The sequence below is a fragment of the Gobius niger genome (genome assembly GCF_951799975.1).
Source record: "Gobius niger genome assembly, chromosome: 12".
Taxonomy (NCBI): Eukaryota; Metazoa; Chordata; class Actinopteri; order Gobiiformes; family Gobiidae; genus Gobius; species Gobius niger.
Window position 1 is genome coordinate 14989570 of NC_136863.1, and position 144179 is coordinate 15133748.

Here is a 144179-nt window from a genome sequence, read left to right on the forward strand (position 1 = left end):
AAGCTGAGGGCAGATCTTGTTGGCATGGAGCATCTGACCGTGACATCCCATGGCTATTTACAGCCTCGTATACTGCAGTTTTGTCAGATATAACACATCACACGTTATAGCCACTCATCTCGCTCCTACACCTCTGATACTGCAACATCACTGATATTTCACATACAGTATTTCAATTACACATTTTTGAGTTTGAGTTATTCTTAAAATTTAATTGCCTGGTATTAAATTGTTATGAGCCCAATGCAGGTTTTGGCACATACATGTTATATGAAGTTCTGTGGTATATTTGAAGGATTAAAGACACAATGACATTCAAGCTTATGGTGAGCATTGACTACAACCATGATCCATGATAATACCCCTCATATTCAATAACATTTTGGTCACTGGTATAGATCGTTGGTTATCTGTTAACCTCTTAAAGGAGTACTAAGTAACTCATGCCCCTAGAGGCCATAAAAGCCATGGCAAGTGTGTAGCATGTTGCGTTATTTTTACTTGTCCGTGAGAGTAAATACTACGCTGACAGAAAAGACAAAGGGAGAGAGGGATATCGTACATCCAATTACACAATGGAGATGTTTTGTCACTCAAACTTGCCTATAAATACTGTTTAAGTGGCGCTAGACCGCAGTTAGCTTTGCCCGTTAGCTTCTTCTTCGTGATTTCATTAGTGTGTATTGGTGGCTCATACCTGGAGGCAGGAAAGCTGCAATTGTGGTTTTCTGGCCAGAGGCACCAGGGGGAGATGAAAGACATTAAAGCTGGGTACCTGACTTTTTGTTGTTGAAAAGTGGATTTGTTTTTACCACCTCAGGGTGAGTTATAAACAGATATTGTTAGATTGTCTTCACTTAATTATTTATTGAGTGATAAAAGATAGAAATACCACTCTAAATGAGTGGTATTTTTTCAGGGGTGGTCACCCTTTTTGCACTTTTCCACTGCTCAAAGCAGTGCATGGGTGTGAAACGTGCTTATGAACAATTTGCTAGAGCAAGTTGGACATGCAGGAGGGACTGTGAGTGAAAAATCAGGCACCCTAGCTTTAACACTTGTATTAGCCCGAGACGGACTACAGAAAGGATTTATTAAGGTAAGCAACTTACTTAGTACCGCAACCAAGCACAATTTCTCCAGTTTGGCCTTACCCAAATCTAAAAGCTTCTTGGAAAAAACCAAAAGGATGAAAATGCAACAAAAAAGGGACAAAAACGCAACAAATAAGAGACAATAATAGCAATGAAAGAGTGTCAAAACACAGAGACAACGCGACAAAAAAACAACAAAAATACACTATGAAAAAAATAATAATACAACAAGAAAACTACGAGAACGGGACCAAAAAAGCGATGGAAACACAACAAAAACACTTCCAAAATGAGACAAAAATAAGGCGACAATGCCAGAAAAAAGTTATGTTTCAACTGTGGCATTGCACTGTTGCAACTGTGGCATTGCACTGTCGAGAAGCTGTTAGATTTGGGTAAAGCCGGACCGGAGAAAATGCACTCAGTTAACTTTAATAAGCAACTGCTACAGCATTGTTTCTGTGCCTATAACTTTCTCACATTGGATGCTTTAAGGAAACATTCAGCATTAAACAAGTCATGTGTCATGTGAAAAGACTTCCTTCCCAAAGTGGATTTCAGTTCTTTCATTGAGTGCAATAAAGTGGCCAATGTTGTTAGCGCTAAAATGCTAACCCAGCTCCATGCTTCAGACACAGGTGGCGGCTACGCTAACTCACTGTTTGTGTTTACCTCTCAGCTCTACTCTATAATCTTCTACACAGTGTAAGCAAGTCCCGAAAGGATGAACCGTGTTTTCCTGATTGTGATGTTTGGTTTCCACTAAAGCACACAGTTTACAGAGGATGGACTGGAAATGCCTCCTACTCACCAACATAACTGCTGTTTACACATCTGCTCGGAGGCCTCGGCAAAGTCATCTTGTGCTCTGTCAGCTAGTTATCGAGTTTCCTTCACTGTGACTCATGTGGTGCAATGATGTGTTGGTGACAACGGGGGATTATTTCATTTGATGAAAGAAAAAAATAAAATGTGTTATGGGAGAACACTTCGCTCAGGTTTGACGGTTGAAGTCCAGCACATTTTGCATAGGAATTTTCGCACTGATCTATGTATAAGCTCACAGTCCAGTGACTTCAGTGTCTGGCCAGTGGTGGAATATCAGTCTTTAAAGGGACAGGCAAACGTTTTTTCATACTGAGATGTGTACCTGAGCTTTGACGAGTTGATACGTACCTGTCTGGTCTTTGTGTGTGCCCTCAGTCACGCAAAACAATCAAAGATGTTGTTAGCATTTGGCCTCTCCCAGTATATTTCTATAGCTCTAAATGTGGGTGAAGCTAGAAGCGACCAAGCTCTTTCACGGGCACGCACAAAGACCAGACAGGTACGTATCAACTCGTCAAAGCTCAGGTAAGAACATATCTCAGTATGGAAGAACTGTGTGCCCTCAGTCATGCAAAACAATCAAAGATGTTGTTAGCATTTGGCCTCTCCCAGCATATTCCAATAGCTCCAAACGGGGTTGAAGTGAGAAGCGACCAAGCTCTTCCATGGGCACGCACAAACACCAGACAGGTACGCATCAACATGCCAAAGCTCAGGTAAAAACATATCTCAGTATGGAAAAACGGTGGCCTGTTTCTTTAAAGAAGAACTAATGGTGCGTTCCAGGAAACTGGTAACTGGTATTTTCCCACTTGAAAATTATGATTTACAACCTCAGAGCGTTCCAGGTGAATAAACTTGTATGTAAACAAAACGGCTAATGACACGACAGTTAGCTCATAAAATGCTAATGCTATATGAAAGTTTCTCCAGACCAGATATAATAAAAAAACATTAAACGTTCCCACCCTCACCTATGGTCATGAGATTTGGGTAATGACCGAAAGGACAAGATCGCAAATAAAAGCGGCTGAAATTAGTTTCCTTCGCAGGGTGGCTGGGCGCACCCTTCGAGATCGAGTGAGGAGCTCAGTTACCTAGGAGGAGCTCAGAGTAGAGTCGCTGCTCCTTCATGTCGAAAGGAGCCAGCTGAGGTGGCTAGGGCATCTGTTTCGGATGCCTCCTGGTCGCCTGTTCCAGGCATGTCCTAGTGGGACAAGGCCTTGTGGAAGGCCCAGGGCACACTGGTGGGACTATGTCTCCGAGCTGGCCTGGTGTCGCCTCAGGGTCCCCCCAGAACAGCTGGAGGAGGTGTACGTGACTGCTGCCCCCGCGACCTGGCCCCGGATAAAGCGGAAGAAAATGGATGGATGGAACATGTGACTTAACGTTGTTGAAATTTGTGACCGAACGTAACGTTAACACTGATGCAGTGGTTATGTTATAGTTCTATCATTAGCTGCTCCTCCACTGGGGGCCGCCATTACTATCTTTATCTCGTATACGACCTCGTAGCCTTCTTGAGGTTTCCAAGTTTCCAAGTTCTAATTACCAGTTCGAGAGGCGTTCCAAGGCATTTTTACAAGTGGGAAGTGGGAAACTTAGGCTACCAGTTACCAGTTGCCTGGAACGCACCACAAGTTACTCGTTTATCTTTTCGTAGTCCCTCTGGGAGTAATACAAGTGTAATGGGATAACTTGGGGGTCTTTCATCTCCCCGGTGTCTCTGGCCAGAAAACCATCCTTGCAACTTTCCCTGCACCGGGCATAAAGAAGCTAACACGCTAACAGGCAAAGCTAACTGCGTGCTAGCGCCACTTTAGCAGTATTTACAGTTGACTTCAAATTAGCTGTAAATACAGCTGATTCAATGAAAAAAAAGATCTCCATTGTGTAATTGGGTTGTGGCACAATGTACAATATCGTCTGTCTTTCTGTCAGTGTAGTATTTACTCTCACTCTCAATGAGTAAAAAAAAAAACGCAACATACTATGACATCTGCAGTGGCGCTTATGGCCTCTAGGGGTATGAGATACTTATTTCTGTCAAGAGTCTTTCTCTCACAAATGAGTACAGGTACCTACTGGTAATTGCACAATAAATGTTGGCTCTGAGATCAAAGGGTAAAGGTTCTAGTCATTGATATCACGTTGTGTAAAAAAGTGATATCAATGTTTAGTGCTAATTTGGACTAAACGCATGACTTACCAACAATGTCGCAGTATCTTCAGCCTATACAAACAACTTTGATGAACACTTAGGAGGAAAAGTTGATGCTAATGATGTTTTTGCTTAAGCAACACTATTTTTCCAATGAGGATGACTGATGACAGAACACCGCTCTTTTTGATGGTGTTGTTTTACAGCTAATTACTGCGGGTGCCATCAGTGAACTGTTTCGTTTGTTTTGGATGCCGAAGGAACGTGGTGGATGGCTACCAGACACTTCTAACAACACAAACGAACCACAAAAGCAATTACCAACAAGTTGAGGGAAAGGAGAAAACTGCACAGAGTCAGGCTCACTTCATTAAGAGCCATTGCACCCTCTGAAGGGAAGTGATCCACGATAATGAAGAAATATGTGCGGCGTTACAGTGGCAGTCTAATGGTCAGAGGAAGACTTTTACAGACTCCCGATTCAGCATTCAGTAAACATCATTATTCCAAAGAAAGTAAAAAGTTTGTGAAAGCTTTCGGGAGTTCTTCAATTACTTGCTCCATACCGACACTTGGGCAATGTGTTGGCAAAACATACTCAAAACTTTTTACAGAGACCTGTTTTTATGACATTCTAATGAACTATGTATTTTGATAATTTTTTATGTTGTTACTGCAGTGGTTTTAAACTGGAGCCACGACACAAATAACAATATTATTTTAAGGGGAGACACTACAGGTAAAACCTTTCAGGTTTTGGGCCAAATTGGTCTCTGAACATAAGCTTTCACTTGGAAACAAAAAATATACCTAATAATCACAATAGCATGTTTAAATATTGCAGTGATTCAATTTCTCCATAGAGTTCTGTAGGAAATTGTAATTTCAAGGGCCATTTTCTCACAATGCATTTTTCTCCCATTGTGGCGACAACACCTCCACATCAGTAGTCCCTACAGACTACTCCAGCCTTGGACTGAACAATATTTGAAGATTTTGGAGGGATTTTTTAATATCTAATTCCTAGCCTGATTTATTGAGTTTTGAATGTCAAAAAGCAAGGCAAAATGAGAGCTTATTTATATCCAAAATCCCAAGTCTTTGTAACTAATATGTCAACAAAATTAAACCATAAATTTGAATCTGGCTTAAGCCATTATTCAAATTTGGGGCATTTTTTGGCATAAAAGGCCTTTTTTTTTACATATATGAAAGCATAAAATGACTGAAAGTGTCTGAGTGTCTCGCTTTAATCCCTTAACTCCCACCTGAACCGAGCCCATTTTCTCCAGTTTGGCATTGCCCCAATCCAAAAGCTTCTGGAAAAAAGGTGTGAAAATAGCGACAGAACTGAGACGAAAACAATGATGAAGATGTGACAAAAAAGTGACCAAAAATGACCAAAAATGACAAACAAAATTGACCAAAAAAATGAGAAAAAATGTGACAAAAATGTGACAAAAATGTGACAAAAAATAGCAAAAAAAAAAGACTAAAAATTGACTAAAAATGACAAAAAATGTGACAAAAATGTGACAAAAAATTTCAAAAAATTACAAAAATGTGACAAAAATGTGACAAAAAAATGACAAAAAATAACAAAAAAATGACCAAAAAAAAGTTACAAAAATGAGTTGAATACCCCCCCCCCCAAAAAAGATGGAAAAAAATCTGATGATCTGAGGAAAAAGATCCATTTAGATGAGTTTTGTAGATCTTAGCTTTCAAATGAGGTGTTACACTGGCCTACAGGATTTGGGTAAGGCTGAACTGGAGAAAATGCTCTCGGTTCAGACGGGAGTTAAGAGGTTAAAGCAGTACTAAGTAACTCATTCCCCTAGAGGCCATAAGCGCAACTGCAGGTGTCGCAGCATGTTGCGGTTTTTCACTCATTAATTGTCTGTGACAGTAAATACTACACTGACAGAAAAGACAAACGGAGACAAAGGGATATTGTACATCCAATTACACCATGGAGATAATTTTTTTCACTCAAACTTAAAAATACTGTTTAAGTAGCGACAGATCACAGTTAGCTTTGCCCGTTAGCCGGTTAGCTTCTTCTTCATGATTCTATTAGTGTATATTGGGTCCTCTGACCCGGTGCAGGGAAAGTTGCGTGTGGTTTTCAGGCCAGAGACATCAGGGGGAGATGAAAGACCCCCCAATCATCCCATCAACACTTGTATTACCCCCAGAGGGACTATGGAACGGATTTATTAAGGTAAACAAGTTACTTAGTTCTGCTTTAAACTTACTATCAAAAGCATTTTGCAGTTGAGCCCTGTTGTAATACTTAATATCAAAAAGGTGACCCCACCCCATAGACTTCTGTTCATAATGCAAATACCCAAAAATTTGATCGGCATTTTAGACCCACTGAAAATGGTTCAGCTCACCAGTAGAGAAGCACTGTTTGCAGCACTTTTGGTACATTTTCCTTCACTTTTTTGATTTACATCTGCTACGGATTTCAACATAAAAAAGCCATTGTGTGCTCTTGTTTTGCTCCTTTGACACTATGTTCTTGCCCACCCTAAATCGTCTGTGTGTTATAAAAGTCTAAACCAACAAATGCAACCAGGGAAGAAAGAGTTTACACACACTAAGTCAATGCAGAGCAAGTTCCAGCAACCAAGTGACCCTGAAAAACGACACATCCTCCAGCACGTCAAAGGGAATACTGAACGTGTCCTTGGCTGTGAAGGTGTCTCCGGTTTCAAAGTTTTCTCGATACTGTAGCTTAAAACATACAATTTTGACGTCATAAAAAGCGATTCAGAATTTTTAAAGGAACTTCATGATGAATTTCTATCTGCCGTTTTGTGTGCAGAGCGGAGGATAAAATAACAGCAGCATGTTGTGAGTCCGGCACTGGTTCACAGAGTTCTGCCACCGATACGGGACGTCCTGTCAAAACTGGTCTCCCAACCCATCCTGATCTGGGACCTGCTGCTCCTCCGCCCCCCCCCCTCTCTGGTGTCCCATTTCTCTTATTATAGCAACTTTTCACGAGGAAGTGTCCAAAGTAGTTAGCGACAGACTTTTTTTTACTGCTTTTTGACACACGGTTATAATAAAGGCCACTGTGCTGAAGTTGTGTACGGCCGTGTTCTAAATTTGCATGATGGATGGTGGCAGTGTGTGACGGGGACAGGCTGCGGCTCTAATGGGTCTCGGAGGAACTTAATCAGCCGCTCCCACTGCACCGAGGGAGGATAAAGAACAATCTGGAGATGTGTGAGCTGGGAGGTCTGCAAGGAAAGAGCTGACTGCAGGAAAAGGAGCCGTTTTTCGGGAGACAATGGGGTTAATCAATAGTAATGACCATGATGATAGGAGTGAAAAAAACATGATGCCTCAAATTGGGATCTCCACATTTCTAACACAGAGCACAGAGCTGTTAGTGCCTCTATTTTTAGAATTGTATGGTAAAAAACAACATTATAACCTCCATAAACCCCTGAACTATGATTAATGTGGTGGGGCCTCTGTGTGGTGTCTCAGGGGATAGGGTTAGTGAATTGGAGTCCCGTATAGTGATAAATACTGAGGGGTGGCGCTGGTTAACAGTGTGAGCGAGTGTGAACGCTCAGAAGGTCATTTTGGAGGGGCTTTGTGTTCTGTTTCTGTTCGTAAATACTCTCCAAAGACCAACACTGTCAGAAGAATGACCAGCAGTGTGACATCTCACTCGAGAGATGCTGTATGACCAAACATGGAGATCCATCGCAAAAGAATGAGCATGACACTTAACGTATTGATATTATTGATGAGTAAAATGGACAAGTTATTAGAGCAAAATTTAGTTGAAATATAAAGTTCTGCACTGAATACTTCCCACAAGCTAGGGCGAGACACTGCAGGTGAATAGGGAAAAAATGTATATTTACAGATATCAATTTGAAACTGTTGCTGTAGATCACTGGCATAAATGTGAGAAAAAAATACATTGCAAGTTTTCTGTCATTTTATCTTTTCATATAAGAACAAGGTGTTTTATGCCTAAAAAGGCCCCAAATTTCCCATCTTTTTGGCGACGAAATCTGAATAATGGATAGAGCTACATTCAAAGTTATGGTTTCATTTTATTGATGAAGGAGTTGCCAAGACTTTCTCAGAGGGGATTTTGGATTTCTTGTTTAGTCTTAAAATAAGCTGTTTTTTAGTGGAACAATGTGTAAAAAATTAACTTTCGCCTTATTTTTTGACATTCAAAACTCAATAAATGGGCCTAGGGATTAAATAATAAAAAATCCCTCTGAAAAAATCTTCCACATATTTTTCATTCCAAGGCTGGAAAATTTGAAGTCTTTAGGTCCTACTGACGTGGACATAGTGTCACCACAATGACAGAAAAATGTGTTTTGAGAAAAAGGCCCTTGAAATTGCATTGTCCCATATAAGTCTATGGGGGAACATTGAATCAGCGCAATATTTAAACATGTTGTTGTGAAGATTAGTCATATTTTCTGTTTCCGGGTGAAAGCTTACATGTTCAGAGACCAATTTGGCCCAAAACCTGAAAACTGAAAATATTGAGTTTTGCCTGTAGTGTCCCCCCTTAATAAGTGTATCAGTAACAGTCTTAGTTGTGATTTTGAATCCTTGCTCAGACATAACGTGATTGGCTCTCCCCATTTTTCCATTAAGGACTCTTCACCTTCTTTCATGCCCAACAGTTCAGTTTAACAGTAGAAAAATAAAGTATTTCAGGCAACAAAAAAAAGAAACACCAGTGACGTTAGTGAGTTGTGCAGGCTACAATAATATTATGGTTACCGTTTTATTAAAGTTATACATCAAAGCACACAATGATACGCAGCACATGGTTCATCTCCTGAAGAGCTTCATCTAATACTTCTTTTATAAAGTAATAACAGGCCCGCGGCTCCGCACAGTGAGGCTGGCTCAGTCCCTCACATCAAAGCCCACAGTGTTCATCTCGGCATACCTAAACATATTCATCTGATCACTGCTGGCTCAGCACTGTGTAAGTGTTTTTGGATTGGTAAGATAAAAGCTGTCTGTGTTAGAATAGAAAACAAGAGAATTCCTGAAAGGTTCGTCAAACTTTACTCATTCATCGCACTCACTAGCAAAGTATGAACCAAAACAGTGGAGTGGCAGAATGAAAAATAGTCCCGTTGGCAAATAAGTACTCTTATGTTGAGATTATTAACTTTTGTGTTGTTTATACTGCTTTTAGTCCACCAAGCTGTGGGCTAGTTGTTTCTTTTGTAGTGCAGCATGTTTTTAACTCTTTCAAGTGTGGATTTTTTACTTTATTACAGATACCCCCAGGTAGGGCTTTCACGATAATTACTATATCGACTTATCATTCAATAAATAGCAGATAAACTATGTATTTTGGGCTCGATATTTATCGTCTGTACATTTATTAGTATTTTGCCCCCATTTTTTTCTTATTAAAACTTTTGCATCTTGTGTGGTATTTTTAGGATATGATTATGCACTTTTATCACAAAGATTTACTCTCGTTTTTACGCCTGAGAGTTGACAGTATCCAGCATCATTAGAGTCAATATTATCGTTGATCGCGATACTTTCCCGCCTCAATATATCGAACTTCAACTTTGTTTTCGTGACAGGCCTACCCCCAGGTGTATAGTTTATGTAATCGAGCTCTCACAAACCTGCAACAAGGTCAAGGAATCAAACCCAGGTCTCGCCCCTATGAAGTAGAGCAATGAGCACTCTTTGACGCTGAAGTCAATCCTACTTTTTCAGAAGTGCTATACCGATAAAAATACAACATACAAGCTGACAGATGCTTACCGGTATGTATTTATTTTATGGGAGTGAAAAGGTTGTTAAGCCTCTGGTTATTGTGGTGTATTGGACACAGCACAGCTCTGAGGGCTCAACAGTATTCAAGGAAAGGTCAAAGTAGAGGTCTCCTAACCTCAGCTGAACTTTATACTTTTTGTGTTATCAGTGTAAATTGATGAATGCTGTAATTTGTCTTTCATTAACAAATTTTATGGTTGGACCGTTTCATTGCTTTTTTAGTTTTGCTGCCTTTTACGGAATATGCTCTGTAACACACACAAACTGTCATCCAATCCTTACCCAGCTTGACATGACTGACAGCCATCGTGTCATTTCTAGGTCGTATGGTGTGTTATCTGTTCACTTCCCGCTTTAGTGCAGGCACCTTGTTGAACAGAGTATGTGGGAAAGAGAGCCTCAGGGTTCAGAAAGTCCCCAAAATCTCTACAGTAGAAAAGTCAGCAGGGAAGAAAAATGTGGGAACATCTGGAAAAAAAATGCCTGCAGAAGTAGAAACTCGCCTTGGCATATGGGAATCTTTACATGCCCTCTTTCTTGTTTGTGTGATCAAAGTGAAGGAGATGCGCGCATGCCTCGGTTTTATGACACGCTTTAGCAAGTTTGCAGAAGAGGTTTGTTCTACACTGCGCTGCATCTGCTAAACGTGTTCTGCATCATGTAAGACCACCACCGCAACACTCCCGTCTCCCGCATCTATGAAATGCGACTGCCAGCGTATCTTTACGCACACAGATGTTCTCATTTTCAAAACATACGAATAAATCATTATTCGCAAAAAAACCAGCCGCTCAGACACAAAAGACAAACGCGAGATTGTAAACCACCAAAGTTTATTGTTGAAAAAAAGTTGGGAAATATTCTGGCACATTGTTTTTTTCGAGCGTTTTCAGGTATTACAAAACAGGAGGAAAAAAAGGTCTACAAATATCCATAATTTATACAAATACAAACAGCTTTAAAAAATATATCTTTTTTTTTTTTTTCTTTTTTAGTAAACGCTTGAGATCCCTGAGCTGAGACGAGGAGTAAAAACGTCCTTTTGACCCAAGCAGTGTTCAAATATAAGCACTTTTATGACGAGAAGAAGTGAAGCTCAGTAAAGATGGGGCTGACAGACACTGATACGTACGATATAACATGACTCGTGACAAAGAAACAGTGTGATACCATCAGGACTGCGACGTGTCATACTCAGTATTACAACACTCGACCACCATTTATATTTATATCACACAAATATCAAATTGGCTACTCTCAGTCTTTACATGAAAACACAGTGCCAGCTGGTTCTGTCGCTTGTAGGAGGCAAATAGCAATAACTTAATGGACATAACACACAAAGATAACATGGCTAAAATCAATTCAGACCAAAAAGACAATGACTGGAGCACAAATACTGTACAGACTCTTATGAATGGGGAGCTTGTTCCTTACACAGCATATTTACAAATGAGAGCTTAAGACTGAGGACAGGGCCGTACTTCATGTAAGAAACCGTTGACCAGCATTTGTTGGCTACTGTTTTGCTGTATGGTTTTATGTACACGTTCTACAATATATTAAAACTAATTTTATACAAAACAGAGAGCATTTTTGCCTCCAAATTATATATAAAACATTTCCCTCTGCCATGCCATGTCTGTGCGTTAGTGGTGATAGCATGGACATAGTGTATTTGGTATGGCAAATCCTTCATCTGCTCCAATCAGCTTCAGTCATGTGGCATTGTTGTCTATGGAAAGATAGAATCTTATTTCCATTAATACCCTTTTATACTATCTGACAAATGTGTTACCATGACGACTTGACTTTTTCCCTTGTGCTAAAAAAGAAGCAGTAATGGGAAAAATCCACTGCCCCACCAACTAATAAAGACGATTCACACATTTCGCTGTAAGGCAAAGGCTTAAAACTGCCTTGCCAAGTGTAATCTACTTGGCCGAGCCCAAATCTCCCGGAGCTATTGTTGTGTTCTAATGGCTGAATAGTCATTTCCCTTTTCATCTTTGAAATTACAATTTTGCTCCATAAAAACAATCCAGGAAAGGGACAAAAAAACAGCATCTACATGATGCTTTGAGAGCTTAAATTGTCTTCATTTCTCCATGTAACCTCAACTCAATGAATAATGATGAAAAAAAACTGTGCACATTATTCTTGTGCCAGATAAAAAAGTTCCCATTTTGCACCAGAATTGAGTTGCATTTATAAAACCATTTTATGTCATCCAAAGAATGAAGGATGCCTGTGTGACCTAATTTCTACTGTAAGAACAATGGTCTACAAAACTACTTCAGCAGCAAGTCCAAATAGCTCTTGTGGCGCAGTACTCATGACCTGAGGTGTATTCAGAGCTCTCAGTCATCAGCCTCCTTAGAACACACTCTTCTTAGAAGAGAGCAGGGGAGAGTGAGCTGCTTCTAACTCTGGTCTGGAACACACATGGCGGGCAGGACTCCACTCAAGGGCTGGCAGTCCTCAGGCCCTGCTTCTCCATAATGTTCCAGAGCTTGCGCAGGTTGGACTGGGTGATGGTGTCATCTGGTTTCAGCTGCAGAGCTCTCAGGTAGTTGGCTTCAGCCTCATGCAGTTTACCGTTGAGGTGTAAGATGGCTCCCAAATTCATCAGGGCAGCAGGGTACTGCACAGATAAAAACAAACAAAAAACAATGATGATTTTTTTTTTTTGTGGATTACATTTCATTTTATCGCCCTAATGTCTATGCAAAGGGCTGGTTGGGGATTAGCTTCCCCCAAACTCGAGTCACCTCTAGCAGGAAGGGCATGCGGCATAAAAAATATGCAACAGTTGGTGATTTCAGGACATACTGTATATATTTAGACGCACCATCTATTATAAATGAGACATCCCTGTGAGAAGATTACATTTCCTGGCATCCTGACCCTTCTTGTTTGTCAGATCCTCCTGGTTGCGGTGTGCAGTTTGGAGCTGCAACCATCACTGTGCACAGTGACCACACATGTCAGAGGCAGACAAGAGCGCAGCTTTGAAGTGGCTCCACGGGCTCCAAACTGTATATATCCCACTGCAGTCGCGGGGAGAGGCCTGACTCGCAGCACTGGAGCCCTGTCTGTGGTGTGCGCTCTCAGGAGGAGCTGACGAGAGCAAAGCCATGAGCACCATCTGATACACATTATGGTTAAAACCTGGCCTCTAGACTCCTGTCACCATGAAACTGCGACTCAACTTTGGGAATAGCAGTTTATGACAAAGAAGTGTTGAAAAAAAACACACTTTGATTGGTTCACAGTGTGTTCCATTTCAAAACATTGGGGCTAATGTTTGAGATTTGGGGCAAACATTGTCTAAATGATTCTAGGTTATTAAAGAGTTGTCTTTCTCTTTTAAATCAGACTTCTTTCTGCGCACACAGTAATAAATTGTGACTTGGTCTGGACAAATCTTCCTACTGCTCTCTACCTCATTCTTCATTCTTCATTCTTGAAAATCTCTGCAATTACAGTAATCCCCAAGTCAAACAAGACCCCACTCAGCTGCCTATGTTTCAATGAGACGTCACCCGAGAGGCCGGGGCTCTCTCTCCTCTAATGGACGTGTGGTGGTTCTGCATCTGTTTGACTAATAAATTACCTGGTGTTTGACCTGTGATTTCAGGGTCGTACCACTAATAACACCACGGGGGCTATTTGGGAGTCAGGGAAGTGTTTATATATTTGCACATAATTGAAAATGGTCGACGGGTCATATATGAAAGGAGTGCTCATTCCATATAGACATACCCAGAGGTGTACACAGTGGCTTTGTGATGGATTTTACCCTTTAGATGAACTACATGTTGCACAGTATTTGTTGCAGTTCATTCTAGGAAGTTTTGGAATAGATTTTTATTGTATATTAAGAAGAAATATATCACTACTATTTGAATTATTATACATTTTCTAAGTTGAGTTATTAGGCTTACACAAACACTCATTACTCAAAAGGTGCATCATGCAACTTTTTATATTGAAAACAAAGTTGATATTTGTGTGTATTTGACCTTGTAGTGACCCAGCGGCTGAATGAGTGGTCAGCATGGCGCCTTTACTTTCCGTATGGAAGGTTGCGACTGCTGATGGACCCCCGCACCAGAAAACCTACAAAACAATTGATCCTGGAGCATGGTAGAGGCCACAGTGATCGAAAGCAAAGGCGCTATGCTGACCACTCATACAGCCGCTGGGTCACTACAAGGTCAAATACGGAGAAATTTAAACCTTTTAATTGCATGAAATGTTGCAGAATGCACCTTTAAAAGGACTATACAGCGTTCAAAAATGTTAAATTTTGGTATTTTCCTCCCCCTACATGTTCTAGCCATGTCCTAATGTTAATGTGCTTAATATAGAACCTTCAGTTACGCATTAGACCTGAGGCTGCAGTAGTGTAAAGCAGTATAAAAATTAGAAACTTGTATCTCGTCTAAGTAATAGTAGTAATTTTACCAAAGATTAATTCTTACTTGAGCAATTATTCAAATAACTACTTTTTTACTTCTACCTGAGTAAAATCATTTCATGGTAACGGACTCTTACTCATCTCACCTCTGTGCACGGTTATGTGCTTTTTACAGCACCTTGATACATTGCACCTTGCTAAATTTAGTACAATGTAATGTGCTCTGGGGGAGGGCGTGGTGTCTGAAAGTTTCCAGCCCTCTATAGCTCCGAACTGAGATCATTATCCCAGTTCTCCAATGTTTCTGTACATTTACTTCTTCCTTTGTAAAGTTTATGATTTATACCCTCTAACTGCGGGTACCTCTTTTACTCAACTCAACGAAAACCATTCCCCCCTGCCCGTCAAAGCCTTTCATTTCTGCTCGTTTCCTGCTGCTGTGTAGCCTCGGCCTCCAGAACCTTCTCTAAACTGGCATGAAGGCGGAGAGGAGGGAGCAGATGTGGAGCGGATTAGGCAAGACCGTAAAGAATTGTGTGCCGAAACATTTGTAAAACTGTAGCTTTTCAATTTTCCTTGTTCAAACAAAGTCTTGTATTATCAAACATGTGAATGCAGTTTATCCTCATCCAAGAGGCAACCCCTTTTGTATCAGAGGTCAATACAACAAAGGAGTAGCCAGATGCACTACCTATGCTTTATCCTCTGGCATGGCTCAGACCAGCAACCTTTCAGTTCTCAGACGAATGGACTGTTGCACTGCAGCTGACCCCAACTGGGCTATAGGGAATTATATATTGTTTTTCAATGGGAAGTAACTGGTTCATCGTGAGTATCCATATGTGTTTAATATAAAATGGTTTGCTGAGTGAAGCGTCAAAAAGCAGTAAAGCATGACGTGACATTATGTGGAAGGACGGGGAACACAGCTACAGTCAAGTCCCATTGGGCAGAACAAAGGAGAACGCTCAGGAAGATGGATGAAGATCGAAGAAACGACTTATGCTTCAGCTGTAAGTAACACAACTCAGAGGAGGAGTCCAAGTCTGAGTGACCGTAAGGCGACTGTGGTTCATGTTTGGATTTGGATACAAAATGCATGTTTATAGAGTTATGGAGGCCAAGAAACAGTCACATTACACCGTTCTGTGGCCAGCAATAAAACAGTGAGAAAGACAAACATCCAGAGTTTTCAGGAGGATGAATGATAATAAACTTCTGCTGATTCAACATGTTTACAGAGACACCGGGGGAGGATAAAACCATACATTTTATGTGACTGAGGGAATTTTGAAGTAGGATACATCACACTGTTAGTATGTGCTTAGTGTGTACCATCAGCTGGATGAACTACAGTAAGCTGCATGGCAGAGCTCAAGATTATTCCTTTTTGGACTTGACATATTGTATTTGCTAATTAAAACAGTGCTTAGTAACTTGTTCACCTTAATAAATCCTTTCCGTAGTCCCTCTGGGGGTAATAAAAGTGTTAATGGGATGATTGGGGGGTCTTTCATCTCCCCCTGGTGTCTCTGGCCAGAAAACCACAATTTCAACTTCGCTGCCACCGGGTCGGAGTCACCAATACACACTAATGCAATCATGAAGAAGAAGGTAACAGGTTAACGAGCAAAGCTAACTCTGGGCTAGCGCCACTTAAACATTATTTACAGCCAAGTTTGAGGAAAAAAAACCTCCATTGTGTAATTTTCTCCCTTTGTCTTTTCCGTCAGCGTAGTACTTACTCTCACGGACAATTAATGAGTAAAAAACCAAAACATGCTACACCTGCAGTGGCGCTTATGGCCTCTTGGGGTATGAGTTGCTTAGTACTGCTTTAATTCATGCTTAATCAAAATAATAATCATATTTGTGGACACGGCACCATGCAAAGCTTATTTTTGGCACACTTGTAAAGGTAATTCCAAACAATCCCCCATTTACTGACAAAAAGGGCAATTCAGTCTGAGCACTAAATCAAGTAATTGTATGAAGAGTTTATGCATCTAAAAATAGAAATCTATTCGTAACCACATGTTGTGGCAAAGAAGCAGTGGCTTAAATATGTGGACCGAGACCCATTCATTTTCAGGATGTCAGCGTCTCTGACCAGGGGGTTATTACCATTATTCTTTCCAATCTGCTCACTCTGCCTCAGCTTTGAAGTCAGTGATGGATGCTGCACAAACAAATCTCAGAGCTTAGTCCCAAACTAGCCCTCATTTCTCCGCCTGACCCTCTACAAAGAACTCCATTCAGGTCGGTAATGTGTGGAGATTACTGCAGGACATGCACATTCTGATGATTGCACTTCTACAGTAAACAGTAATATGGCTGCACTTTTATCAGACCACGAATTTTGCACAATCTTAAACTTACAATATTCCCCAAATTGTGTCCTACAAAGATGGCAATGCAAGGAAACACAACAGTTAAACAAACGCTGTCCTGCCATGTGACTCTGGCTTCTATTATGAATGTTTGGGTAGATTTTCAAAACACCAATGTCTAGTGTTGGACAGAATACAGAATACTCTGGAATACATTTTATGCCGAATGTCCTTCCTGGAGTTTGGAATGGGCACAAAAAGTACTCTTTGAAGTTTACCCTTAAAGTACTTAAAAAGGCTTCACTGCTTTATAGTATATTGATATGGATTTAGCTGTAATACTTACATCAGGCCGTAAGCTGGCTGCTTGTCCATAGTACTTCTCGGCTGCGTCATTTAGACTGGCTTGTCTGTAAAGAAAACACACAGAAGGAGGATGTCATTATTCATCTTTTCTGCAGCTGGCTTCAGCCTTGGGCTCTGCGTTCAGCTGTGTGTAGGGGTCAGTGCAAAAGATCCACAAGGAAATAGAATAAAAATAAGGAAAGAGGGGAAAAAAGTAGATGTCATCGCTGACAGTCTGCAGTGCAACAATAACTGGATTAAATGAGATTTATCTTTTTTTTTAATCAAAACCCATCAAGTAAAACGGAACATTATCCGATAAAGTTAAGAAACACTTAAATTCAGCAATAAAAGCGAAAACTATTATGACAATATTTGAAGAAACAGGAGGAAATCATAAAGAATAAACCCAGTTGAATTTCCGAATGACTTGAGTAAACAGACCAGCACATCTTCTCTGTGCCACATGGTATTTTTTTGCAACAGATGGTGAATCTCCATGAGTCCCTTGCAGCACAAACTAAACACTAATCCTCCAGATCTAAACCTACACCTGTCTCGAACCAGCGCTTTCATCTCTAACACCCCACTGCTCTGCCTACAGCCCGTCACATGCCACTTCCTCTTCTTAATACAGAAAATTCACAGTCTTCAGCTGAGGGGCTCCTACTGCCTCTAAAGGGCGACTCATTGCAAACAGTTTAAGTCGAAGAAAGTCAAGGACACGGAGAGCGGGAGGTTGTGGAGCCCCTCAGGTTCCAACTGATCAAAGGAAGTGTGGCTCTTTCATTTGGGCTGTCCACCTCCATTAGGGGATCATCCACATGCTCAGGATATAAGGCACTGCTTTCTTCTCCTAGAGGACACACAGGTCAGAGCCCTGAGAACAAACACTGTATTAACGCCCTAAACGTCTTTGCTGAGGTTGAGGATGAAGCATATTTAAGTTGCTCTATTTTTTACAATAGCATGCATACTTTAACATTTAACACAATTATAAAAGCCACTAATTAGGCATTATCAGATTTTGAACACTAAGCTGTCGTTTGGTATTAAGATTTACTGTAAATTCAGCTTTCATGGTCAGTCATTGGACATGCTGCACTTGGAGCCTTGTTGAACTCATTTTGTCATTTGTTTGGGAGTTAGACCCAAGTATTACTCAAGAGAGGTCCACATACGTCTGAAATACAGTTAGAATTGATGTTCTGGGTCAAAGTTGCTCGTTTCCAAACAACTACTTTACATTCCAGCGTCGATCCAAACACTGGGCTGTAGCTGAATTTGTCCAGACTTTATAAATGTGGCCTTCATCCCAGCCACAAACACATGCTTGTTTGCCAACAAAAGTATTTAGAGAGCTCAGGCTTCATTGTGAGTATGCATGTGCCGATCTAATGGGATAATATCATGATCGCATTTAAAAACACATTATCAGAGGAGCTGGATTATGTCTGCTCAGAGGCCAAAGAGAGTGTGGGTCTCATCATGTTTGAGACGGGACCAGACGATAAAAGGACAGACTGAGAGGACAGACAGAGTTTCATGTGGCAAACTGAATGAATCCGAAATGTCTCTTGAGAAAACAAGTGATAATTTGAATAAGGAAAAACAGACGTGTCTGCTTAGACTTACAATAGACCACCAAATCATGGAGGTTTGGATGTGCACATCATCAGGAGCAATACATGTTCAACCTTAGTGGTGAACAGGAAGACATTTTCTGATATTTGAAAATGCGTACATTTGATCATGAGGTTAGGTTGCTTTATTTGTACCCGTAGGTAAATTTGTCTTGCAAATCTGAGAAAAAGCAGTCAAACATTAAAACACATTATACGAAGATAAACATCACACACATATTTAAATGTAAAGCTTGTAAGTGCTCCAGATACGAACAGGATGTGCCTTTGCTAAAGATTCCACAGAAATTTAAGCCACTTGGACGATTTCAAAGATAAAAAGCAAAGTGTCAGGGGCAATTAGATGCCTACTTATTCATCAAGGAAATGGCAGCGGGAACAAAGCTTTGCTTAAAACGGTTTGTATGGCTTACAGGCATTAACACTATGCCCAGATGGAAGCAGACAGAACTCCAAATGCAAAGGGTGCTCAGTGTCTTCTAGGATGCTTCGTGCCATCCTCTCTAACCGTCTATTGTACAGAAAGTCCAAACTGGTCTGAGGCCGATGATTTTATTTGACCACTTGACCAGCTGTTTCAGGGCGTTTTTGTTTCTAGCAGAGGAGCTCCCATACCATAAGACAGAGGTCACTAAACGGAGGACCTCGGCCTGGATCTGGACCCACCCGCCAAACCGTCCTGACCCGAACCTTGGATCTGAACTTTAGACCCGGTGAATCCCCTCAGACGAGCATGTGCTCCCCTCCCTCCCTATCCCTCCCTCTCTGACTGCAGAGCGTCAAACTACAGCCCAGATGAACAGAAAGAGAAAGTTCTGCCTCTGTGCTTCGAAACACTTTATATTTTTAGAAATGGTTTGGGAATGACTGAAATACAGCTCTGATTAAATAAGCACGCGCAATCGTAATGTGCAAATAGCACGGCTGTTTCCCGATTGGCAGCGAGCGCGTCTGAACAAGGACTACACCTGGACTAAACCCGGACTAAACCAGGACTTGGCAGGGCTCAGTGTGCTGAACTTAGCAAAGAGGAGAAACACATCACTGTCATGTGTGCACATTGTATTCTGCTATTAAGGAGCAAAAAAATATTTTTAGAACAAAAAAAACAATAATAACAGGATTCAATTAATTGCATTATTTTCAAATCACAGCAATAAAAAAAAACAAACCTCATACAACCCTGTATTAACCCTGTATGTTCCAGACCTTTTCTTGACAATTTTTTTTTGGTTAATTTAATTTGTGACCCCTGTCCAAAGGCCAAGGAGAGAGAAAGTTAGGGTCGCTTCGATGAATGCCCGATAGAAAAGTGTCATCATGGATTTTTCTACAAGAAAGAAGGACCGTTTCCTTAGACAATGGTGGGAGGTGACAAGACATTAAAGCCAATTTGCTAAACTGTAATTTAATGAGATACTAAGCATATACGTTGATTTGAACAGCAGATGCATGGCCCATCTGTCCCTAGCCCACAATCACATTTCGGAGGTTTTCTTCGGTACACTGACTGCACACTGCTTTAGCCTGAGGGACTCCGTCTGATCTACTGTCTGCCACTGGTTCATATCATTACCCACAATCAATTCAAAACAAATTACACATTTAGTAACAACTGGGAAACCATCTTAATGCGCTCATTCTGACACAGCGAAAGTCATGACATGCCGCTTATGGAGACTAATACCTCAAATATGTGCTGCTATAAACCTTTTGGTTCCAATAGAATTTTTTTTACTATTGCTTCATCAAGAAAAGCACAAATTCTCGGTGCAAGCTAAATTTAGAGGCCATGTATCTGACACACTCGTCTGACTACCATCTTTCTTATCCTTCCTGTTCTCCTCAACCCACTTTGGAAAAATATATAAAATCTTTAAAATGATTGGTCTGGTCAAAATCCCAAGGACCCTGGAGTATAATAACAGACATTTGCACATCTAAGAGGCCGTATTCCTCACGTAGAATCACTTTTGTCCCACCGACTGAGAGCCTTTTCCATGGGAGCGTCCAAAGCAAACACATAAAGATCATGAGCCATGGAGGAGTGGAGAGGGAGGACCCCATGCCAGGACACAGGGAGGGGGGCACACGAGACAAGCTGCTGCAGAACTGTGAGGGGTCTATGGCTGAGAAGAGGCGGAGATCGATGAAACTGTGGGTGGTAAACATGCTCTGATTGCTCCGTTCATGCCCACAAAGGGGCTCTGGGAATAAAAGACAAAGGATTCGCTCTAAAGTCAAGCAGAAATGTAAACACTTTTCTGTTCCTAAATAGATGGTTGCCATTGAGAGAATGGTTTGATTAATCAATTAATTATATATTGTATTTTCTAGATAACTAGCTATCCTAAAATGTAGTGCAGATAATGCCTATTTGTTTAACTGCAGTGGTAAAGGAGAGAACAGAGGACAAACGGATATAGGTAATATTTTTAAAGATCGGATACAGGCAAATAATACCTTTACCTTTAAAGAAGCCTTACACTTGCAGCTCATCGTCAGCCATCAAAGTGACTTTGAAGGTGTGTATTACATTGAGTTACAGGGTAGCTTTAGGCAAGTGTTAAAAGATTGTGTAATTTAAAAGGACTACACTAGTGCAATGCCTGTGGGTAGGTTGGGAAAAGGGACAGAGTGAGAACACACATTTAAAACACATTGATCCTTTAACCTTGAATAGACTGTCATCAAACATCAAACTGGGAGTCGGTACATGCTGTTGATGTGTTTACAGTTTCTCACTCCGTCTTCACTTTCACACTAATTCTAATCTCACAGTTCAAACCCGTAAAAAGAAACAGTGCCAAGACAAAGCAGACTCTGAAGCTGGCACTGCTGTGAGAGCAGAGGCTTACTCTAAATCATGGAGGCTGAGGACTGGTGTAAGCCCTGGGATAAAGCGTGCAGACACGGAGACCTCCCTCTCTCCCCTGCTCTGGAAACTATGGAAGCCCACCCATCTCCACCACAGAGAGTAAATTACCAGTGTCCGTGCATGGGAGTCGTCAGAAGAGGCAGAAATAAACTGTCCCAGTAAAAGCCTCACCTGAGCATATGGGCCGCGCTGAAGACCACATCAAACTCCCCGCTGTCGAGCTGCGCTGCTTTCTTGGCCATCTCCGCCGCCTCTAGAACTCGAGACTCCTCCAACAAAAACTGACCTGGAAGCATGAGGGAAAACCTGTGTGAGCGCGGCTAGACGTCTGAGAAAAAAACAGAACTCGCATTAATTATAAAGGATTTTTTTCAGGATAGTCTGGCTCAAAGACACTTTCCAAGTAAGTATCTGACAAAAAGGATTTGAATGCACTGTTGGTGGTATCGAGGGTGTGCATTTACATTATTTTCATTGGATAACAAATTTTATGACTCAACTTTGACTCTCATTTAGCTGATGTTGCCATGCTGCTACCATACTGTGACATCACCAGCAAACACAGTGCATAGCCTCTAAGTAAGGGTGGATGTTTAATCTCAAACTAACAAAAAAAAACCTTGAACATTAGGATAAAATAATAAAATTCACATGTAGTAAAAAGGTGGTAGTAATAGGTGTGACGTTTTGCCACACTTGGGAAGCTTGTGAATATTCACCTAATATGTTAAGACACCAAGACAAAGGCTCAATTATCTTCATCCCGAACACCAATACTGCAGACACTCAACATTCCATCTTCTTCTGGCCATCTCTCAGGCCAATTTGTCCACATAAACCTACCACAGCAGACCGGTTATTGAAATATAAAATCTCCCTCACAGGAAATGTGTCTTATTAAGGCCATGGCCGCAGTTCAACCACGCCTGGACCAGTGCACCGAGAGCAGAGCAAGACGACCAGATGAGTGTTACAAAAGCCAGATTTAAAGCAATTATTAGGTGGTGTTGACTTTGGTCAGCATCACCATTTTACCACATGAGATATTATCCCAGTCAACCTTGAGGTGTGGCCAGATTCGAAGTAGAAAGTCAATCTGTGCAGAAAAATTGTAACATAATGTGGATATTCTGCTTGCATATGATCTTCGAACATTCCCTTCACCAGATATCTCCGACCAGTAGCTCAGAACCTTTCGAAGTGGCTTCCCAAAGGGTTTCTACATTTCTACAATAAGCTTGATGAGTCAAATTTACTCCGTGCATAGCTTCAAACCATAACAACGCCGCCCAAGAAGTGACTTCCTGTTTCGATCCAGCACACCAAAATAAAAGCACCATCTTATTCATTAGTTCAGCAGTTCATTACTTTAACTGTCTTTCTGCCTAACTATTAACAGACAAAACACTTAAAATGTGTGTTTTTAATTATATTCTTGTAATGTTGCCTGCTGAACTAATCAATGAGACGAGCTGTGTGCTTTTACTTTGGCATGTTGGATCGAAACAGGAAGTCACTTCTTGGGCAATGTTGCTATGATTTGTTGTTATGTTATGAGTCAATTTACAGACACATTTTGCCTTTGTGTGCAAAACGCTTCTAAACATCTAAACAGTATTAAGAGGAAATTAGCAGCTTTTTGTGTTGCAAATGCAATATGTCCAAGGGTATGCTCTGCCTGAGGCCCATAGTAACTCTAGTAACACCAAAGCAGAAGCTTTGTTTGATTCTGTTTTCAATGTATCCAGCATTCATTCCCACATGCTTACAAAATGCATTAGGCAGATAAAAAGATGTACTTGATTCAAATTAGGAGCACCTACAATTCAATAGCTCCAATCAATAGTACTCATCTGAGCTATCAATGGGACTTTAGCCTTTCATATGGTGTCAACGAAGACATATAATAGTGTTCCCAGCAGCAGAGATGAACCATTGACCTATTGATCAGGTAAATGGCAGTGTCTGAGGAGCAGAAAAAAAGGAGGGTTGTGGGCTGACAGTGATGGAAGATACAGGCCTTTAAAGGGGAACACCCTGATTACCAGCTTATGAAATACTAATGTTCCTATCTCATACCTCACTGCTATGAAGCTTCTTGTATAAATGAGAGGGCCGGGGAAACGTTCCGAGAGGCATGCTAAACAATACAAGGAAGTTCACCGGCCGTCCACCAACAAACAAAATGATACATGAAGTTGAAGGAGGAGACGGAGAAATGGTTCAGGTGTTTTTAAAGTCCAAGTTCATAAACTCCTCACACAATGGAACAATGTGGTTGAGCAAATAAATTCTTGAACAGAACTTGATAGCTTGTTACTTTTCATGCTCGAAGAAATAGCAACAACAATAATTTTGGAGAATGTAGGTTCACGATAAGTGTTGAAAATGTTGATTTTAATATGGCTATTCAAATTTGAGAATTGATTCATCAAAATATATAGGACCCCTTCGAGAGATCAATGCAGAACTTAACATTTTTAAACATCTTTAAACATTATCTTAATCTTAATCTAGTATGAAAAACGGACGTCTTGAAAAACGTAATCCTTTGAAAAAATACAGTATGTATAAATGTGTAAATTACCGTAATGCATGTAACAGTTGCCCTTCGATGGATCCAGCTGAATGGCCTTCAGGAAGTAGCGCTCGGCTTGTGTTTTCTGGCCCTGAGAAGAGACAGATTACACATGGTGCGCACTGTGTTATTATCTCAACCGGTCATTATGAAAACACCAGACAGAAATCCTCAGAGTATACCTAGTGTCGTTGTCCAAACCACAAGCCTCCTCTACAATAACTTTTAATAAAGAGACACCAAACTCATGTACCGTTCTGTTATTCTGTCAGACTCCCGTGTCGACAGAGCGCACTGTCATGGCTGGATTGGCTTCTAAAGCCCATTCATTACACACTTTTATCAGTGAAATAACACTTCAGGAGCAGAACCGCAGAACGCCGGTGTGTGTGGCCCGGCCGCGAGTAAGACTAGACAGAGCAGAAGGCAAACGGGAGTGTGAGGGAGAAGGGAAGATAGAAGCAGGAGGTTAGCAAAAACAAATAAGGCTGAATGACAGGAACATGAGGAGGATTCAAAAATGCTGTATAAGGCTCACAAATTCCTTTTTAGACAACTGTTAAAGGTTTAGGACTGAAATCTTGACAGAGTATAACTCCCTAATGGCCTTTTGACTGTCATACTTAACCGATCACAGCTCACACAGAACACAGCAGCTGTCCAATGAGAGAGCCAGCTGGGACAGGCACCAGATGCCTCTGATCAACAATTAACAATGTGCATTCATCTAGAACTGTAACAAACAATGCTACAGTTAAGAACAAGGACTCTAATGAATAATGCAAAGGTCCAAACTGTAAGCAGTGAGAAAGTAAAAGATCTTAACTCAGCAAATGACTAAACTGCAGTTCAACAAAGCTGCATTAATGACTGCAAATACTCGTACTACCATGGAGTTTGCCACTAAATCTGAGCCAAATCACTACATAAACATGTACCTATATGTTAAACATCAATCCAAGCAGCCTCTTAGGCCTGTCTCCTCCTTTGTGGGATTCATCAGATCTGTGTTTACTAAAGCTCAGGATTAGACTTCACACTCAGATGACTTACAGTTGTCGGAGTGGGATTAGACCATGTATCAGCACATTAGGTACATTCAAACCAGAAGTCAATTTTTCATCCCTTATCTGAAAAGAGTCTGTTAATCCTACTTGGTTGCACGGCATACATTTCATGGGGCTTGAATATTGTGGTGAATATTGTGCTGGATTTGTTACTCGGAGTCACATGGATCTTTGTGAGGAAAAATAGGAAGAGCAATCCACTGTAGGTGTTATCGTCAATGAAGATCTGTTGGTCTGGTCCATAAAAATCACAGAATACAGAATGGTATTGCATATTAAACTTTAAAAGAACCCTTGCTTGAAAAACAAATCCCAAAACACAAAAACAATTTAAAGCAGAACTAAGTAACTCATGCCCCTAAAGGCCATAAGCGCCACTGCAGGTGCCGTAGCATGTTGCGTTTTTTTATACTTTGATGAGAGTAAATACAATGCTGACAGAAAAGACAAAGGGAGAGAGGATAATTAGCAGTTAGCTTTGCCCGTTGGCCCGATAGCTTCTTCTTCGTGATTCCATTAGTTTGTATTGCGCCTCCGGGTCGGATCAGGGAAAGTTGCAAGTGTGGTTTTCTGGCCAAAGACACCAAGGGAGATGAAAGACCCCCGAATCATCCCATCAACACTTATATCACCCCCAGAGGGACTACGAAAAGGATTTTATAAGGTGAACAAGTTACTTAGTACTGATTTAAAAACAAAGAACAGAGACCTTCCTCTTAAAACTGCATGGAAATGGTTGACTTATGTTGCTAGTTGATTGTTGTGGTTAATAATGTGAAGTCAATACAAACTCTATCTGGTAATTACTTAACATATAGGCAATCTTTTTTATTTAGCAGATGCAATACAGGATAATGAATTAGCTGGAGAAAATATTGCTCCAATCTCCCAGAAACTCAATGTTGCCGTGATGGGATACAAGCTCTCCACTTTATGAAGGCATGAATTCTGGAAAAATGCCACACAAAACAGCACACACAGTCACTTCTAATTTGAACGGAAACAACAGTAATAAAGCAGCTTGAACACAGCCAGTGATGGAATTCTCTGTAGTGTGCACAAAAAAGCTTCTGAACTGTCAGTCATCATCAAAGACTCACCTCGGCTTTGAACCAAACAGTCTGAGACAATCAATAACACCTTTTTTTTTTTTTTCAATAAATGCCTCACAACAAAGCTAAATTCACTGCTCTTAGTAAAATGCTTTTGAACTCTTACCTTAAAGCTACCACATGCCTTTTGAAGACACCATAAAAATCATGGTGGTTGTTTGAAATGTCTTTGTATATTACATTTTATGTTATATTACACAAAATATCCCCAAAATGTCGACAGCTACACTATCATATATACTACTGGAAGAATGTACTGCAGAATCTTCCATCTGACTTTCATCTTAGTTAAGTTTTTCAATCTTATCCATGCTTTTGGTTTTGATTTTGTGTTATTTTTTAATCTTGTTTCGACATAGTTTGATGAAAAAAACAAACAAACAAATGACTTAAAGCAGAACTAAGTAACTTATTTCCCACAGGCCAAAAGCGCTTTTTCTTCTCATTAATTGTCCTTGAGACCAAAATACTACACTAACAGAAAAGACTTAGGGAGAGAGTAACATTGTACAAACTTGGCTGTTAATACTGTTGAAGTGGCGCAAGCCTGCAGTTAGCTTTGCCTGTTAGCCTGTTAGCTACTTCTTCATGGTTCCATTAGTGTGTATTGCTCCTCTGACCCAGAGGCAGGGAAGTTGCAACTGTGGTTTTCTGGCCAGAGACATCAGGCGGAGATGAAAGACCCCCCAATCATCCCACCAACACTTGAATTACCCCCAGAGAGACTAAGAAAAGGATTTATTAAGGTAAACAAGTTACTTAGTTCTGCTTTAAGCTTTTTGGAACATACTGGACTGCTCAGTGGTCTAATGGTCACTTACTGTAAATTATAAGTCTTCCAGGCGTTTGCCATCCTTACAGAACATGATGTCGATTTACACAGCAATGTTCAAATATTTAGTTTTTTAGTGGAGGCTCATCTTCCTGTTCAAACTCAAACATAAGGATATGTCCTGTCAGCCGAAGCCTCCACCCTCCGTTTGACCCCGTGTCTAACTTCCCTTATGTAATTTGTTTATTTCTTTTGTGAAGTGTCCTTTAGGGCTATAAATTCCATTAATCCAGAAACACCTTTATCTGGGCCGATCTGAGAAGGATGACCACCTGACCTTAACTCATGACCGCAGAGGAGACTCGGAGTCTGTGGAACTATATTTACCCTTGAGATTGTGATTTGCTCTCGGACATGTCTCTGACCCATTTATGATTGTATCTGTAGTGGACTGGAAAAGAAAGAGCAGCATTGTTCATATATTTCTGTACACTCTCTCATTCTGTAGTACAGTTGTGAAAAGCGCAAGCTAACGACAAGGTTATTCATGAGTGCCTTTTTCTGTCTTTCAGTCACTCACAATCGATCGAGTCTCTTGCGTTGTATGAGCAGTTAAGCCGTGATGAAAGAGTGTGAGCAAAACCTTGGGACAGAAAAATGTGTCGAATGACAAGTGGTTCAGAGACGGAGACAGATCACAGACAGATAAAGCCTATGGTCTATGACTAAAGCAACAGGACCAGCCCTAAGAGACCATGATACGCAAGAGAACCATGTCCGATATGTTGTATGGTCATGTGGGAGAAATATATATTCTGTGAACAGGACAGATATCAGAGTAGGAGATCTTTTCAATTCCATATGTTTCTGCTAAACCAGAGCCAGATGCTTTTACAGCATAAATATATGACCACGTTTATACAACACAAGCGGGTATTCAAGGTACGTAAGTCCTTATACTCACACATTTCTCAAAGGAAAAAAAAAAGGTAAATTAAGTGCATTCAGATCAAACTGGTAACCGTTCAGCATATTGTGTGAAAAGCACCACACAGTAACCAGACTTCATTTTGCATACACTCATATTAAACTAGACATTCATCTTAGCACACAGGACCAGGAGTTCAATGCATTACTGCCTCCTCTATTGTCATGTCTTACAGTTCATGTTACATACTGATATCTATAGCAGCATAAATCCTTCCAGTATTGTGCACTTCTCTTTGTTTGACTCAGTCCTGACATAATGACTTCATTTGAGAAGTCACATTCTCTCTCTAATTTGTTTTTTTTTACAAAAACAATCACACACGCAACATAAATGTATGCAATATATATACTGTATATATAGTAAAATAATGACACTTACAGTCATAGCGAGGAGTTTTCCGTAGGTGAGGTGTGCTGGGATGTGGTCTGGCTTCACCCTCAGGGACTCTCTGTACCAGTGCTCAGCTTCACTCAGCCTGTTCAGCCTCATGTAGGCCTCCCCTGTGAGACAGAGAGCAGAGGCTACTCATCACAACACTATATACCTCGGCTCAGCGCTGAATATTTATAACAATGGCTTACACTTGTACTGTGCTTTCAAGGCTGTGTTACCAATTTCTCAAAGCGCAACACTGTAGTCATTGTTCATTTACTCCATACTTAGTGGTGGTAAGCTACAAATTTGGGCATTTAAACGTTTTACTATAAAGGTTCAGTTCAGTAAAGGGAGATACAAAACAAGCATTTCATTTTAGTTCGACAAAATGAGGCCTGGCTCTGCTCACCCCGCACCTGAACAAACATTGACTCTCTTCCATTGTCATCAAATAACACTCCAATTACTGACAAAAGTTCAACAACATTGGCCCGCACTAGAAAACAATAGAGTTAAATCAATATTATCCTTTACAATATCACTTTGGAGACCTGCTGTAATCAGGTGTTGTCATTCCGGGAGGATGTGTAACAGATCTAAGTTTCAGCCCTTACAGCAAAGAGAAACGTGGAGAGATGGAAAAGGTGATTTGGAGACGCTGTGGTTCAGGAGGATTAGCGCTAATCACTTCCTGATAGGACACACAGATAACTGCAGGTGCCTCAGAGTCACAGGACCAGAGAACCATTGAAGAGATTATTTATCACAAAGTCTTTCATAATTGAACTTTTAGCAGAAGAATGGGGAGATTTTCTGACATTTAAATACACTTTTCACTTGTGGCACACAGGATTATAAAACCAGTCAAAATTCTAAACACATTTCACAAATTCAATTACCTTGAGATGAAGCCCCAAATAGTACTTTTATTGTAAGATTTCATGCTATATGTATTCTCTATTACAAAAATACATTCATACTTTGCATGATTTGATTACCACACATTTGAATCCATGAGACAAGACACAAAGTTGCCCAAATGTAGAACTTTTAATTCTGATAATCTGAACACTACTACCGGTAATAGCATTTGTGTGTTCAGAAAATGACAACACTAGAGATTGGATTATATATACATGGCTGAGATTAACCAAGAAGCTGAGCCACTAAAGCTATGAGGCATAGCATCTTTGAGTCTGTTTTGACAGGACTTCTTCAGAAGAAATCCAAATAGTGGTGTCGTCTTACTGGCAGCCGAGCTCTGTGTGAGATTAGCGCAAACATCATCTCGCATTTACTACAGCCTTCTCCAAACAGACAAGAAGAGAGGAAGAGGAGAGAAAGGCTTCCTCACAGTGAAGGATTTTGGGACAGTCAGTCAGAGCAGCAGGGGAGTCGTACCCACTGCTCTGACCCTGCTGTGGGCTGTGTCTGATGAGCAGCACGAGAGGAGAGAGCGCTCAGGGCTGAAAGAGGTGTGATAGAGGTGAAAGACAGACACAGGAATAGAAAATTGTTCATTTGCTATTACATGATGTACATTTTATTCAAGATAGGATCCCGAGAAATGTAGTTCTCCATAATAATTGCAATTCCCAGAAAATGACTTCCATGCCTTGAATAAAAATGATCCGGTCTTGAATGAAAAAAGTCATGAGGGCCTGGACAACATGCTATCATCAATAGAAACATGTATTTGCAGGTTTAACTAGATATTTTTGCAGAAAGATCAGAAACATTCATAGCAGAGTGGAATAAGTAAGTGAACCTCTGTATCAAATAGCTGGCTGATCCTTCTTTTGCAGCAATAACTGCTTTTCTGGACTTGCCGATTAGATGCTCACAACGATCAGGATGAATCTTAGACCATATTCTCTTTACAAAACTGCTGCAGTTCAGCGAGATTCAGGGGGTGTACTCACTTATTCCTCCCTGTCCTGTGAATGTTTACATGCTATGGCCAGTAAAAAATATGATAAAATGTTAATGTTTGGGTGGTATTAGTTCAAGACACTGTTTAATCATTCTTATGATTTTATTAAAGATCAGATCACATTTTATGACCAATTTAGGCAGAAATGTGAAATATTCCAAACGGTGTACTCACTTTTTCCTCACACTGTAGTGTACATAGAATATAACCGAGAACATCATAAAGAATGCCATCTCTCGCGGTGAAAAGATAAGTTAAGATGTTCTACAAAAGATGCAGAGTAGAATTCGATGTTCATCTGCATTTTTGAAAAAGGTACTAGAAATGGCTGCACTACTCCAAATAAGAGACATCGTGTTTTGTTTTTGTTTTAATCAAAGCAGGAAGCCAAGGGTTGAAAAACGAAAGCCCTGCTAATGAGCGCGAAAGCAGCTGTTCTACATCTGTAATCCTTAAACCCAGCCCCCTTCTCATAATTAAAAGCAAATAAACTCGGGGTAATATGATCTCACAGTTACCAGTCCAAATATTTAGATAAGACTCTTCCTATACCATCAAACAATATGGCCTTTTCAGTGAACGAAAGCGCGACTCACCCATCATGTTGTAGAGGCTCTGTGGTGCAAATTGTCTTGGCATTTTCTGTATTGCTTCTTTAAACACAGTCAGAGCCTCCTGTGAATGAGACGAACAGAGGAGAGAGGGTAGACTTTGTTAGAGAGAGCGGCTAAAGGCTAAACAGTCATTCCTCCCACAGGCGGCGACGCTGAATACCGAGCGTGGTATTGGGGGTCGCCAGAAGGCTGGTGTGCACAGACAGGGTCTATCCAGAGCGTCACGCCTGTTAGGACGACCAGACCAGAGTCAACAAGCTCGGGCGACAGTATCTTTGAGGAAAATGTCAAAGGAAGGAGACGTTTTGTTACTTGGGGAAGAAGACCACTTTTCCCCTGACAGGTTATTAGATTAGTGTCAGGGTTGTTCCCATTTCGTGTACATATGAGAATTTCTCACTCTGGTTTATAGGCGTGAAAGAGTGTGATTTAGTAAGAAACAGCTCGAGGACTATCTTCACAAAACACAGACTCCCAATGACAAAGGCAATTGTGGAAGCTGTCCATTTAAAGCCTGCTGCTCTTTACAAAAAGGTCCTTGGCAACATGTATTTTTAAGCATTTTTATACACCTTTTGTCTTGTAATTGTTCATGTTGTCTTACAATTAATAGTATTTGCATGTCCATTATCTACAGTAATCAGTGTTGGGGGTAACACGCTACTTAGTAAAGAGGAAAACCACAATGGAGTTCGCCCTCGCCTCCCAAACAACAACACGAAGCTTTTGACAGCATCGGTCCTTCCAATGTCATCAACAAACTCGTAGCTTTATGTGGTTGAGGAAAGCTGCACAATAAAAATCAAGTTGAGTATGTTGTATGTAGGGATGGGACGATAATGAAATTTGGGGTCATGATTATCTTGGCCAATCACGATATTTGCCTATGGTTTAAAAAATCACCAAAACACTAAGAGTTTATAAGTAGACGATAGTTCGTGCCTGTAGTTCATGCTCATTATTGTTGCCTTTAGGTGTCATTTGCCCACATATAAAATAAAGCTCAGAAGCAAATTTATTGTTCTATGATTGAATACATTTACTGGTATCGGGCTGTTTGCGTGAGCTGCTTTTTTGGCGACTCAGTTTGTGAAATTGAGCATTCCTCATCAGAAAAAATGATCGATAAATGAAGGCTATATATAGATGTTTATTATTGGTAACGCATGAGTACGCGTTACCTTCATAATAAAATAGCGCAGTAACGTAACAAGCTACTTTTCCAGAGGAGTAACGAGCTAACTTAACCAGTTACTTTTAAAAGTAACGTTACCCAACACTGACAGTAATATATCACAAAGTACGGCTCAATTAAGTCAACTAAGTTTCATTAATTCTTCTCAAAAATACATGCACTACATACACTACATAAGCTTATGTAGAAATGTAGAAAGCATCTGAGGATCCCCTTGAAAATTAGAGTAGAGCTCCTTTGAATGAATAAAGGGCATAAGCAATTCTGTAGTGGCTGGTGGACACCCCCACAATATGCAGAATCCAGATTTTGGTGACATTTTCTTTCATCGCTGTGGCGTGGACAGTTACCTCTTGGTGCCCCTGCTCGTGCAGAAGCTTCCCCAGGTTGTACAGGCAGCTGGTGACTGAGCTTTTGTGCGCATGAGGGTCCTTCAGATTCTCATCCGGGATGTCGGCGCAGGTCAGGAAGGTGCGCTTGGCCTCGTCCAGCCTGCCCTGGTTCATCAGGATAATGCCCGTGTTCAAGTAGGCCGCTGCAGGAACAACAAACAAAATCCTGAATAATATATGTGGGTGTATACAATTAAGCAGTGTGTGGCCATTAGACCTTTAAGGAAGCTTTTGACCTTTATGTGCATGCTCTGGGGGAGTTGAGCAGCTTGTTAAACTGTTCTTGAGAGACACTGCAGTTTGATCAATACGCCAATAGCATAATTAGTTTCACTGGGGCTGCATCTGTAAACATCTCGTCTGACTTTAGGAATAAATTAGGCACAGCTCAGACTAATAGGACACAGCATCATTTTTACTTCATTTTTAAAGTGCTCAAGAAAGCCAGAAAGTTTACTAATAAATCATTAAAACATTGGAAACGGCTAAGCCATGTTCACTCGCACAAGTTAGACATTGATTCCTGGATATTAAAACTCTCTCAGACAGTAATGTTCTCAATGCCACTCAGGCTAATAAATTAAAGTCTGTTATCAGCTCCAGCAGATTGGATAATTGCATACTAAATGGAAATGTTCTCGTCCGACCGTCATCTTGATTAAGACACTAATTAATCGAAAGAGGGGAAAAAATAGGACGTTTAAAAGCCTCTGTTGATCTGTCAGTGACAAATGCCTCCAACAGCAGGGAGCTCACTTACTGCATCAGGTGAAAGAGAAGCAGACATTTTTTAATTGTCACTCAATGAGGACAGTTGCTATGGAAACTGAATGATAAGTAAAGCTATTTGACTAGGAAGATGAGAAAGCAGACACTGGGAAAATGGTGTAATCAGAGCAGCCAATGTCTCAAGTTAGAAATACTGATTATGAATTATATCCTTTCTGCATTTAATTAAATTCTAAACCCAATGCCCTTTGCCACATATCCCTCTGCCATGACATAACCTTGGCCTGAGTGCGAGCCAAGGTTGCCTGGACACGGCCATAGCCAAAACCGCGAGAGCTGGAAGGAGAGAGGTGCGAGGTTATAGAGTGAGAGAAAGACAGTGAAAGAGAGATGTACTTACAAGCCAGAGTGGGCCGGCTCCCAATGGCCAGTTTATAGAAGTGGACTGCCTCGGAGAACTTGTTGCTCTCCTGTAGCAGCAAACCCCTGGAACAGACACAAACCATGGACACAAGGAGTTGAGAGCCTCAGAGTGACAAGGATCCCTCCCCAATTGTGTGTGTGTTTTTTGTTTTTGTTTAAAGGAGATACAGATCTTCACAAACCACAGACATGGGATGACACTGTACTTAAGTGTTCCCTCAGGCTAACAGAACACCATTAAAAACACACGGGCGGGTCATGTGAACAGCAGCCAAAAGGCAAGAAAAAAGAAAAACGTACAAATAGTGTGCAATGCCCAGTATCAGAAAATCAGATGCTTCAACTAACTGTGAAGCTGGTAATCCAAATGTGTTATACATAATCGTAAAACACTGAGAACAAGACCATTATTAAAGCAGAACTAAGTAACTCATGCCCCTAGGCATAAGCACCATTGCAGGTGTCATAGCATGTTAGGTTTTTTTAGTCATTTGTATGTATTGTATTGTATTGTCTGTGAGAGTAAATACTACGCTGACAGAAAAGACAAAGGGACAGAGGGATATTGTACATCAAATTACACTTTGGAAAACTTTTTTTTTCACTCAAACTTGGCTGTAAATACTGTTTAAGTGGTGCTAGCCCGCAGTTAGCTTTGCCCATTAGCCTGTTAGCTTCTTTCTTCTTCGTGATTTCATTAGTGTGTATTGGTGACTCCGACCCGGTGCAGGAAAGCTGCAAGTGTGGTTTTCTGGCCAGAGACACCAGGGAGAGATGAAAGACCCCCAACCATCCAATCATACCATCAACACTTGTATTACCCCCAGAGGGACTACAAAAAGGATTTATTAAGGTAAACAAGTTACCAAGTACTGCTTTAATGCATGCAAACGTCATGCAAAAGGGAAATAAAACAACACTATTTCAGTCAATAATACAATATTTCACAAGACAAAATCCAGAGCAGATATAAAATGGAATTCACTTACAGGTTATACAGCATGTCGGCCATGTTGCTCCGGTAATACAGGGCATTCCTGTAAGCCTTCTCAGCCTCCTCCATATTGCCCTGGCTCTTGAGCACATTTCCCAGGTTGCCCCATGCTGACAGGTCACAAAAACAGAGGTCAGTCAAACACAAGAATAACAACACTTGCGTCTGCTCCAAAAATCTCATAAATGAAAAACAACAGGTGGTAGACTGCCCATTCTATAAACCTGGAAGGTAAAAAGGATTACTTGAGCAGCTGGCGCACGAAAACAAAGAGAAGTGGGGGAAAAAAAGCGGTGACGCACTGGGAGAGCTTTGTGCCAAGACTACCGGTTTTCGCACTGACCAAGAGTTGGATTGAGGGAGACCACCACAGAGCTATTGCATGGTTAATGGCATTAGCAATCACTGGCACGGCACACTAACAGACTGTCAAAGTGAATAAATGTTGCTAAGAGACTGTCACTTACTACTGTAAGTAAACAAATGTGTGGGAGGCAAAGGACAAAGGATACGCAAACGCAACTAGGAAAACACATGCAAGTTACTAATCAGCTGTTTTTTTGTGAATAATAACTTGGGTATAAAAAAAATGTGTATAAATAATTCCTGCTGGAGGATACTATGTAGACCTGATGTCCTCTTCCACTGGCATATAACAAGTGTAATTCTATCATGTTTACTCAGAACTTTGGAAGCAATCCAGCTTCTTCACTGTCAGGGAATTACTGTAGTAATTACAAGCAAGTGTGAATAAAACATCAAAGATATCCAGATGAAATCCATGAAAATAACTTATGAAGGATTTCATTTGTCCATTTTGACACTTTTGATGATAGCTGTAATAAATTAGAGGCAGCAGCTAAACTGACACTGGCTGCCAAAACAAACAGCTGTCATGCTTCACTTCGGCTGCAGCATCTGAAAGGGAAATGAGCCAACGCAACACGTCCCTGCCCTCCCCTCACTGCTGCGAAAAAGACAACTGCGCCCTTGAATTAACACAATATTGAATACCAGATCCCCTGTAGGCAGTGCCAATCACAGGAGGAAGCCACCACTCAGATGCCCCTCCAAGACGACAAAGGGCAAATGGTGACAACAGACCTCACACAGCCCACAAGAAGAGGATACCACAGCGCTCTATCGATTCGAGCACTTTAAAAATTAAGGGTTCTTCAGACTCATCTCAGGAGATCACAATGATTCCCCACACCAGGCATATTTGACTTCTCTGTTCTATTCTGAGGTTAAGAGGTATCTTAGAAACAGCTTTACTTTGAATTATTCAGAGTATCATTGGAACGGAGGAGATTGGCGAGAGTCATGTCGTAAAATCTTAAAGCTTAAAATCTTTAGGACACCGTTTTTGTTTTGTACATAAGAGTAATGGACCAAAAGACAAATAGCCCTAATATCGAAACTGTGTTGTCATTACGGCTTGAGGAAGTGTTTTCTGTAATCTTGCACACACTGTACATTGGTGGTGACACTACTCAAAGCAACATACTTTTGGAATATGTAAAGAAATGTGTAAAGAAATGTGTAAATTCTTGAGAAATTGTTGAAAATATATGGTCACAATTGTTCTCCTATCTACAGCAATCTAAAGTTTTTCCTTTATAAATGCAACACAGGGCTATGAGCTTGAGTTATATCAAACAGCAACATGCTTTCAGTAATATGTACATCAAAACATAAGTAGATAAAACCAACACGCAAATAAACAACAAGAACAACGTTTTACTACAAACACATGAAAAAGGACACACATGATCTCACCTTTAGCAGGATTGACATATATCCCTGACTTGTAGAGCATTTCCTCATTCTGCCAGTCCCTGTTCCTCAGCACGGTCTTGGCTCCAAACAGAAGAATAATCGCCACGCTGCAATAAACCAACGCAGTCCTGGATGATTTGGGTCTAAGCCTGACATATAGAGACCTCATGCCCAGAGCCAGCAGGAGACAGAAGCCCATACTGGGGATGTACAGCACCCTCTCTGCGATCACGAAGCCTACATAGAAGAAGAGGTTTGTGGCAGGGAGGAAAGGGATGGCTAACAGGCCAAGAGAAAATACTACCACATTCTCAGTAGTGGGCAGTGAAGTCCTGTTTTCAAAATGCTTTTTGGTACCGTTCTCTTCGCTCAAGTTATTATTCGTATGGGAGTTCGTCTGTTCATGATTGTAATGGTAGCCATGTCCGTTACTGCTTCCATTGCTGCCATTCGTATAAATATGTGCTTTGCCATTTGTGTCTTTGCCTTTTGACATTTTGTGCTTTAATAATCCAAACCAAGCCAGCGATAGTAATCCACAGTAGAAAAACACTGTCTGCAAGTTCCTCCAGTCAGCAAAGCCGCGTATTAAAGGCAGGGCGTCCATGGACCAGTCGAAGCTGAGCGTGTGGGGGCAGAGGAGGAGCCAGAAGTTGACGGCAGGCAGATAGAAGAAGGTGAGGGTCCGGGTGAGCGCAGAGGGGGAGTCTGCCGCAGGGTTGTCGGAGTTGGAGAAGTTTGGAGGTTTGTTGCCCATCCAGTAGAAGCGACAGGCCAACATGAGGACTCCACTCAGGGCTAAGATGCAGATGTTCAGCAGCAGGTGGATGTTCTTTCTCTGGAAAAGAAGATCAGACACACAATAATAAATACAGGAAAATCATCTGAAGGGAGCCAGAACACTGGAATTAAGTTGGAACTATAATTTTGTTGCTATATATATATATATATAAAAAAAATACAGCCTGCAGCTACCGCCTTTGCGATGCCCAATCCCGTCCCAGACCTTGGAAGCTTAGCAGGGAAGGGCCTGGTCGGTACTTGGATGGGAGACCGTTTAGTAACACCAGGAAGCCTAGCGAATGTAGTGAGTGAGTGAGTGGTTGGTGGTGGTCGGAGGGGCCGATGGCGCAGACTGGTTGCCTCGCTTCCTTCAGTCTACCCCAGGGCAGCTGTGGCTACAATAGTAGCTTACCACCACCGGGTATGGAGTGAATGAATAATGCAAAGTAAAAGCGTCTTTGAGTGTCCAGAAAAGCGCTATATAAAATGCATTATTATTATTATTATTATTAATAAATAAAGTACCACAATCTGCTCAGCAAGTTGAATGTCAATCACAAATACTGGTGTCTGGGGAATCATATTCAAAGATTGTGTTGCTTTTAGGGAAATGCAACGCTGGTTCTTCAATACTACCACTAAAAACATGTGCAATAGGTGAATCCTCCAGCCAGGTGATTCTGACCATCAGCCTGGCTCCACATCATGGAGATGGGTCCCCGGGCGCGGCACTGCCGTCGACCACTGCTCCTTACGGGTTGCCCCAGTGGCATCGAAGGATGGGTTAAATGCAGAGGACAAATTTCCCTACGGGGACAATAAAGTATACAAACAAACAATGTTGAACCTTTGATTAAGTCGTAAAACAAACTTCTACAGTTCAAAGATTACACTCAATATCTATGCGGATTGCTAAACTTTTTGCCTGCAGGCTATTTTTTCCCTGCTTTTAAAATCATTTAGTCTGGTGTGTTTTCCTCCTTTGGGAGAACACTGACTGCACTTTCCATAAGTAGATGAAGCTTAGACACTCAGCCTGGCCTGCAGTATTGAACGATGCCCTCAGAGTTACGCAGACATCACAAATGCAGCAGAGATGGAAGATTTTCGGCTGCATGAAGCGAGAGAATATAGATTATCAATACGTGAAAAAGACTGCAAGCCGCCTGTGCCATTAGTCTCAGCTGTCTGCACTTCACTCCAATGATCATGGCAATTCTTTTTTTTTTTTTTTTTATGAATTATTTATACAAAACTCTAGCACAGAACACATGACGTCATCAGCAAGGGCATATCAGAGGTCGGCCTCCAGTAAAGAACATAATATACAGGGGTGCAGCATTGATTTGGTAGTGTGCATTCTCATTATCCAGAAAGGAGAGGACGTGTCAGTGCGCATCATATTTCTGGAGTTAATGACTGTAGATAATAAAAAGTGATATCAACCTGAACCAGAGCGACTGATGTAGAATACATAATAGACAGAGTGGAATGACAAGAATGATAAAAAAATGCGACCCAAGATGAGTAATAGAGAGCTTTAGCACAGTTTGAGAACTAAATATTATAAAGAGTAACTCATACCCCGAGAGGCCATAAGCACCACTGCAGGTGTTGTAGCATGTTACGGTTTTTTACTCATTAATTGTCCGTGAGAGTAAATACTACGCTGACAGAATCAAGACAAAGGGAGAGAGGGATATTGTACATCCAATTACACAATCTAGATCATTTTTTTTCACTCAAACTTGGCTGTAAATACTGTTGAAGTGGCGCTAGCCCTCAGTTAGCTTTGTCCATTAGCATTTTAGCTTCTTCTTCGTAATTCCATTAGTGTGTATTGGTGGCTCCGACCCTGAGGCAGGAAAGTTGCAATAGTGGTTTTCTGTCCAGAGACACCAGGGGGAGATGAAAGACCCCCCAATCACCTCATTAACACTTGAATTACCCCCCGAGACACTACAAAAAGGATTTATTAAGATAAACAAGTTACTCAGTTTTTAACGTCGTCACCTCAAATAACCCAGCCCACTTGATGGCTTAGACAGACATGGACGACAGAGAGCTAACACAAACATGCTCTGCTAAATGTGTCGCAGTAGAAAAAAATAAAATAAAATAAGGTCACACAAGTGGGCCGTAACCATGGCCCAGTTGGCCTGCAGGTCCTCCATACGGTATTTCGCTCACTCACAAATGCAAATACAGGCAATGTGAGTGAAGTGTCTTGACCAACGCAACAAATGTGGTTGGAGCTGGGATTGTACCGCCAACCTTTGGGTTTGTGGGTGAGCGCTCTACCCACTGAGCCACTGCTGCACCTGCGTCCTCAAGAAAACTCAAAGGGATTCAGAATGTGGTGCGGCCAGCGTTCTACTTAATCCATCTCATTTCACAAAAGTCCAACATGCAAAGGTCAGACATGTCCAAAAACCTCCAGGGCAGACTTGTCACCATAGCAACGAGGCCAGCAGTTCTATCACAACCTTTCCCCATTAACAGGCTGCTGCCGACCAAGTCACGAAATGTGGGGGGAAAGTAGTTTGTGAATTATTGGAGCCACTTTACTCTGGTTTAACTGGAAACCAACTGTGACAACCAAGTCTTATATGTGAAAAACAAGACGACCGCAGCTAGGCAACTGGATACAAAACATGAGTGCAACAAACTACTAAATTATCTCAAAGCTATAAAGAGTATAAGAAAAGTACTACCATGTGTGTTTGGGGTCGGGGCTGTACTACACAAAAGGGGAAATATAATGTGAATTGCTAGAGACTGTTATAGATTCTGAAATAGATTCTTCTATCAACTCATTAAGTCGTCTAATGAGAAAAATACTGTGAAAATATGTTTTTAGATCAACCTTATGGCAGAATGGAAGTGTGGACAATTAGACAGTTTTTTTTGTTTGTTTTTTTCACGTCTTTAAAGTGGTTAATTGTGGCTAATAAATGCACCTCAGCACTACTTAGGGGATCATTCATCAAGACAGGTGCTAAGTGAGTGCAAACTGGAAAATAGCATAGAGCGAGGCTACATATGTGAGCTTATTAGACCTAATTCAACATCTGAAATGTCGATTGATTAAGGGACCCCCAAATCGAATATGCAAATGAGAGAAAGCTGCGTAAGGAAGTCATTTTGCAATTTGCACATAGTTATACAACATATGAAATCGTACAAAAGTGTAGTTAGGTGAAAGCAGGTTAATACAGGACCTATGCATCATTTCCATTAGTGACTGTGGACAAAGATGTCTGCCGTGTTGGTCCAGCTGTGAGGCGCACAAAAACTCAAGCAAACACATTTATCATTAGAATATGGTGATTTATGCAGCAGTATTTCAATATACACAAGGCTGAATACACCAGGTACTATTAGTCAAATGTGTCAAAAGATGCAAGGTGAACTCCATGTGAACTTCATGTGTTGACAGGTGAAACACGTCCACTCTGAAAAAACACCACCATTCCAATGCGTTTTTTGAATTTCCTCAGAATCAGTGCGTACAGTTCAAAGCACAAAACCCCATTAAAGCTTTGCTCAGACCACAGCAGTGCACACTATGCCAGAGCGGGACAGAAATCCACCCCCAGCTATGAAGGAATCAAATCTGTCTGGATTTACGGAGCTCCCTACTTTTAAACTTAATCTTGCGGCTGATCCGAAGGCTTATGCAAATCAACTCAAAGTGCAAAGGCTCCAATCTTTACACGCAAGTGACACTGACAGGTATCGGAATAAGCGAGAGGAGCTTTAGTAGCAGCCACGCCAAAAAATTGTCCATTACAAGTGTCAAGTTTGCAACAGTATAGCCACATTAATTGCCATTAAAGCTTCTACAGCAGATGCACTAGAGTTGGTTCGTAGCCTCAGCAGGTTAACAGTGTCATGTGTTAGGAACTCATCTCACTTGTGTACAATGATGCTCACAGCTTGGTTCCTGCTGAGAACAGACCTCCAGTGAGTCCCCTGTGTATGTCTGCTGACAACCTCATGGCCCAGGTCCAAAACACTCCTGATCTGGCACTGGGACAAGCAAATATGTCCACCTGCCTCTAACCAGGCATTTTAACTACAGCCACATGTCCACACATACGCATCTTTCCGTTTGTATAGGAGGTTATATGAAGCACTGACAGCAATAAAGAATTGGTTCGCATTAGATTTAGATTTAATGGAAGCTCCTTTGTTCAACATGGAATGGAATGGAAAACAAAAATATTGAATGAAAAAGCATACAAAAAAAAGAGACATTCACACACCTAACCATAACCATACACCGCAGAATTTTTAGTAACATTGTAGTCGATAAGCTATACAAATGGCTATACAGTATGCGGATCATTTATCGAGCGAGTGCAAGATGGAAAACAACATGATTTTTAACATTTGAAATTGTGTGTGTTATATCCTGGACGGGCCCCCAATTGTAACAACCCAGCTGTGCTAGGTAAAAAAGTTGCAACAAAATAAATAAAGTTGTAATTGAATGTTGTAAAGTTAAAAGGAGTAACCAAAAATAACCAAACTAAGGCTATTTACGCTATTTACAAGAGTTAATAAAACTTCACCTAAATCAAGACAAACCAAAAGGTATACAAAACATGAACAAAAATCGACAAGTGTCTCAAAAATCACAAGTGTCACACAGGCCTATAAAAACAAGTGACACAGAAAAACCACAAACAGGAGACACAACTTAAATAACTGAAAACAAGTGTCTCTGAACACAAACGTCAACATTAACACCGAAGAGACACAGAACGAATGGCATACTGACCACAAAGGCCAGCAGCCCCGAATGTCCCAAGGTGTGGCCCTTTTATAGGAGTGCTGGCCAGGTGTAGAGCTGCCCCACCAATCACACAGCTTCCGATTCAAGCACCCAATCACCAGCCAGGACCTCCAAAATAGTCCACCAATCCCATGCCAGGACCACAGGAACGAATTTACATAATGGAAAAAACACAAGTTTAAGCCACACACCCAAATGTACAAAAAGGAGGGAGCCTGGAGGCCTGGGGCCATAACACCATAGAAGAAATATAAAACAAAAATGTGTGGAATATATTGAATGAAGCAGAGAGATTAATGGTGGCCAGTAGACCAGAACAGTTCCTTCTGGAATAAACAAATATATCCTTCCTGAGCCTGTGGAGAAAAAGACGTCCACTATTCAAAAGCATCAGTTCAGTCATGGCTACAGCTCCCAGACTTCTCCAGTCATTATTCTTCCAAACCCAGGCGGTCCAGCCCTGTGTCTTTGTCTGTAATCCAGTTAAGTCTGAAACAAGTGCTTCAGCACAGCCCCACGGGAGGCAATGGGACACTTTCTTCTTCTCTTTTGTGTTTGAGGGGCAATCAGTTTAGAATTGAAACAATTTAGGGCTTTATAAGGCAGGCGAGTGAATAAAATATCCCTGGAGATAAAATGCAAAACAGGCCAATTACAGAAGCTCTATTTATTCCAGTGCCTACTTGTTTCCCCCACTACACTTTGATGAGCTGGAATTGACTGAGAAAATGAATTGAAGTATTGTTGTTTTTTTTGAAGCATTGGTTTGTGCTTTGAGGTAAACCTTGTGGCAGAAATAAAGAGGTAAGAGCCAGGGGGAGTGATTTAATTCATTAGTGTGAAGGAAAAGCCCGATCGTCGAAGCGCGGCCTTTTGCATAATTGGCAGCACATATGCCTTATTATTTTACAGGACTGTTTAGTGAGAACCATCAATCACAATTATCCTGAAAGTGGCAGAGGAAGGTGTGTGAAGGCCATTGCAAAAAGACTATACCGAGTGAAACCCACACAGCGGAACAAAGGGGGGAAAAAAACATGTTATTGGACACATCTTAATTCCAAACTCTCTAACGGCCAGAACGCGGCTCCTGACACGATCTAAGCAGCATATCAATGGTGTGACTGCGGCTCTCACAGCGGAAGGGAAAATCCGGTAAAAAGCAGCAGTGCATGTGTGCCCTCTCTCCTCTTTCCATCATTACTCTGATCAATTGTCTGCGCAGGGTTTTGGTCCAGCTACTGCTCTTTGAATGGAAGTGAAAATGAGCTTCGGGCACCGATCACAGCATAATCACCTTCAAAGCCTCCACACATACACATTACACACACACACACACACACACACACACACACACACAGCAAGACCTGACCAGGGCAGCAGAAACGTCTCCCGGTGTGATGGATCGTTTTACACATGGCGAGCATTCTCTCTTTGACTGACTTGCAGGATCGACTGATCGAGCCTGTAGTTGATGAACCACAAATTCAACATTTATCTTTGTAGCTTTTATCGGCTGCAGCTGCGAGAAACCCGCTCCTCCCTCCTCCCCGGTTTGGGTGTAAAAAGCTGATTACTCACATACGAGACAAGATAAGAGACGGGGGATTTTAATTCCCAACGCTGTGTTTAAGGATTACAAACAGCTGCCAGGCGTTTGCAGATGTTAGGATGACTGACGAGGCTCCAAGCAGAAAGAGCAGTGAACATCAGAGCAGGTGAAAAGCGTGAGGGATTTGCTAGTTTTGACCTTTCCAATTCCGATTCCTGTAGATAGGTTTTTAGACGTTTGACGAATCCGGGAAAATACCACACAATTGTGATTCTCCATTCCGAGGTTTGTAATTGGCCTGTCAAAAGATCAAACCCACAACCTAAATTTGCCAAGGACAATGCAACACGACCAGCAAAATTCTAAAGAGACATGCAGGCCCTTTGTGATGATATATAGCTTTGTAGCATGCAATCTCACTTAAGTCAAGACTACTATGAATGGATCGTGAACCGGTGAAGAGGTCAGGAGTCAAGATCCCAGAGCGGTCCATCCTCTCTCTCCTCTCTCTGCGGCCGATGAAAGCTTTTAACCCCTGTGAACCAGCAGACAAACCTATGCACTCGGCTAGTCCCTGAACTGCAGCTAGAAAAGAGCACAAAATCAGAGAACTGAGGAGCGTAGAGATGTTGAACCAAGAGTCACCTTAAGGCGGAAGAGGAATATCAATATACTGTGTCCAGTGGTTACATTATGAACAAGAAAAGGTACGGTTTTCTGTTCAATCTGTCTGTAGTAACACATTATGTGCCATTATGGGAAAGTACTGTACAGAAAAATGGCGTGGCGTGTCATGAGAAAATACAGCCATCCTTACTGTAAGTTTGAGACTTTGGTTTGCCGTTGCCATTACTCAGTAATGACAACGGTAAACCAACGTCTCAGTTTCAACAAGGACATTTATTGAGAGTAGCCACAACGATGGTTTGTAAAACAAGCTGACAGGTCCCACTTTGTGGCCTTACATTTCCTGGGTTTATTTATTCTAAAAGCCCAACAGTGAGGGAGTGACCATAGCTGCAAGTTTGACTGTGGAAGAACATTTTCAACAAAATCTAAACTCATGTAGGCACAGCACACTATTCTAATTCCTATGTATGTCCTATTAGTGGATACACTGTTGTAGATTCTTTTTAAACTACAAAAGTCTATTTCATTTGACACAATACTGCCAGTCGCTAGATCCATTTGTGTGTAAACTGGATTTGTGTCCTAGCGCAGATTCTGGCTCATCTACAGTGCATTTGGAAGAGTGCTCAAGAAGAAGAAGAAGAAGAAAAAGAGGGATTCCATCACCGTAGATTCACTAATGCAGATATGTAAATAAAAATGTCCATTTGTCTTTTCATTTTGCTCCAAATCCAAATTTGAAATAGCGTTCATGGCTCTAACATCACGTTGGCCCACGTCTCAGTGATGAGTGAGCGTGTCATTTGTGTCTGTTTATTCTGGCCCATTATGAGCTCGAGAGAGAGAGTTTCTACAAATGCAGAAAGAAAAATCTGTGGTGTGCGATAATGACTCAAACCAGAATTATTTATAGGTCTTACTTCGGGTGTAAAAACATGTGAAAATGAGCTTGTGGTTTGAGTAAATGTTTCCAAGGAGTAAAAAGCAAGGGCAATTTGGTGGAAATGATGAAATCTAATTAAGGCTGAGTAATTAAAGAGTTGGCGCGTGTTGGTGCTTGTCGACATGCAGTCGGCGTAATCTAATCAGAAATTCTAAAAGTAAAGATGTTAAAAAAAAAGAAAGATAAGATAAGATAAGATGATACTTTATTGATCTCACAGATGGAGAAATTGCATTCGATGAGAGAGCATCTGGCAGCAGCACCCATTCAGTGCGCACCACTCTTTTTCCACTCTTTTTTGTTTCTTTGGTGAAAGATCGTTGTGTCGCGGCCGCCATCTTCACTGTTTTGGTCACAGGAGGAGCACTGGTTGATGGGAAATCCGTAGACGATGACCACGGCGGTGGAGCTCTTGTGCTTGGCCACGATGTTCTCGGCCACACAGGTGTAGTTGGCCGTGTCGGACAGACGCGCCTGCTTGATGATCAGGTTGTGGTCCACGGTGATGTAGAAGTTCCTGTCCTCGGCCGGGTCGATGATCTCGTTGTCCTTCAGCCACTCCACCCGCATGACCTTGGAGGATGGAGAAACTGTAGCTGCCCTCTGTCTCCTCTGATCATCTGAAACGGTGCACCGCCTCCTGGGCTTGTCCCCGTCTCAGAGCGTGGTGTCCTGCACTGGTCAGCTCCATCTCGTCCTTCCTCTTCCTCCTGCACAGCTCCCTCCACAGTCTATCACCATCTCCTTTTTGGTCCCTTTTGTTGTTTCCTGTAGCTCCTCTTGTGACGCCTCCTCCGTGCTGCAGGTGTGGGGGCTCTTGGTGCCTCTTCACTGTTCAGTGTCTCAGAAGAAGATGTGTGTAGATCTCAAATGGGTTTAGCTGATAAGCTAGCAGTTTGTTTACCTTCAAAAAGCTGCTTTCTTCAGGACCATTTTGGACTCTCAAAGAAAACAAATCCACCAAACCTCCACAAAAACACGGTAAAGACGTACAAAAGTATCCAGATAAACAACGTGGTTCGCTGAAAAAGGCAAACAATTCACTGAAAAAGGCAAACAATTCAGCTGCACCAGGAGAGAGGGAGGTCACTTCGAAAAAGGCCTATATCAAAGCTTTATCTAAAGGTTAAAAGCGTTTTGAAGTTCATTTATAGCCTGACTCTTCAGTAATAGGATGTGAAATTAACATCCTGAATGCACAACATTTGCGATTCACTTTCCGTGGCGTATGATCAAATGATGTACTGTCTGAACATTTAGACTGAACAGACTGCAGTCATGTAGTAAAAAACGGAGCTGTAAATCAGAACATTGCCATCATCATAAACTCATCACCGTGTCATAAAAGAAAAACTTGAAAGCCTTTAATTCATAGTCTTCAGCGCAGACTGTAAAGGAAGGCAGTAAAAAAAAAGAAAAGAAAGGCGTATCGCAGATGAGAAGAGGACAGGAGGGATCAAACCGTGACATGGGAACGGTTCTCTGAGTGCAGCTTCACAGGGATTTACAAAGGGCTGGCTCCACATCAGGCCAAGAGAAGGCAACCCAGGCAATACCTTAACTTCCTTAACTCACTACAGACATCACTTTGGAAGGAGAACTTCACAGGGCAGATGAGAACAAGGTAGGGACTGATAGCAAAACAAGCAGCAGTGATTTGCTGTGATGATAAGGGATGCAGCTTTAAAACATAGGCTACATTTGAAAGGTTTTGAAAGTTAAAGACAGACACGTAATTGCAAAATTGGCTCGACGTGGCGACGAAAATTCCCACAATATCATGTTTACAGTTTAACGTGTACAAGTGATGGATAGTCCCCTTGTGGCTTTGCGTTCTAGCTCTTATGATCATCCCCCGTGACCGTGAAGGGAAATTACAGCTGGGCGAGGGCCAGAGTCACTATCCACACGCTTCAGTGGATGTTTAAGGGCACAAACTGCAACTCAGCAACAAAACAAGAACAAAGGGGGACGCAATTAGGTCTGTAATGTGGACGCAAAGAAGATCACAGAAGCGCATTATCAAGATTTTTCACAGCTCTGTTAACAGGGAGACTTGATGATTTGCAAGTGCTTCTTCGTAACTGTTGGTCTAAATGTATGGTAAAATAAACATAAATGGCTATTATAAGAGTGTTAAAAACGAGGGCAACAGTTGATCATAAGTAAACTTGAATACATTTTCTATTGCAACTATTGTATGAACCAACCAAACCCACATGTTTTGAAGTTAGAGAAACTGGAGGAAACCCACAGACATGCTTAGGCCTTCGTGGGTAAAGTAACTTAAAGCAGAACTAAGTAACTTGTTTGCCTCAATAAATCCTTTTCGTAGTCCCTCTGGGGTTAATACAAGTGTTCATGGGATCATTGAGGGGTCCCTCATCTCCCCCAGTGTCTCTGGCCAGAAAACCACAATTGCAACTTCACTGCCACCAATGCACACTAAAGGAATCATGAAGAAGCTAACAGGCTAACGGGCAAAGCTAAGTGCTGCCTAGCCACTACAACAGTATTTACAGCCAAATTTGAGTGAAAAAAAAAGATCTCTATTGTGTAATTGAGTTGTGGCACAATGTACAACATCCCTCTCTCCCTTTTTCTTCTCTTTCAGCGTAGTATTTACTCTCACGGACAATTAATGAGTAAAAAAACGCAACATGCTACAGCACCTGCAGTGGCCTCTAGGGGCATAAGTTACTTAGTACTGCTTTAAAGCAGAGAGAGGGATATTGTATTGTACATTGTGCCACAACTCAATGACACAATGGAGATCATTTTTTTCATTCAAACTTGGCTGTAAATACTGTTTAAGTGGCGCTAGCCCACGGTTAGCTTTGCCCATTAGCCTCTTCTTCATGATTCCATTAGTGTATATTGTGCCTCTGGGTCAGAGCAGGGAATGTTGCAAGCATGGTTTTCTGGCCAGAGACACCAGGGGGGGATGAGACCCCTCAATCATCTCATCAACACTTGTATTACCCCCAGAGGGACTACGAAAAGGATTTAAGGAAAACAAGTTACTTTGTACTGCTTTAACTGCTCTACTAGTTCACATATTATTTCAACAAAAGTTACATTATGGTAGTTAATCAAATACAGTATGTTGTGACCTAAGAGAAAGTTTACCAGGTTTTTGTAAATGTAGAAGTAACTTCTTCTAAGTAAGTAACTTCTTGTCCTTTAAGTTGTCCCCAATACATATTTCAACAGCAGTACTTTTAAATAATAAAGTGTGACATGCCACTGGGCTGCACTCTGGAAGAAAAATGACGTTGAATGAATGATTGAAACTAGTGGAAATATGTCCTCTTTTCCTTACTCTGCCTGCTCAGACTCTGGTATAAGGCTTCTTGTGTCTGTCTGAATCCTAAAACAGTGGTTGAGGATTCATGTGAAGAGACAGGAGATCTGACAGATGCACTTCACACACGGCTCTGCCTCCTGCACTCAGGCTCTCCTCTCTCTCTGACCCCGGTCTGAAAAACCCCCATCCATTTCTGCGTCTCCGCTTCCTCCTCAAATAGTTGTTGCTCTCATCTTCTCCCAAGTGTATTTCTGTGATATTTCTCTGTGTTTTAAGGGCTTGCGTGTCGTCATTTCTTGCTGTACATAATGGCATCAGAAGTACGCTACCATCAAAGAGGGTTCCAGGGTATAGCAGCTCCCAGTCGCCCACTACACCTCCCCGTGGTGATTGTTTCTAATCACTCATTGATCAACGAGACTGTGATGGACATTTGTCATCAGCAACATTAATTCACTCTAAAAGATGCGAGTTCAGGGCACGTTCAGTCAATAGTTATCCTTCTCCGACAATGTCAATTTCAAACCCAATGTCTGTGAAATATCCAAATCTGTCATGTCTATCTCCCTGTTGAGCCCAGCAGCTGTGCAGATTATTGTTAAAAAGCAGGTGCTCTGGCGCAGGGGGCACGAGCCAAACCCACTTGGCCCAATCCATCAGACGCAGACAGCAGCCATTACGGCACAGTGGAGCATCTGTGTCCCTCAGCGATGATGTACAGAGGTGTTTCCCCTTCACCTCAGCACCACATGCTACATACTGAGAGGGATTTCATATGTGGCTCACAGGCAGTACACAGATACACGTCTTTTTTTATCTGCTTCTTTCTGATCTCCTGATTTTGAGGTGGTTATTCTGTGATATATTGTGCTGCCCGACACATTGTTTTCTCTCATAGTTATCGCTAAGTGGCCTCCCCGGGTTTACACCCCTGAGCCTGGTGCACAGGTAAACCCACAGCACTCGCTCATCGCACAGAAACACATGGTCGGGGCAGTAACCGGACGCCTACACACCAGATCTCAACAGAAATCTGCTGTGAAAGGAAAGGATCTCTTATCAGCCAGTTGGGTCTCATGCTATAGATTTAGGAACATGTCGCTGGGAAGATATGAGCTTGTATTCACAGAAATGATAGATGAAGTGCTGGGATGACCTCACTGAGAGAAATCTCTTTCATCCAGTCTGCGCTTCCAGAGCATCACATTTCTGTGTAGGACCTGTTCACATTCTGTAAGGAAAAGCACTGCCTGCAGGTTGGATCATCCTGCTCTTTATATTCATTGAAACATATGTTGAGACTCCATTTCCAACTTTGACTGTGATTTAATACCATACCTGTCAACTGGTGGGTCAGATCTAAAAGTATATTGTGGAAAAAAAAATGTGTCGATAGATTACTTTGATTTATATACTTATTAAATGTATACTAGTTATATAATATTTATCTTTGATAAAATATACCTCAAGAAAGTCAAATGTTTAATGTTAAATGTTTTGTTTTTTTTGTGTAAAATCATGATATGTTAATGTGGGAATGTGAGAAAAACAAGCAGTGATGATAACAATGTTGAGTTAACAGCGATATTCTGTTTAAATAATATGGTGTAATTTTAAAGTCGTAATTAACTCAAAAGGGAAACATATAGTGTGTCCAGGGGACAAAACTGCCTTTTATGGATGAATGGAGTGTGTTCAAACATTCTTTCCTTTCACAGTTAAAGCTATGACTGTACTCCTGCGTGTCACACAAAAATAAAACCTATTAAACTTGTATCACGCAGTCAACACTCTCAAAAAACTTTTTTTTTCCAATGATCAATGTGGTCCCACCACACAGCAGAGCCCTGAAATGCCAACTATGTGTTTCATGTAAAAAGCCTCATCCATGGCCATCATTTCTGCTCTAATCATGCACAAAGCAAATGCAGAGTCTGTAAAGGTCAGCTTGGGTAAACAGTTTAATGACGTCTTTTTGAAGACCAGTGTTTGTGAATGTACTAATTAGAATGCATTGTGATCAAATCTGAGAGCAGTTCCCTACAGAGCTGCTTTTACAGAAAACGTCTTGTTGCTTAATGGCGGTCAGCACTCATTGTGAGGTTGCATTCTGTTACAGTAAAAATGCACTAATGAGGCTTAAGAAGAAACAGCAGTGTGATTATCAAACTGTGAAAGACTATGATTGTCTTAGTACAAGAATTCCAAAAATAATATTGATACATTAGGTATTTTCTGTAAAAAAGTTAAAATTGAATATGAAAGAGAAAGACATAAAAGCAGTCCTTTGCGTATAATTATTCACTAACTATTTCAATTAACATGCTCATTTTAAGGTGTTCAAACAGAATTACCTGTAATTTCCAGAATAACCATGTTTAACGCTACAGCACTGACATAACATATCCAAAACAATTACAGCCTCTGAAAAATGTGGATGGACGTGCATGGACATTTTAGCTCAGCAGCAAATGATTAAACCATATGCACTTCCGCTGATAACATGAGCTACAAACTAGTCAACTGTGGTGCATCTCTGTCATTTATAACCTCAAGACCGCACACAGAAGCTCTAATGACAAAGTAGGAGATTTGCAGCTGATATAAAAGTGTAATGTAATGGAGTGGGAGCCTCTATCAGATAAGCCCGGGCCGTTCACTACTTCCAACAAATGTCAAATGACTGGAGCTAAGAGCTGTGATAAAGAGCTGGCTCGCTGTGGCCTATCAGTCATGGAAACCACAAGGCACTTTATCAGATAGGATATGTAGATTTATGTGGTCGGTCTGCAGCACTGTGGCACTACCTTTTCATGCTTTGCACTTTGATTGCTTTATGCAGTGCCAGCTTCAAATTAAGAAATGCAATTGCGTTCTATAACACAACACAACACAACACTTCACGTCATACATGAACTACTTGATTAAGGAAGCCTCACCGTTAAGATACTTGTGCTACAAATTAAAACTTGAGGTTTCGCTGAAATGTAAAGTGCAATATAAATAAAATTTATTATTATTATTATTATTAAAATGCATGTTTTTGTAGCCGCCTTTTATGTTGGAATCCATAAAAAGAGGGTTTTATAGATACATCTTTAGTGTCTATTTTGTGTGAGTATTTGTTTTTAATTATATATTCATCTGTGTATACAAATGTGTTTACACAGGCAGCAGAAGCAAATGAATATTCAGTGTAGCACAGTAAAAGTAAAGGTTCCAGTAAAGGACACCAGCTGACTTTCTGGGGTAAATCAAATCCCAAAGTATTGTTTGCCATAAATGAATGAATGCCATTTTCCAGAAAGTAAACAGCTATTTATGTGATGCTTATTTTAGTAACTTCATTAAATAAGGCAAAAAAAATATTATTTTCCAAAAGTGTTACTTGTACAGTATAGCCATGCACATATTACTCCATCATGTCACCTGTACTTTGGTATAATATGTGCATTGGAGAAGCACCTAGCTGGCTCTTTTGGCCATGTTTCCTCTCAGCTGTCTCTGTGCCGGACACATCATTAGAAAGGCTGTCTGCTCGCAGCAATAGATGAGCAATACTCCAGAGGACACAGTCTGATAAGGCTTAAATAAAAGAAAAACAGCAGCACTCATCATTCCTATACTTTCAGAATACCAATAAAGGTTGTTGCTTGTCCTTCCAGCATTGCAGCATCTCTGTTGTTTTCGCACTTGTGTACCAAAGATGCCCGAGGCTTTTGTCACATCACGCACATGTTCAGTTGCATTTGTTGTGATGGATGCAAAGCCATGGTTGTCAGACTGACTAGAGAGCAAATCATCAAACACATCTGACAGCAGCTTTTGAGAATGAACATATGTATGTGTGTTAAAAGGAACTAATTAAGGGGAAAGGAAAAGTGGTTGATGTTTTGTTCCCATTTTTTATTAAGAATGTTGTTATTGTGTAATTCATCTCTGAACTGCTGTAAACTAATGTAGGCTCCTGCCAAAAAAACATTGTAAAACTAAATAGATTCCATTGGAGTGAACAAATTTGTAACCAAGACAAACTAAGAAACCAAATCATTTTTTCGGACATTAACAGAGTCTAAATCATCATGGGGAGTTACTGTCACTGCATGACACCAAATGACACAATAGCTCAACCATAGCTCACAGCTTATTGTGAGGTGTGAAAGGTCAATCTGTCTTTCCATTATTCATTGTTGCTAAATAAGAACAGAAATCTGCACAGTCCACGTCCAACTGCAGCAGAAACAATATACTATACATTTTCTCATGATAAACTGCATAATTATACTAATGACTAAGTTATTGCATTGGTTGACAGTAGGAAATGGATCTCAATGCACTGATAGAATAATTATACAATGTATCAAAGGGATCTGCACAGACGCAAAGGGCTTTAGTCGGCTTTTAAAAGCCACAACATCATTTCCAAAAGCGCTGTCGGGGTCAATTTACTAGTTATTAGTTTCTAGGCAACTCTGTATTTGTTCTTTATTGTTTTGACTAATACAATATTTCCAACTCAGCATAAGCTTAAGACACACATAAGACCAGAAGGCACGGAAATCTATCATATTACCAAATGAAGATTACTATTATTAGTCTAACTGCCATGTTGACATCCATTATCAACAATAACATCTCGCTTTCTTGGGACACACACACAGTAGCAAATGCTTTTCACATTATATTGTGTTGAAATGTTAAATATACACCCCGTGCAATGCACATAGCCTTTATATCAGTTTTCCAGAGCAGGGTGCCAGATAGCTGGGATTCTTGGCACGCTAGCAGGAAATCAGAGACATGTGAAATAACAGAGAGGTTGTGTTGAGAACAAACTGTTTACCTTGTAGAGGAGCGCAATGATCTGGCGCGCATTGAGCCGGTGGAAAACGCAGACGTCATACAGCGCAGACACAGCCAGGACGGTCACCCCGAGTTCCTTGCATAACATACTGCACGCAGCAAAGGCGAGGCTACCAACAAACCAGGCAAGCAGTCGCAATGACCCGGCATGTCCCCGCAGTTTACAGTGACGCATATAGCAGAGCAAAGAGACGAGGAAGAAGAGGGCAGCTCCTTCATCCGCCCGACCGACCACACCGGCTACGGCCTCGGTGTGGATTGGGTGAGCGGCGAACAGCAGGCCTGCCAGAAGACTCCAAAGACCACCCCCGAGGAGGAGACGGGACAGGGATGTAAAGAGTCCGGTGACAGCTCCATGCAGGATAATGTTGACCAAGTGGTATCCTGAAGGGTCGAGTCCACCCAGAGCGTAGTTGAAGCGGAAGGAGAGGGTGCAGAGTGGCCGGTAGGACTTGTGGCTCCCGCTGTGGGTGAGTAACGTGCCCCAGAAGTCGTCGTAGAAGATGTTAGTCCAAGGGGTCTCCGGGAGCAGGTCTTGGTTGGTCTTGATCGCACGGCTAGAGAGAGAGAGAAATTAAAAAGGATTGTTAGGACGAATGAAAGTGGAAAACAGAAGCTGAACATCTCCAATACAACAAGCACGTGTGGCGCTGTTCAAACCAAACCAATATTTAGCACATTTATACAGCAGGAATATTTTCAAAGAGCTGCACATAAAAACAGCATCTAAGGACAAAGATTATAGGAAGGACTATTCTGGGTCACTGAGTTGGAGATAGTATACAACAGAATGGCTGAAATGTTTATGTGGCATTTACAAACAGAACTTTACAAGGTTAAGGCTCGAGTTAGAAGCAGTTGTGCCACCACAGTCACAGCTCTTACTGCTGCGGACGATAGAAATAAGGAGGAGAACCACACCCTCGACCACAGAAAAATCCACGCTCACAGTAGGGGAACGCCATGCTGGGAAAAGCAAGAAGAGGCAGTGCACTGTGGTGACAAGTGACATGAAGTCTCAGGGGACAACTGAAAATACACTCAACATGAATTGCTGTGTAATTATATTGGCCTATATCACCATCTCTTACCACAGGAAGCCATGTTGGAGATAAAGCTGCGTGCCGTAACCTTAAAGCCGTGACATTTGCCTCAAGCTGTGAATGTCCCTGAAGATCTCGAAGTGTTCAACCTCAAAGCAAATTAAGAGATTCTTGGGAAGGATCCCTTCAACCAAATCACATGTGACCCGTCCATTACTGTCACACTGTAAGAAAGAATGTCTTTTTTTTGTATTTTTCCTCAATTATTGCAGCTGAATAGTCCACTGTTTGTAGCAACTAATGGATTTCCTTTGGAATAAAATATTGGCGGCCAAAAATGGACCCAAGGCGCAGTAATTAAACACACGACAAATTCGCCGTGACTTGCGATAACAAGGCGACTGCACCTGGTGTGAAGACCACGGCCATCATTAACAAGCTCAATTAGCTCAGAGGGAGATGGGTGGCAAACAGCAAGACAGCTAGCATCCACATGGAAAAGAAAAAAGAAAAAAAAAGCATCACAGACAAACATTACGCACTGCATTACTCATGGGTACAGGGTGAGGGTGATGGGAATTTTTATATTCATGAAATCCCCAGAGTAAAGATAGTGAGGGAGAAATAGGCTATCAAACAATTGAGAACCTGAGGACATTGGAGGTGACAAGCCAATAATCAGATGTAATAGAAATACCCTGGACATCGCAGAGGGAGAAGATTAGATTTCCGTAAGTCCATCTAACCGGCAGACAACAGCAAACAGCCCATGCTTTGAAACTCAGAAATGCTAGATCATTTTCTCTAGCCTATTCATCAAGTAAGTGAGATCTTCATTCAACCACAAGATGCTCACATAAGAAGCATGAAGCCATTTTTAGAGATGCATGCAGTTTTTCCCTATTAAGGGTGCACTTCGGTGCTTCCTTACCACACAGCCTATTTGCATCTGTCTGCACAAAGATACTCAAAGCTAATGCCAGTCCGGCCAAGTGTTTACAGCTCATGGCTCCCCGAGTAAGGCTTATTTTTAAAGATGTATTTTAATTTGCATGTTTCATTATAATGACCCTAAATATGTGAATGTGCGGTGATCCAGACAGGTCTTCTCTGTTAAAGCCTCTCCCCGAGAAGCGCAGAGAGCAGCTGGGGGGAGTGAGAGTGAGTTGCTGTGGCTGTATAGAGCTGGCAGAGCACTGGCCCCGAGCACATTCCTGTTCAGCCCTTGTGCCGCAGCTCTGACTGGAGAAGCAGCGGATCATGTGGCCTCTAACAAGAGAAGCCCCCAGAAATAGGATCTAGCCCCTTCTGTGCTGTTCCTCAATCATCTCCTCAGGGCTGCCACTCTCGGTCCCACCACAGCCAGCCTGGATCTCAATCACCCAGTCCATCCGTCACATGCTCTTACACTGAAGACTTCTGCAAGGGGATATTATTAATAAGGCCACAATTCCCTAGTTCCATTGCTATTACTGGTTAGATACAGCAGGTAATAACAGATAATTGGTCTTGGGATAAAATATAGTTTTGCAGTATATCGTCTTTGTTGCGCGTATCAGAAACCCAACTCAGTTTTAGAGGAAAATAATAATTTGCTAGTGTTGTTAAAGCCAGTTTTGGGGGTGAATTGGCCACATTTAAAGGCACACTGTGTAACATTTTGGACTATACTGTTGCCATCAGTACAAAACATTTTTCTAATTAGCAGCTCGACACAGAAAACTATTTCTGCAGTGGGTAATCAAAGAATGGATTTGGATGAGGACCATACCTGTTTAAATCTCAAATTCTGCTGACTTTAGTCACATCTCCATGGAAACGAGCTGGAGACGTACCCACTCCCGATAAAGCTATGTCATGTCTTTGGGTGAGCTGAGGCCGCTCACAGCTAAATTACATGTCTGTTTGAGATATTGTTCAATGCTGAAAATATCTGTCATAAAATAAAAGCTTGTATTTCAATTTTATTTTTGGGTAAAATTCTACGCGGTGTGGCTTTAAAATGCCACTTTCTATTTCCACTTTTCATATTGTTTTACTCAATGTCTGACTAATTTATATTTAATTTATAACTTTTGGAAACTCAACTTGTTCTTTCTTATCAAATGTATTCAGGGCAAAGTCTACTTGCAAAGGAATGTATTGTATCACAAAAGTAGGGCTGGGCAATTAATCGAAATTTTATACAAATCGAAATCTCAACATTTGTCAATTTCAATAATCGTTTTGGGCTTAATGATCGCCATTTTTACAACTAATGCTTGGAGCCGATACCAAGTAAGTGAAAACAGAGATGCTGAAACTCAATGGGAGGCATCTTATAAGATGTCATGAGAGGTCTAAATGAAAAAGTCAATCACATTTCCATTTATGAAAAGGAATCATCTGTCTGTACCATATTATTATCATTATTTCATTATGCGTGATTGCTGTAATTAAAGCTGTGGTTCACCATTTGATTCCAAACCTGTTAACAGCGTTGCTCTGCTCAGTATTTTTAGAAACATCTGACGCGTCTGAACGATGAAGTGTGATGAGAGAACACAAAGACGACACCGTGTCTGTTGTTCATATCAAAATCTTGACTCAGCCATTTGTAAAGCATCCAATTGTCTCAGAGATCACTTTCACCCCACATAAGAGCAAATGATACTCAATGGGTAAAGTAAATCAAGTCGTGAGCATGCTTAGAGCAAGTGATTGAATGACTGCCAACAACATGTCATCACCCGGCTCTGATATCTGAAAGAAGCCCAGTGGTATTTTAGGATTGCCCACAGAGAGACCGGGGCAGCCTGCACAACGTTTCCGCCAAAGCCCCTTTGTCTAATGTTTCTTCCCATGGGCAATAGTGGCAGGTCTTAAGTGGCACAGCTCCACCATATTTCATACTTTAAAATGTTTTATTGCTTTATCTGTTCACTGTCGGAATGTACAATACAAATGTGTTATTGTGATGGCCAACAAATGAATAAAATGTGTACAGAGCTGCATATAACTCTAAGAGCTGGAATTGTTGCCAAGAATGCATGAAGAAAATAGAATCAGAAAAACGGATTGCTCAATTACTGTAACTGATGATACTGTAAATGGGAAGGGAGTGAGGAGGGATGAGACTGTGGTGATGGACAGGCAGGAGAAAGGTCAGGACTGAGGTAATTAGGCCTGGAGCTGAACTCAATGTGCCTCTGAGCTCTGGAAAACAATTCTATCTCCAGTGTCCTGAAAGACAGGAACTATCAATCTGCACTGCACATATGATTCTGGTTAGCAAATACTTTTCACTTTCCTCTACAATTTTATTCAATGTCCCCCCATAGGATAATATGGGAATTAGATATCCAAAATTCATATTGGTGATTAAAGTTGGTGCAATGGTTCAGCTACTCCACGGTTCAATAGAGCTGAGCGATTTTTTTTTCTCCTTTATAATAAAACTCGATTTACGATTCGATCGTCAGATTTTAGCACCACGGTGCCTTGTTACGGCACTGGTTATTAAGCATCAAACAGATGAACTCTTTTAGAACTAGGCCATTATAACAACTGACTGTTTGAGAAGAAAACCTGTATAGTATAAAATCAATTAACATAGAATCTTACTGTCTTATTGCAATTGCTTCACTTAAATAGCACTTTCCTTTTTCCATTGTGCCTAAAAGCACTTTAGCACAAGTGCTCATTCACCCATCATTCCCTGCAAAGCACTCAGACAGTGAGAGGCTCTGGTTTTGTGCCAAAAAACAATCTGCAATCTGAACAAAACAACGGCCAAATGTCTTTATAGGCATCTACTATCAAATTTCAACAGGACAATCTCCTCTGAGTAATCTCCCCAACTATTGTCTAACTATGTGTCCAACTATGAGCTTGTACTTGCAATGCTCTGCTCAGACCTTGTGGACCTTAAACAACGGGAACACAAGCAGGCTGAGCTCACACATGGCTGCTCCAAATGTGTGAATGCCCCTGCCCGCTGCCTAGCATCACTGATCAGTCCTGTTTGAAAAACAGCTACCATGGAGGAACGTGATAGGAATAATAATCATGAGGGGTAATCAGCCACAGCCAAATGAACCAATGAGGAAATTAGCTACACTTCAATCCACCAAACCAGACTGGCATCAGGGAGACCTGGCAGACTTGCAACGCAGTACTACATATGGTCCAAATTAATGCAACCATGTCCAACAGAGGCCCAAGGACCCTCGACATGTCCAGAATCATTGACAATAAACTCAAAGCCATAATTGTCCAAGTTAAACAAGTAATAGCTGAGTTTAGTGGGTGCCCAGGCTATCACTGTCCGCACACATTTTTACACCTCTATTAAAAGTCAGAGCTATATTTCAGACCAAATAAAACGCTGTGTGATGTTTATAGTGAAGCCCAGGTGCAAGGGCCAATTACAGGAGTTGGCTGAGCAGAGCGGGGCACAGTGACATATATTGTGATGATGGAATCGTGTAAATGGGTCGAGATGCAGAGTGGCAGCAACACAGAACAGACTGGTCAACCCTGTAGGCCTCACACAAGCACTTTCACAGGCCCTAACTCACGTCAGCCATAAACACAAACTGCTCCTTTCTATCAGACACTGCCTTTATCCTGCAGACTGACAAAGTGTTGACTTAAATCAGGCAGAAAAGCTCTCTATGGCCAACTTACATCTGGTCCTAAATTATGAACACTACAGTGACATGGGCGGCATGGTGGTGCAGCGGTTAGTGCCCGTTCCTCACAGCAAGAAGATCCTCGGTTTGATCCCCCACGGGGCCTTTCTGTGTGGAGTTTGCATGTTCTCCCTGTGTCTGTGTAGGTTTCATCCGGCTTCCCCTGATCTCAGTGAGACTTTCCTGGTTACTTAAAGGAATAGGCCACCGTTTTTACATACTAAGATATGTTCTTACCTCACTTTAGACGTGTTAATATATCCCCGTATGGTCTTTGTCCGTGCGCTCTGCCAGGCAAACGGAGCACATACGCAGCCTCTCCCACATGTCACATAGCTCCAAAAAAGCTCACGATAGAAGCTACCAAGCTCTTCCACGTGTTCCCTATTTAAATAAAGTTACGTGAAGTGTTTTCATGCGAAGTATATTTACACAGAAATGTAACATGTCGATTTTATAAGCAAATAAAAAGGGGGACTATATTGTGAGGCATAATGATACGAGGAGCACAGCGTCCGCGTAGTAACTCCTAAAGACTTCCCCCGCTCACTTCCGTCAATAACCTTTAGGAGTTACTGCGCAGACGTTTTACTCCTCGTATCATTACGCCTCACAATATAGTCCCCCTTTTTATTTGCTTATAAAATCGACATGTTACATTTCTGTGTAAATATACTTCGCATGAAAACACTTCACGTAACTTTATTTAAATAGGGAACACGTGGAAGAGCTTGGTAGCTTCTATCGTGAGCTTTTTCGGAGCTATGTGACATGTTGGAGAGGCTGCGTATGTGCTCCGTTTGCGTGACAGAGCGCACGGACAAAGACCAGACGGGGATATATTAACTCGACTAAAGTGAGGTAAGAACATATTTTAGTATGTAAAAACGGTGGCCTATTCCTTTAAAGGTCAAATAAAAAACAATATTTAAAAAAAAAAAAAAAAGTAAAATAAAATAAATAAATATATATATATATATATATATATATATATAATATTATATATTAGCAAAGATAATTATTTGTAATTATTTGTAAAACTTAAGACCGCGTTGCAAACTCTTGCCTCATACTGTCCTGCAGTGGTCACTGTGTGAAGTCGTTAAGCAACGCCCATGGCTTTTCACTCAATTTACCACTAAAGTGGAAAATCCAACAAAACAAGTTTTATTAAATGGAAGCTGCAGAAACAAACATCATGAAAAAGGCCTTTGTTCAGAAAGCAGAGCAATAGCTGCTTCCTTCCCCTGTGGCTGACCCATGTCTAATGCCTTCGCAGAGCCTGCCTCTGTTTTTGTGAGGAGCACTCCACGGCTCTCCTCCTCTCAACAGGACGCCTTTGGTCATGCTCTGACCTTTAGGCTGCAGACTAATAAATTAGTTTGATTTGTTCCTCCTCTTGTGTTCTGAGTGCTTCTTGTTCACTGGGAAGGAGAGCAACTGAGTGGCAGAGCTTTGTACAAAAACATGCTTCTGATTGACTGAGGCTGTTTAAACGTTTTGGTTTGGATACTGACAAATGAGGGTTCAAAGAGACCCACATCAATCTAGGACCTGAGGGCGGGACAGAGGAAAGCCCTGGACTAGGAGCTCATCTTTTGAGCACACAACCAATGAGGAAAGGACTGAGCCACATTTCACCATCATTTTCCCCAAAGCACCGAGGGGACACAGTAGAAAGATCCTGGTTCAGGGCTGGTCTCTAATGTTTATTGCATGGAGCTTAAGTGCAGGAAGAGCCTTTGAAACACCAGTGGAGCAGAAAGGAGAAGACATCTTTAGTGCTCTTCTTTAGACATCTTTTAATGTGCACATTTAAAACAGCTGTGCCCTGCCCCACTTCTGCTCACAGCGGAAAGGCCATGCAGTTCCAATGAAAATGCTCCTATAGGATTCGTCATTCATTTTTCATGACATTGGCGACTACATTTTTAATATTGAGAACATTTATTTGAGGAAAAATACCAGGAGAAATACTGGCCTTAACTGTATTGCTGTTTAATGTGATGGCCTGGACAGGCCAGTGGGATGACTCACTCAAAACCAGCTTCCTGCTGGTGCCATAATTCAGTGCTATTCATTAGGAGTCTTGTAATGAATCAAGTGGTTGTCCACTCAGCTAAAGCCCACAGGAGCACAGAGGGGACAAAGTAGCTGCAATTGATTACTTTTTTTTTTACCATCGACAGATTTCTCTTGGAGCTACTCACAGACCATTTCCAGACTTTGTCCTGAACATCATCACAAAAGCATGTTTGCCAAATCATGACAGCCTCGAAGGTGAATGCACGAAGAAAGCTATTAGATTAACTAATAACATGGGATGATGTTGTTTGCAATCATCTCATTAAAACTGGGAGATCACCAGAATCCCTGCTAAGTCTGAGTCTTTTGCTCTTTTAAACTTTTGTCTTCAATGGGAGCTCTTAATTGAAGGCACATTGAGCCCCCTCACAGAGCACTGCCATCTTTAGGAAGCCTGTCAGCAGGATAGCACAGCAATGAGGACGTCCTTTTCCTTAAGAACCAACACACGTGCTTCACCAGCGCGCTCTGCTACCATTTGAAAAGGATATTTACAAATAGATTCTCTAATCCTCAACTAGAGGGTCTAGGTCCGAATCCAGAGCCTCAGAGGCTTTGGTCCAAACTTTAAAGTATCATAATCTAATATCCTTAAATCTATAGGGACGATTCAACCCTTGGGTCCAAGGGCATGTTTACGTTTTGATTTAAGTAATCAAAATTAAAAGTATTGACTCATGTCAGTATAATCAAGCTATGCTCAAATGTTACACTGCAGTCCGTGCCCTAAAGACTCGGTTAAGTTTGTGTACTAATCTCATCTGGAGTTGGCTAAAATGTAGTTTTACCAGTAAAATAAGGAAGCAACAGTGAAACCTTATTTAGGCTGTTCTCTCTGGCCTGAAGCATCCCATTAACAAAACTTTGTAAAGTCTTGTGTGTCGGCTGACATTGCGTGAGACCGAAGAGCCTTGTAAAGCTATAAACATGTCCAAGACAAACCAGGAATAGCCGCTTAGGTTGTTTTTAAATGCTTTGTCTTGCAGATGGTGTCAATTTGCATTTTTTTTTGTGCAGCAGCTTAATACGCATTCAAAACTTTTATAGTCACCACCTCACACAAAACCACAGCGCCGTCATTACTATAGGGTCTGGACTTTTTGCACATGCTGAATAATTTAATTTTCCTTACAGAAAGTGATAATCTGTTAAAAATGTGAATAGCATTAATGCAAAAAAATCGTCCCGCAAAATCGATGTATTGTCACACCCCTAAATGAAGCATATAACTTTCTGTAGTCACTCATATCATACCCATTTGTCCATGTGGAAATCTGGTCAATATTGTTATCGGCTATTGGTGTTGTCGCCGTTGTGTACATTTGGACATCTGCTGATTTAGACACGGAGAATTCTGATTACATTTTTAATTGGCTTACAAATAACAAGGCCACCAGACTACTATTCTATTACCCAGAGTGTGTTCCACCATGTTTTCTCGCCGCTCCTGTATTGTACTGTCAAGTTTGTCGCTGCGACACAAAAGAATTTCCTCTGCTAATCTCTTTCGGTGAATCAATAACATTCTCTGGCAATTTTCTACACTCCCATTGTTGAGCCAAATTGAATTTGAAACTAAGACGCTGCACATTTCCATCCGTCAGCGCTGGTGGACTTAAATTGGTTCATTGCAGTGGCAATGGTGAAAGATGTTGCATCGGCTGATGTAAGCTAAAGTGTCCATGCTGCAAAGCTCAGATCATTAGCCTTGTTGTACTCTTGGATGAAGTGAATACAATCAATTGAATGAAGTGAGTAGAAATCAATGTTCAGTCGGGTCTTTTTCTCTGAGAGCAGGTATCGCACACTGGATCCATACGGTCTTTGTCCTCGGGGAATCTCTTTATTGTTAAACAGTCGGCGGGTTGTTTTCCTGTTCCTAATTGTGTGACGTTCTCGTGTTCTGCTTCCTCATGTGGTTTCTTTTAACATTGACATTTAAACACTGTTTTCTTTGTGCATGAAAAAGTCTTTTTTCCTTTTCAGGGTTTTGTAAAATAGGACTCATAAAATTCATGCAGGTGTAAAGTGCCGAAAATGCTTTTAGAAAATGTCCAAAACATTATTGGTAAAACAAATCTATTCTCATAATGCAATGAAAGACAAAGGTTAAATCCCTGCAGCCATGTACTTTCTATCCACGTGAACCGCATACTTAAGAGTAACCATTTACTCTGTTTTAGTGTTCAACCTCAAAATGAGGCCCTAAAAACCATTCAAACCAAATTAAAAAATAGCTTCACGATGGGTGTGTTATGAGCATTGGCCATACATACACTTTCTTGCAAAATTGACTTTGACAGCTACTTCAACATGTAATTTTGATTGGCGGGGCGTAGGCATGGTTTATTTAGCAGAAACCATATGGAACAACTTTTATCTGGCATTACCAAAGTTTGGTCAGTAAAACAAAGTTGCTACATTGGTTTGTGACACTTAAGTCTCACGATATCTTTTAAACTTAGTTAAAACTGGCGACGAGAGCATTTTACCCAAAGTCTCCTATGACAACTGGCAACTTTGGGCATCCGACCTCTGGTGTTTGGGAATCATTCATTACAATTGTTCAACATATCAAATACAAACATAACCGTTCAATGCAGAAAAAAGGATTTGATGATTTTAAGCGTAATGAATCTGTCAACATTATCGTGCTGGCCCCATACAGTCCTCTCCGGAAAAACATAAAATCCTCCTTCTTTACTTAGAGACATGCGCAGTGACAGAAAGACACATTCAAGTATTTCTGAAATCCTTGTTTTGTGGGACATTGTCAGAAGAGTGAACAAAAGAGGGGGAGTGGACTCTGAGACTGAGGGCCCCAGCTACAGGACAAAGAGCAGAGAGGAGCTGGGCCTGAGACAGAGTGAAAGAGCAAACAAAAGCGCAGGAGAAGAGGGCTTTATGTGAGGCCTGAAGGGAGGAGAGGCTGGACTGAGGAGCCACTGTTATGACCTGCTGGAGCGAGACCACTGCGCACTTTCAACATTCTACTACACTGGACCATAATGTGCCAAGAGTATTGGTCATTTGATTTGACCCACTATTTTTTTTACTAAATTACTAGTTTTTTCAGCACCTTGACATAGGGCTGGGCAATTAATCGGAATTCAATCGAAGTCGCAATCTCTACTTTGGTGAATCTCAATTATAATCGACAGCTTTACAGCCATTTCTTTGGCAGAAACAGACAGTGGAAGATTTGTGTAAGTTGAATGAAACTGGAGGGAAGCATTTGTTTTTGTTTGAGCTGAGGTTTGTGTGAATTTGTTTACAATTCATAAATCAGCTACACTCTTTCATTTTTAGAGGCTAATATATCGGCCGATCTAGTGCCGAAAAAAGACGATATTGATGGGACCGACAATGATAGAGACGTTCCTGTTTTTTGCATTGGAAAGGGGAGGTGAAAAACATCGCAATGAAAATTGGTTAGCTTCAAGTTTATTAAAGGGATTTTTTAGGAATTTAAAAATGTTAAAACTAAGTATGTTCCTCCCCCTACATGCTCCAGCCATGTCCTAATGTGTAGAATGAACTCAGACCTATTCAACACAACTGCTTCTAAAATCCTGCACTGTCACTCAAAAAGGTGTTAATTCAGGTCCGAAGTGCCGTCATGCACGAGCTTAATATAGAGACTGCAGTTACGCGTTAGACCTGAGGCGGCAGTAGTGAGTATATAAAACAACTTGCAGTTAGCCCCTTTAAACACAAGTTAACCTAACCTACACAAACCTAAACCTGCATGTCATTTTGAAGTGCAGAATCTGGAGAATTCAATCGATGAGTTAATTTTAACCTCCACTGTTGTATTTTTGATCGCTGCACAAAATGCTGCGGCTAGTAGCATTATGCTAATGCTAACGACAAATAAACAAAGGGGACAGAAACTATTATTGGACAACGCAAAGTAATGAAATAGAATCGGCCATTGCTGGAGCGGCCAAGTATATATTTTTACAGGATTATAGACAGCATCGGCCAATTAACATCCCAAAATATCGGCATAGGCCTTAGAAAAACCCATATCAGTGGGCCTCTATTGTTATTGTATAAAAAATTGAATGTTAAATTGAGATTGATAAAACAATTTAGATTTTTTTTTTTCCATATCATCTCGCCCTAATAAAACGTAGCCTGTTAGAAATTATAGTACAATTATTATATGCACATAATGTACATTTGAATGGTTAACTCATCACCACAGCATTCATTTTATATTGGAACGTAATAAATAAGACTCAACTCCGGCAAAGTACCTTGTGTGGTCTCTAAGATAACACACATACACACACACATAATCAATATGAAGTAGCCTTACAAAGGTCAAAGACACGACCACTAGTATGAACTACATTCAGAGAGAAAGTGGAATACTTCTGTGTGTGACAAAAGAGACGACATTTAGAAAAGAAAGACAAGAGTCCACAGAGTATGAATTTACTTGAAAAGAACTCAAGAGATAGTAGGATATAATGCAGTCTGATCAAACACTTGTAGACACAGGGTTAATCGGCGAAGCTGCAGCACCATGTTTATCCGGTTAATATGACACCTGACATGCAAAGCAAGCAACCTTCTGGCCATTTCACGCACACACACGTGAATGTATCCGATTCCCAGCTCAGACGCTCAAGCGGAAGTCACACTTGTCAAAACACAGGAATAAAAGCCGTGAGTCATCTTTTCTGTTTATTCATTTGTCTTCATCCGATCCGACTTGTGCACGCTGCAGTTCTCCGGAGCAGGAAACAGATGCAGCTGAAGAAAGGTTTAGTGTCCTCATCAAACAGCAAATAGCATCACAAAAAGAATGAGAAAAAAAAATGAACAATGAGAAAAAGTATACTCATAAGTCCTGAAAAAAATCTGCAAAGAAACAAACTAAAGCTAAGTAAAAAGAAAAACATACACGGTAAAGTAATCATATCAAAGTGCAAAATTGGATGGAATATTCCAATGCATTTGTTCTTTGTGAACAACCTGTGCTGTTTCCAGGTCAGACACCTACAGAAGGAGCAGGCTGCCACAGAAAGCCTTCCCTTAAGGATTTAAGGTCAGACCTCAGGAGGGCCAGGATCAGAGAGCAGAGGAGGGAAGGAAGCAAACAAGGACACATGCGTCATCTCCAGTGACCAGCGGGTTACACAAGAGGATTTGAACTGTCTGTTGCCCTGGTGTTTACAGTACAATAATCCTTTCACAGCACTGTTACATCAGATGCACTGCCTAGAAACGCACAAAGACTTGCTGAATCTGTTGCTTAAATAGGTTTCAAGTGGTGCAAAATGTGTTGCCATAGCAATTAACATCCAAAACCATTGCTGTTCTGTCTTTTACATGGTCAAAATTGCATCCATCATCATGCTTCTTTCACCCACTTGACAACATTTCAAGTTGAAACTGAACGAACACACAAAGAAATACAAATCATCCAAAATTGTCATAATTTGTAACACAGCAGTTAAAAGAGTTAAACAAGTTTTTATTAGTACTGCCAAGAAAGAAGAAAAAAGAAGGAAATAGGCCTATATAGGACACATTGAAATTGCTTGTAGGCAGTGGCCATTCACCTAAAAATTTAAATATTTATGAAGTCAGGGTATGTTGGTACGCCGACCTACTGTAATCTCTGTCCCTGTTGTGCAGCTGGCCATTCCTCACAACTGTCACTTCTCATCAATCACACAGAGCATGTAGAGCACACGAAGATGTACGTGAGCTTCAAACAACACTCGCGCCTTGTTCTTCCATCTAGGTAGGTCATACCGCCTTTGCTATGCCCAATCCCGTCAGACCTTGGAAGCTAAGCAGGGAAGGGCCTGGTCGGTAATTGGATGGGAGAGTGAGTGAGTCGTTGGTGGTGGTCGGAGGGGCCGATGGCGCAGACTGGTTGCCTCGCTTCCGTCAGTCTACCCCAGGGCAGCTGTGGCTACAATAGTAGCTTACCACCACCGAGTACGGAGTGAACGAATAGTGCAATGCAAAGCGTCTTTGAGTGTCCAGAAAAGCGCTATATAAAACCAATGCATAATTATTATTATTATTATTATCTGATGGTCGTCTGCAGAGGTCTGGATGTGCTTCTTCTCCTGTTTCTATGCAACTAATGTGTTTGAAATCGGCTCAGATAAGGTTAAATAAACAGGCTTTGGTCATTGAATGAAGTGCAGAACACACACACGGTCTCAGGCTGTGAGAGTGTAATGTTCCACAGTTGTAAAACCAGCATATTTTTAAAAGGTCATCTATTCTCCTGGTAGTATTTAAGTGATAAAATGGACATGCCGCTGTAACCGCAGATTCACACTGTGTGTTACAAGCTCAACAAGTCACGGGAGATTCATTCATTTCATATGGACCTGAAGCAGCAGGCAACAGCAAAGAACTTTACAATGCAAATACAATTTATATCAAAAGCTGGCACATGAGGGAAGCAATACACACAATGCCGAGATACAACAAAGATGGTTTTATAATTAACATACATTTCCAGTTCAGTGAAAATGAATAAGTAATCCATGCCTTATTTGCACTAAGCGTAATTCTCAATGCATTGTACTGCTAGCTTAAGTTACCAAAAGGTCACAGAAGCCTGTGTTTGGACAACCATGTGCTCTTGATTGTTAACATGTGAAGCAGTGGTGGGCAACTTGATGAGACTGTAATTAGGGCATCTGGAGAGGAAGTATTACTTTGAAGCACGTTTACTTTGTTGTTAAAGTTCCTTCCAGTGAAACATCCAGCTGTGTGGGACTGGAGCAGTAAAACACTCCATAGAGTTAACACATGAAGGGAAGCAAACAAACGCCATGCAACACGTTGTTCAAGTGACCACCCAGTCCTCTTTATCTGACACAAACCTGAGCACATTTTCTTTTGTGGGGAAATCCAAGCCAAAAGACACCCTGTTCAAGATGAATGATCTCAAATGTGAAACAATCATTTTACGAGAGAGTGAACAATGTGAGGCCTAATACAAATCACTCAGGAGCTGTTATATGCAGAACTGAGCCAAGAACTTTTTGTGAAATTAACTGTAGAATATTTCACAGCTTATTTGTCTTTGGGCTGCCGCCTGAGTCTGTGATCGATCATAGCACACCATCTATTCAGAAACATTCAAACAAGTGAAGCTCTGCCAAAAATGGTGCAACTCCAGTCATTCTACCCAATCCAAGGTGATCAGTTCAGCCTTATACAGTGCAGCCTCTAATTACTAATGCAGCCTCCTTTACTAATCTTAACCAACTCACTCTCCTCTCAATGTATGTGCAGAGCCACATCTCCAAATTCAACAAAGACAGCAGAAGTACACAACCTAAGAACCAAAGACACATGAACCTGAGCAAGAATTTGTCCAGAATAAGTGTCATTGTTGGAATGTGGAATTGGCTGCTTCACAAAGAATATTTTTTTTCATATAACACCCGCCGTTCACACATAATTAAGTGATGCTTTTGAATGATTCTTCATAGAGATTTGACAACAGATTAAATTGGATTTTCTTATTTGTGCCTGGCAATGTGCCACTTAGACAAAAATCTATTGACCATGAAAACTTCCTCTGGTGTGATGTATCAGAAACCAATCACATCTCTGAGAGATTAAGGTGATGCTTAAACTCATGGAGAAGTATATCCACTAAAGTAGATTAGTCTATTGCTGGTATAATCCCTTTGTTGCCTGCGGGATTCGAGGTTAGTCCTGAGGGGGTTGCTGGGTTCGTTGAGTGTCCACCTCCGGCAGAATAAGGCTAGTCTGGAAACCCCCCCCATACCCCCTAGAGCGTGGTCTATCCTCCGCTCAGACAGAGCAAGTACAAGCTGTAATGGCACAATGACCTACAAACTGCAGGTTTATGGGAATATTCACAAGCTTCAAATCAGATTATTTTCTTTATCAGCACCTGCTGGATCCTAAAGCAGAGACTACAATGGTCTTGCACCAAGACAAATAATTTGTAAATGACAAGCACATCATGGATGCATCAATCAGAAAAAAATAATAACATCAGGAAACATTAAAGCTCCCTAGTTCCTTAAGCATGGTAATTAGTAATAATAATAATGCATTGGTTTTATATAGCGCTTTTCTGGACACTCAAAGACGCTTTACATTGCACTATTCATTCACTCCATACTCGGTGGTGGTAAGCTACTATTGTAGCCACAGCTGCCCTGGGGTAGACTGACGGAAGGGAGGCAACCAGTCTGCGCCATCGGCCCCTCCGACCACCACCACTCACTCACTCACGCGTTACATTCGCTAGGCTTCCTGGTGTTCCCAAACGGTCTCCCATCCAAGTACCGACCAGGCCCTTCCCTGCTTAGCTTCCAAGGTCTGACGGGATTGGGCATAGCAAAGGCGGTATGGCCACAAAGTCAAAGTCATAAGAGAACAAGTTTGCCAGTGTCTCAAACATTTCCATGAAGGTTATCTATACATTAACAACGTGATTTGGATCGCTGGATCATTGATAAGTAATTGATAAGTATCAGTATTGTATAAAATATGAAAGTGGATTTGTATGAATATATCCATTGAAATACTATGTTGGGAGACCAAGGCCTAGTAGCTTGATAAAGTCAATTGATTTCTGTGTGACCTGTATTGAGACATCAATGATCAATTACATTTAATTGAGCCTTGTTCATTAAATAGTGATGAGGTATTGACCAAACCAATCCATTTCGCACATGGCTGTTAAATGTACTATTGTTCCATTTTGTCAGAGCCCCAAAACTAAAACTACACCAGCACATTACACTCGAGAAAAGAAGCAGTGTGGGGTATCAGTGACTGTCAGGTCTGCTCACTGCAGCTTTGTAAATGGAACTTGTTTTATAAGTAATCTTTTGTATGTTCATTTTGGCATTGCATAAAAGGTCATCAGCTTCAAACATAAGTCAATAAAGCTGGCACAACTTTCAAATTTACGTAAAAGAAGAATGATAAAGTGCAGGCTACTGTGGAGCTGAGGCCAGTCCCTGAACCATGCAGTACTAATTTATTATTCAATTTCCTCACAGTAAATGGAAAAATCCCCAGAACACGCTGAAAATATTAATGTGTGACGAGCAGCACCAATAGATTAAGTCTAACTCCTGGTTTGAAGTGTGTCTCAGCCGGACCACCTGTAGATGCTCATTACACTGAGACTGAGGAGGCCACACTGGGACTGTGCTATCAAAGCACCAGACTCATCCTGAAGGAATTCAGCTGTAAACGTGCTCTCTCGGGGAAATCACTGGGAAGAATCGCAAAACACACCGTTTTACACACAATACTATGCTCAAAACAAACACTGTTCTATTCAAGCTCATTTTGTAAAACTACACATTATCTGACGGTCTCTAAAAAGAGCAACAATCGATTGTGTGTTGTGGTAAACTCACTCCACTGGCCTCTGGTTAAAATACATGATCCTGCCAGGAAGCATGAAATTACTTCCTCCAAAGCATCAGAGTGGACATGCGAACATTGAGAAATCCCATTAGTCTGATGCAGCTTCAAACATTAGAGGTGATGCTATGATTTCTTTCATGTATTTATTTATTTATGTAATGGTTTATTTGATTGGGACAGTGCATGTTAATGAACATGCATAACACAAATAATCCAGTATTGCTAACTGGACTTGTAGTCAAGCTTATTGCAAACGTAATAGTACAAAATATATACTTTTTTGTGTTGTTTTTACTGCATAATTGCGCATAATTTCCCTGTGAGGTTATTTGAGTTCTTAGCATCTGCCGGCCTGAGGTTGTAAAGTCTTATGCAAACTACTCGAGATCCTGTTTCATGTTACACTGTTTTACATGAACGCAGAAGGCTTTTCCAGAGGTAATGAGGATGGGTGCCAAGTGAAAGAGTGCACTGCAGCCCAAAGGGCAGACCAAACTACATTAACTATTAAACTCTGCTTAAACGGAGAGAAATTCACTTAGTCTACTCCACTTCTCCGAGAAAGACGGTGCATTTAATCAAAAAGTAACATGTTGACTAAAGAAATATGTTTACTGGACTGTGCAACAGTGTAATGTATATAATGTAATAGCTTAAACAAAAAAGTGAAATTGCTGAAGGAATTTGATTATTTGCTATTAGCTGTCCAAGGAATTGACTTTATAGTTTAAAGGGACTATACGTTTAAAAATGTTAAAATTAAGTATTTTCCTCCCCCTACATGTTCCAACAATGTCCTAATGTGTAGAATGAGCCCAGACCTGTTCACCACAACTGCCTCTAAAATCCTGCACTGTCACTAAAAACGGTGTTGCTTCGGCCCGAAGTGCCGTCATGCACGAGCTTAATATAGAAGGTGCAGTTACACATATGACCTGAGGTGGCAGTAGTGAGTATAAAATGGCTAACTTGCGTCTAGCCCCTTTAAAGTGGCTGCAGTTTTTGGTAACTTAAAAAAGGTGTTGCTTCAACCAATGACTAATGCTAATAAACATATAACCTCATATCTTCTTAAAGTGAAGCAACCACACGGGAGGTTCACATAAGGCAGGGCTTTGCGTGTGGACGAAGCAGACGAGTTTTAATCAGTTGAACCTGCTCGTGTCAGATCTCCGATAACAGCTCAGCCGAGGTCAGTGCTTCCCAAAGGAGCGATTTAATGCCTTTTTGACCCCCATACATCACTGGCAAAGGGAGGAAGGATTGCCAAACAAGCAATACTCAATCCAAATGATGCAAACCTTTATGTTATTTCAAATACAGACTGTCTTCATTCAGCTAAAAGTGCTAATTCATCTTTTGTTGAAGTCCAAAAGTTGACTGATATCCTTGTTTGTCAACCAGAACCGTGACAACACTTTCAGCTATTGTCTTCTAACAGCTATTCGAGCCAGTATAACAAATGAGGCTGATGGTGCATGCAGGGACAAAACAAAGAACTCATTTGTAACTATTAGCTCTGGTCCCTGTGACTGCCTCAAAGGGAGAGTGTCTACGCCACCTCCATCATCTCTGCTACTTACTTGGGGAGATATTTCACATTCACATCACGGAAAACGGGATTGAGGCACAATGCATTTCGTTCAGCTCAGTTACGCCAAAGAAATGGGAAACTTTAAGTGTCTACTAAGTGCGAGGACAGATGCAGAGAGAAACACAGCAGATTTTTGATGCCCTGTCGACACCACTGTGTTCTAGTGCACACAGAATAGAACAGAGGACATGGCAAAGACAAGGTGCCTCCCCGGGGCTGCAACTCTGATCCGATTATGTTTTTTTCTATTGTTAATATACAAGTACTGGATTACACACAATGCCGTACACGTTTAAAAGTAGAGATGCACCGATCCAGCTTTTTTGCTACCAATATCGATACTGGGGTTTGAGTATCTGCCGATATCCGATATTTACCGATATCAAGAGACTTTCTTAAAAGTGGCTTTCTCTGAGTGAAAAATGTAATTGACACTTTTCTACATTTTAGGAATGACATGTCATGCTGTCACAGATCAATTATCAATTATATCTATTGATAAACTAATGGATAAACAACAAGGATCACTGGACTTTTCTACACTAATTATCCTTGGGTATATGGTAGGCTAGGTTACATTAATATAAACAACTCAAATGAAGTGATCTGATCATTACAAATATCTTCTAGATCAGTTATTTCTTAAACTAAAATACAAACACTTGGCTTCAGCAGTGGTTATTTTCTTTTATTAGGCTTCTTTAGGTATTTCTATCATACACCCACTAGCTTTAGCATGCCATTGCTAGCGCGGCATTTTGCGTCGCGATCAAAAATATGTTTTTAAGGCTTTGAGAGCCAAAACTGGCATTGGTTCAGTATCGGTTCAGTATCGGATATAAATCCATGGACCTGTGATTTCAAGCACGTACAGACATTATACCAGCCTATGGTGGGACAGAATGTTTGGATTATAGCGCTTTGCACTGTGCATGAGAACAAAGGGCTGTATGCTGTTCTTTCTTCAGTGCCGTGTAGTATTGATCTGCTGCAGATCTGTCCCTTCTCCGCACATTCCTCCTGCTGTGGCTGCACCAAGAACCTCTCTGTCATCTCATTTCACAGAACCAGAGGGAGCACTTGAACAAATCAATTACCAGCCTTTCACTTGTGAGGTTTATTGGAGGCCACTGGCTGCACGACACCTCAGCACAACTCAGCGAGCCTTATGTGAAATTTTAAAATGTAGCGGTATAGATCGCAACAAATAAAAGCAACCGAGCAGCATTTTCTGGAGCAATGTCAACTCGCAAAACAATAAAGCACAGTTCAGAGGTAATACACTTTTGTTGACATTTGTTGATAAAGTGTCAGTTCACGAGCAGAGACTACTTTCACTTTAAAAAAAAAAACAAGCTCAGCCAAAGGAACGAATTTGCTTCTTGGTAGTGAATGTCAGTCTTAATCCCAATCAGAGCACATCCCGAAAATGAGCAGTTTTCTCCGGCGCAATCACTCCACGCTTTCATTTAGAAAAGCAAAGGACTAATCTGTGCTAAACCTCCAGAGATAAACAGTGTTGAGCACAGAGCAGGTGCTTTCTTTTGGTCGTAAATCTCGCAATTATGAGACAAGCCGATTGTCAGCTGCCGACGTTGGTCTCATAAAAACAGCCCAAATCCAGATCAAATAAACTCAGTCCTACTCTACAACAGCTGTAAACACATCACAATAATGCACAAGTGAGCACCGTAAAGCCTTGTAAAGAAAAAAATAATAATACAAATGACCTTCTGGCATCTGCTTCTCAATTATTACACTCACTTGTAACACCAAAAATGTAAATCTGTGCATTTTCATTCCATACACAGTTGTATAGAACAAAACTTGTCATAACAAAAGCGTTGACTGAATAAACACATCACATATGAAATTATGAATGCCCTACAAACTTTGCTGCAGAGCTCCAGGCTGCCTTGCTTGGCTACAGTGCTCCGGTGACAATGATCTGGACTCATGGATCAGCTGAGGTTTCTCACTTGCTACACTTGCATCAGAACAGCTTCAGTGAACACACTCCCAGCTACGCCACATATGCACTCAGGTGTCAACACTACACCGGTTGTAGTGATGGATGCTGTTTCTAAAAGGGACGACTGTTGGTACACACTGGTTCCAAGCAAAGAGGAGCTGATGTGAATTCTCAAGCATTTGTCCGTTTCACCATATTCTAGGATCTGTACGGCTGTTTCTGCAGAAGAATAAACATATTTGGAGCTGAACACCCAGGACGGAGGATATTCAATATTGTACAGCAAGGTTTGCAGTTATCAGACTGTAGGAGAACTCAATAAGCCATGAACTCTGAATTAAACTTAAAAGAGGATTTATATTATCAGTTACGTTACTCAGAATTAATTTCATACATTTCTATGAAACCAATATGGGAAAGAAATCTTAGAAATGTGTCTTCTGTTTCTATTGTTTGATATTACCCCCCAAACAGGTGAGAACCAGGAGGATTGGATTTAGCAACACAGCAGGTTTAGTTTATACCGTATTTAACCAAAAGGATTTTTCTTTTGACATGGGCGAGCCTTAAAAACTTCAGCCAACGATAATTTCTCTGACTGGTTTACGCTGCATTTGATAGTCCAGCACTGAAATAACTTTCAAATTCACCAGTGCAAGAAAACTTTCACTCTTATCTATCTTGGAAAGAAACTGATAAGACTCGGGGACACTTGCAGTTCAAGAACTCAATGAATATGAATATGACTAACAAATTAAACTGCTAATTAAATGCAAATTAAGTATCCACACACATATCAGTATGAGTCCTGCCAAGTCATCTGTTCATTCTGACAGCTATTATCAATCATTTGTCTGTGCATTTGCTCACCAAATGCCTCCGGCTATGGACCACATGAAATCGCACATTTCATTTGCTGATTTTCTCATACTGTGTCCTTGTAAGTAAAAGGCACAAATCATATCGAGTTCTCATTATGAATGTAATCCTGCAGATGAATAAGAATTAACAAGGTAGAAGGAACAGGCAATATCCTAATAAGAGCCTGCCATCTGTGCGTTCAACAATGGTGGATTACACTTGTGCTAAATCAATAGTGGATGAATGAGCTCCCAGCAGTCGCCTGAAGCCCCTGAGGAGAATAAGGCGCCCATGTGCTGTTCTGGAGGTGACATAATGATGGCGCTACATATTGTCCAAACAACAGTGTCTCAAGAGAACTAGAGGCAGCACCCACAGCCGGCTGCTTCAGCTCCGCTGTCATGTGGAGAGTCATCAGCCCCATCCATCACCCAGAGTGACAGCAGCGGCGCATTAGCAAACATTTAAAAAAAAACTACAGAATTACAAAGCAGAGACACAGGGAGTACTTCTAGTCATTTTATCTACACCTCAGGCTGATAATGTGGCCTGTTTACACTCCAGCTGTGGGATGCTACTGTATCAGTTTTCAACTCAAAAGATGAGAGAGAACTGACATCTCCAGCCTGTAGTGGAGGAGAACGTACGCCACTGAATGGTCACATTCTCTGGAGTCTTCTTGTTCCTCATGCTTCGATACAGCTTGTTATTAGTAGTCACTTCAATTTAAATACAACTGATGTGCTTAATTAGAGATGTATTTTTCTTGAGAGGCCACATTATTCTGTCAAAAAATGCGATCACCCTGAAAATCGAGGGCTACTTTTCACCAAAAACAGAACACACTCCACTCCTCTCCAAGCTAAACTTCCTTTGCGGATCAGAAAACAAACTAGCCCAACAGTGTGTATCCACCTCCTGCTGAAGAGGAAGACCTCACTTGCTGGAACAGCCACATGGGGTAAAAGTCACACAGGCAGAGGTCAGTGATGTGGAGAAACATATGGCCGCAGATACTTGGGGTCAGCGCTCAGCCCAAACAAAGCTTTGAGCGCAAGTCAGCAAACCGTCACCATCCCATCAATCGGCCGCTCATGTGAAGTTATTCATAATGACAGAGTTGGACGCGCATGTGAAATCCTATACAACACAAGCTGTTAGCCATCTGCAGAGATGTCAGCCTGTCTGCAACACCCAGCCATGACAAGCTACATTAGCCACTTCAATTTACACCACGCTTGATTAGATTTACTCAGACTCACTTATCGGCACAAATCATCTGTAACGGATCTATAATCTAAGAATTATTGAAAAATTGGATAAGTGGAAGTAAATTTGGCTATTCGTTCATGCATTCATTCATTCAAGACAGAAATTTAAGGTAATAATCAACTCAAGAGGTATTTTTCCAAAAGAAGTTGTGAGAGAAAATACACTACAGAGCATTATTTTCGATCACATTTTTACACAGTATTGTATTATTGTTGAATGTATGCTATTCATAATTGTTAATTGATTCAAACACATGTTCAGTTTTGTGATTCCTCCTTTTCTTTGTACAACATGTTCCATTTATTTATTTATCTATTCATTTATTCATCGGTGTAACATGACAACCCACTCTGAGGAAACAAAGTGAAGAAGGTGCACTTGACGACTCCTGGGTTGGTTTCTTCATAATACTGTAAAACCTCATAAGTCTTTAGCAGTGAGCCCCCCCTCCGCTGAGATTACAGCCCTGAATCTCTTCAGCTCCTGCCTCACAGTGTGCTGCAGTGTGTTTTGGCAATGTTAATGTGCAGTAAGCATTTTGTTACATTAAAACAACAACTTGAGCTAGATTCTTGGTCTTGTTGCAATAAACTGTGCAGTTCCAGTGAGAGGCTTAAGACTTTCTCTGAATAACGTAGGCACACAAACAAACATGCTTTCTCTTTGTTCTCCTTCTCAGGTGTGAGGGAGAAGGCCATACTGACGTCGGATCATAGTCAATGGTTTTGGTGGTGGAAGCAACTACACAAGAACTACGCAAGAAACGATGAACAGACAACTTTTGATTAGTATATTCCAAAAAAAAGGATCTACCATATGCCAATTCCAATGTCCTCTCTTACCCTTAAGAGTATGTTCTTACCTCCTCTGTTGATGCCTCTTCGTTACCAACGGTAGTAGACGACTGGCCTGACCCCACGGTTTCACTTAGCCACAGTCAGGAAACACAAGACACTGTAATCATATTTGAAAACCTCTCAAGCCGCAGCAATAACAGACTCAGAGAAATGATCGCGCTGGACCTTGGAAAGAAACGCGGGCCGATCACGAAAAGAAAGATAACAAGACTTTGGAAATTTGCGATAATGGGCGAATCGGAGAACTGGCTTAACAGTTATGAGGATAGGTCCGCAGACGAAACATGCCTTGTGGCTATATAGGATGAGTACTGCTTTAATTACACACACTAAAATGTGGCACTCAATGATTTTTGGCAGGAAAAGCTAATGGCTAAAGTCCAGTCTAGTAACCATCTTTGAAACGTGTCAGGCTGCAATTCCCATGTGCCCCCGACAGACAACTTTATGCTCAAGCCACACATAAGGTTAGCATACTACGAACATAATGTCGCTTCTGTTAGCTTTAGCTGTGAATTCTCAACTCTGCGGTGTAATTTCCTCACACCAACCAGAGCATGCAGATCTATAATTAGCTCTGACAGGGTTATTTCTGACAATTCAGCAATAAAAAAAGCCAGAAAAAGCAGGTCTTGATTATCATGCGTGCAACTGGACAAATGGTCTAATTCATTGGGAGAACAGAGGGACCACACAGCTTCTTTCTCACAAAGGACCAAACTGTTGCCCCCGCAGTGGTCGGCTTGTGTCATAACCTTATTGAAATGAGCCAGTCCTCCCCACAAAACATGGGAACTGATGCGGACAAGGCCAGTAAACAGTAGGAGAGCCATCACTTGTTAAAGGTGTAACATATTAGTTCAAACTATGTGTGTAAGGAGGGGGTCTCTGTTACATTTGTCACCCCCTCATATCCACATGCCCTTTAATCCTATTAATATTGTATGAAGAGGGCCAAGAGCTTGAGAGTGGCCAGAGATTAAGGCCCATTAGCCAGTATTAGCCCTACAAATCCAAACCCATGTCTAGACCCATTAACAACTTAGCCCCAAGGAGTCAAATTATCGGGACCATGTCTGACAGCGTGAATATAACCTTAGCTCAACGGCTATTACTTATGTTATTATGTGGTGTGTCTAACCAAGAGCTGTTATGCATTTAGTGGAAAAAATGACAAATCATTTTTAATGTTACGGATCTCTTCAGAACACCAAGTTAATTGTTTTCATGCTTGTAATGGGTTTGGCTTAGTCACTGAATTTGCCATTAAGACAAATCGTCAATTTCATTGCTGCTGGCTGCTGCTACAAATGTGAGCACAATGTGTGGGCTATAAACCAAATGGTGCATGAAGCAAGACTATACTGCATTTTGACTTTTAACTAAGAGAGAAATGTGCATGTAACTACTGTACATATGGCTAGCTCTTTATCCCTGCACTGCAGTGCATACCAGACGGGCGATTACTGAGCATCACAGATTTCGGAGCTTGCCTTGACCTGGTCACAGCTCACCGTGCATTCAGAGCTGTGAATGCCCTTCTTCACTGTAGCAGCATGTCACAAATGGCAATCAGTGCAAGCAGCCACTGGAGTGAAGTGAACAAGGCAACCTGACAGAGAGCTCCAGGAATCAAAGAGAATCTTGTAGCTGCACATTGCTCAATCACATCCATATCAGGTCATAGAAGCATTCTGCAGGTATTTAGGTCTGATTTATGGGTCGTGTATCAAAAGGGTCTAGACAACATCTGGGGCCTGATCCTGCCGCGAGTTCATTGGAGCACAACTGCAGGTATATTCTCTGAACTGGCAAAGAAAAAGTGCTACATATTTTAGCCTTTCATTATTTGAAAAAGGCCTCCTAAGGCTTTCTCTCATTGACAATAGATAACAAGACTGTTCTGAATGTACCAATAAAGGACAACCTCTGTTTTAACAACAGGTTTCTGACGTTTAAATGTGTGCACTAAGCACTTACATAAGGTTAACAGCTGTTAACCTTATGTAAGTAGTTGTAACAGTAGTTATGAGGAAGGATTCTGCCCATCAGACTATCAAAGCACAATCTACCTTCCATTCAAGGCCTCAAGACAAGATCATAAAAGCCCTTGACCAAAAATGGTAGGACAAAGGAAAGGAGGTTCACGCTGGGGTTCACGCAGAATCCAGGATTTAGCAGGAACATCCATAGTTTCACATGTTCGGAAGATAACCAGTAAACTGCAGATGTTTTTCTCTGTCTCACCACAGGGTTTCCAGTCCAAAGACCAAATGTCCAGGAGGGGAAATTCAATAAGAAGCATGATGAAGCATTGCAAGTGTCCAAAAACAACGGGAAGAAGAATATCATAAAAGCTGTTTCCGACTAACCCAAGAATGAACCCACCCCTTGCAAGTTACTCTTCTGGCCCACATCATTCACGCCATGTTTGTGGAGCAAAAAAGCAACTCGAACATATCCTTTCTTCATTATTTGTTTTGTCACAAAATAAATTCCAAGGTAAATTTGCAAATAGCATATCCAATGCAGGCTTAGATGATAACTTTGGAAAATGCAAAGAAACGATAGATTTGTTAAAGCAGGCTCATCTTCCCACAAATTGACACTGCAGAAACACCTTCCAAAATCTCCAATTGTTGTGGGAATACACATTGGAAAGAGCTCAAAAACACACACATACAGTAGCTTTGAAGACAGTGTAAAGTTGGTGTAAAAGAGTGTAAAAGATATAAAGCTGACAAACAAAGATACACTCACTCGCGTCAAGTGATGAAACTCCCTGGTGGTTGTAAAGACCATCAAAGCAACCAGCTATAGCAAATAACAATCAATTAAAACATTAAGCCAAAGGGGGTAAAAAAGCCATTTCCTTTTTTCAGTAGCTGTCTCACCCCTCAGGTACATTAAACTCCTGGCAACGTTACGCAAACCATTTGGATTGACTTCTTACTGTGGCTTTCCGCCCTCACTATACAGGGACTGCTTACCAAATGAGACCATCTGGAGGCAGTCACTGGTTGATGAGAGCTGGAGGCCTGGACCACTTCAGGGGATGAGTTGTTGGAAGGAAAAGTGGTAGAAGCTGCAGGGAAGGAGACGCAGAGGAGAAGCTTGGACTATCACGCCGTATTGTGAGTGTCTCTGTAGGCAGGACGGTAATTACAGGGCACAGGGACTGACTGGATATAGGGGGGAAAAAACAGAGATATCTAGACTGCACGGGAGCCGCCCATGGGTCCTTGACATGACCACAATGTTTAACAGTTTATCCTTCAGCGCAGACTAAAAGCCTGTGTTGCATTCATAGACACCGCGTAAGGTCTGGATTTTGGGGGAATTTATCTTGACTGAACTGAATAGCGAGGTAAACCAGCCATGTCTCCCTGTTCTACATACCTCTGATCAGAGTTATAGCTGGCCATTGATTAAAAAATATTTAAAGGAACAGGCCACCATTTTTCCAAACTGAGATATGTTCTTACCTGAACTAAGACGAGTTGATGCGTACGTGTCTGGTTTTTGTGTGTGCCCATGGTAGAGTTAGGTCGCTTCTAACTTCATGCAGTTCGGAGCTACTTCACCCCCATTTGGAGCTATATGAACATGCTGGGAGAGGCCAAATGCCAACAACATCTTTGGTCTTTTTGCGCGACTGAGGGCATACAGTGCTTCCATACTGTGATATGTTCTTACCTGAGCTTAGACGAGCTGATACGAACCAGTCTGGTCTTTGAGTGTGCTCGTGAAAGAGCGTGGTAGCTTCCAACTTCACCCCCATTTGGAGCTATATGAATATGCGGGGAGAGGCCAAATGCTAACAACATCTTTGGTCGTTGTGCTTGGCTGAGCGCACGCTCAAAGACCAGACAGGTACGCATCAACTCGTCTAAGCTCAGATAAGAACATATCTCAGTATGGAAAAATGGTGGCCTGTTCCTTTAAAGACATGTAAGAAGCACATAAATCTAATACTCATCCTATTACTTGTTGACATGTCATAAAGACACTTTATCACCAGTAGTAGTGAAAAGATCAAATAAAAGGGTCCACTTTTTTTTTAACTGCTCTAAATAATAATACACGTGGGGGGGAAAGGTACAAGAGATGGAATCTCCTGTGTAGCCTTTTGATCATCTTGCACAAACCACCATCAGAAACAATCTTTCAAAATCTCCTTGGTTATTATAATTTCATCAAAGCGAAATAAGGGATGAAACGGAACATTGCCAGTTTTCTCCACAGTGGAGTTGTTGGAATAATTAACACTGTCTCAATGGCAATGTGTGGCTTCTTTGGCGTCATCACATCTTCACAGACCATACCGCCTTCAGCTTAACCGCAACTTACTGTACCTAATAAAGCTTTCCGGACAGGCCGTAGCCCCACTGCCTGAGCGTTGTAAATCATGCATCAATGTCAGAGGAGAACCATGTCCTTCACCCAGACCTTCACACTCATCACCCTCCAACTGTACACTGCAGAGGCTTGAGAAATGATGTGCGACCCGCACTTCCCATTCATCAAACTCTGACAAGGAACAATAGTCCATGAAAACCAGTGAGCATGCTGGGAGCTGACAAAGGTTTGGCTGTAAGTATTTTGTTTTCTCCTGGAAAAGTGCACAAGCTGTTGAGGCTAAAATGAGTGAACAAATTGTGCCTCTATATTGAGTTTTATTGCAACATACCCTTTATTTAGTTTAAGATTGTCAGATAAACCTTCAACAAACCAAGACAGTTTTAAAATGTCGGACACAATCAATCTGATGTTCCACACAGTTCACCAAGTTTGTCTCCTCAAAGCTCACCGCCACTCTATATTGCCTTAGCATCTCTCTCTTGTGCCTCCTCAGCGTGCTCTAACGGAGCATTACAGCGGGCCACAGATATGAAGCATATGAAGCATGATCCCCATTCTACAGAGCAGGTGTCAGGGCTGTGTGTGCGCTGATGATGAGTGCGACCAGGGGAGTGAGAGGAAATGCTCCCCGAGGCGATATGGCATTGTGGAGCACACGCGCCGCTTTTCTACACTGTCGTTTTTATGAAGGGAGGAGCGAATGGATGACTGCAGGGTCAAAAACTGCTTAGTACAGAGGTCTTTCTTTTTTTTTACAGCCAAGAGATAACATTTTCACTGTAAACACTCACTTTTTATCTTTGTGGACCCAGGACAGCAGTGTTTGATATGAATGTAAACACTGATGTTGATAAAACTGAAGGTTACACATACATTTTCTGAAAAGGGAAGAGAACAAGAGAATAATAATAATAATAATAATAATAATAATAATAATAATAATAATAATAATAATAATAATAATAATAAAATATAAAACAGCAAACATTGTGCTTGCTGTATTCATTTAGCAAAGAATGGAAGCCAGATGCCCTTCCTGAAAAAATTATCTCCCTTCATCCAAACATGAGGCCTCAAATCTAAATCCAGTCTCTACATTTATATACTTAACATGTCAAATTAGTCCATGTTGCACAACTTTTAAGAGCCTGAAGGGACAGGGACGGCTCAAGTCTGAACCAACGTGCACAACATGCAGCGGTTAAAGACAGATAAGGCTGAATGACAGAGTGCACAATAACAGAAAATATGTCGAGCTGTGAAAAAACATAAAATTACTTTTATTTCAATTGGCTGCAATACTGTCTATTATAAGGCACGCAGAAATTTGGTCTTGATAAATAGCGTTAACGGCTCATTGGTTCGTTAGGACTAGGATTTTCTCTTTGGCAGTGCTGCAGAGGCCTTTCTCTCCTCTCCTCTCAGTTCAGTCGCACCCTGACAGCTTTATGGAAGCAATTCAACATGTTTCGAGGGAGCAGACTGCCAGAATCATCTGACCTAAGCACTAGGACCTAGTACGGCATGGCAATAATCCAGCTCAATAAAAGCCGCAGGCCTCCGCGAGTTTTAGGTGAGGCAGGAAGTGTTTTATTTACAAAGTGGTAGAAATAAGGAAATTAGGGAGGGCATAATGTGTGAATCAGTTGGTGAGTGAGGTGAGAAATGCCAAAGCCTCTGAACTATGGTAAAGGTTATGAAGGTTTTCCAAGTTGTGTGTGTTTCATTTTTTTCATTCTTTGAGGTTGCCTATATGACTTGACAGGGGAACGACATTATCATGTGACCTATAGACAACAATAAAACGTGTCCTTCCATAGCGGTATATTGCAATTTTAAGTAACTCCTTTTGCATTAGTCGTAATATATCACTACAATCACTGAGGTCTTCCATTTGACGGAACACTTTGATTGCCAATACAGCCGAAAACAAAAATGAGTGGTAACTTCAAAATTGACTATAATTCAGATTCAGAAAATATATATATATATAAACATATGATACAATTTATAACTAAACGGCTCTCAAGGGTGTTTATTAATTGATTATTGAAGCCCTAGATTTTCACCTATAAGTAAATAGCGCTGGCAGACGAGGCCATGTGCAAATACTAGGTCACTGTGTCTGGCTTTATATTAGCTCTATTAGTGATCTATATGGCAGCAGACGGGTGATGCCTCTGACCTATCTGAGCAAACATGGAGAGTGGGGCTGGAGCCACTACAGCTGCTCAGCAACATTTAACAGCCTTAATCTCAACACTTTTTTTTTTTTTTTTTTTGAAACAAATGAAAGTGTGTATAAAGTTGCATAAGGAGTTTTCAAAAGGATTTCTATTCTTCCACACACCACAGCTCTCCGCCTAAACTTTCACACTTGGGAAACACTTTTGACAGAGACCGAGGGTACAGAATTGTAGAAAGTGTAGAAGCAAAATGTGCAATGATAAAATCTCTACAGTTTAATCATGTTGCCTGACCTGTAGTCCAGCGACATTCAGCTGTAGACTCCACAAAAATCAGTCATTCCACAATAAGATAGAATGGGTACAACTTCACAATCTCATACAGGCTTCTGGTATGACATTATGAAAATATTCATATCTGCAGCCTACAGTGGAAACTTACAAAGTGGCTACATAGTGTCTAACAATGCAAAGTTAGGCTTTGATCGCGCTGAAATCATACACAAAATTGGAATTTCTTTTCCACCAACGAGCGCGTGGCACTTGAATGAATGAACCTCGTAACGCGATCACTGTTGGAGCACACATTTCCCCTCCGCAGGTGAGCGGTTCAGGACTCAGGAGACAAGAGGAGCCGGCGTCAGTGAGTACGATATGGATGGATAGATGTCGCTCATTCATCCCAGTGTACGTACCTGTCATCGTAGCAGAAATCGGCACTCAGTGTGTTGACGTACAGGAGCAGAGCCACGGCGCTGCACACCAATTCCTCGTACATCTCTAATTATTTTTCTCGCAAACTCCAAGATAAAAACAGAACGATAAACAGCGAAGGTGCCAAGCCCAAGCAGCGTTTCCCCTTCAGAGTGGCCCGTCTTTGTCAGGATGTGTCCGCGAAAACAAGTCCCCCCATCATCACCATCATCATCAACCCCGCTGGAGTGCACAAAGTGGATAATCCATGAAGGGTGTTCGCGTGTCTAACCCATCTTGCGTAAAGAGGTGGAGAGGGCGCTTTCGTGGGGCAGATCGGCGCACTACTTCTTCTTCAGACGAGTGGGCAAAAAAACACCGGTCCGTTCGTGGCTGGATGGGTGACAGCGAGACGCACGCCGACCGTCGCTTCCTTCCTCGGCAGCGGATCAGCTCTGACGCTCAGCCGCTGCTCTGTGGGGAATGGACGTCGTGATTTGGAGCGACGTCAAGCGCGCGCCGGTAGGGCAACGGCATCCGGTTTGACTCCCAAAAATAAGTGTGTTGTGGTTCATCAAAAAATGTAAAAAACAGAATCTCTGTAGATGAAGCAATTTTAAATAAAGGGGGAACTCCAGTGCATAAACTAGGCGGTGCTCGTGGCATGATTTTGAATGGTTCTAGTATTTGTTGAATATAAAGTTTTTAATTCAAATTTCTGTCCTCCTTTATGTGCCTTCTAATTTAGAGCGGCTTAAGGCATGTTTGAATCTTATTTTAAGTGAAGTCCTGTTACAGACCTTGTTTGTATTAGTTTTTAGTTTGGAAAAATTACTTGGGGGATGAAATTTACTGGGTGGTGTGACAAGTTAATTGAAGAAAAAAAAAGGGGGGGGGGAGAGAAATCATGTTTATATGGCATGTACAAACCTTGTTGGACTAAAACACCCATCGTCAAACAGTTGGATTATATATTTCAGTTCTTTGATCGATCATTTTCGCATATTAATTGAAACGTAGATATTATTTACTCTGATAACTCACTTCCGTCCCGCGTCGTCCCATGTGCGTTAACTTGACGCTGTTGTTGCCCATGAGCGCGTGTGGTTTGTAGATCACAGCGCATGCGTTATCTCTCCCACTGAGCACTCGAGGATAAATCGTACTACATACTGCACGGGCCCTTTCTCGGGGTCACTTCCCAGCACTAACGGCAGTCCATTAAGCGGAGATGGCGTGGATGCGTGGAGACTTGTCACTGGACTGTGTAGCAGCTCCCATCACCCCATTACCATTACTGTGAGTGTAATTAAGGGATTTCTAATTCCCCTTTGACTTGGTAACTTAATGAATGTTTCTGTTAGTGCTTTAACTGGCCTCGCAGTCCCCACGGTAATCAGGCAAACAAAGAAGTTTATGTAACAACCTATTGCTAAATGTATTAATAACACAGAGAGCAGGTCAACAGAAGTCTGAAGGGGGAAAAAATCCACACTGTGTGATGGATTGAAGATCCAGATCAATAAACCATTGAATATTCTGACTCATCTCTCAGGGCGGGAATCTGACTGATCTTTGATGGTGCAATAAGAAAGGACGATGTTGTAGATCTGGAGAATCAACGATCACTGTTTCTTCAGGTTTTTTGAGAACCAAAATCCCTTGTCAATTTATATGCACGCGGGCGTCACATGACTTTAATCCTCAGGAGGCGCTGCTCATTCTGTCTCCATTATTTCACTCTGAGTTAGTAGCAGCGTCTTGCCTAAAAAAAAAAAAACCTCAAGATTACATGGCAGGCAAAAAGCTTTAAGGGGTAAAACAGATTAGAACAGAATATAAAATGTAGAATATCAAAACGTGCAGAGATTATTGCACGTAGTTTTGCATAGTAGTTATTGCACATGAGTTACTTTCGTGTTGTACAGTCTGACAGCAGTAGCGCTCCTTCTTACACGGAGGGTGTCTCAGTCTTCCACTGAAGGAGCTGCTCAGCTATACAGTCCCGTGCAGTGGGTGGGAGGTGTTGTCAATGATGGATGTGAGCTTGGTTAATACACTCCTGTTCCTCACCTCCTCCACTGGTGTTTATTTTGTCTTGAAGCTAATGGCTAACAGTAAATAAAAATGAAAGTCCGACCTCAATAACGTTTCCTGCAGTCAAGAATTTGCATCCAATGTAATGTTTTTAACACCAGCGACTTCCCATCAGTATCTCACTGTCAGTGAAGTTTTCTTGAACTGATTTGTGCAAGACATCGCTAATTCTTATTGGGACAGGAAGCAGTGGCACCGGAGATCGCACTCGTAAGTCACGTGTCATTTGCGTGCACAGAGCTTATCCTTTGTGTTTGTGTGATAGTGTTTTCAGTGAGAGCATCTATTGCATTCACTTGATGTATACACTTTAATTCGGGAGCATAGAGCGATAATAGTTTTCAACAACCACATGTGGAATCAAAAGTGCAAATCAAATGCAAAACTGAAGAGGACATTTGTTTTTTGTTGCTATCTGAAACTTGAGTCATCATATCCTGTTTGACGTCTGCTGTATGGTCTATTATCATTTAGGCAAACCTGGATCTATGAAAGGTGTATCTGCACTTTCTAACAGTGCAAACCTACATGGTGCTTTATCTCTCTTACTGTGCGTCAGCAATGTACCATATCGTCTAATCTCCATGTATCCTGACAGTTTAGTGAAATTACTGGGGCTCTGCACGGCATAATTACATGTTCTGGCCTAAATGCCCCACACACCATGGAACAATCTGTAGTGTGGTGGGAGTGGATCAATGCTGAAGGCAGGCCCACTTCACTCTGGCTTTTCAACTCTTGACTTAACTCAGGGATGATTACAATGTGGAAAAACTGGCAAGTTACCAACTGAAGCATAAGGTAAATTAACTTGCAAATGATTCCAAGAGAGTTGAGAAACAGATGCGATCCTTTGCCACCTATTGTGTTTCGGCAGCAGAATATTACTAACACTCTTTTGGGGAAACATGAGATGATTATTCTGAATTAGAGTTTTCATGTCCCAGAAGCTTGCGCAGCAGTTCACCATCAGCGCTAAATTACTTTGCTCTTTAGCGTCCTTTGTGGACTCAGATTTTCAGATTTTAATTGTGCCTTATTTTCATTAGGGGCATGTTTGAAATAGTATTACAATTATATTATATTGGTTTGGATTTATTGAGTGCAAAATACCCACAGCCCTTTAGAAATGGGGGTGATAAGTTGCAAAAATGGTACTTCACAGTTAGTTATAGTTATCATGGTTCTTGTTCTTCTTCATCCATCAGGTCGTGACCAAATCGACTAGGCATCTCCATCTCGTCCTGTCTCTTGTCGCAACAAGACAGTTCTTCAGAGTCATTCCCAGTTTTTCCAGCACATTGTCCAGCCATCTCGTTTTAGGTCTTCCTCTGCCTCTCTTTCCCTCCATGGACCCTTGCATGATGGCTTTCTCCAAACTATCGTCCGCTATGATCACATGTCCAAAGAAGGACAGTCCTGTTCCTCTCTATTATGTTCATCAGAGATATTTTCACTTGGATTTCTTTCAGGACCCATTGGTTTGTTTTCTTCACTGTCCATGGAACACATTGAAGCCTCCTCCACGTCCACATTTCAAAAGCCTCTATTCTCTTTCTGTCTGCCTTTTTTATAGTCCAACTCTCACCTCCATAGGTCGCCACTGGAAAGACCATTGTTTGGACTAACCTGATCTTGACTGATTTTGAGTTTGCATTGCGATAAATCATACTGCCGAGGAAATTAAAGTTGTCAACAATTTCAAGACTCATCTTCCAGTTTAAAGTCCTCGATGTCATCTGTTGTCATCTTTGTTTTCTTTACATTGAGCCTCAAGTCTGCTGCTTCACTTGCGACTTTCACATTTTCAAGCAGACGCAATAGATCGTCTTTATTGTTCGCCAGTAGGGTTGTGTCATCTGCATATCTCAGATTATTAAGATTCCTACCTCCAATTTTTATTCCATTTAGGCTTTCTAGATTAGCATTTCTCATGGTTATAGGTAGCATTATGGGTGCCATAAATGAACCAGTATAACTAACTGTGAAGTACCACATTAGGTGTAGGTACCATAGATGTACTGCAGTAGTTGTCTTGGATGTACTATAGTAACTACATAGACTTACTGGGTCATATTGTAAAATGTAACATGTGTCAGGAGATGGATGCTGCGTGTCAGATGATTGATTCTCAGAAAATCATCTGCACTGATAATTCTGCTTTTCTTGTTGTAAAAAAAATAGTTGAAACTTTCCCAGCATGTTGCTTGATTTCTGATCTAATATGTGAAGTAAAAAGATGTTTGGCATTGCAAAAGGAGATGTATGAGAACGGAGGGATACTGCTATTTATTGGGAGAAAAACACAATAAAAAGACAGAATGGAAGAACAAAGAGCTGGTTCTGTCTATAAATGCATAGCATATGAAACAAATATTTCAGATTATATAGGAGACCAATGACCAATATGTCAACTGGGAGCTATAAATAAAAAAACTGCAAAGTACAGCCAAGTGTGGCATCTGTTTATGCTATATAGAAAGCCATTGTCTGAGGAATGCTGTGGCTTTCTAAAAATTCCCAATACCCTTGCAAAGAGAATAACAGAGACAGAAGATCAATGAGTAAAGTGCAAGCACTGATGGCAAATGTCCGACTAGTGCAGAGGTAACTTCACCATGCGTGGAGCCTGCTGCCCGTCCTGGCAGCTCCACAGTGTCATAGAATTACACAGAGAAGTCTTTCCATGGACGATCAAACAGTTCAAATCAGTTCAAAATGTCAATCAGAAACCTCTGCCCTTTTTAGTATAACACTGTAGCAAGCAGACTCTCAATCTCGCTCATACAGATTCTATAAGGAAAATATTTATAATGAGCACATTTCCCTTGAACCTGGGAACCTTTAGTGGGAGTTATACTTTGGGTGGAAGTAGAAAAGCATGATATAAACAAGACTATTTTTATTTGCCATCTTTTAACAGCCGCAGACCTCCAGAAACATCAATTTAGATATTTATGTTTATACTGTATGAAGTCTTTGACACTGGTGAGAAGCACAGTTGATTAATGGTAATGTGTTTAACAGTGAATATGTAGAGCCAATATTAGAGTATCCAAATGTCCTTTGTTGCAGTAAAATCAGAGTCCTCTGTGTTTGGGGAATTTCTCTTGAAGCTAAAAGCTAACATGCAATAAATCATTGAATAAAAATAAATGGCCAAATAAGATTTAAATTTTAAACTATAGACACGATTTTTACACAGATTTATTCATATGTGCAGCACTATTTAAAACTAGCTAACATGGGCGTTAAGCTTCAAAACAATCTTGCTACAAGTATTTTCTCAATATTTACTGCATACTATCAAGCCTGGACTGGAAACTACTCACCAGTGCGAACTACTGACTTAGAAAATGTGGGCAACTTTAATGTGAGGCTGCATAATATTTATAGAAAATTATATCATATTTGATATTGTGTGATAACATTGTTCAGACCGATGCATTTTTATTCAGTAAATTCAAAATCCATTACAGCTAATTAAATACTATAATTGGATGAAAACTGCTCAGTTTTCAAAAGCTGTAAAGGCAGGTGGAGCAGGAAAGCGCACGGGCAACAGACACAGTTATTCTGAATGGATAAAACAGCACATTTTAAAGTGTAACATGAGCCCTCAACTCAGCCCATGAAGAGGTTTTAACTGGTGCCAGGATGTGGGCACAGACCGGAGTGTGGTGGCATGGATCAGGAGCCATTCCCATCCGAAGACGGCGCATGAATGATGCGTATGTCTCTGGGAGTGTAGACATGAAGGTCACATGGCCTGCAGGATTCACCGGTACCAGACTGTAATCTTTGTCATTGACGTCTCACAGCAGATCACTCTGCAGAAATAAAAATGAAATGTAAATATCCCCCATCCAGTTGCTCACAGACACGTTTTCAAAGGGGGCAGAACACCACCTTGAATAGTGCGTTGCAAAAGTTATAGCAATGTCACATGTGTAAGAAAGAGCCTTGACCGCGAACTAGGAAACTGATGATGAAGTCAATCCATCAAGATGCAAAATGACAGAATGGCCATCACGCTTGATAAACAGTAAGAGAATGCTTGTTTGCAGAAGGTGTATTGTCTCAACTATCAGTGTGTCTTTGTTATCTAGATGTCCATTTGAAAGCCTTTTTAGCTAAGTGTGTCCTGTCAGGCTCCTACAAATCACTCTCAAAAGACTCATGCATAAAAGCAGTGGTGGATAGGCCATAGCATCAGCAGTCCCTTCAGTGGTGGACGTAAACATGCTGTGATTTATATGGAGTGAACACATGGACTGACACGAGCTCACAGAATACTAATGTGCCAGACATGGAACTTGCATACAAATGTTTCCTCTCTGGTCTTTGCTAACTCTATTCTCACAGCATTTTCCCCTCCTCCTTCCGTGTTCTGTTTCTGGCCTTAATTTGTCACGTTCACACAACAAGACAACACATGGTGGACCAATCTGACCGTAGCTTTTTGTTTTCTGGATCCTCAGTGTGCAGCCCGAGAATTTTTCATAACTCTTGACAATGTGTTATCAAATATTGCACATTTATTAGTACATTATTTAAAGGCAGGGCAATGGAAGGACACGATGCTGACAGTTGCATCTGCCACAATATCTGTTACACTGTTGATACTGTAATCTTAAATTTTGGCCCTCAGTGATGCTCTGTGATTTCTGTGCACAGTCTGTGACACAGGCCTTTTAATCAGCTCCTTCTTTCAGCACCAGGGCCGGCTCCAGCAGCGGATTTTACTTCCCATTTCTAGATTTTACTTGTAGGCTTTATTGGACAAGACAGCACAGGGTGAAAGGCAGGACTTGAACCCACAACACTGAGGACAGAACAGAGTTGCTTTATCATTTCTGAGGACACACAAATAGGCCATAATGCTGCTGTTGTGGAATTTCCCTTCTCTCAGCATAGCTTTAAGCTAAAAATAGATGATATAAAACTTGTAAAAAATTGAATCAGCATGTTCTGTACGTAATCAAAGGTATTTGCTGTTTAAGTGATAGATAAGATCTTTCTTAGGGAGAATAATCTTTTTTCCCCCCCTTTTTATAACACTTGGGGGGGGGGGGGTTCGGTATTTCAGATTAAAGAAAATTACTCAACATCAAATATGTCAAACTGGTATTTGCTTGATCTTCCATAAATCTCACAGGTTTAAATTTATTGGACGCTTCTCCTTTTCAGCATACCTGTCCCCAGAAACAGATGTGCAAAAGTTTATAAAAATATCTAACCCTTCTTTTGTGAGATAGGCATTTATAAGCAGAAGACAGGTCGAGTGGTGGAACTAATGTTTAGAATGGTGTGGCTCATTTTCATTTAGTTGTTTTATAGAGAACTAATCGAGTTATAGACAACTCAACAGATTTTATGCTTTATAAACCAATTCCAAGTATTGGTGTATGGGTCAGCATAAGTACAGCAGTACTAAGTGATTGTATTTCTTTAGTGAAACATCTTGAGGTGTTTAATCTCATCAAGCCTTTTGAGGCTGCTCTGTTTCCTTTAGAAGTGGTATGAACTGAGTGGGCTGAACACACTCCACCCATGTGCAGCATGGCACTGAGCCTGTGAGAAACTAATCAGCCCAGAGTGAGGACCTTTGATGATGTATGTGGTCTTCAAAGTGCAGAGGTGTTGGTTACAGTATGCCACATATAGTACAGGACGTAAATCTCTTTACACTGAGCTCAATAAGAGCCAACAGTGGAATTATCAGGAGAATTTATTATCTTAACTGTTTATGATCTTCATCCGTATGCGTGTGAGCAGATATGATCATATTACTGTCCCACAAACATTCTTCAAAGTGCCCCCAGGAGTGAGTCATCCCAAATTGGTTCCTCTGTGAGGCTCCAGATTACTTGTTACCTCACTGTGTTTCCTTATATATGGAGTGCTCATGCCTATAGGAAACTCAGTCACTTGTATGTGAGTCCCTTTGATTAAGATCCACACGTACACCTTCAGGGGTTTGGGGTCCTGTAAAGTTTTGGTTAGAAACAACATTCAAAAATGTGATTCTACGCCCCCCACTCAGTAACACTACAGAGCCACTGTTCATCTGCAACACCCTGAGCACATCTGGAGCACATCTTCACACCAGAAACACACCGCTGATCTCACTCTCATAAACTGGAGATGTACACGACCGCACTGCGTTATCTCAATGGACAAACATCTCAAAATTAATACGGTGCAAGTTGTGCAACCAATATTTCCCAGAGAAGATGTCAACAACAGCGGCTGATAAGGAAATGGCTTTACTGTGGATACAACACCTCTTTGGATTCTGGATGGTTTTGTTTTAGACTCATAGTACTTAGCTTATTAAAAAAAAAGAAAAGGCTTGTCAGGGCTGCTTGTATGAGATAGATGCTCTGAGCTGACTATAAATAAAACGATCCGAGGCAGGAGCTTCTCTGAAACATGTGGGCATCAAAGCGATGTTAAAAAGCCTGCTGTTTCAGATGGCACATCATTCAACTGTTAATAAAAAATGTAAGGTAAAAAAAGTATTGTTATTGGATTGTACAGTAAGAATGTGAGTAGCGCAAGATGAGCTTGGTGTGTTTCCCAATAGGATTGCATCATTTATTTAATCAACACTCCCTCGGTGCCCTCCTCCACTGATCCTCACAAGGGATGGCTGGGATTGTTTTGAATGGTGGGTCCTTGAAGTAAAATCATAAAATTGGAAAAGTGAAAAATAGTATTTATTATTATTAGTGACACTTTTGAGTAATAAAAGCTCAAAGTGAATGACAAAACCTTTTTGGGTCTTTGAGGTTGTGAACGACCCAGGGGGCATGGCCGCAGGTGTTGCTATATCTGAGAAATAAAATCATACTCATATACTCTATACATATATCACATTGCACATCCTGTTTTTGATTTGAACATTCTCTAGAGTTCTTCTTATTTTTTGTGTAATTTTGTGCTCCCACCTGTACTTTACAGAGGGTATGGCTTATCTAAATGAGATGTAAATGAACCCCCAGCAGAGAGAGGTGAGAACTGCCCAAACTTAAGCGGCCGTTTTCGCCCCTTTGAGATATTTTGAGTTCCTACATTCAAATTGCCACAGCTTCTCCAAATATGAGTAGATTTCCATGTGTTACACATTGTTGTAAAGCTTGGAGACTACACTTCCATAACCTGTGAATAACTCAACATGGACCAAACCCTACTTCTGTCCCTCGTTCTCATGATTGGTCACATTTTTTCAAATATCTCCTGTGATATGAATGACTGAGGCTTTCTATGTTCAATTAGTGATGGCCTCCCAAGACTTCCTAGGCCTTCAGGGAAACCTTGCATCGAAAAATGGTCACGAGTTTGTACACCTTCTTTTTTATATATTCTATATTTTTGCTTCTTACTTCAGAATGAAAAAAGATAGAGAGTTGCCGATTTTGTTTTAAATCTGGTGATATTTTCTTTCAAACAAGCTCACCCTGAAGTATCTGGGTCCACCCCGTTTCACTTCAATGGTCCGCCTCGTCACCAGCGACCTGGGTTTATAACTTCAGAACCATAAATAATAGAGTCTTATTGATTATCAGTAATTGGAATCAACTAATTCTAAGCTTTCCCATTACAGAAGCTATGCAATATATTCCGATAACCTCTCTCGAAAACGAAAAATATTTCTTTCCAAAAGTTCAAACACAAAATATATAGGATTAATGTAGTTCCTGTCCGTGAGATTAACTCTACCTTTAGGCCCGTGTACATCCAAAACAAATGTGCTTTTATTCTCCCAGAAACAATTCTTCGTAATGTTCTCCAGACATAAAAACACATGGTGCACACACTGGAGCTTTGTGCACAACCCATTAATTCAGATGCACTAAGTCAACAGAACCTGTTCATGTGGTCAACACGTGTTTCCATCAAACAACATGGAAACACAGCGCTGCAGCGTGAAACAGTATCCGGAGTGATTGACTGTAAAATTAGTGACTACAATCATAACACTGAGGGGTGGGACTTCCTGTTTGACACACATCGTCGTTGCAGGAATCAGTAGCCCATTCTCATCAGCTACATGTGTCATACATCACCACTACGATAACATGTGACTTCAACAGGGCAATTTTCTTTGTTTAGAGACTTTAATTTAACTCTATAACAGCCCCAGGCCTTTAAAGATGTCTTTCTTTGATCAAACACACTGCACCCCTTCTGAAGTGCGTAAACCAACGTAAGGTTTGTGGACCACATGTGCAATCAGTGGCTTTGATGAAACGAAAACAATTTGGTCCATGTTACAGTTTGTTCCAAGCTATGTACCATTGATGTAATTTCATTATCAACATTTGTCTTAGTTCATAAACACAGTGATCTTCTTTATTGCTTTAAGATGTCTGTTGAATGATGCATAATCCAGATTTTTGTGTGTGTAGGACATGCATCAATATTTTATTGGGTTACAAACTCTCTGAAAGGAAAGAGCAGGGTGTGGTTTCAAATATTCATCGGTTACATTTAGCTTGCACTCAAACAAGTCGATATGATTCATTCAACAAGATTGGAAATGGTCTCTTGCGGTTTCTTTTGCTCTTTATGCATTTCTCTAAGACTTTTGCATTTGACAAATTGATTTACCATTTTGAATCAGGCTTTTATTATTTTTGCATGGACCATGGAGATGTTCAGTGCTTCATTAGCCTGGTCTTGCCATATCCTCGTACTCATTTTGTACAGAGGGTCTGGATCTTCACAATTGAGCTCCGTTTTCAGGTCGAAATTTGGTCGAAATTCAACCAATGTAACGCGGCCACTGAGCTCAGACCCAGACGTAGCATGTAGGGAAATGATAATTGACCAGAGTTTATGGGTGGCTAAGGCCAGGCTAGTGCTTCATTAAAGTACTTGCCACTTTAATGAAGTACTTTGACGTCCTGAACTTTACTCGAGGAGTCATTTGTTTAGAGCTTATTACTTTTAAACACTGCAGATCTGTAGATAGTGCTGTGCAGTCAAAACAACTAGCTCAAGACAAAGAAGAAGGTTTGTCCTGGCGGTGAATTTGGGAACAAGCTTTATGCTTTATAAGCTTAAGTAATAATTTGAAAGAGCAACTTGTATTGGCGTAATGTTTGAACAGTAGTATATGTACTTTTACTTAAAGCAGTACTAAGTAACTTATTTACCTTAATAAATCATTTCCGTAGTCCCTGTGGGGGTAATACAAGTGTTTATGGGATGATTGGAGGGTCTTTCATCTCCCCCTGGTGTCTCTGGCCAGAAAACCATGTTTGCAACTTGACTGCCCCCGGTGCGGAGAAAGCAATACACACTAATGTAATCACGAAGAAGAAGCTAACATGCTAACGGGCAAAGCTAACTGCGGGCTAACGTCACTTTAAACAGTATTTACAGCCAAGTTTGAGTGAAAAAAATATTTCGATTGTATAATTGGATGCACAGTAACCCTCTCTCCCTTCGCCTTTCCTGTCTACTCTCCAAGACAATTAATACATTAAAAAATCGTAACTTGCTACTACACCTGCAGTTGCGCTTATGGCCTTTAGGGGGAAGAGTTACTTAGTACTGCTTTAAGTAATGAAATCAAGTACCCCCACTGCATGATGATACCATGTGCAGTGTGTTATTGCTGGGGTTAGAAGAACATGACTTGACCTACACACATTTCTTCCTATGTGAAAATACTATAATAATACACCAGAACATAGTAGTAGTAGGACATCTGTAGATTTAGTCAATTTGGTGAATCTATTAAAGTGTCATCATCAAAAATGCAAGCAGCAGAGCAAAAGTTCACTATTGTTTTTTTCAAGTGCTACAACAATTTATTTAAAAAAGCCTTTTAATGCGTGTGTGTGTGATCTACGATAATAAAACACCGTCTCACGTAACGTTTCTTTCCGCCACAAATAGCAATCCTATGCAACGTCCAGCCAATCCTTTTTACACAAGTCCAGATTTATCGACCATGTGCAGAACAGAACCACAGAAATGACTTCAATGCTGGAATAAACAGTGCTATTGATTCATGATTTTGGCTTCATTTGACAGGAGTTATCTTTGTCTGACAGTGGACCATGCTTTTTCAAAACAATAACCAGAAACAGCAGAGAAGTAAAGATAAGTGGTGACGTAGAACCAGCAGAGTTACCCTCTGCGCCTAAAAATTATGATTTCACTGTTCACTGTTTTGATAAAAGTGGGGAAAACAATTATGTCAGTCAAAACAACTACCAATACACCAAAGCAGCACTCAAAAGAAGAAAGCCCATTGTCAACTTTACTTCTTCTGACTTCTTCACCTGCTTCCAGCCCTTAACAGTTGGAGACAGCTTTGGTAGCTCATGGTTGCCTTAATAATAACACAAATAAATAGAAGATAAATATTATTCGTCTAGTTCTCCACATCTGAATTCTGACAACAGCTGGAGGAAATACAGCAGCGTGAGTGAATTGATTCCATTGGGAGAGATTTACAAAGGTTTGACAAGACATGAGAACCATAAAACAAAGAATGTGAATATTTACAAGAATAATAGCAGCATTCACGTCATAATATTAAACATAGCACTACTTCAATCCCCATCCAGAGAACATTTGACTTCTATTACAATCTTGACATGAGCAACTGCTGCTCAAAGCCAGGGGTCTCAAAATCCAATTGTTTTCAATCATCTTTTGGCCATGATTTTGAGTGAAGAAAAGTCTTCAGTGCTTCTCAAACTTTTTCTCCCCTTGTCCCCTATTTACCCAGATACACTGTTGGCTCCCTTCTCTAACCTGACAAAGTCCTGTTATTCCAAAGGTAATTAAACACATTATAGAACAATAATCTGACACATTATAATATCATCGTCATCAGCCTCTTTTTACTGAAGCTCTGGGACCCCCTGGGCAGTTTCGGGGACTCAAAACTAACTCAAAACTTGGCACAGTGTTTTCTTGCGTGAGCCTATTTTATGAACCGTATTTTCTGGACTATTAGTTGCTCCGGAGTATTAGTCGCACCAACCAAAAAATGCACCAGCCGTGGTCATTTTCTGGGTGTAGAGGCCTAACTGCACCTTTGACGAGCCTCTCCCGGCAGCACGTTGTTCAAGCACCCATTTGTGAATCATTGAAAGAATGGCCTAAATAATGTATCTGCTGTGCTATCTACAAGCCATTACCGTAAACTACCAAGTTTACCGTCCTTACATGCCTTTGTGAAGCAGGGTGTAAAGTCTATTGTAGCGGATCAAAAACAGGAATCCAACATACAGGTTAATAAACATTTTTAAATGTTATCACTAGAGGCAGCTCTTTTTACGCAAGACCCCAGATGATTAAATGGTATTTGGCAGTTATGGCCTGATCACCTCTGAGGAAGGCTTGGTTGGCCATGTCAGCTTATTGGAGACATGCAGATCCAGCTGTCTTGATTGATGGGACTTTAATCACTTTATAATACTGTAGTTAATGCTGCTACACATGATTGATATGTGCCGCGCTATGTTTGCAGGCTTTTTAATTTTATGCTTGCTTGAATTCCACATACCTGCCAATCTGAGTGACAGACACTGTTGTGAATAATATTCAGTGCTTAGATGTCTTAGTCAAAAGTATTGCAGAGTTTCCAAGTGTAAAGTTTTGATGGAAAGTAATTGATCTCTGGAGAAAAAAAACTATGCTATGGTGTGTGGAAGACAAGAGATGCTTGTGAAAACTCCTCCATATGTGCAGCCTGCTGGAACTTTGAAGACATTTTCTTTGTTTTAAAAATAGACTGTTGAGATTGTGTTGGAGAAAAGTATTGCATTACTCAGAGATGGCTGTTGAATGTCAGAGGGGTGAGAGGCTGTTTGTGCCTCCAGCTCCTTCACTCTCCATGTTTGCTTAGATGAGTCAGTCTGCTCCAATATGGATCAGTTAAAAGAGCGCTAAAACCTGACAGTGACCTTTTTGTACATGGAGTGTAGACACTCAAATGTTATGTATCCTGGCTCTTCTCAATTGCTTTGTTTGTTAATTGTTCTTTAGTCATCCACTTAGAAAATATTGATGAATTTACCTAGTTGGCATTCAATGGTGTCAATTTAATATGGAAAAGGCAAAGTGAAACAATATTTTATTTATTTTGTTATATCAACATCTGATCTAGCTTCTAGTGCTTTGATCAGATGATTCTGTCAGTCTATCCTCCCACACATGTGTTGCTAAAGTTGTCAGGGAGCGGCTGAGTTGAGAGGTAAGAGAGGCCTCTTTAGCACTGCCAAAGAGTTCTAGAGAAGCAATGAGATGTTCACATTATATTTATCGCTTTTCAAGGCCAAGTTACCGCACTCCTTCTAGACAGCTGTATGTATGTATGTATGTATGTATGTATGTATGTATGTATGTATGTATGTATGTATGTATGTATGTATGTGTGTATGTGTGTATGTGTGTATGTATGTATGTATGTATGTATGTATGTATGTATGTATGTATATGTGGATGTGTGTGTATGTGTGTATGTGTTTATGAGCTTGTACCATATTTTGTTTTACCAGTGGGAGCTGGTATTAGCAGCTGTCTCCTGTCCCCTCAGGTTTCACTTGAGGAGAAAGACGTGAGAAATGTATCATTTTGAAATGTTGTGACTCATTTAACTTGCTAATGCTGTGGATGTGCGGATGGCGTTAAAGCTAATGTGGCATTGTTGTGAAAGAGTTGTAAGCGACATGCAAGAGTGAAGGTGTTAATGCTAATAGTCCCATGTGGGAGTATTAATGAACAGCTTATTTCCACGCACTGAACCTTGGGGGACCGAGCCTTTGGCATAGCTGCCCCCAGCCTCTCCATTCTCACCAGGAAGTCTGAAACTCACTGCTAGCCTTTAAAAAATTCTCAAAACTCACCTGTTCCACAAAGCATATCACTCATAATCACTGTTACTACTCTCCGGTCCTTTTTTTTGTCCTCTATGTGCTATACTACTACTTATTTCAACATGTAAATCTGACCTTATTTGACTTCTTATACATTCCTAATCAATGGCATTGTGGATGGCATTGTCAACAATAGGAGAAAAAGGAAGTTTGTGGAATAAATGTTTGACAGCTGATCATCAGTTGCTCAGTAACAAGGACAAGCTGTTTCTCATTTCAAGTTGTGACTTCCGTACATATGGTTACAAAGTGAGAGTCGGGTTTAAATTCTATTTACGCTTGCCTGACTGAAAAATGTTAAGCTTGTGTCAAAAAAGGCATCTGACTAATTATCTATTGTAGCTAATGGCTGCCTGAAATCTAAACCATTTTAACCATAGCCACAATTACAGTGAAAATGATATCCCCTGGCTGTAAAAAGAACTCCACTGAACTCAGCACTTTTTAACCCTGGTCATCCATCGCTCCTCGCTTCATAAAACCAATGTGTGGAAAAGCGGCGTGTGTGTTTCACAATGCCATATCACTCTAGGGAGCATTTCCTCTCACTCCCCTGGTCGCACTCATCATCAGCGCACATACAGCCCTGACACCTGCGCAGTAGAATGGGGATCATGCTTCATATGCTTCATATCTGTGGCTCGCTTGAAGGCGCAGTTAGAGCGCGCTGAGGAGATGTGAGAGATGGCAGTAGAATGAAATACTAAGGCAATATGGAGTGGCAACAAGAGTGGACTGTGTGCAATATCACATTATTACCATTTTAAAACTGGCAATAACAAAAAAAGTCACTGCAATTCATTTTAATCACCTCTATCAACAGCTCGTGGATTGTTCCAATTGAAAACAAAATACTTACAGCCAAACCTATGTCAGCTCCCAGCATGCTCACTGGTTTCATGGATTATTGTTTCTTGTCAGAGCTTGATGAATGGGAAGCGCGAGTAGCACATCATTTCTCAAGTTTCTGCAGTGTACAGTTGGAGGGTGAGGAGTGTGAAGGTCTGGCTGAAGGACATGGCTCTCCTCTGGCATTGGTGCATGATTTATAACGCTCAGACATACTATGGCCTGTCCGGAAAGCTTTATTAGGTAAGTTGTGGTTACGGAAGCGGAGCAGAACGCCGTATGGTGATGTGGTCTGTGAGGATCTACGTGATGACGGCAAAGAAGCCACACACTGCCGTTGAGACAGGGTTAATTATTCCACCAACTCCACTGTGGGGAAAACTGGTAATGTACCGTTTTACCCCGCAAATCGCTTTGATGAAAATATAATGGTTAAGAATGGAGCTTTGGCGATCTACAGCAGGGGTACCCAACTAAATCAGCTCGAGGTTCGCAAACTTTTCTTTTGTAACTTTTGACACATGTCCAGGGTGCGGACATGGGCAATCATTGCTATTGAAAATGTTAAAACATGAGCACACTGTCTTTAGCAGAGCTGATCAATGAATCAATCATTTTGCCATTTTATTGCAATGTTATTCAAATTGTTTCGGTAATTATTGATTCAGCTTCAGAAAATAAGTATATTGAGAGGATGAAAAGGATTTGGGGTCCTGGACTAAGGCCTGTGGAGGTAGCTGGCTCAAAAAAAAAGTTATGGGATTTGCATTTTGAAATATGAAACATCAAATGTCTGAAACAGAAATGTTCAATTTTATCAATTAAGATGATGTTCCTCTTTCATAACAGCCTTAAAAAAAAGAAAAGAAAAGGGGACGGCATGTGATCTGAATTGTTTGATAAACGATGTAGTGATGCATAAAAGATGTCCCATGCAAATACTATGATTGAAGTCTATTTATGTGGGATCTTTCAAATAGGGATTAAAGAGGCCTGGTCTATCAAGGCTGTTTTCTTGCTTTTGGGGCCCTCTCCATAATGCTGTTGGAGGGGCTATTTTGCCAACTAAAATAAACACAAAACAACAGAAAAGACTCACAAATATGCCCAATCTTTACATTTTTGGACCAGAAAAGATGGCAGTCGGTTCTGTGCAGCTACACATTAGTCCGATACGTAAAGCAGTAACGGTCCGCTCTAGATGCTGAAGGTCGAGCATGGCTCAGAGGCGGCTTCCATGCCGTCTGGATAGCTCAGATCTTTCTCCACATCCAGTCTTCTCTGTAATTACTGTTCTGCCTGCAGAGACACTGAACGACATGGTTTGGTTGTTTACCAAAGCTTCTCCACTGCGTCTCGTTACTGCAGCCTCTACCACTTTCCCTTCCAACGCTCCTCTTTCAAAAGTGGTCCAGTTCCCCCGATGGTCTTTTTGGCAATGCCGAAAGAGCAGTGTATCCAAATGGTTTACTTGCAGTACCTGAAGATATTCGCAAAAAAAAAACCTGGTTTACTGACAGAAAGGCACAATTATTCTAGTACATAATGCTAATTGAATGCTTTTACTCTAATTAGAAGCTTTGATACCCCATAACCACCGGGCTGTGTAATCTCTTGGCAGAAGGGAAAGGAGGCTGATTACTGATTTTAAAGCGAGTGCCAACTTCACACAGTCGCCAAAGCTGTGCCTGTGCTTTTGATTTCCAATATGCGTATCTTTTCTCACTTAACTCCTGTGTCGCGTAAAAATTTCGCCGAAAAACATGGGTCGTCTGAAGAATTCGACTGCTGTATCCAATTTGGCTTCTAAGCGTGCAAGGAAGATAAGCCTAATGTCCGACCACAAATCAATTGGATCTTTGTTTTTCTTCGTGTTCCTTCTTCGAGGAAAGAGTTGCTTTAAGCCTTGCCTCAGTTGGATGACGGGCGTGCATTGGCAGAATTCACATACTTACCGAAATATGAATAATGAGAGATTATGTTAGCGAATCGCTTCATTGCTCCACATGATTGAGCACCCGAGTCCAGGATTGGGAAGGTTCATTTTGGGTTCAATAAGAAACAGCTGACATGATATGATGCTGGCTTTTTTTATTCAGTGTTTTTGAACCCACATTATGATTCTTACTGAGTTTCGCCTCCTGCATACGTGGCCTTTGTGCCAGATTCCCTGCGGTGAAAAGAAAACGGGGGAAAAAGTAGCATGCAGCATATTAAATTGAGCTCATTGATCTTCTTCCATATTTAAATTGGAGGAAATTGAGGGACTTTAAAATCTCATGGTATTCTCAACCTGAGAGTCAGATCTTGTGCTACTAAACGCAGACTAGAGTACACTTTGCAGCTGGCGAGGGGTGCACTACTGTGAGAGGAAATAATAGCAATCTGAGCCTTGAAACTGTACCATACCATCAACAAAATAATAATTGTAACTTTAGAGACTCCAACTCCCATTCTGTCTTTCACATACGAGTGAACTGGTGACCACAATATATTATTGTCAGCACTCTAGTAGCCAAACATTCTTGGTATAAAAGAATCCCATTGCCTGCTGTGAGTTTTCTTGATGTCTGTCCTGCATGTTTTGTTCCACATCCTCTTAAGTTCTAGAGTGATTGTTTCTCATGGGTTGCCACAACATCATCAAAGGATGGATCAAATGCACTGGGCAAATTTACTCACTGGACAATAAAGTACACCTTAACTAACCTCAGTGTATAATAGGACAAAAATCAAACCAGTAAATGTCAGATAAATAGAAGCATGCCATACCTACCAATGCTTATTTTTACAGAATATCATGTATAAGACAGATCATTTCGCAAAATAAAGGGTCAGAGGAAACTAATATGATATAAGTGTTTGCTGGGTGTAATATTTTGTTTCACGGTATACTTTTACTTGTGGAAAAAATTGGAAGTTTCAAGCACTACTACTTTCTCATTTCACCTCACTAGATGTCTCTGACCCTAATGGCAGGGAAAGAAGCCCATTCTATCACAAGCTGCCTTTAATTGATATGGCGGAGCCTTGGGAATTCACTTTGTGGTTTCCGTACTCAGCAAATTGCCGTATGCCACCCTCCGAGACACCACAGGTTATTTACAACTACGGCAGAGAGTCTAACCCAGGTTCTTATAAAGCAGTTTCATTTAAGAGAATTCCACCCTCAAGACGTTCCATCAGGGAGCCACACACTGCAGCACAGAGCGGGCAGGAACGGCATGAGATCCAGGGCTGTAATCTCAGCCAGAGGGGGCTCTCTGCTAAACTCATGTGCGGAATAAGAATGAACGAAGCCAGATATCTCCAAGTGCAGCTTCTTGCTTTTCTTTAGTTGGTTGCTAAAAACATCTGCAAATGGAAAAATCTTGTGTTATAGATGTTGATGACATTTAACAGTTCCATTTGATCACCCTGAGGCAGCAGCAGACGTATGACTGTTCTTTACTCTGTCTAAGCAGCTCCTTTATGCTACAGTATACACTATGCATATGTGCCGTGCCACAACATTCTCCTTGGATTACTTCTTGGTATAATTTCCGAGCTCTATCACATGCCATAAAACATTTCAGATTTTTTCCAATTTACCACCGAACCATTTTCTCCATTGAGTCTGGGTGAATCTAATCAAGCGTGGAGTAAATTGATGTGGCTAATGTAGCTTGTCATGGCTGGGTGTTGCAGACAGGCTGACATCTCTGCAGATGGGGCACAGTTTGTGTTGTATTGAATTTCACATGCACATCCAACTCTGTCATTATGAATAGCTTCACATGAGCGGCCGATTGATGGGACGTTGAAGGTTCGCTGTGTTGCGTTCAGGGCTTTGTTTGGGCAGAGTGCTGACTGTGAGTATCTGCAGCCATATTGTTTCCCTCTGTCTGAGTGACTTTTACCCCATGTGGCTATTCCAGCCAGGGTCTTCCTGTTGGCTAGGGTTTGTTATCTGATCCACAAAGAAAGTTTAGCTTGGAGAAGGGTACAGTGTGTATGTTTTTTTGCTGGATCTTCAGTGGGATCAGGCATAATTGTTCTGAATTGTGAGATTTCTGTGAGAAGTGACGGTGATCGCGTGTGTGTGATATTACCCGGGGACTGAAACCGTGAACAAGTGTTGGACCGCAGAGTCTCAACAACATTCACCTGACAAGAGGCTTGGGGGAAGAATATTAATCAGATCTCCCAATAGACCTCAGTTGTTGATTCAAAATACCTGCACTCCACAGAAAAGTCAAACTGTTACTCAACCACAAATCATCTCCGTTCTGTCAGAAATAAATATTCAACAACATGGGCAGAATATTTACTCAAAGACTTTGTATTTTATATGTATCATGTTGGAGAACACATTGCATTATACTTCAATAATCATGGATAATAATCGAAAGCATTCGCACAAACCTTTTTTTCCTATTTGTATTTTTACAAGACACCATTATTTATCCTCTGCTGGATGTTATATTCTGTCTATTTTACAAGATTTACAAGATTTCTTAATCCACAGACTTCTTAACAAACAATATTTCTCAACCATGGTGGTCAGTTTGAGTACAACAAAGCGTGTTTACCCTCCACATTGAAAACATATTTTTCACTGACTGGGAGAAATACAGTTGCATCTCAGAACCGCTGACCTGTGTAACAGGCCACATTATCAGCCTGAGGTGTAGATAAAATGACTGGAAGTACTCCCTGTGTCTCTGCTTCATAATTTAGTAGTGTTTTTAAATTTTGCTAATGCGCCGCTGCTGTCACTCTGGGTGATGGATGGGGCTGATGACTCTCCACATGACAGTGGAGCTGAAGCAGCCGGCTGTGGGTGCTGCCTCTAGTTCTCTTGAGACACTATTGTTTGGACAAAATGTAGCGCCATCATTATGTCACCTTCAGAACAGCACATGAGCACTTTATTCTCCTCAGGGGCTTCAGGTTTTAGTGTAATCTACCTGGTTGAGCACACATGGCAGACTCTTCTTAGAGGACAAAGATTTTATTTATTCCTTCCTCTTGATATATTCATCTAGGATCCCTGTTGGGAGATAAATATGAATTGCTTACCTGCAAAACCACAATACTGGTGTTTCTTACGGCCATGCAATGTGAGAAATTTTGATGGACAAAATGAAAAAATAATATTGATAATATTGGTAAATAAAATGTAAGATTTCATCATGTTGTCCACTGCTGGAGGCATTTGGCGATCAAATGCTCAGATAATGATTTATAATGGCTGTCAGAGTGGGCAGATGACTTGGCACGATCCATACTGATATGTGTGGCTTTTTAATGGGCATTTAATTAGCAACACTGATAATTTGCATATGAGCAGTCTTTGGTACATTTCAAATCATAGTTCATATTATTGCGTATAGCGTTGAAAGAAATATACTTTTTCACACATTTCTTGACAGCCAGAAGGTCCTGGGATCTATTTCTGATTCAGAAAGGGTCTGTGTAGCTTTGTATTTGGTGATTAGGGTTATGATTAGGGTTATCCTTGGAGCAGGAGACAAAATTGTATTCACACAAATATATCCTTTTTGCCATAGCAAATGATATAAACAACAACAAACTACTACAGTAAATGGATTGGTTTCTTTTATTCCTCTTTTATTGTGGGTTCAGGGAGAGATGGCCCTTGGAGCAGCTTCAGTGGTGAATTCTATTAAACATTCTTTTATTAAGCATTCAGGGCCCACGAGTCTCAGGGTCCGCCTGTCTGACATCTCCAAACCTCGCAGTGGAATATTGCAAATTCACAAGTCTTGCTCTGACTGACCTTCAACCATTCAGCTCCAAACCTATTTATTCTTTTGCAGAAAAAGCCTCTCAGATTAAGGTGTTTCTGAGGACAAACTGTTGAGAAAGCAGAGCAACTCTTTGCACAGTGTACCATCAGTTGGCTGTCTAGGGGCTTGCAAAATAAACAACATCCATCACTAAAACGGGCGAAGTGTTGACACCTGAGTGTGGATGTGGAGCAGCTTGGACTGTGTCAGTCCAAAGAAGCAGTTCTGAAGCAAGTGTAGCCACGTGTGGAGAAACCTCAGGCCCTTTCCGGAGTCCAGCTCATTGTTGGCTTTGTCCTGCAGCCAAGCTGAACATCCTGGAAATATCCACAGCTTATCAGTGCAGGTCTCTCTAAACATTTGATGAATTCAGTGACTCTAGTCTCCAAGTTGTTCTATCCTCCTATCACATGCACTGCATATGAGAATTATTAGAATTTAAAAAAATATATATATACATACATACATATATATATATATATATATATATATATATATATATATATATATATATATATATTCTTAATACATCGTTTTAAAACTTTTCAGAATTCTGACTCTTTATAAAGCTAGAAATATGTTAAGCAAACTAGTCAATGCATGCTTTGACTGATATGCTGATTTATTTATATTTTTTGGAAGGTGATCGTCTGTAAGTGTAAATGATATACAAAGGTAACAAATTGTGTTTAACTGGCCACATTGGCCCGCGATTTGATGTAAATAATTTTAAATAATTTTACCTTTCCTTTGTTGATCTCAGCACCAGGCAGAATCCCCGTTGTCATAACTTTGACCAATGAGATGAGCTTGTGAACCGGCCTGTCAGTCACATGCCCAGAGAACATTTACTTTTAAATTTGTCTCTCTATTTCCTTATTTGGTAAACTAACAGACACTTTGATCAGTTTAATAGAGTGCTGTAATTATATTCCAAAAATAAAAGTGAAAAAGAAAGTAAATATTATTATTATTTGTTTGGTACAATACAACCTTATTTTCTAAGGGAAAATGCTTTTGCTGCTTTATTTTTTAAAGCGAGTGCAAAACAGTGAAGCAGATGTTATTTATCTTTACAAGGCTTTACGGTGCTCACGTGGGCCTTATTGCAAGTCCTCCATGTGTGATGTGTTTACAGCTGTTACAGGACTGAGTTTATTTGATCTGGATTTGGGCTGTTTTTATGAGACCAGCGTCAGTAGGCTCATCTCATATTGCAAGATTTATGATCAGAATAAAGCACCTGCTCAGTGCTCAACACTGTTTGTCTCTGGAGGTTTGGCACATCTTAGTCCTTTGCTTTTCAGGCGGAGCGTGATTACATAGAAATAAACTTCTAATTATCTTGAATGTGCCCTGATTGGGAATAGCTGCAATCAACTCATTGACTGCAAAGAAGCTATTTTATTTTTTATGCTATTTTGGGAGTAAAAGTATCTTCCAATTGGTGCATTTTTTGTTAAAATAGACAGAATGTTCTTTTTGTGGTCTGCAAGTCTGTAATTTAGATCTTTTGTCATGACATCATAGGTCATAATCTTTGTCGGTTTGTCCAAGCAAGAGTAGTTGTATGAATGCAGATCCATTTTATTTTTATCTTGCGGTCCATAACTGTACTTTTATAAATCTACACACTGCTGAGTGAAGTGTCCAGAGGTGGAGAGCAGCCTGTGGCCTCCAATAAACCTTACACATGAAAGGCTGGTAATTGATTTGTTCAAGTGCTCCCTCTGGTTCTGTGAAATGAGATGACAGTGAAGTCCTGAGGTACAACAGCAGCATCAGGAGGAATGTGCAGAGAAGGGACAAGCCTACAGCAGATCAATACCATACACTGCACTGAGCATAACGCTCTTTGTTCTCAGCTCCCACTGTAGGCTTTTTATGTCAGCACTAAACAGACCTCCATAACACATTCATGCTCCAAGTGCTTCTTATGTAATGAGTGGGACTCCAGCTGTACAAGTATGAGCACCAAAAACTAGCTCCACCAACGATCCTTTCCTAGATCCAATTGTGTTTTTTTTTTTTGTGTTCCACGCTCTCATACACACAGATATTTTTTTTAATGTAAGATAAAGTTTTTTGGCTGAGGACACAAATACAACTTTAATCAGTTGGAGCCAAGATAAACCTTTTTAATCCAAAAAATGTGGTCTTCTTGCGTTAACTTACCTAAAACAAACCTAGAATTTGTCTCAAACGTCTAGTGGTTTGACTGGTGTATTAACCTTCTGTACTTTCTCTGTAATGCCCTTGATGTATGATAGTATAACCACGGTGGTGCAGCTCCTTCGCTTCCTCCCTGTTTTCTTTTTTTTTGGCTTTCTCCTTTTTCTCCACCATCAACTGACAAGACACGTCACAGTTACATCCTGTGACCAACTCTGAGGAAGATTGCAGAAAGTGAGCAGTCAAAACTGTCAGGTATATAAAAATATATATATATTTGTTGAACTGTGATCTTTGTGTCAATACATGCCTTTCAGTCATGTGACTTTTGTTGTTATGGCGGCCATTTTGAACACCAAAGTAGAATTATGCAGTTCTACAACATGTAACAATATCTCTACTCAATATATAAATGAAAGACAACTGATTTACAGTGGCATTTTTATGTAGGCTACTCCTAATCATTGCTCAAGGAGAAAACAGTAAAAACACGACCCCACAGAGCGCATGTTTATGTGAAGAAACCAGTGAGTCAGTGTTTAAGCTGTTCAAGACGTTAGCATGCAACCGGTTAGCATTTAGCTTCAACAGCTCAGCTCTGACCTCTCCAAGAGAAAGCCCTGAACCACACTCCAAACATCAAGCCTTGGATATAACATTTGACAGGGTTCAGTGTTCACAGATGTGAGCCAGACGTGTGTATATTGTGTTGAAGCCATTGTCATGGATGACAGTTGCTAACCGGTAGCATGCTAACGTCTTGCTTAAACACAGACTCAGACTGAGACTCTGTTGACATGACAAACTGTAAAAATCAGTATTCAAAATGGCGGCCAGAACTATGCGCGATGTAATTGGAAACCCATGGATAGACGAAAACTCCAACCCGAGTTATTTTTGTTGAGAACTAAAAAAAAAAAAAGATGCATTAGAGTGTGATCATCATCAATAGGCAGACATAGTAGTTTATGAGTGTCAGCACAAATAAGTAAAGTCAACTAGCCACATGCAACCTTCCTGTTCACCCAATGTCAGAAATTACTATGAAGACAAATACGCTCAGTCATGTGTGTCCTGTAAGTACAGCTGCTCTGGGCAATTCTTGAATAATTTCTTAGTGCAGCATCAATAATCCCAGTAAATGATTTGAAGGACCTTGTTGCTCATTCCCCTGTGCTTGTGGTTTGACTTTGAAACCAACTTGATCGGATAATGTTCACTGTGTAGTGCATGTGTAATTCAAGCAAACACAACGTTATGTGTCCCAAAAGGCTTGCAAAGTCAGAAAATAAATGGTACCCTGAATACACTGTACAAGAGTGAGGTTTTGAAAGAATTTAAAGGAATTCCTTGGTCCGAAAATGTGAGGTGAATAAGCTGGAAGAAATAATAGTTGCATATTGCACCTCTTAAAATGGGAGCACACCTCGAGAGCTGCAAAAAGTCTCTCACTTAAGGCCCACACTTTCCCATTGCAGCACATCAGAGTTTTACAGCAGCTCAGGGGAGGCGTGCTGTCTTTGCCAAGCACTTTATTCTACTCCTTGTGCACCAGACCACAGTGGTGTTGACAGGGCGTCACAATCTGCTCTGCGTTTCGCTCTATATCTGTCTGCACACTCAGTGGAAACTTTAAGTCTCCCGTTTCTTTGGCGCTACTGAGTTGAGCTAAGTGTATAGTAGTGTCTTCATCCAGTTTGTGTGATATCTGCTTCGTATCAAGGAATGCAGCCCAGTATTATCGGAGGTGATTTGCATTTCAAGGGTGGTTTCCTCAGTTTGTCCCTTTGAGGAAGCAGAGCTAATTGTAACAAATGGGGTCTTTGTTTTGTCCTTGCATGCAGCATCAGAGCCATTTGTTAGCTGTTAGAAGACAATAGCTTCAAGTATTGTCAAGTTCTGGACAAAAAACAAGGAAAATAGTGAACTTTTCTGCTTCATCAAAGAATGAAATAGTTGGATGAAGACAACCCTAGACTTATTTTCAAAAAATGTACAACTGAAATTTTGACATCTTTATCCATCGAGTCTGCTGTTTCCATTCACCAGGATAACAATATAAAACTGAATGATTAAACATGGAATGGATAGTGTAGGGTAGGGGCCTGAACTGAATCCTTTCTCTCTTAATAACTAACTCATCTCTCACAGGTTTAAGTAATAACATGCTGTTTCAGAGGAAACTGATTTGGCACAGTGGATTTCTCTCAGTTTCAGCAGAATGAATGGTTAATGGAGTTTGAGCTGCCCTTTGAGTCACTGTGCACACTCCACTTGGCACCCATCCTCATTACCTCTGGAGAAGCCTCCAGAGTTCATGTAAAACAGTGTAACATAAAGTAGGAACTAATGTAGTTTGCGTAGACTCCACAATCTCAGTGATGCTGGGAACTCAAACTTCAACTCTATTGTCTCACATTTCTACTAGAATTTTAAAGAGGCCTGGCTTTAATAGGCATATCACTTGGGCTGCACAATACATATTCGGTGTCAATATCCATGCTGCAAAATCACTGAGATCTTCCATACAATTCCCCTAACACAGCTTTTAAAGTATGGACTAGATGGACTCAAACATGCGAAAGTGAAACTAAATACATTGAAAGAAGGGTTGCAGAATAGAAAGTGTCACAATGCTTTGCAAAATCCTCAGCTCTTACAAATGTGCAAAGTTTAAAGTTATGATTTTTCCTATAAACAATGTCTGACATTTGGCAATTCTTTTGTTCATTGAAATTATAGCAGTGTCTTTATCTGTTAACTGTACGCCATGCTCAGAGGTTTCACCGCTCCTGTTGACATGGTCTTTTTTAATTGCTGCTTTCTATTCAAAGTTTGCAGATTAACTTGGTAGCCTTCATCTTCAGCCTTCAACGGCGAGCTCTTCTGAGAGAGGTTTAGCGGCAAAACCTTAATTAAAGCACCTCTTTGTCTGTTTGAGTCGATTCTCAGCCTCCTGAATTTGGTCCTCTTTGGTAGTTACCTCAGGCCTTGGGCTTTCTTCTCCTCTGAGATGATGAGAAGCATGTTTGGTGTCGTTTTGGTGTTTAAGGTACTTCATGCGTTCCAGGGTCATAAACAGGTGAAGGGGTTGGAATATATGACTGTTTTTTCTTTTCTTTTTTTTGTGGCTCATGACATTTGATACAATGCCAGCAAACGACTGGGATCCTGCATTATTCACAATCTGTCACAGTGATTGCAAATAAAATAAATGCCCTTAATGAAGAACAGAGCTGAACAGTGTTAATTGATACCATCAGCTTGTAGTAGGATGTGTTCCCCCTTTCCCGCAGGCTCCAGCAGGTTAATAAGTCTATAAGTGTCAGGCAGAAAAATATCTTGCATGTCATGAATATCTTCAAACAAAGCCAAAATCAAATTATTATTGATGACTTCTTCATATATACACTGCTCACAAAAACTTAGGGCACACTCAAAAAACACAATGTAACTCCAAGTCAGTAAAATTTCTGGGATATCAGACTGTCCAGTTAGGAAGCCACGCTTATTGTGAATCAATTTCACTTGGTGTTGTGGAAATTAAACAGACAACAGGTGGAAATGAGAAGCAATTAGCAAGATCACTCCAAAAGAGGAATGGTTTTGCAGGTGGTGACCACAGACCATTTCCCTGTCTTCATCCTTTGTACCATATTTTTGGGACACTTTTGCATTTGTCCAGTGTTCTCACCACTAGAGGTATCATGAGGAGGCATCTACAACCCACAGGAGTTGCTCAGGGAGTGATGCTCATCCAAAATGGCACGTCCATTCGTGCTGTGGCAAGAAGGTTTGCTGTGTCTGCCAGCGCAGTGTCCAGAGCATGGAGGAGATACCAGGAGACAGGCCAGTACACCAGGAGACCTGGGGGGGGGGCGACCGAGGTCAACAACCCAGCAGCAGGACCGCTATCTGCTCATTTGTGCACGGAGAAACAGGAGAAGCACTGCCCGAGCCCTACAAAATGACCTCCAGAGGGCCACAAATGTGCATGTTGGTCCTCAAACGGTCAGAAACCGACTCCATTAGGGTGGTATGAGGGCCCGACGTCCACAAGTTGGGCCGGTGCTTACTGCCCAACACCGTGCAGCCCGATTGGCATTTGCCCGAGAACACAGCGATTGGCAGATTGGCCAATGGTGCCCTGTGCTCTTCACGGATGAGAGCAGGTTCACCCTGAGCACATGTGACAGACGTGACAGAGTCTGGAGACGCCCTGGAGAACGTTCTGCTGCTGCAACATCATCCAGCATGACCGGTTTGGTGGTGGGTCAGTGATGGTCTGGGGAGGCATTTCATTGGAGGGCCGCACAGCCCTCCATGTGCGAGCCAGAGGTTCCTTGACTGGCATTGGGTACCGGGATGAGATCCACAGACCTATTGTAAGACCATATGCTGGTGCTGTGGGCCCTGGGTTCCTTCTGATGCCTGATAATGCCAGGCCACATGTGGCAAGAGTGTGTCAGCAGTTCCTGCATGATGAAGGTATTGATGTTATGGACTGGCCTGCCCGTTCCCCAGACTTAAATCCAATAGAGCACATCTGGGACATCATGTCTCGGTCCATCCATCAACGCCACGTCGCACCACAGACTGTCCAGGAGCTGACTGATGCTCTAGTCCAGGTCTGGGAGGAGATCCCTCAGGAGGACATCCGTGGTCTCATCAGGAGCATGCCCAGGCGTTGTAGGGAGTGCATTCAGGCACGTGGAGGCCACACACACTACTGAGGATGATACAGACTCGTTTTGAGGAATTTCTACAGAATTTGGATCAACCAGTGACCTGATGTGTCACTTTGATTTTGACTATAATTTTGGATCCAGACCTCCAGGGGCTGAGAATTTGATTTCCATTTATCATTCTTATGTTATTTTGTTCTCAACACATTGCCCTACACTATGAATAAAGATTTTCATCCGAAAAATCGAATTGATTGACATTTAGGATGTGTTTTTTGAGTGTGCCCTAAGTTTTTGTGAGCAGTGTACATATCAATGGACATTATCAATAGGTTTAAAAACAATGTTAAAGTTACATGAGTAACAGAGCATTACCTCCTCATATATAAAAAATGTACAGCACTTAAATGTGGTTATGGGTCATAAATTACCACATTTTTCTATTTTTCTTTTTCTTTCACTGATATAAAATGTTCATGATCTTGCCTGCAATTGTAAAGGATTGATTCTTGCTTTTAATGTGGTTTGTTGGTACTGCTTAGTCACACACAATAATGATGTTAATCTCTTAATCAAATCACACCTTGAATACAGATCATATTAAAAGTAACAACATGTAAATTAATGGCAAATATGTGCTTCACATTTTCTCTTGCATCATAGAGTTACAGTCTCCGGGATGATAAATGAATAAATGATAAACGATGTCAGGACTAACATCAAATTCTGCAGCCAACAATGGATTACAAGCAATAGACTAATAATTGCATTGATTTATTTATGTCTTCACCAGAAAGACTCGAAGGTCATGGAACCATTTTAAGGCATTTGCGAGCTTTTGTCATGGAACATTTCTATCAGTAGTTATCGACTGAAAACATAGGAAACCCCCTAATGCTGAACACTGATGCACATGTTACCATTCTTAAGTATTAACGTATTTTAGAATTAGTGCTGTTCGTCTCTGAGCCACCTGCTGTAACAGACAGCTCCCTAGTGTCAAGAAAGATCCAAAGCAGTACTCCAAAGCAGTTGATTTTTAATTTGATCTATATGTTTTTTTCCCTGCACATCTCTGTTGCCTGAGAGAAAACCACCTGGAAGTGTTACAAGAAGAAAAATCCTTCTGGTATGCATCAGCTCATTCCAGGAATTACACTTGTTTTTTTTGTTCTTTTGACAAATTCTTGGAAAGAAGCTTCATGTCTCCATGGTTCTCTTAGGTCTTCCTCTGTTGGCTTTACATAAACGGAGTTCTGCACTAACATTGAAGGGGAGAGAGGTGATGCTGAGTAAAGGAGGCTGCACTGATCACCTTGTCTTTGGAGTTGCACCATTTTTGGCAGAGCTTCACTTGTTTGAATGTTTCTGAATAGATGGTGTGATATGGTCGATCACAGACTCAGGCTGCAGCCCAAAGACAAATCAGCTGTGAAATATTCTACAGTTAATTTCACAAAAAGCTCTTGGCGCAGTTCTGCATCTACAGTAACGGCTCCCTGGAGATTTATATTAGGCCTCACATTGTTCACACTCTCGTAAAAGATTGTTTCCCTTTGTCATCATTCTTCTTGATCAGGTTGGGTCCTTAAAACTTGCTGAGGCTTGTGAGTTTGTCCCACCTCAGTAATGAGGACTAGGTGTTCACTTGAACAACATGTTGCATGGCGTCTGTTTGCTGCCCTTTGTGTGTTAACGCTGTGAGCTGCTCCCATACGGTGTTTTACTGTTCCAGTCCCACACAGCTGGATGTTTCACTGGATGAACGTAACAACAAAGTAAATGTGCTTCAACGTAATACTTCCTCCCCAGTATTTGTAATTATAGTCTCATCAAGTTGACCACCACTGCTTCAGATGTCAACAATCAGGAGCACATGGATGCTCACTTCACACAGGCCTATCAAAGTGTGTGACAGCATTTTACTTTACTCTTTGTCATTTTTTTGAAATGTAACATAAGGAAACAGCAGAGTACAGGTAATCTGACTGAACAGTGTTGTTCTTTTGCCTGCTCCTTCAGGTCCATATGAAATGAATGAGTCTCCCGTGACTTGTTGATCTTGTAACACAGTGTGAATCTGCGGTTACAGCGGCATGTCCATTTTATCACTTAAATGCTTAAATACTACCAGGAGAATAGATGGCCTTTTAAAAATATGCTGGTTTTACAGCTGTGGAACATTACACTCTCACAGCCTGAGACCGTGTGTGTGTTCTGCACTTCATTCAATGACCAAAGCCTGTTTATTTAACCTTATCTGAGCCGATTTCAAACACATTAGTTGCATAGAAACAGGAGAAGAGTGGAAGCACATCCAGACCTCTGCAGACATCCATCAGATGGAAGAACAAGGCGCTGAGTGTTGTTTGAAGCTCATGTACATCTTCGTGTGCTCTACATGCTCTTAGTGATTGATGAGAAGTGCAGTGGTGAGGAATGGCCAGCTGCACAACAGGGACAGAGATTACAGTAGGTCAGCGTACCAATGTACGCTCAAAATATAGTCTTTGATTCATAATAAATAATTGAACTGTAATGACAGTTGTAAGAGGAGCAACAACTGCCTCAAGCATACTTTACTGCACTTGTATTATACAGTATGGCAACAGCTGCGTATGGATGCAAACACTGAAATGCAATATAAATTAGATTATGTTGTCAGCTAACTTAATTGTGGTGGGTTAGGACATACATGCTGTGAAATGATTCTTGTACTGTAAACACCAGGGCAACAGACAGTTCAAATCCTCTTGTGTAACCCGCTGGTCACTGAAGTCACTGGAGATGACGCATGTGTCCTTCCTTCCCTCCTCTGCTCTCTGATCCTGGCCCTCCCGAAGTCTGACCTTAAATCCTTAAAGGGAGACTTCCTGCTCCTTCAAGTCGAGGCGTCTGACCCGGAAACGGCACACTTTTTCCTCATAATTCGATTTCTTTTATCATTCTTTTTGTCATAGTGTTTGATGAGGACACTTAACCTTTTTTCAGGCTGCATCTGCTTCTTGCTCCGGAGAACTGCAGCGTGGACAAGTCGGATCGGATGAAGACAATGAACAAACAGAAAAGATGACTCACGGCTTGTGTTCCTGTGTTTTGACAAATGTGACTTCTGCCTCGGTGCCTGAGCTGGGATACATTGACGTGCGTGTCAAATGGCCGGGAGGTTACTTGTTTGTGCATGTCGGGTGTCATATTAATCAAATAAACAAGTTGCCGCTGTTCTGCTGATGAAGCTCTGTGTCTCTTATGTGTTTACCCATAAGACGTGGCTGTTTACTCTGCGGGATTCCATTGTTTGTTCATCAATAAACAAGTCATGTGTGATTGCATGACACAAGTGCTTAATGTTCACTCGATAGGAATGCATTGTCCCTCTATCCTTTGAGAAATTATAGCTTATGGCTCTTCTTTGACAAATGAAATCTCTATTGTCCACACAGGGAAGTATGCACTTCTCTGAATGGGGCTCTGCCATCATGGCTGGTCCCTTTGTTCCGTGGAGCCTTTATCACCGCACATAGAAGGGATCGGTGAGGGGTCATCCTTCTTCCCATTCATGAGGTGTAATGTTCTCTGCTAGTGAGGGACCACACAAGAGGTAGTCGATAATTGTGTCTTAACAGTTAGTCGGTAATATTCACCACCACTAAGTGAGTTCATGTGAAATGCTTTGTTTGATGTGGGATTATACAGCAGATTGTCTGTCAGATCAGAATGTACATATAGTCGTTTTAATTATGTTTTAAGCCCAATTTGCTCATGTCTTCCCTGAGAGCTGCAGGTGGGTGAGTGGCTGGACTGTATCTTAGCAACATGAGCTTATGTTTGCAATATCTTTGACCTTATAGACAGTACACTCTGACTATACTGTGTGTATTTTTGAAGCCAATGATGCAACCTAAAATGGCAAAACAAAAACAAAATCAACAGGTAAATGAAAGTTGTTGTTTTTTTCTAACTTCATCACTGTCGACTTATGTCTAAAATCCAAACAGCACATATGGAGAAGTGAAGTGAATAGTAAACAGTGAAAGTGAGTGGTGGTCTCGCTCCAGCAGGTCACAACAGTGGCTCCTCAGTCCAGCCTCTGCTCCCTTCAGGCCTCACATAAAGCCCACTTCTCCTCCTCTTTTCTTTGCTCTTTCATTTTGTCTCAAGCCCAGCGTCTCTCTACTCTTTGTCCTGTTGCCGGGGCCCGCTCAGTCCACTCCCTCGTGTTTTGTCCACTCCTCCGACACTGTCCCACAAAACAAGGAGTCCAGAAATACATAGAACGTGCCTTTCTGTTACACTGAATTTGTCTAAGTAAAGAAGGAGGATTGACGTAGAGGTGGCCGTTAGTGCTAAAGAAATAATTCAAATTCATCGAAAGTGTCTTGCCCAAGGACACAACAACAAGACAAACCGCTCTACCATCTGAGCCGCTGACTTATGCAGAGCTTCAATAATGTTAACACAGACCACACGAGGAAGCAGAACCGGCACTGGCATTTGCAATGGAACCAGTGGAACCAGATGACAAAGACCATATAGATTCAGTCTGCAATATCTGCTCTCAGAAACAGTCCTGATCAAACATATTGATTACTGCTCAGTTCATTCCATCAACCATCTTCACACAGCTGGGCTAATGATCTGCCCTCAATGGCACTTAATCTCATTGTCAATGTGCGCACACAGTCTTTATTCGACATGTTTCGCTCAATATACCCAAAGTCAGTCGATAGGTCAATTCAAATAAGTAATAACATGAGCTTTTACTGGGTAACCTCAGTTTATTGCATAGGTGTCTTGTTTTGCGTTCTTTGTTTTACTTTTTCTGTCATAGTTGTGTAATGGTTGGAAGTTTCGCTTTACGCTCCATAAAGAGAACAGTGAACAAGGTCAGTTACAATGATACATGCCTGCTGAACTCAGAGTTGTAAAGCACAAACAGCATGAACAAGAATGTCTTTGGGATGAAGAGTGTAAAACCAAGGTGACGCAGACAGAAACATGCAGACCTCACATGGAAAATTCATTCATTGTCCAAACCCATCATTTTACAATGCTACAAATAGTTTGCCACTGTACACCAATCTGCCACGTTTCCACTTACTGTTCCAATCCAATAAATGTATGCCCTTGAAAGTCAAAATAACAACCGTATGCGAGAGAGTTACTTAACTTTTTACAACAGATTATCACTTTCTGAATGGAAAAATAAATGGGCTTATTCAGCGTGTATAAAAGGTCCAGACTCTAGTAATGGTTAGTGGGTTGGTTTGTGTGAGCTGTAAAAGTTTTGAACGTGTAAATGAGGAGCTGTGAAAAAATGCTAATTGACTCCATCTGCAAGAAAAACAAGTTTTAAAAAAACGCAAGCAACTATTTCTGGTTTGTCTTGCGCATGTTTATAGTTTTACAAGGTTCTTCAGTCTAGCACGATGTCAGCCAACACAGGAGACTTTTAGGTTTTAATAACATCCTTCTTCGCAATATTAGTAACTACAGTGCCTCTCGAAAGTATTCATACACCTTGAACTTTTGCACATTTTGTCATGTTTACAACCCTAAACATGAAGATTTTATTTTGATTTTTTTACTGAACGTTCACGCACAAGTAACAGACAACTGTGAAGTGAAAGCGAAATGATACATGATTCTGTTATTTTTCAAAAAAATAGAAAAGTGAAAAGTGGGGCGTGCATAAGTATTCATACAGCATGAATGAATACTTTGTGGTACCCCCTTTTGCTGTAATAACAGCACAAGTCTTTTGGGGTCTGACTCTACAGGATTTGCACATGTAGAGACAGACATTTTAGCCCATTCCTCTTTGAAAAACAACTCAAGCTCTGTCAGATTAGAAGGAGAACGTTTGTGAACAGCAGTTTTCAGATTATTCCACAGATTTTCAATAGGATTTAGGTCAGGACTTTGACTGGGCCATTCTAACACATTAATATGTTTTTATTGAACCATTCCATTGTAGATTTAGCTTTGTGCTCCGGGTCATTGTCCTGCTGGAAGGTAAATCTCCGCCCCAGCCTCAGTTCTCTTGCTGACTCCAGCAGGTTTTCCTCCAAAATGTCTCTGTTTTAGGCTCCATCCATCATCACAACTATTCTTACAGTCTTCCCAGTCCCCGCTGAGGAAAAGCAGCCCCACAGCATGATGCTCCCCCCGTATATTTGACACTGGGGATGGTGCACTCAGGACCATGAGCAGTGTCAGATTTGCTCCATACATAACGTTTTGCATTTGGGCCAAAAAGTTCAATTTTTGTCTCATCTGACCAAAGCTCCTTCTTCCACATGGAGCTGTGTCCTCCATATGACTTCTAGCAAACTTCAAACGGGATTTCTTATGGCCTCCTTTCAATAATGGCCTTCTTCTTCCACTCGTCCATGAAGACCAGATTTGTGTAGATACGACTTACAGTTGTCCCATGTACAGATTCCCCCAGCTCAGCGGCAGGTCTTCACAGCTCCTCCAGAGTTATCTTGGGGAACTTGGTTGCATTTCTCACCGGTGCTCTCCTTGTTCAGTTTGTTAGTTTACGTGAACAGCAGTGTCTTGGTAAGTTGGCAGTGGTGCTATACTCTTTCCATTTCTGAATGATGGATTGAACAGTTGCTCCGGGAGATGTTTAAATCTTGGGAAATCTTTGTATAACTTAATGCTGCTTTAAACTTCTCGACAGCTTTATCCCTGACCTCTCTGGTGCTCCTTGACCTTCATGATGTTGTTTAGTGACCAATACACTCCGACCATAGCTCTGAGGGCCTAAAAGAACAGCTGAAATTAAACTGAGAGTAGATTACACACAGGTGGCCTCTATTTAATGGTTAGGCCAAGGTGTGAACATTCTGGAGTCATTAGGAATGTTATAAAGGCAATTTAATGCACTTAGAAAATGCTGTATGAATACTTATGCAAGCCCCACTTTTCACTTTTCTATTTTTTGAAAAAATCAAAATAAAATCTTTATGTTTAGGGTTGTAAACATGACAAAATGTGCAAAAGCTCAAGGTGTATGAATACTTACGAGAGGTACTGTATATCTAAGATTCCACCTTAGTCCGTGCAGTATTAGAAGTGTCTATTTGTTACTCCCCTTACTAAGGCAGCTCTGCCAGAAGCAGTGCTTAAAGGTTTGGTGACACACGTGTGTTGGTCCTGAAGGACGTCCTCATTGCTGTGCTTTCCTGCTGACAGGCTTCCTGCAGTTTGTAGTGCTCTGTGAGGGGGCTCAATGTGCCTTCAATTAAGAGCTCCCATTGAAGACAAAAGTTTAACTGAGCAAAAGACTGAGCACAGACTGAGCTGGGATTCTGGTGATCTCCCAGTTTTAATGAGATGATTGCAAACAACATCATCCCATGTTAATCAGCATTACTTAAAGAGGGGGTATTATGCTTTTTTCAGCCACATAGCACCAGTCTATGGCGCACTACAATGATGACGAAACCTTCAGTTGGTCTGTAAATGCAGTAAATTAGAATAACTGCCTTGTATAAAATTGCTCTTTCAAAATGGCGGTAGCGAAAGACTTGAAATAGGCCCCTGTCTCTTTAAGAACCTCTGACCCTTTCCGACACGCCCCCTCCACACGCTGTCTGTGGCATCACAACAACACTGCGCTCCTTGTCTCAACTGTATTGAAACTACGATCGGTGCATTTTAATTTTTATTGTTGGAAAGGAGCTACTGTTTATCACTTTGTGAACAATGGCCACACAGGATATTATTTGGAGACAAACCTTCCACACCGGACGCTTGGACGGGGCTCTTGCCTGAAAAATAACTGCTGTTTGGAGGCTATCTCTTTGCATCTGCCATGCCCTATGGATCTCTAACTATACCCCCATGGACGACACCAGGATCTGCAGGAGCCCCTACGATTCAAAGACGGACATTATCTGTGCAGGTGGACAATGGTTTTTCGAGGTTACCCCATTAGCTTGTTATAATCGACAACAGCTCATTGTTGATGAAAAGTCTGCAATAAACCACAAATGTGTAAAGCCAGGCTCATTGTGTGATCATCGTAAAGGCTGCTTCAAGTAGTTGCCTGCTTTATTGACGTTATTTGTGCATAATATGCTGCCTGTTTTCAATGAATGTTGTGAAGGTGAAGGTTGTTAGCTTGTCGTGGCTAATAGTGCCTTAGCTCCGGGAGAAAACCACTCGGCTACGACTCACTGTAGATGAAATGTGAGCAATAAACTACAAAATCAACAAGCCAGGCTCCGTGTGTGATCGTCATAAAGGCTGCTTCAAGCAGTTGCCTGTTTTAGTGACGTTTTCAATGCATAATATGCTGCTTGTATTCAGTGAATTTTCCCGTTAGCTTGTCGCGGCTAGCTTGTTAGCTCCGGGAGAAAGCCACTCGGCTATGACCCATTGTAGATGAAATGTGAGCAAATAAATAGAAATAAACTTCCAAATCAACAAGCCTGGCTCCGTGTGTGATCATTGTTAAACGGTTCTTTATGTGTGTGGTGGTTTTATTGACTTTATGTGTGCATATTTCTCGTTTTCACGTGATGACTCGAGGTTTAGCTTAGCATTAGCTTTCTCCGGAGGCTCTGTGCATCATCAAGGCCCAGCGCAGAACCAGACACTGAAATAAGTGTTCTTGTCACCGGTTTTAATCCTGGGTGTTTCGGTAACAGAAACACTGATGTGTGTCTTTGTAAAAGTCTGCTGTGGCTCCGGTTCACAACACATGAAGCTAATCCTCCATGATGACTCTGTTTACATCTTAGGGCTAGACACTGCTGGGAGGGGGTTCTGCTGAGGAGCAGTGGTTGGTTACTCGGCTGGTGACGAAAGGTTGGAGGCGTATCCTGGAGGTCGGAGGCGTTTCCTGAAGGAATCAGGCGTTTTATCCCTAAAATGGCTGCCATCGGAGTTTTTACAGATTACTCGAAAATACGTGAATGTGCTAAGGCAACACTTCAGGCATGTTTTTAATGAGGGAATGACTTAATAACATGATGTAAAGCTTGAAAAAGTCGATTTTGCATAATACCCCCCCTTTAAAAGCTTTCTTCATGTCTTGAACTTTGAGGCTATACGGCTGAAGCAAATGTGCTGTAGTGTCGACATAGACCATTTCTAGACTTGGAATTGGTCTGGAAATGGTCTGTGAGTAGCTCCAAGAAAAATCTGTTGATGCTAAAAAGTAATCAATTGTAGCTACTTTGTCCCCTCTGTGCTCCTGTGGGCTTTAGCTGAGTGGACAACCACTTGATTCATTGTAGATGTTCTAATGCAGTGGTTCTCAAGTGAGATGCTGTCAGGACCCACCATAATTCTAGGGTCCCAAGCTGTGACCCAAATAAGAGTTTCATTTCTTATATATCATGTAAAATACTATATTTTCCCTACAAATTAATGTTGAATAAATGTAAAAAATATATTATGATAAAACAACAGTATCTTTTACATGTTCAGATGTTTCTACACTTTGATAGATGATAAATACTGAGAGAAATGCACTCTGGAAAAGACTCGCAACCCACTGAACACGGTTCCAGTTTTGGCCCCCAATTGAGAACCACTGTTCTCATGAATGGCTCCAAATTATGGCACCAGCAGGAAACTGGTTTTGAGTGAGTCATCTCACTGGCTTGTCCTGGTTATTATGCAAAACAACAATAGTATTAAGACCAGCTTTCCTCTCGGTATTATTCCTCTCCAGAATTTGTGAACGTGTACAAAAGGTACTCGACGAAGTAAGCTAAAATGTGTGACAATTTTGTGACAATCCTGTGCCTAATTGGAGCATTTTCATATGAACTGCATGGCCTTTCCGCTGTGAGCAGAAGTGGGGCAGGGCACAGCTGTTTTAAATGTGCACATTAAAAGATGTCTAAAGAAGAGCACTAAAGATGTCTTCTCCTTTCTGCTCCACTGGTGTTTCAAAGGCTCTTCCTGCACTTAAGCTCCATGCAATAAACATTAGAGACCTTTCTACTGTGTTTCCTGAAGACCCTCAGTGGGGACAATGATGGTGAAATGTGGTGCAGTCCTTTTCTCATTTGTTGTATGTTTGAGCGACGGGTTCCTTCTTCAGGGCTGTCCTCCCCTGACTGATGTGTGTCTTTCTGAACTCTCATGGGTCAACATCCTCTAATTTCAAACCAAAATGTTTAAAGAGCCTCATGACTTTCGTACTTTGTCAGCTAGTTACTCTCCTGCCCAGTGAACAAGACACACTCAGAATACAAGAGGAGGAACAAATCAAACTAATTCATTAGTCTGCAGCCTAAAGGTCAGAGCATGACCAAAGGCGTCCTGTTGAGAGGAGGAGAGCCAGAGAGTGGAGGCAGGCTCTGTGAAGGCATTATACATGGGTCAGCCACAGGGGAAGGAAGCAGCTCTGCTTTCAAAATCAATACCCTTTTCATTATGTACTGTACATGTTCTCCAGTCTTTGTTTAATAAAGTACTTTGGCTGAATTTTGCACCTCTATAATGACTCAAGTGGCTTACACAAAGCACTAAAGCACTTTGCACTACAATTCTGTATGAAAAGTGCTTGATTATGCATTTCAAAAACACTTTATTATTAACCTCAGTCAGGACGGGTCTATGAAGCAAAGGTCTGGATCTTTGTTGTCTAATGTCAATCTGATGTAGATCTATATCAATATGGTTCAACATATGAAATGTACTCCTCAGGGTTAGTACAAAAACCTACTCAGTGGAAGAACGAGAAGAATAATTTGTACACTCCATTCACTGTGTTGCCTTACTTCAATGTTCATAATTTAGGACCAAAAGAAATGCACCCATAGAGCGTTTCTCCGCTTGATTTCATTCTACACTTTCTCAAAGGGCCAGTCTCGGCAGGATGAAGGCAGTATCTAATACAAAGCAGCAGTTTGTGTTTATGGCTGAAGAGTTAGGGCCTGTGAAAGTGCTTGTGTGAGGCCTACAGGGGTGACCAGGCGGTTCTCCGCTGTCACAGCCTGGACATGTTGACAGATTTATAGGATTCAATAATCAGAATATATGTCACTGTGCTCTGCTCTGCTCAGGCAGCTCCTGTAATTGGCCCTTGCACCTGGGCTTCACTATATACATCACACATACGGCAGTTTTATTTCATCTGAAATATGGCTTTGACTTTTAATAGAGGTGTAAAGATGCAAGACTTTACGATAAAGACCTCCAACAGTCTTTCATTTAACTTTCATTTTATCATTTAGTTTGTTTTCCACTGTGTGTGATTTTGGATATGTCAAGGAACTTGGAGCTTATGTTGGACATGGGACACTTACCGATGGCTTCACTTTGCACTGTGCCCCTGCTCTCCCCCTCTACCAGTCTGGTTTGTTGGCTAATGACGGTGCTTGATTTATGATTCATTTGGCTGCCCAGTTAGCTCATTGGTATTCTTATCACATCCCCTCAGGGCAGTTCTTTTCCCTGTAAAGGCTGATCAGTGATGCTCGGCAGCAAGCACGGGTATTCACATTTGGAGAGTGAACTGCAGCCAATGGGGAACACAGCCTGCACCAGTGTTGCAGTATTTGCTTTTTCACTGAGCCATGAAAGGGACTGGGCATGACCGAGACAGTGGTGCAATGCAAATACAAGCTCAGATGGAAGACACTGGGATGTTGTCTGGCTGACATTGTATTGAAATGTTAACAAACAAAACTAACGTTAAAAGAGGACAGAATGTCAAGTTTGAGGAATCAGTTCCTGTGTCTGTTCAGAGCAGTGAGTTGGGCATGCTGATCAATACTCCCTTTCTAAATCACACACCACCTAAGGGCTTTCCAATGAACAATGGGTGAAAAGGCCAAATCATCTTAGACATGAAATTTCCGCAAGACAAAACATTGAAAAGTATTCAGAATGTATCACAATCGGTCGATGGGAATAAGGCATAATTAAAATGTTTGGCCCCCTGCCAAGTTATGTTTTTGTCCAAATTGAGATTTTTTTCCCATCTCGTCTCTAAAAAACAATCCAGGGCTTGAAGGCTGACTTTTATGTGCCAAAAAATTGCAAAATTCATTTATTTTTTCATATTGTCTTTTTCATATGGGCCGCTGTATTTATCCAGGAGTGCCAGAAAATAAGAGTTTTCCTTTTAGTCACTGGTTCATATTGCACCATAAATGATTGACCAGACACTCAGTAGGACACGATGATAGGTAATAAATCAAGCATATCAAAAAGGTGACAGCGGCTCAGGTGTAGGGCAGAATGTCTATATACTTGCAGATTGACATGCATAGAAAAATCCACCGTGCCGCCAATGTGTGTTCACTGCTTGCATATGAATTTACAAATTTAAAAAGGGGGAGAAAAAGATTGTGGGGGGGGGATTCTATTAGATAAAAGTGCAGAGTAAAAGAAACTTGACAGGATACAATCTAACCAGAGGCATATGTGTGACAGATTGATAGAGCTTGTCTTTAAGGACGCTGGTGGTAGAATCGTTTTCCAGCACTCTCGGAGTTCAGCTCCAGGCTTAATTTTCTCCGCGCTGACCTTTCTCCTAGCTGTCCATCACCACATTGTCATCCCTCCCCGCTCCCCTCTTCTCCACACTGCTCATCAGTCACAGTAATTCAGCAATGTGTCTTTCCATCCAACCGGTGACTAAGGCTAGTTAAGCGAAGACCTACCTTTCTCTCTGTACCATGGGTGTATTTATTATGGCTGATTTGCCCTTGTAATGTAAGAATGGTATCTAACATGCTTTTTTTTGCATTTATCAAAATCAAACTACGATTAAGGACTTCTTGTATTGAAACCTCTGTTTGGCAACTTCTAATCCAAGCAAAGCAGCAACGTCTCCATGGAAACGAGTTGGTGAGGTCCTGCTCCCTGTAAAGTAAAGTCAGATCTGAGAGACGAGTCCGCTAACATTGAAGATACGTATTTTGAGGCATTTTTCACCAAGAAAAACACCCGGAATAAAATCTATGCTTGTATTTTATTCTATTTATTATGTAATTTTTTTTTGCGTGAGCTCTCAGTCGTTTTCCATCATAGTAAAAAATGTGGAACTTTTTATTCGGAAACATTTGAAACTTGGCCATTTCGTTGGCCTCTATCACGTTCCTGGATCAATTGTTTTTTTTAGGGTTTCGGATAAGTTTTCCCTGCTGATGGAACCATCTCCATGGTAACGCATTCATTGCATCCATCTATCCACTGGGTCACTAAAAGGTCAAATACGTACAATGCACCTTGATTGTCTGTATCGGATTATCTTGTTAAGACAAGCCCCACCCTGATGCTAACAGATGATTAGTGACAAAGCTTCTTACTTTAGAGCCAAAACTATACTGTACAGATGACAGCTTAAGAACACTGCATAAAAACATGTCATTAACAGTGCTTTTTCACTTTGGCTGAGTATTGTCATTGTAAATTGTCATGGAGGATATAAGACTGTAACTTAAACATTTTCAAGTTTTACGAAATGTAGTGGAGACTTGCCACTAATGATCTGCCCATGGGAAGAAACATTAGACAGTGGAGCTTTGGCGGAAACGTTGCACGGGCTGCCCCTGGTCTCTCCATGGGCAGTCTAAATATACTACTAGATATACTTCTAGACTTTTTTTCAGTGATCAGAGCCGGGTGATGGCATGTATGCAGTCATTCACCCATTTCCTTTAAGCATACTCACGACAGGATTTACTTTTCTCACATATAATATTAGTGCTATCAAAAGCACGCACTAAAGTTAATTAATTGTCCTTGTCATGATGGCTCAGAGGCAGTGCATAATGAGCGTATGAAATTTGCTAGCAGTAACAAACCAGCCAGTCAAACAGCCTGATCTGAGAATTTGAGAAATAAGATATTTTGAGCACGCCACAGCTTAAAGGGACTATACAGAGTTTGAAAATGTTCAAATTATGTACTTTCCTCCCCCTACATGTTCCAGCAATGCCCTACGGTGTAGAATAAGCTCAGACCTGTTCACCACAACTGCCTCAAAAATCCTTCACTGTCACTCGAAAAGTTGTTACTTCGGGTCCGAATTGCCATCATGCACGAGGTAAATATAGAAGGTGCAGTTACATGTTTGATCTGAGGTGGCAGTAGTGAGTATAAAATGGCCAACTTGCTCCTTTAAAGTCAGAGTATGATTTTAAATTTAGTAGGTAGGTTTAGAAAGTGGAAGCCATGTGTTATGCTCTTAAATCCAGTGACTTTATAATCTTGTTTTTCTTTTTGAAATTCTCAACAAGGAGAACTGTTCAAAGGGCATGCCATACAAGTCATGTATTTATCATGAATATCACTTTCAACAGTTATATACCAGGTTAACAACTATTTTTCTACAGCAATTTGAACCATATCAACCTTGGCAAATGCCTGAGCTGGGATTTTGTTGCTAACGGCAGACTTGGGTTAGTCTTTGTGTTCTCTCATCACACCTCTTTGTTCAGACGTGTCAGATAATTATAGAAATACTACGCAGCGCAAATGGTGTCAAACGGTGCACTACAGATTTGCCAATTAGTGTTGCATTGAATAAAAAGAATGTATTGCTATTTGCACAGGTGCAAAACAGTAGAAGCACTGTGGAATTTGTGCGCGTTTCATTAGAGTCAATAAGATACATTTAAAAAATCCAAAAATACACGTCTAAAAAGGCAGTGGATTAAGTCGTGTGGTGTCCTGCACTCCTTCCTCCTGCCCCTGTGCAGCGCCACAACAGTCTTTCACCAGCCACTGGGAAGAGCTTAGCAATCTGTTTTATTCTCCAGTGAACGTCCATTTGCCAGAGCACTAGTAGAGATAGAAGGTGTGTGTGGCCTAGCTGTGAATCTTGCCCGGATACCTCCTCGTTTGTCACTTTTTTGCTTCTTGTTGCGCCTCAAACTAAAAGGTGATGCCAAGATATAATCAATTTCTATATCTGAATAAAGCAACCTTCCATTTTACCATACTCTGTTACTATGCTTCAAGATACAATGTGGCTGAGACTTTGTCAAGCTCTTGTTTTATTCAAATTAGATTACTCTATATTGTAATTCTAAAACCATAATTGATTCTTATCTAACTTTAATTGATTTTGACTTCGAATAATGAATACGGCAAATGGGAATTTAGCATGTGATAGTTAATGGCAATCAAAAATTCACTAAGTATTCTAGCAGCTGCAGCTCACTGGAGCTAAACGGGGCTTTACTGGGATTTGTGGCTGTATTGCAGAACGTCGCTCACGAAACGTTCTTTGAAGTCTTCCGTTAAGTTCTAATGCAGAACTCTGTTGCCGTCTTCAGAGTAAGAGCCTGTGACAGGAGGATTGGCGTGATGGAGATCCAGGCTGCTTGTGGTGGGACTGAGGGTGGCAGCTCTAAGGAGATGATTGAGAAGCAGCACAGAAAGGAGCTAGATACTTTTCCAGGACTTGCTCTTGTTAGAGGCCACATGATCCGCTGCTTCCCCTGTAAAGAGCTCAGCCACTCGGGCAGAACTAGGGACGGGCTCCGGGGCCAATGCACTGCCATCACTCTCACTCTCCAACTGTGCTGTGCTCTATGGGGATAGAAAAATGTGGAGTCAATAATCAGAATTGTATGCCAAACACACTGCAAGAAAACCTCTCCATACTGAACTTATGCCTTGGTAATAAGAGAGTTAAGGTGTATCTACTCAAATATATAACATTTTTAAGGTGATGGGTCAAATCATCTGTTATAACTGTATGTGATCTAAATTTCTGATGCTGTGCCAAAATATGCATTTCTTTTCTCTGGCCCGATGATGGACACCCCACCTTCTCAATGACATTCGCAGAGGCAAATTCAGCAAGAGTATGGATGTCTAGCTTCAACGCGCAATCGCATAGCTGCCATATCTATCAAGATTGAGACCATAATATGGGCCAAAAATGATGAAGCAGTTGACGTGTATTTTCGACCCACTGTGCAGTCCGTGGTAACAGTCACCACATTAAGGCTCTTCTCCTGGCTCCGTTCTATCAGCGTGGCGTTCCCCTACCACGAGGATGTATTATTCTGCGGTCAAGGGTGTGGTACTCCTCCTTTTTCTCCAGTCTGCAGCAGTAAGAGCCGCGGTTGTGGTGGTGTAAGCGCTTGGAACTCCAGACCTAACCTTGTGAGTCTGTTTGCATGTGCCACATGTCCAAACGCCAGGGAAAATACGAGACACAAATTAATATTGCTGCCAAGTATTGCAACTGCGATTAGATTTGCAATTGTAAGTCAAACACATGGCACAGCAATAACCAGCAATAACCTATGAGAGACGAACTGCCAGGCTGTGCGCCAGAATCAGACTAAACCATAACAACGGGTTTTGCTCTCTTTTGTCCACTATTTCCGAAAGCTGCTGTCAAGACGAGTTTCCTGTTTTAGCAACTAGTCGGTCTGACGTGACTCTGCATCCATCACCACAAATGCGAGCGGACATGTGTGTGATGTGATAGGAGCCTTTGGTGCACACGTGTAAACAAAGCAACACAGATGGTATTGTGCTGCAAGGACAGACTACAGCCTGCATTGCTATTCCGAAAGCATATAGGAATAAAGAGGGATGCCGTTTTCTTATCACTGGTTTCTCATGATTTAAGCCTTATCAGACTGTGTCCTCTGGAGTGTTGCCCATCTATCGCCACAAGCAGACAGGCTTTCTAATGATGTGTCAGGCGTGGCTGGAGCAGAGAGGAAACAAGGCCAGAGGAGCCAGAGGAGGAGATGCTTCATTTCTGACACTTTTTTAAACTTGGCGATAGAGAATCCATACTCCCCGGTGATGCACCTGCCTGTGGAATAATTCATGAGCTCTGCAGTACAGTGCAGAGAAAAAAGCATTTACCTTTTCATATTTACCTTTGATATGGAAGTGGGTTGAAGATTTAGCTATTGAATTAAACTTCAAGACAACTGGGCTTTGGATCTCAATATGCCCCACCATAGAAACATAAAACGTTTCACACTAGTGCACACTTATAATTTCTAGTAAAATAGAGCAAGGGATATTGTACTCACTCTATCCATTAATACAACTATTTTATACCAATCCTTTCTTTCTCTTCTGAGTTGTACTTTATTTCCCTGTAGATGTATGTTTGTACATTTTCAACCATGGAAGGGCACATCTTAAGACTTCAAAATGAATCCAGGTAAATGACAGAGTCTGTCCTGAAGGCAGTGTTATTTATCACAGAATGTGAATAGCCTTCACGGAAACGTGATGCTCTGAAAACTGGACAAAAGCATTTTTTCTCAGTGAGGTCATCCCAAGAGCACTTTTTTGTGAATACATAGAAACTCTGATCAGTCAGTCAGTCCATCCTTCTTTCCTTGAACACAGCAGAATTCTGTTGACATCTGGAGAGTTGGCATCAGGACACTGCTCGGAGCATGTGTACCGTGGGTTTACCTGTGAGTCAGGGTCAGAGGCGTGAACATCAGGTCAACAACCTCAATAGAAAAAGAAAACCACAAGGTCCTTCAGACATATGTAGCTGAGCTGTTACATGCTGAGTGCTTGTGAGCTGCATACTTAATGTGGCATCCCCCTCAGCATGAAGCGTGCAGTGCTGATGAGGTGAAGGGAAAACACCTCTGTACGTCGGCGCTGAGGGACACAGATGCTCCACTGTGCTGTAATGGCTGCTGTCTGCGTCTGATGAATTGGGCCAAGTGGGTTTGGCATGTGCCCCCTGCCCCAGTGCATCTGCCTCATACATGGGGATAGTCTGCTCAGCTGCTGGGCTCAACGGGGACATGTTACAATAGTTGGTTTTGCGATAGACTCTGTTGAAGGAGAGCAATTGTCAAATGAGTGTGCCCCGAAGTCTATATTTTACTGTGAATTCATGTTAATGGTGACAAATGACCATCCTAGTCTCATTGATCTATGGGTGAATGGGTGATATGAAACGGGGTCACAGAACTGGAAATTACTTTTGTTCTTTTACAACATACCATTTATTCACTGGAGATTTGAATATTTTGCAGATTAGTTTGCCCTCTGCGGTGATTATTTATGTCAATTGATTTTAATAATGACAAATGAACATCTCCAGAGCGATGTAATAAGAAACCTAATACAAGGCATAAAAGATTTAGCTTGATTAAAGTAAAGACATTTTAAACTTTGATTAATTGATATATTAAACTCTTCTAATCTTCTTCTTCTTCTTCTTCTTCTTCTTCTTCTTCTTCTTCTTCCTCTCTTTCTTCTTCTTCTCCTTCAACTTCTTCTTCTTCTTCTAATTGATATGTAGGTACTAGAGTGCTGCAACCCGACCAAAGTCCGACGGGCCCCATACGAACCCGACGGGCTCGGTCGGACTCGAACAAATATTCAGAACTTATGTTCGGGCTCGGGTCGGACTCGGACACATCAGGGCGATAAGAGGGACCGCTAAGCAGTAGCGGCGGGGGGTATGTTGCGTCCTCACTCCTCTCTCCTCTCCGCTTGCCACTGCCTGCTTTACGCGTTATGCACATGGTTTGGCTCAAACGCTCCGAGATCAAGGGGAGACTTTACGCACAAGCATCCTGCATGAAGTCTCTGTTCATTCGTCTGGCAAAATATAGAACAATCATCAGCTAATAAATGTACAGAACAGAACAGAAAGTTTACAGCGTGCAGTGTCTTTGGAGCGGGGAGCGGAGAGCGGAGAGAGAGGAAGGCGCAGAGAGAGAGGGGAAAGACGCGTCTCGTGAGCCACGGATAAAGTGGGAGGGCACAGCCCCATAGGTTTATGAAAATATTGTGATTTTAATTGTGTCGGGCTCGGACACAAATATCTAAATGCCTAACATACATAAAAAAAACGGCCTGATCTGCACTCTAGTTTACTGTTAAACTCTTCTTCTTTTTCTTCTTCTTCTTTTACTTCTCCTCCTTCTCCTCCTCCAAAGGGGGGAGTGGAAGGTACTCCATATGTGGCATTACCAATTTTATTGTTAAATATGGGCTAGTAGATCATGTTACACTGTAACATAAAAGTAGGAAAATGACCGTAATGCTAGCTGGCTCATACCGTTGCACGCCCGAATGAACTTCTCGGCCAGCCCGGTGCTTCAATGGTGCTCACACGAGGACCCCAGCAGACTCCAGACTGCCATCACCGAGCAGAGCTTTGGACGCCATGGCATGGTGTGGTATGAAGCCCTCAACCATCCACACTGACACTGACAGGAGACATAAACACACCCTGGGCGCTCCCTGTCCAGTGGAACCAAGGCGGAAGTACGGAGAATAGCAGAGAACGAATGAATAAAAGGGAGGGGCTTTTATACAATTTTGCAGATGGGGCCACCTGCTGATGTTCCGTGTTATATTAAATAAACATGAATCAATAAGATATACTAGCCCATATTTAGCAATAAAATTGGTAATGTCACAAATATATCAAAGGCTGATCATGTGTTACGGAAACCTTCAACAACAAATATGTACTGCTGCATTGTAGATATAGTATATACAGTGGCATGTTACTTTCAATAGAATAGAGTCATAATAATATCAGGTAGCCTACAGCAGCAGGGCTTTCTATAGTGGCACATTGTGCACACAGCTGATAGCACTGATCCCTCGGCTTCTCAGCGTGTGAGTGTTCCAGCGAAATATAAGACAAGTGTGGCCGCTGTAATCAAAAGTGACTGGAGCGGGTTTGGTGCAGGCTTGCTGTTCTGGAGACATGAGCCGGACTGACAGACATGGTGCCAGCAACAGTGAGTGCCTGGACTGTGTTCGCTGTTACAAAGGACAGAATAAAAACATCAAATTAAAATAGCCCAACATAAACTGAGTATCAAAGTTTCTAACCCCAATTTGTTCCGACTTGTGTTTGTTCTCTTCTATTTATAGTCCATAATGAGAATCCATAGGGGTTTTATGTGAGAAGAAATGTCACAAAGATATTATTTTATACCATTTCTTTTCTGTCTTTGTAGATATCTTTTCCCACTGAATCATTAGGCAGCTTGTAACAGTTTGGCAGTGATTATCACAAACACATGGAAGCTCAAACCACAAAATAATTCCAAGCTATGTCTCATTTTGAAGGATTAGAGACTTAAACAACAGCTGAAGATGCATTTCATTAAAACATTCTCACTACATTATTTAAAATCTCTCAGTCTGGAATGATGAATCACCTCTATGTTGTTGTTTTTTTCCAATATTTTTCTATAGTCTGAGTAAATAACTTGGCATGTAAACCCAGTCAGCCACAACAGCTCTCCCACAGTGTGCCATCTCTTGTTTTGTGTTGCTCATTCATGCACAGAGATGTGACTTTGACTTGTCACTTGTTCCGACTGAAAGCTTTGGTGAACCTTAGCTCCAGAAACAAAACTGTTGTGGGAAAAGATCACAGAACTTTCATCGACCTACTGGGAAATTAAGCCGAATGAACATTGTTAAGCTTTTGAGGTTTAATCTTCGTGCAAACAAACTGAAGTAAATACCTTTCCCAAACCTGCTGAGAGTCTGAATAAATTAAAAGCACAAAAGGCAACATGGGACCCAGAACAATGGAACTTGCTTGTTTGTGTGTCCTGTTTCTCGATGCTTTTATCACATCTGTATTATTCATTACCTCAACTGTTATCAGCGCTGGTGGAAAAATGCAGGCAAAGTTAAAGCAGAACTAAGTAACTCATAGCCTGGGAATACCCCTGCTGCTGGGTGCGCTCGAATCATTTCGAACTGCACAGGAGTCTGGGGACCATGGCCGAAATATTCTCATGGATTTGGGAACCAGTCACAGAACAAGGAAGATGATGACGCACTGTTCGACATACGGAAGCTTGTAGTTTGTATATGGATAAACACACAATTCCAGACTGTATCCCCATGTATCACTTAACATGGAGGATCAGTCTGGCTCGTGCCAGGCTAGTGTCTTTTTGACCCGCTTTGCCTTCAGGTCTTTTGTACTTTGGTATTTGAATGAGAGGGTTTATGAGGGCAAATGAGGAATAAACTCCACACAGAAAGACCCTGTGTGGCCCGAGGGTTGAACCTCGGGACCTTCTAGCTGTGTTTAACGTGAGCCAATAGCAGAGAGCAAATGATCATTGTACTTCAAACAAATAACCCAGAAAAAAGATCTGTAAAGACGGCGATCCCACAAACTGTTTGAGGAGGAAGCAGAGAGGCATTTATGGAAGGAGGATGTCAACTCATGGAGAGAAAGTGTCACTGTTTTTAGCAGGAGACAGAGCTGTATGTGAAGCGCAGCCGTCAGATCAGTTTCCTTCAGCCACTGTTTTAGGATTCAGGCAAATGCAGAGCCGACTATGACTGTGAGGTTCAGACATGAATAAGAAAAAGAGACCACACTGTTTTTATTCATTTCTCAGGGATATTTCTGATGGTCTGCAGCACAGTCAAGGTCAATTTTTATTACATTTTCACAGCTGCCCACAAGTCTTAAATATACAGGCGTCGTCATCGGTCAGTGCCTCATCTAAAAATCTATAAATACATCACAAAGAAGAAGCTGACAAAATTAATGAAGAGGCGGCTCAACTTTTGAGGTTTTGAAGAGACGCTGAGACGCGAACTACAGTCGGAAACAGCAGCAGCAAAAGCCCTGTCTCCTCTGGTTTTAAGATTGACACAGTGACATGTCCCACTACATTATTTAAAGGTGCTCCCCTTGAATTATTTATTTGGGACATTTTAAAGTAAAGGACTAGTAGTTGTACACATAAAACACACCCATACACACTGCCAAAATGCATCTGCCTGTACAAGTCTGTCAAAAAATTTGAATAAAACATCAATATCATTGTATAAGTGTGCAATACATTCTGCTATTGCTGTGGCATTGTTTCAAAGGGAAATACACAGAATGCAAAATTTAACACATGCCATTTCACTTCCAATACCTGCTCATAAGATGCTCATTTCTTTTTCTTTTTAGAAGTAAAGCCTTTTTAGAAATGTAGTGTAGAAAGTCTTACATTTATGTTTGAAATGTAATGGATTAAAACTAAGAAGTTCTCAAACAAATAAAACTCAAGTTAAGTACAGATCCTCAAAAACTCTACTTTACTTTGCTACTCACCACCTCTGACAAGAACTGAGCTGTGCCTCTGTTTGCAGGTCATGGTATTGGACGTGGGAATGGAGCCTATCACCACTAAAGCCTCGGGGACATGACAGGGGTGCCCCTTAAGCCCTGATGTTTGTTGTTGTTGTTGTTTGTTTTGTTGTTGTTTTTTATATATATTCTTTTTAATATTCTTTTCATTGAACAGTATGGTGTTTAACATGTATTTTACAATTGATAGCAGAACGATATCCAAATGATTGAGCAAGGGAAATGAGAGACCAAGAAAGATCAGCAGTTACAAAGGGGCATTTGCAAATCACCATGTCTCCTCGTTAACAGAGCAGTAAAAATCTTTTACAATGCACTTCTGTGATCTTCTTTGTTTCCACATGACAACCTAATTGTGTTTCCCTTTGTTCGTGTTTTGTTGCAGAGTTGCAGTTTGATCCTTAAACATTCACTGAAGCGTGCTGCTTTAACTGACTCTGGCCTCTGCCCAGCTGTAATTTCCCTTCACTGTCACATGGGGATCCCTTGTGGCTTCGCATTCTTGCTATAAGAGCAAGAGCGCGAAGCCACAAGGGATAATCCATCACTTGTAAACATGAAAGATCGTTCTGGGTGAGATTTAATGGAATCGCTAAAATTGCATGCTTTCATAATGTATAGGACTGTTATGGTTCATCATGTTCACATTTAATTAAAGATGAGACGGGACAAGTAAGCTCAGCTGAGAAATGCTTTTGCTGGGACAAAATTAAACTATTTTCATGTTGCGTGCATAATACTAGTGGTGGACTTTTTTATACCAATACTACATAGAAAAACTGAAGAACTATATGTTGTTTATTTGTAAATCCTTTAATCAAGTTGTCAGTTGAGAGAGAGGAGGGGGAGAGTTCAGCTTCCATCACCTTAAGTACAGTTTCTTTCAAAATGTTCAACCCTTAAGGATTCAAGTAGAAAACACAATGTCAAAAATACATCCAGTCCGCAATGAGTTCACTCCTGGTTTACTGGAAGAATATTTCAGTAGATCTTTTCTACATTTGAGGTCTAATTATAACTAACCAGATCATTTGGATTACAAGTTCCCGATGTCAGCAAAGATTATTTTCAGAATTGCCCCAACTGGAAGCCATTTAATTTTTCACCATAGTGTCATTCCACACGGTCCATAGAAATGCAATTTTCTAATTGTAGTTCCCCAAGCCACAGGCTCATTTTCACATCATTTTAGAAAACACACTCATCACAGGACATTTTTTGTTTTTGCAACATATACTTTAGTCTCTCATCCTTTGGTTGAAATGAGTCATTATGGTGATGAATCAGATTGGTTCAAATTACAAGTTAAAACTGCCATAATGCTTGTTTCTGGTTTGTCTCATTATCCACACCACAGATTATTTTCTACATTTGTAATGTCTCTCGAGAAATGGGCCAAAACAAACAGACAAAAATGTCACACACACACGCACGCACGCACGCACGCACGCACGCACACACACACACACACACACACACACACACACACACACACACACACACACTCACCACTGGCATCATTCACACAAGGATTTTAATAAAAAGAATGAGAAATTTGTTTTCACACACACAGCTCTGGGCATCTCTCTCAGCTGTTCTTCTTAGGGTGAAAATACTGCTCTCTTGCTGTGTTACTATTATACCACGGAACCACACATTTAGCACAGCATGGTCGATGCTTGAGCTGTCATATTCCTCTAATCACTTTTGTGGTGGCACTCAGAAAGTTTTGAGGAGATATTTTCTTTTGTCAGTTTATTTTCACCATCCCTCAATAAACCGTAAAAGAAAGTCCAGGCTGCTGCTGAGCGATCATGTTGGCATGTGAGAGGCAAAACATCCTCAGCACTAAATCAGCCCATTACAGATTTTGTACAACGCAAAACTCCCGTACGAATGAGACATACACAAACAAGTCTTTGTTTTTTTCTAAACTGATTTCAGCAAAAAATATTCTTAGGAGGACAGTTGCCACGTATCAGTAATTTTAGTTTACAAAACTAAAGTATGCTCTCACTATGTTTGGAGACGTTATATTCCAAAACAACGTAAATGCTGCTTCCAAAGTTATTAAAACCATCCATCTGAACAGGGACACGTCTGTTTTGAAGCATTGTGGTTGGAAACTTTCATGCTTGGGCTCACTCTCCTTTAAGACTCCACATACTTTTACTGTCCTGTTCTAAAACATTGTAATTCAGGCTCTTCCTATGAGTTCAATATGAAACTTTAACTTAACAAACACTTTTTTGTTAGAGCTTTGGCATGTCATGTCTCCATTGTCAAACCAGCTGAGCGTGTAGGTTTGCCTTGTGATTCACAGAGTTAAAAGCTTTGATTGTCTGTAGAAAGAGGAGAGCGGGCCGCTTTGGGATCTGACTCCTGACCTCTTCATCAGCAGCACACCATCGAACCATTGTTCTCTGGAAACACACCAAAGCTTTATATCATTATACTAGGAGACATCACAAAGGGCTCCACACTTTGGACATTAAAATAAAACTACAGGACTTACAGTTTCTCTACTCCTCTAGGGAGCGTCCTCATGGCTAGTTTTGGTGACACCACGCCCACCAGATACAGATGTGGGCATTACTGGAGGGTGGCCCAGACATGACCTGGTGCCAAACCATGCCTCGGACATCCTCCACACAGCTCTTCCCCAGGTGTGTGACAGCTGGAAACACAGTCCTCCATGCTTTTTAAACAAAGTTGTGGGTTCAATACTGGGAGAATTAATCCGGTACAAGAATATTCATGTGCTTTTCTGCCGACGGTGTGTCAGTTGTCCTCATGTGAGTTAACGTCTGGAAGCTGTTTGTAATCCTTAAACACAGCTCTGGGAATTAAAACCCTTCGTCTCTTATCTTGTCTCGGATGCGACCAATCAGCTTTTTTTACACTTAAACCTCAAGGAGTAGCCCTGTAGCTGCTGCAGATAAGAAGCTACTGAGATAAATGTTGAACTTGTGGTTCATCAACTACAGGCTTGATCAGTTGACGCTGCATTCAAAGCGAGGGCGATGTCCATGTGTAAAACGATTCATCACCAGGAGACGTTCCTGCTGCTCTGGTCAGATCTAACTGTGTGTGTGTAAATGTGGAGGCTTCGAAGGTGTTTATGCTGTGATTGGTGCCCAGTGCTCATTTTTGCTTTCATTTTAAGTCCATCAATGCAGAGCAGCAGCCGGATCAAAGCCCTGTGCAGACAATTGATCAACTGAGGGGAGGGGGCACATGTAAACTGCTGCTCTTTTCCGGATTCTCTCTTCCACTGTGAGGCAGATGCACCACTGATGTGCTGCTCAGATCGTGTCATGAGCGACGTTCCAGTCTTTAGACAGAATTGAAACAGGGCTAAGAATAAATCTGTTTCAACTTTGACTTGACTTGAAGACACTGTGGGAGGATGTCAGTCCTGAGTCTGTGAGAAACCATGGATTCTTATCTTATGTCTTTTTTGGGAAAATTGAGAAAAAACATTGACTGGGGGCTAAGCAAAAGATGCAGCTGTGTTCAGTAGAATGAAAGAAAATCTCAATTTGGTAAAAAAAAAAAAAAAAAAAGACCAATAGATTCTTTCTAAACAACTACAAGACTTGTGTGCTACCAATAATGCAACAATGCTCTTGCTTTGTCAATAGAGCTTTACCTTCAAATCAATGGATTAAATCTCTCCCTCTGGCTCTTACCTCTTTACTTCTCCAACTCGTCTCATTTTCTCAGTCAATTTCAATTCATTGAAGTGTAGTGAGGAAAAACTGGCTGACACAGGCTGAAATAGCCTGTCCGTAATCAGCACGTTTTGCATTTTATCTCCAGGGACATTTTATTCACTCGCCTGTCTTAAAAAGCTCTAAATTGTTTCACTTCTAAACTGATTGCTCTTCTAACACAAAAGAGAAGAAGAAAGTGTCCCGTGCCTCCTGTGGGGCTGTGCTGAAGCATTTTGTTTCAGGCTAAACTGGATTACAGACAAAGACACAGGGCTGGACCGCCTGGGTTTGGATGAATAATGGGGATCCTGGGAGCAACAGCCGCACAGTGACTGAACTTGTGCTTGTTGGTTTAGTACAGAGGGAACTTTCTGTTCACTAAATTCCATCATCTCCATGCAATACTCCACAAGGTTCAAATAAATGAAGTCGTTCAGTGCTTTTTCATACATACCTGTATTAGTATATGGATCCTTGTAGTTCAGCGCGTCTCTTCCTTTCTGGATGAAGAGAATATCCGCTATTACACCTTAACCTCTTAACCTCCGCCTTAACCAATCGCATTTTCTCCAGTTCAGCTTTACCAAAATATAAAAGCTTACAGCCTATAGGCCAGTGTAACGCCTCATTTGATGTTTTTCTTTGTGCATTGTAGTCAGTTTATCCCCTTCATTACTTTTTTGTCATTTCATTTTTGTCACTTCGTTTTCTGTTGCTCTTTTGTGGTGTTTTTGTCAATTTTTTCTCAAATTTTCATCAAATATCTGTCACATTTTCGTAACATTTATGTCACTTTTTTGTCATAATTTTGTCACTTTTTCATCACATTTTTGTCACTTTTTTGTCATATTTTCATCACTTTTTGTCATATTTTTGTCACTTTTTCGTTGCATTTTTGTCAGATTTTTGTCACTTTACTGTAATTTTTTGCTAGCTTTTATGTCTTTTTATTGGTCACGTTTTGCCACCTTTTTTCACAGTTTTGTAGCTTTTTTTGTTACGTTTTCCTCCTCGTTTTTGTCTCATTTTTGTCGCTATTATGTCGCTATTTTTTTCAAGACGCTTTTAGATTTGGGTAAAGCCAAACTGTAGAAAATGTGCTGAGGTGGGGGTTAAGAGGTTAATGATAGCCAGTATTCCTTCCATGTACTTCACTGTACGCTGCATCTGAGGTGCCCTCGAACAGTGATTCCTGGCCGCACACCCAGGTTGGGAACCACTGCCCTATAGAACATGTGAGGATGAGGAGGGTCCTGCCTACTTAGGAAGGAGCTGGATACTGCAGCTCTGTATAAATAATTCAAAGTATATGATCATTGGGGTGAAGCGCAGACAGCAGATACTAATGGCTCAGGCGACTGCAGTGTTTTTCACATATTGATAATCTATATTCTCTTGCAGCAGAAGATTTTCCATTTCAGATGCATTTGTGAGGCTTGCAAATCTTTGAGGGAATCGCTCATGCTTTTGTGTTTGTGCGATACTGGCCACTCACAGAGAAAGCAAATTGAATTTTCTAATAAGATTCTGCAGGGAAAAAGAAGACATTTGAGACCTAAAAATGCCGAATACCAAAATGCCTAGTGTGGCTCATTGTCATGTCCCAAGCTGATTCTGAAGAACCCTTCATTTTGAAAGTGCTTGAATCGATAGAGCGCAGTGGTATCCTCCTCTTGTGCGCTGTGTGAGGTCTGTTGTCACCATTTGCCCTTTGTCGTCTTGGAGGGGCATTTGAGTGGTGGCTTCCTCCTGTGATTGGCACTGTCTGCAGGGGATCTGGTATTCAATATTGTGTTGATTCAAGGGCGCAGTTGTCTTCTTTGCAGCGGTGAGGGGAGGGCAGGCAGCGGGACGTGTTGCGTTGGCTCATTTCCCTTTCAGATGCTGCAGCCGAGGTGAAGCATGACAGCTGTTTGTTTTGGCAGCCAGTGTCAGTTTAGAGGCTGCCTCTAATTCATTACAGCTATCATCAAAAGTGTCAACATCTAAAGTGAGCAAATCTAATCTTTCTCAAGTTTTATGCATGGTTTTTGCACAAGCATTGGCAAGAGGCTAAAAATACTATTTATACTTTATATATGTCTCTGCAGAAGACATTTTGCTGGGGAAAAAATACATTTTAATTTCAGCATTTTGACAAAGGTGAGTGGCCAAAATTGATATAATTACACGTGCAAAAGTAGACAAGTATCTCAAAGCAGCCATGATTCACGTGTCAGTTGGCATTCATAACTAATTGCCAGTGCCATTAGCCATGCAAAAGCTCAATAGAGGCCTTTCCTCCTTTGTCAGAACTAGTAGTTTTTGCTCAAAGATCACCCATTGCGTTACTATTTCCTTCTTTTGCACGTTAGCTACTCAAGTCATTATTTCACCTTCCATGAAAGAATGGGCTGTCTACCACTTGTTGTTTCCATTGTGATGTTTTTTGTTCTTTCTGTTTTTTGAGGTGTGATTGACCATGACCTGCCAGCATGGGGCAACCTGGGAAATGTCCTCAAGAGACTGATTGTGAAAAACACAATCTCTTCCATTTCTTTTTTCACCTCTTGACTGTTCTGATTTTAATTTCCTACTATTTAGTTTCCACAGCAACGCACTGAGTGACAATTAAAACTGTCTGCCTCCTTCACCTGATGATGCAGTAAATGAGCTCCCTGCTGTTGGAGGCATTTGTCACTGACAGATCAACGCGCTTAAATGTCTTGGTTTTTTTCCTCCTCTCGATTAATGAGTCTTAATCAAGATGACGGTCGGACTACAACATTTCTATTCAGTATGCAATTACCCAATCTGCTGGAGCTGATAACAGACTATAATTCATCAGACTGAGAGGCAATAAGAACGTGGTGACTGAGAGAGAGTTTAATATCCAGGATAAACAAAAGTGGAAGAGAGTTTCAAGCACGTCAATATCGTATAATATAAAAGTCTGATTTACTTCAGGTGAATTTATTTAAGTCAGGCGAGATGTTTACAGATGCAGCCTCTCTGAAATGAATAATTCCATTGGAGAATTGATCGTACTATAGTGTCTCTTTAGAAACGTTTAACAAACTTTAGAAATCTCGGAGAACGTGCAGATAAAGACTAAAGTAAAAAGCTTCCATATACTTATACTTAGAATTGTTGTTGGCACTATACACTTTGCCAGGGGACAACGGCTAAGAACTAGCTTTGCAGCTAATGCTGACACATTTACAGCAATGTTTATTAATGTGTACTGTCCCTGTCAAAAAAAAAGAGTAATGATTACTACTGTCAACATTACACCCACATACAAATATATTTTATTATTTTGAAACAAGGCAGACTGCAGGAGGTCAAGCAGAACTTACGTTGCATCCTGAATGATAATTTGAAGGACTCTCATGCCCCAGTGCCACAGTGATACTAATAGGCATTAGCACACTGTATGTCTAATAACAACATCAGCAGGTCTTTATGGGGTTACATCACACATCTCAGACACGCAAGGACTTTTTTTCTTGGCTCACAAGATTATTTCTTATCTACATTATAAGCAGCCGGCCGATTGCTTAAAGAGGTTAAAACAACATTTACTATGAGGCACCGCCAATGGGCGAGGAAAGTGCTTCTCTTTGGTCCTCATGGTGGGGAGCTGACATTGCTGTAATACCACCCCCTGGTGGCCAGGGGCGACTCCAAAAGACACTTTGTAAACTAGCCTGATAAACCACACCCACCTTCTTTCTGCACGAAAGAAAGTGGGTCTGGCCACGCACGGTAAACAAGTTGTTGATTGGCGGCTAAGGCCGAACCAATCACGACCGTCACAGAGAAATGAGAAGGTTACCTCTATGTTTTTAGTTCAATTAACGTTAACATTAGCCACTGACAATCTGTGCGCATTAGACCCACCCGTTCAAACTGCTCCAATTGCTCCGTGACCAGACTAATTCCCTGTGTGGAATGGACAGGGAAGAGTATGGCAGAGCCAGGCAATTTCTAAACATTGTTCCGATGAAGACTTAGCATCTTGCTAGTACTGCTTAAAAACCTGGCTCCAAAGAGTTTCTTTTTTTTTGTAAAAATTGCTATGACCCATGTGACAACACTGGACTGGGTATCACATTTTTCCTCCACCCGTTCTAAAACAGGTGGAAACTGACAGAATGCGAGGGGTGAAACTTCTTTGTTCAGCTAATCATATGCTGATAAAGCTACAGCTGCATGGCATTGTAAAGCGAACATCATAATCACTGTTAAAAGCATCATGTGACAACAGTGAAATGAGGAGTTGATGATTGTGTTTTTTCTTTCTCTCAATCGCTATCTCTCTCCCAGTAAAGAGGACCACATAATGTTATGTTAAGAACAGACAGAAACTGTTTGGACACTGATGACCCCAAATGAGCTTGAGACCCCTGGTTTACATCCTTCTCTTTCTTCGAGCTCTCACCATTCAGGTTGACTCGGGTACAAGCCCATTCACGTTTCCTTTTCCTCACATCCTTCAACAACATTTTCTGGCTCAGCCTCAGCCTCAGCCATAACATAAACTTAGGAAAGGCAAGTGTTTTTGTATATAGCCATAAACAGCAGTTCATCTTCATCCTCGGGTAACGACAGTTTCCTGTCTGTATTTATGCCTATGGAGAATATATATAACTACATGTTTAAACAGTACACGGGAGAAAAGCTCCGGAGCTTGTATACAGTAGATCTTCATAGCTGGTACATGAACTTTAGCAAATGGCAATGCTGAACTATGGACAGAAGGGGACTGTGAGCTTTTAAAAAACTGTTAATGATTATTTTGAATGGCAAATGTTTGTACATTTTCTTCTTCAGTTGCACTTGAGTTTATCATCACCAAACCCTAAACAGCCGCAGCTTTGATTCCCACTCTTTGGACACCAACCATACTTACCATTTCCTTTACAAAAGTGGCTTCATGTAACATACCTTGGATACACAAAAGTATTGTATAATTATAGTGATTTACTATAATTAAATCATACTGTAAAGGCTTTGGCTCTGGTCAGCTGAAACTCATTGGATTGAAAACATCTCCTACCCTGATATGTCTTCTCTTCACAGAATTTCAACGTTTCACACATGACCATACAATCGGACAGTTTTGGACATGGTTCTCCTGCATATAGTATGGTCTCTCAGGACTGGTCCTATTGCTTTAGTCATGGAGCATAGACTTTATCTGTCTGTGATCTGTCTCCATCTCTGAACCACATCTCATTAGACACACTTCTACTCACACAGTCTTTCATCAAGCCTTAACTGATCATAGGCAATAGGCTCTCAGAGACTTGATCAAAAGTAAGCCAATGACAGGCAAAATAAGGAACTCATAGTTCGCAGCTTTTAATGAGTCTATAATAGACGGAAATATATATACAGAATATAAATATAAATATAAATATATATACAGAAATATAAGAGTCACTCTTTTCCAGTCCCCTACAGATGAAATCATGTCCTAGAACAAGCAAAGTCACAGTGTAGTCACTAACTCCAAGTCTTAGCTGCGGTCATGAGTTAAAGT

The 144179-nt window shown here is 41.1% G+C and overlaps 1 protein-coding gene across 1 annotated transcript; it reads right to left on the reverse strand.

Moving 5' to 3' along the window:
* Positions 1-10730: 10730 nt before the first annotated feature.
* Positions 10731-84834, reverse strand: tmtc2b (transmembrane O-mannosyltransferase targeting cadherins 2b). Its single transcript, XM_079568276.1, has 12 exons — positions 84358-84834; positions 53327-53903; positions 36468-37305; positions 34684-34798; positions 33672-33757; positions 32501-32685; positions 30938-31016; positions 28412-28533; positions 24101-24182; positions 21685-21799; positions 16994-17057; positions 10731-12538 (listed from the first exon to the last, which is right to left on the reverse strand). Exons 1-12 carry the CDS (start codon positions 84438-84440, stop codon positions 12359-12361), a joined length of 2526 nt encoding a protein of 841 aa, XP_079424402.1. The 5' UTR covers positions 84441-84834; the 3' UTR covers positions 10731-12358.
* Positions 84835-144179: the final 59345 nt, after the last annotated feature.

What these genes read in the sequence shown, in the direction of transcription:
- tmtc2b (XM_079568276.1), bottom strand. Translation starts at nt 84,440, where the DNA reads ATGTACGAGGAATTGGTGTGCAGCGCCGTGGCTCTGCTCCTGTACGTC. An exon ending in GAGCCGGCCCACTCTGGCTT is followed by an intron (nt 32,686 to 33,671) that starts GTAAGTACATCT and finishes TTGTTCCTGCAG; the next exon opens with CGGCCTACTTGAACACGGGC. An exon ending in CAGCCAGCTTACGGCCTGAT is followed by an intron (nt 12,539 to 16,993) that starts GTAAGTATTACA and finishes TTATCTGTGCAG; the next exon opens with TACCCTGCTGCCCTGATGAA.